The 144179-nt window shown below is 40.1% G+C and overlaps 7 protein-coding genes across 10 annotated transcripts in view; 1 reads left to right on the top strand and 6 right to left on the bottom strand.

Annotated features, from left to right (window-relative positions):
* Positions 1-6083, top strand: part of errfi1a (ERBB receptor feedback inhibitor 1a) — a 12028-nt gene extending 5945 nt beyond the window's left edge. Inside the window, exon 5 of the mRNA XM_086086092.1 lies at positions 1493-6083. Coding sequence (XP_085942218.1) covers positions 1493-1893 — 401 coding nt within the window. The 3' untranslated portion in view covers positions 1894-6083. The remainder of the gene's footprint in view (positions 1-1492) is intronic.
* Positions 6084-8414: 2331 nt separating this feature from the next.
* On the bottom strand, positions 8415-14853 carry LOC147167407 (uncharacterized). Its single transcript, XM_086086932.1, has 11 exons — positions 14145-14853; positions 13593-13717; positions 12973-13037; positions 12798-12890; positions 11681-11728; positions 11398-11600; positions 11161-11326; positions 9889-10056; positions 9721-9785; positions 8619-8701; positions 8415-8538 (listed from the first exon to the last, which is right to left on the bottom strand). The coding sequence occupies exons 1-11, from the start codon at positions 14851-14853 to the stop codon at positions 8494-8496; spliced, it is 1770 nt and encodes a 589-aa protein (XP_085943058.1). The 3' UTR covers positions 8415-8493.
* A 4648-nt stretch (positions 14854-19501) lies between these two features.
* On the bottom strand, positions 19502-23949 carry LOC147167406 (uncharacterized). The gene is made up of 2 exons (XM_086086931.1): positions 20570-23949; positions 19502-19652 (listed from the first exon to the last, which is right to left on the bottom strand). The coding sequence occupies exons 1-2, from the start codon at positions 23947-23949 to the stop codon at positions 19502-19504; spliced, it is 3531 nt and encodes a 1176-aa protein (XP_085943057.1).
* Positions 23950-25009: 1060 nt separating this feature from the next.
* LOC147167405 (uncharacterized) lies at positions 25010-30120 on the bottom strand. The gene is made up of 3 exons (XM_086086930.1): positions 26748-30120; positions 26342-26507; positions 25010-25160 (listed from the first exon to the last, which is right to left on the bottom strand). The coding sequence occupies exons 1-3, from the start codon at positions 30118-30120 to the stop codon at positions 25010-25012; spliced, it is 3690 nt and encodes a 1229-aa protein (XP_085943056.1).
* A 2437-nt stretch (positions 30121-32557) lies between these two features.
* Positions 32558-37553, bottom strand: LOC147167404 (uncharacterized). Its single transcript, XM_086086929.1, has 7 exons — positions 37535-37553; positions 37207-37385; positions 36357-36918; positions 36059-36116; positions 35830-35953; positions 32918-35541; positions 32558-32708 (listed from the first exon to the last, which is right to left on the bottom strand). Exons 1-7 carry the CDS (start codon positions 37551-37553, stop codon positions 32558-32560), a joined length of 3717 nt encoding a protein of 1238 aa, XP_085943055.1.
* Positions 37554-43001: 5448 nt separating this feature from the next.
* Positions 43002-46295, bottom strand: mrps16 (mitochondrial ribosomal protein S16). The gene is made up of 4 exons (XM_086087233.1): positions 46141-46295; positions 45986-46024; positions 44369-44635; positions 43002-43198 (listed from the first exon to the last, which is right to left on the bottom strand). Exons 2-4 carry the CDS (start codon positions 45996-45998, stop codon positions 43083-43085), a joined length of 396 nt encoding a protein of 131 aa, XP_085943359.1. The 5' UTR covers positions 45999-46024; positions 46141-46295; the 3' UTR covers positions 43002-43082.
* Positions 46296-75089: 28794 nt separating this feature from the next.
* Positions 75090-140061, bottom strand: pax7a (paired box 7a). 4 transcript variants are annotated; one of them, XM_086086522.1, is made up of 9 exons: positions 139630-140061; positions 138028-138263; positions 136732-136876; positions 136391-136519; positions 110022-110221; positions 99167-99332; positions 98129-98319; positions 80447-80702; positions 75090-77392 (listed from the first exon to the last, which is right to left on the bottom strand). In XM_086086522.1, exons 1-9 carry the CDS (start codon positions 139712-139714, stop codon positions 77277-77279), a joined length of 1524 nt encoding a protein of 507 aa, XP_085942648.1. In that variant the 5' UTR covers positions 139715-140061; the 3' UTR covers positions 75090-77276. The 4 variants fall into 4 exon arrangements, with proteins under 4 accessions (XP_085942648.1, XP_085942649.1, XP_085942650.1 ...); XM_086086523.1 differs by having other exon boundaries at positions 136747-136876; XM_086086524.1 differs by lacking the exon at positions 136391-136519.
* Between the last annotated feature and the right edge of the window lie 4118 nt (positions 140062-144179).

Genomic DNA, 144179 nt, shown 5'->3' with positions numbered 1-144179 from the left:
ATCATTTTGGTGAAAACTATACTTTATATTTCCCGTCTTTCATCATCACCCATTCAACCATCTTCTATACTGTTTCTGGGCACGTGCCGGATAGACAAACAACCCTTTACAATCGCATTCATACCTTAGGACAATCTACTAGTCTTCAGTTAATAGATGTGACGGTGTTAATCAAAACCCAAAACATTTTTAAGATCTAGCCCCACATATTCGCAGTATTCACAAAGTCACTTGACTTTACACCGATCTGATCGGCCGATATTTTGTGACTGGCTGACGTTAAAAAAAACACGTTTTTTTTTATTTCTCCTGTAAACTGATGAGTTTGTAGGCACAAGAATTCCGTGGCAGGCCTCCATGAATGTTTTTTCTGCAGCCACTTACCAATTTTGAAATTGTTACATCAACCTGCCAAGGGACTACAAATGGAAACAAGACAACGGCTATAATCTGGCATATTACATACATGTTCATTTATATGCACTGTCCACTCTTAAATAAATAAATAAATAACATATGCAGTCAATAAAAAAATTTTAAACAGACATTTTGCTCCATTTTATGATCAGATCGGTGATCGGTTATCAGGGTTAGTGGCTGATCATCCTTAGAATTGATCCATTTGTGTCTTTTGTGCTCCTTTTAGAAAACACTCTAAAATTCCACAAGATGCTACCAAAGACTTGTCTAAATTAGGGCTGGGTATTGATTCAGATTTCCAGAATTGGTTTGATTTGATTCACAGGCATCCGATACGATGCAGGATTCAATTGAATTGATTTGAGATTCAGTTAGATTTTACATAGTACCAATTTTTATGCTCTATATGTTTATATTTTATATACTATATATTTTTATATAATATTTGATTTTGATTTTATTTAAATAATTGTAAATATGAATTTTAATATAATATAATAAAATATAATAATAATAATACATTCAAATTTACCGGAATAAAGATGTTTGAAAGTGTGCTGCATGTGATGTCATCTAGCAATAGCCAATAGCACCTTCAGATGACGTCGCTCCTAGGCGACAATTTCGCATGTTTGACTTTAGGCTCCAATGGCTCGCCTTGCCTACTTTTTCATTAAATTTAGCCGAAACGCAACGCTAGGTAAAAAGTGCATTCCCTTTTTTTTTATTTTTTATTTTTTATTTTTTTACATGGCATTTATTAAATCTTGCACACAAGTAATACCTTTTTTATTATTTTTTTTACAAGAACGAATACTAAAACTAAGCATTTTTTAAGTAACTAAAACTAATAAAAACTAACTGAACTGCCCTGAAAACGAATTAAAACTAACCAAATGTAAAACACTAAAACCCAAAACGAAATAAAAACTAACAATAAAAATACCAAAACTATAATAACCCTGGGGTGGAGCTAAGTTTTGCATGAGTTGTTAGTGCAAGTTACTGACACGCACACTCACGGCGCACCTAAAACTCACCTCTTCCCATTTTTTCGCACCCTTTCTGTCAGACACCCGCCGCTGGTCAGCAGAGGTGTCCTACAGCGACGAGGACAAACCGCCAAAGCTGCCCCCTCGGGACCCCTTGTCCTTGGGCAGCGACCGCACCCCCAGCCCCAAGAGCCTCCCGACGTACATCAACGGCGTGATGCCCACCACCCAAAGCTTCGCACCGGACCCCAAATACGTCAGTCGGGGTTTACAGAGACAAAACAGCGAGGGCTCGCCTTGCATCCTGCCCATCGTGGACAATGAGGGCAAAAAGGCCAGCAGCACTCATTACTACCTTCTGCCTCACCGACCCACATTCGTGGACTCCAAGTCCGTGGAAAAATTCCTGCGGGCCTTGGACAGCCCGGACTCGGAATGGGACTGCCACACCAGGCGGAAAGCGCCCGTGGATCTAGTTTGAGGATCCTCGCCACGCTTCCAAGTGCTGCTTTTTAGTTTCGAACCCGTTAGGTATTGAAGGACACAGGGTACGCGTGCACTCGATCCACTTACTGCTGACGTTGCGTTCAATTGCAACTTGGACATTTGGATTTTTCTTACAATCCGGAAGGTGCAAGCGGGTCTTGAACCTCTCATTTTCAGTGTTTTGTGTTTGTAATGTTGGGGATTTATGTTTAGTTTTTTGGTAATGCTGCTTTTTATCTCAACCCGGGACAAAAGGTCAGTAATGTAAACATGTGACACTTACTAGGGATGGGCATACTAATCGATCAATCAGGTTGAATTAATCATGTCAGTTTGGTTAAATGAATCATCAACGGTATAATAATTAATTAAAAACAAGGCAGGTTTTACTTCTAAAAAAGTACATTTAATTTTTTTATTTTTAGCCACTAAAACATCATGCACAATTCTTTAACTCTGTGCTAAATTATATTTAAAAAAATATATATTAAAATGTATTAAACATACATAAAAATCGTACCTAAATATTCCAAATAGTTATAAAACAAATATGCAAATGAATTGCACTCAAAAGTTAAATATAATTAACAAAAAAACTGTTTAATTCAGTGATTCATTTCTATACCACTAGAGGGAGCCCTTGTCATCACTGGTCCAGTATATAGAGAGTATGGCCAGGGTAACAAGATGGCGTCCGTATGTCATTTGACCAGCAGTTGACCAATCACCGCGTGACCAATCACGGCTTGATTGCTGGTCACTGCTGGTCACATGACATATGGCTTTGGCCAAACTCACTATCATCGTCTCTGCACTGATCCACGCAATATGACACTGGCATGGAAATAGGAGTTCAGAACATCTATTTATTTGACATTTATATATATGTATATATATAATTTATTTTTCCCTCCACCCCATTGTCGGTCAAGACAATTCCGCCCATCCCTAAAATCAGAATTAATTTTAGTGTCAAATGAAGGATTTTAGCACTCGAGTATCTACTGTATGTGAGGGAATGATTATCTTCATATTTTTTTTTTTAAATAATGCATACATCACAAGATGTTTTGTTTTTGTTGTTTTTCCCAACTTGCTCGTAGCTTAACGTGAAAGTCAAGTGCAGCTTCTGTAGCCTCAAAAACAGATCTGTAACAGAATTCTCCGTGCAGGTTCATATCGTCACCCTCTTAAAATAATGGCCTAAGTCATTTTTTGCAATTTTTTTTTTTTTTTGCCTAAATTATCTCCTCATCATGCAAATGGTTAATTTTATTTGTGTTTCCTGAAAAATCGGAAAAAAATGTCTTGGGCGAGTATTTTAAGAAGGCATCAAAATGCAACATTTGTTTTATTAATTTTTTTGGTTTGTTCGTTTTTCCGCGCGCAACCTAGCAAACGCGAGATATTTTGCCACAACTGTGTGTGCACTTTTACGTACAAAATGGTTGTCGGGTGCGAGTGTAAGTTGTTAAATCTTTGCACCACCCTGTCCCGCCAATCTGGCGTACACCATTAACAGCAGATATAAAAAGTCTACACACCCCAGTTCAAATTGCTAGATTTTTTAAAATTAAAAATAAAAATTAGTGAGATAAATAATTTCAAAACTGTGGCCTATGACCTGTACAACGCAAGTAAGGAAATACAAATCAACTGAACTAATGTGTTTGCATAAGTGTGCACACCCTCTCATAACTGGAGATGTGGCTGTGTTAACAAATGACCCAATCACATTCAAACTGATGTTAAACGGGAGTCAGTGCACATTTAAAAGTGCCTCTGTTAATTCCCCAAATAAAGGTAAAAGATTTTAGTAGCTTTTACTGTATTTTTTTTATGTTTTTGCTTCGAGTAGAAGCCTTAACATTTTTGTGCCGACACTGACTGCTATTTCGAACTCCCTCCACTCTGATGAAGAAATTATTTAGCTTAAGAATCTGAATAGGGTGTGTAGACTTTTAATATCTCCTGCACATTGTCACCTTTATGGCTCTGATACTTGCCTCCAAAAGGCGAAAAATTGTCAGAGTTGACTCCGTTCACCCATTCCATGGACGGAAAAATCCCGGTGCGAACAGCCAGTGTCTGTTGTGAGTGAGTCTTTTTCCTGAGACCGTACTTGTTACTGCTTTAAAAAATATATATTTATTTTTTTTTGCTTTTGGAGGTTGCACAGAGAACGTCGCCTTGAAGCTGGACATGCACTGTAAAATGAAGGCACAGTTAAGAGAAGCGCATTGCTGTGTTCCTAGCATTGTTTTTAGCATTAGCATTCCTAGCCCACTACGGCAGAAAATGCCTTTTCTTGATTTGTTTTGACAGTCGGCGACAGTTTGGAAGCGCTCTACTGACACCCGCAGGACTAAAGCGGGCGTTTCAATCATTTGCGTTGACGTTCTATCGCGGGCGATTAGCTCGGTGTGAAAGTTACAATTTCAAACTAACGCTTTGTGCAGTGTATGCCCAGCTTTAGTGAATGTATTATTACTGAAAATCTTTTCTTTTTTTTTATATATATATTTAGTGGTCAAGCTGTGAGTCATTGTTTGGAACACATTTGCTACCTCCCTCGATACGAATCCTCCATTTCACATTGTCCACTTTTTGGGGGATGATCTTTTTTTCTTTCTTTCTTAACTACAAAGGAGTATTAGGTCAACATGGAAAAGAAAAACTAATTAAGACGTAAGAAATAAAGTAGTACAGTTCCAAATATTATAATACCAGAATAAATTCATATTTAGTTAGAATAAAGTTGACTGCTATGAGAAGAAAGTGTGTATGTATATATATATATATATATATATATATATATATATATATTTTTTTTTTTTTTAATGAACAAACATCATAATATCACAAGAAAAGATTTATGAAGATTTTTTTTTAAATTCCCTTTAATACAAAAAAATTATCAAAAGTAATAACTCTTTTGATATCCTTTTTTTCATTTTGGAAAAAAATACAACTTTATACTTGCGATTTTCATTTTAATTGTGTTAATACGTTTTATCAGTATTTTAGTATTGGAAGAAATCGGGATTTAATCTTTTAATATTACAAATTTTTGTCTAAAAAAACATTTCTTTGAAATTTTTAATTTTTAAAAATAATTCTCGAATATAGTGTGATTAAAAAAAAATTAAAAACTTTTTTTCCCTTAAAAAAAAGGACACTGATCCAATATCATGAATTTTTTTCTTGATTATTTTTTAAAACTTTTTTTCTCATAAAAACAAGACTTTATGCTCTTTATAGTATTTTTTACTTTTTTTTTTTTTTTTTACTTAAAAAAAATATTATTCTTAAAATATAGTAAAGTGATTAATGCCCCCACCCCACCACCACTTTTTTTTTTTTAATCTTAAAAATAGGACATTGTCATGTTGTTGTTTTTTCCCCATTCCATTGTCGCCCTAATACTCCTTGGTAAACCAAAACGACGACAGATGTGTGGGGTTCGTTGTGTGTGCATGCGAGTGAAGTTAGGAGGATCTCTGTGAAAATGGAGATGGTCTTTGCAAGAGAACGAGTGCTCAGGGTTTACCTCCAGCGCGTGGACACAGTCTTTCCTGTTCTGCTCATGCATTCCTGCCTTACATGATTGCAGTGGGTGTGGCCTGACACACTTTGGCTGCTGGCAGCCAACAGAGAAATATATATATATATATATATATATATATATATATATATATATATATATATATATATATATATATATATATGATATGATTTTGTATTGCTTTTGCATGATCCAATGGACACATGAGGATGATATTGTAAATGTAGCAGACGTATCGAAGAACACGGTGTTCACTTTGGGGGAAAACTGTTAACTAAGGTCAACCGATTATTGAAGTATATATGTTTGTTTTTGTTTGTTTGTTTGTTTCTGCTCTCAAACACAATGTTGCTTGGACTTCAAAAGTCACACTCACACCCCCCTCTGAGAAAAAAAATGTTTACATCATACACTGGTACTATTTAATCTTAAAAGGTATTCAAATGTCTTATAGGAAATAACAGAAAAAACAACAACAAATGAAGTCTAAAAAACTTCTCTGCTGTGGTGAAGACATGCACTGGGAGAGTTCAGTATGCTGTGTACAGTATTTAACGATTCCATTTGTTTATTATTCATAGTCGTTTTTTCAAAGGAAAATAAAACTTTATTTATATGAATTGCTTTCTGTCTGCTTTGCCTGTGCTATCGCACACGTACACACACCCTGTTTTTTCTCTCTCATTGTGACTGGTCTCCATCCACAAAGAGACTTACAAAGGTTGACTGACAGGTGTACGACAGTGTTGTCAGACACTTCCTGGTTCACGCCCCACCTGATGCACCGCAAGCACTCACTTGCAAAAAAATAGAAAATTAGTAATAATAATAATAAAAATGCTGTGTGAATTAATGTAATCAGCGCCAGAGATTAATTTAGTTTCGGACCTGCACAGCCTTTCATTTGCTGGCCCCAGGAGGGTTGTTGGTAACTAGTGATAGCTTGTCCAGTTACCATAGCAACAGCATAATAAACTGCTTGGTTTGTGCTTTGGCTGTATGGAATAATGCGGTGAGTTTCATGGCTGGTGAGGCACTGATATTAGTTAGCTTTACACCTTTATCAGCTCAATCGAGTGAGTTTGTCATTAAATTACAACAACAACAACAACAATGTTGTAAATGTGCTGTTCCCTCAGAATAACTCATAGTACAGCAATTAACAACGAAACCCTTGGCAACAAAACGTAAAAAAATAATCATTAAATAACCCCCCCCCCCCCCCAAAAACAAAAAACAAAAAAACACTTGTCTATTTTTGTAATATTATGGCTGTCTTACTATACATTATATTTTACATATCTGTACCTAAACGCAATCTAACAAACAACCAAACGTTTTTTTTTTCTTTCTATTAATAACCTACTACGCGTTACAATTTGAACGTGCATGTGTACAAGTAATTTGTCCCTCAATTATGCCGATGTGGGTTGGACACGGTTAATATTTAACAGCGTAACACTGCAAACCGCAGCTGCCTGGTTAATCATTTCCTGCTCAGGTCAGGAGAGAAAAACATCATTTGCACGTTCATTAGCGCAAAAATGCCTCTCACGGTAGCCCACTTTTTTACGGGACACTGACAACCATGTTGTTGGCCGACAACAAGTCATGAAATACACGTAGTCAATTATAAAAAAATAATAAAAAAAGAGCAGCATTTAATTCAGCCGCGAGGTCATTATTTCAGCAATGATTTAGTTTTATGTGTACAGTCTGCCTTCTAGCGACTGAAAATTGTTATGACAGGAGACTCACAAAACTATGTAGCCTCTCCAGCAGTTTATTTGATATTGTAAAATATATTTCTAAATTATTTTCTCAGTCCCCTTATCTATAGGTCAATCCCCCCTTTCGCCTCCTGAGGTAATAAAATCCTGGAGTCGTGACCAGTGACCACCATTAATTTACAGCACATTGGTTTCCTTGCCGTGTAAGGTGGATATCGGTAGGTGGCAGTAATTCGCCTTAAATTAATTTGCCACCCGCCATTTGACGTCTCACAAGAAGAAGAACCACAGTCTTGAACGAGTGACTGTCGTTTGTCGATGCACGACCGTAAAAAATCTCATTTGCATTTTATTATATCATTATATTTTGTTTAGATTTATGTATAATTTAAGATAAACAAAACCTTCACTCAAATCTTCAGTTAAAAATACAACTTCGTTCTTTTGATACTATTATTTTTACAGCAAAAATGTAAACAAATTATTGTCTTTATAATTTTGCCTTTTCATTTTGAAAAAAACAAACAAAACAAAAACGACCACTTTTTGTATGTTACGGTGTGGTCACGGGGCGGCGTGGTGTCTGTCTGCGTGTGAAGTGGAGGGCCCAAAATGCAGGGAGGAAGGAGAACCACAGCAGGAGTGCGGGCGAGACTGGCGTGCTTTATTTTACAGAAAACACTAACCAGGGTACTGGTTAATGCTAACTAAACAACAAACTGAAAAGATACAAAATCAAAATGACAGCCGGAACTCCGGTGGTGACCGTGACAAGCGGCAATGATCCCACGCTGACTGATCACCACCCGGGAACTAAATACACCCACACTAATTGGGTAACTAGCCACACCTGGGGCCAGGCACAAGTGGCTGAGGGCCCGGATTGGTCAACCCGCGGAAGGGCTGGAACCCACTCAGGACCAATCGGGACCCTCAACCAAAACCAGATCTTCCCAGACATGACACTGTAATATTAAGAGCGTCATAACCTCAACTTTATTCACGCAATTTTTTTAAGTGGGGGGAAAATATAGATGTTCTTCCTCTAGTTTCTACTTTCTCTATCTAGAAAAAATAAGATTTTCATCTTTTTACTTTAAAATAAAATAAAAATATCTTTATTCTGATCATTTTATGCCTTTTATGTAAACATATTAACTTATGCACACAGCTGTACTGTATATGAGTTAGGGATAACATTTATTGCACACACAAAAAAACAAACAGACAATGAATGCAAATTGAAGTCATACATCAAATATATTAATAGATTTATATTATTAATATTAATAGTTTGTCGTCATCTAGAGCTGACGTTCAACACCTCGGGACGTTTTGTTGACACCTGCAGAGACAAAATGAAAGCTCATAGATTTCAACATTCTTATGAAGCGATTTAGTCCAACAGAACCGATAATTCTGTACCTGCTTTTGTGTGTCAATGTCTTCTAGATGCCGCCTGAACCTTTCAGCCGTGTAAGGACCCGTCAGTCCCAGATTGTGACGTCCTGCGTTCAAAAAATGTTTATAACAATTTGTGTCACCAAGTCAAAAATATGCCCCCTGGTGGCTGTGAGTAGCATAGGGAGGATATCGTAGCTGTTTCATTGATTGATTGATTGGATGTGAAAGTACTTTGAGGCAACGCCATGATTCATGGCTCATTACTTGTACATGTATATATGTAAATAATGTTAGATAAATGAAAACTTTACAAGAGATGATGGTCTTTTTCATCAATCTTCTTTTTTTAAATGTAAACGTTGTAACCTTACAAAAACACATTTTGAATTTTCTTGTGAAAAATTAGCAATTTATTTTAACGAATTAAGATACATTTTCCCCTAAAATAAAAAGTTGTAGTCTAAAAATAATTTGTAATCTTCGGAGAATAAAGTCACAATTGTATGTAAAAAAATTCAGATGGATTTTTTTTGAGAATGAGAGAATTTTTTTTGCTATTTTACAAGAATAAAAATAAAACATTTTGCAAAAACGCCCCCCCCCCCCAAGTACAAAAGAGCAGAAGAAAAACGCTGAAAGATTACAATAAACTTATTTTATGTGAATAAAATTTACATTTAACATTTCTTTTTCAATAAAAAGCCCTATTGGGAATAGGGTTTGTCATTTGATGATAATAAAGTAATTCAATTAAATGATCTACTTAATTTTAAAGCAATAAAGTAATAGTATTCTTTTTCTAGAATAATTTTTTATTTTACAAGGCAAGGCTTTGTTATTATGACACATTTTATACACAAGACAGTTCAATGTGCACAAGACACAACACAAAAGCATTTGTAAACAACAGCTGATGACATAGCAAAGCAAGACTAAAGCAGTTAGTTTTTTTTTTTTTTTTAAAGCCAAGTATAAAGTAAATATGAGAGAAAAAAAAAATCTCAATATGAATAGAATAAAGTGGGAATGTGACGGGAGTAAAACCAAGTAATGTAATGTAGGCCATTTTTGAACAAGGTGGCCTTCCCCAAATCTTGGAATGCAAATGTTATGTAAAACATACCTGTGTCTGTGAAGTCAAAGTAGTCTTCCTCAAAATCTAGAAATCCTCTTAAATTATCCTTTTTCCTGAAAACACAATTCCATCATTTTCGGCCGGAATTCTCCCTCCACGTGACTTATCAGACTTTTTGGACTAAGAGGAAAACAGCATTTCATGATCCGCACTCACCACATCCCAGAACGCCCCCTTTTGACCAAGAAGACAACCAGAAGGACCATCATGACGAGTAGCAGGGCCGCTGCCAGTGATCCGAATATAGCTCCATAGAAGCCCGGACCCCAGCGGAAGAGGTCACACCGTTGGCCGTGGTACTGCCTTATGTTTGACTCGTAGCATCTAGAGAAGAATACATTGATACAAGAGCCGCATAATTCCTCATATTGTGGCCATTTAAAGACATTTATTCACTCAACTGAAGATTGTACCAGGCATTTATTTTAGAGAACTGCTTTGGACAACCCTGCCAAGGTGGTGGCCTGCAGCACTTAACATATCTGATGGGTTGAGTACATAACGGATTTTATTTGCGGTAAGGCGCATATTAAGCCCACGGCGTATCAAGAAAACATTGGGTGAAATGTGGCACAATTAGAGTAGAGGCCTCTATTTATGGTCAGGCAACGGTCAATTAAGGTAATTAAACACCCAGACAATTAATTGAGGGACCGCTTCAGCTAGAATTGAGATTACTATGTGAGGCGAGGCATTTATTTGTTTAAGTGGACAAATTACCTGAGGTGGAGGCCACAATTTTTTTTCTGTTAACTGGGCTACACACCAGGTGATTAATTGAGCCATGGTGTCATATGGCATGGAGGTCACTAAATGAGGTAAGGTGTTTATTTGTTCAAGTCAACAAAACACCAGACAATTAATTCAGCCTCCACTTAGCATCGAGCCTACAATCTGAGTGTGCAGTAGTTTAAGTGGAGAAAGCACCAGGTGATTAATTGAAGCACAAGTGGAGGCCATTATTTGAGGCCAGGCGTCTATTCAAGTGGATGATGCACTAAGGTGATGCATTTGAGGGCTGGCATGAATTGGAGCAGGGGTGGACAAACTTTTGTGCTACATTTGATTTGTAAAATTTGTAAATGATGCGGGAAAAAAAGTGTGTAGAATATTATATTTGAATAATAACAATGGATGATCTCTCTTTAAAAAGAAAAATCTTATCAGTGTAAAATTGCTTATTTTACAAATAAATCTTATTAGGATTTTTGACTAATACATGTTTGAATTCCAATGATTGAATACACTCATTTTTAACTCATTCACTGCCAGACTAGTAAAAATTGATCTTTGACGTCTATAGCCGTCTTTGGCAGTGCATGTGTTAAATGTGATAAACGCATAAAACTATTCAATCAAACGCAACAAATCTCCTAATCATATTTTTCCTATCTGGATAGTGCAGGTGTACTCAATGAAGCGTCTTACCTGCACACGGCCCCTGCGAGAATATCATTAAGACATTCCCCGCGTCCGCTGCAGTAGCCCGGTGTCGTCTTGCAGGGTCCGACGCACTGCCACTGACCATCAATCACCTCGGCGGTGTAATTCGCAAACGCGGAGCAGTTGATGAAGGGAAGGATGTCCGTGATGTCTGATTGCCGGCAACGCAACAGATTTTCATTTGGAGCGCCAAGAGCGACAAACGACGTTGGTTGGACTAACCATTAATCTGCGGCGTTGGGGAGACGACTTCCTTGAGCAGCACGTTGGCATTATCGAAGGCTTGCGAGATCTGCTGGATGTTGTCGCTGTCCTCCAGGATTTGCGTCAACTTCTCATCGAGCTGAGTGTTGAGCCAGTTGATCTGCGTGGCGTTGTTGTCATAAACGTACCGAGCTCGGCTCGTCGCCAAAACGCTGCTCGGCCTGCGGCGGGGGAAAGGCATCGACGCCAAATGAGGACGCTTGGACGAGGGCGAGATAATAACGGGCAGGGTTTCACCTACAACGACTCCGTGACGTCCACTCGGGGATCGGCTTGCTTCAGCAGAGCTCTCAACTACGGGAGAAAACACGGGTCAAATAATAAATAGCTCATCTGAGACAGAAGTTAACAGCTGAGATGACACAATGCAAGGTCTATTTGAGGTGAGGTGTTTAAGTTTACAACACACCAAGTGAATACTTGAGACACTGCTTTGAAGAGCATTGTTAGAGGTGAGGTGTTAATGTTTTACGAGTTGACAAAGCAACTGGCAAATAATTGAGGCTTAAGGCACAGCATTTATTGGAGGTGAGGACTTTATTTGAGTTGACAAACTACTCACCATTTGACAAAGCCTGCCAAGCACGTATTTGTGTGTTACTATCTGAGGTGAGGCCTTTATCAGTCGTCAACACCAAGTGATTATTTCAGGAATGGGGTCGAGCGGAGGTCTTTATTTGAGGTGAGGTATTTTAATTGACTGTGCATCAGTCGATTGATTTTGCTTAAGGCACAGCTTTCATTTAAGTGGAGGCCACAATTTCAGTTGCAGGGTTTGTATGTCTGAGTATAAAAAGCACAGGCACTTAATTGAAGTATGGCATTTTTTTTGAGACAGGGTCTCTATTTGAGGTGAGGCATTTGTTTACCAAGTGATTCAATGAGCAATATCTGAAGTAAGATTTTTTTTTTAAGTCGTCAATTTCTGATAAAGGTACAGCGTCTATTAGCTCATTCACTCCCAGCCATTTTCACTGAAGCAACCCCCTTCCCTCCCGGCTGTTTTACTTGATTTTGACAGAGTTTGCAAGGCCTACCAAATATTGGGTTCGATTGTTATAAAAACATGAAACCTACCAAAAGAAAGATTAAAGTCTCTTCTTTTATCAGGAAAAAAGTACATTTCTATCTGTTTCTGTTTTGCAGCAATTAGCATTAGAATATAGCTAAGTTTCATCATTATTCACAAATCTGTATAGAACTGTGGCTAAATGAGCTTTTTTCAACATGGCCCTAGTTATTCTCTTTTGCTCTGCTGCCACCTGCTGACCGTTTTTGTAAAAACTACCATTTTTTTCAACTGTTCTCTGTAGTTGAAAGGCTGCATCAAAGCATAAATAACAAAACAACATAAAAACGTAGAAATGTCTACCTTCATGTTAAATAAATTGATTTTGGGTTCGCCGTTCAGAGAGCGCTCAACCCTTCTTGCTTCAATAACACTTCCCGGTCTGTGGTGGAGAAAAAGACACTTAAATGAATAAAACCTTTTTTTGAATCAAGCAAGTAACACAACTTGATCAGTAAACTTACTGTAAATTGACAACTTCTACTTCTTTAAAGGCTAGCGGCTCGGCACTTTTGCACAGTGTTTTAAGCTGAAAAAAAATGAGGAGAAGTTACAGGTTTAGCTTAAAAGCTCCAACTTCTGGTTGGAAATACAGACACAAAATTATCACCGACACCACCCCACATCATAACAATATCAAAATAAGGGATGAGCAGGAATGTTCAATTGCAAAATTCCTGTGGTTTATTGTCCAATATTTGGAAAATGCTACCATCCGTCCATTTATTATAGCCTTTATCTTCATTAGGGATTAGGGCTTTGAGTGATCTGGAGCCTATCACAACTGACTTTGGGTTGGAGGCGTGGTACACCCTGGACTGGTTGCCAACCAATCACAGGGCACAACCAGACAACCATTCCCACCAAATAGGCAATTTTGAGCCTTCAATGAATCTAACATGCATGATTTTGGGAATGCAGGAGGAAGCCATTACAGTACTGGGAGAAAATACAAATTCTGCACAGGAAGACCGAAATTGAGAAACCAGAACCTCAGAAATCTGTGGTAGATGTGCTAACCACAATTTTACTATGGTGCACTCAGTTGCTAATAAAGCGGGGGAATAAAACGATAAATCTCTACCTCCTTCTGTAACTTGTCGATGAAATCTAATGACTCTGGTGAGCGCAAGTCATAATAAGCATCCAAAAAAGTGATCTTGATGTCCAAAGTAATATTTGTTTTTCGAGTAGGTATTGCTGCATTATCTGTAAGGGAGAAAACAAACATACAGTATGTATGGATAAAAGCAAAGCAACACACAAATAAACTATGCAGGGCGTCCTAGATTTATAAGAGTTCCGTTAATATGGCAATGACGTAATTTAAGGAACGACAAATGTCTACCCATAAACATAATCGAATATCAATCACCTATGCCAACAAAGTAATAAAACAATCAAATGAAAAATTGTAAGTATGGTAATAACTAGCGTGCCTATGTTTGCAGCGTTTACATCACGTTCTACTCAAGGACAACCATGTCGTGGTACCTTGATGTTGTATAATAGGGAGTTGGACCAAAATGATGACAAAAAAATGTGCTACAAAGTTTGAGCCCCATAGTGAAAATTCCCGTTTGTCGCAACTCAAGGTACCACTGCAAATCATTCAGAAATGAAAAGTCTTCCTTACCAACATCAGCAGTTGTGACATTTGGTCCAAAGTTGCACCTATCGCCATAGGTAATGTTGCAACTGCAGCGGCAATCATTGACTTCTATACTGAACATGCAATTGCCAGTCAAGCACTGACAGTCTTCGTCTCGACACTGTCGGGGTGTGGATTTACTTGTTACTGCGGTAGTGGGTGGTGACTTTATCATGGAAGGAGATGTGGTGAGGACTTCTGAGGATGTTGCTGCACTTGTCCCGTCATATGGAACGGTGGATTGTGTCAAAGGTGTGGTATTGGGAGAGAGAGTGTCAGGTGTGAACTCTGTAGATGTATCTGGATCAGAGGTTTGCGTCTGGATGCTTGTTGAAGCAGGGCTGACCACTGCGCTAGTTCTAATTTGTGGTGTTGACTCTGTCGATAAAGTGGTGACTGCTGAAGTGGAGATACTAATGTGAGGGTTTGCAGTATCTGTTGAGAAACTGAAAGTTGTTGTGGAGTGATCATTGTCAGTAGTTTGCTTAGTTCCCTCAGTGGTGTATGTTTCAGGTGATGTGTATGGCTCAGTTGATTCTGTGGCTATGATCGTTGCGAAAGATGTAGTCTCTGGCAGTGGAGTGGAAGATAATCCACTCGTTGAAGTTTCCTGACTGGTTGGTATGGTTTGAGTTGTCGTTGTAAAGAAACCTGTTGTTCCAGATGTAGTTTTTGGTTCTGAAGAGGAATACATAGGTGATGATGGTTCATTGCTGGTTAAAAATGACTGAGTTGTTTCCAGATTTACTGGTGTTGTCCTAAATTCAGACGAAGTAAAAGGTAGCTGGGTGGTATATGTGCCAATTGATGTGTGTGATTCTGTGGACATAGTAGCTGTCACAGATGTTTGTGGCTCTGAAGAGGACGATGTCGTACTTGTTGATTGCCGACTGGTTGACTCTGTGTTCTCATTAGGTGTTGACCCTCCAGATGTTACTATAGGTTCAGATGTAAGCTGTGGTTTTGAAGTTGAATAAATACTTGTTGCTGGTTCGTCGCTGGTTAGTGAGGATTCAGTTGTTTCCATATTGGTTTGTGTTGTGTCTGAGTTAATTCCAGAAGAAGTATGACTCAATTGGGTGGTCACTGGTGGGAATGTGGAAGGCAACAATGTGGAAACGTCAGCATCTGTGGAAGAACTGGATGTTGCTATAGTCTGATCATTGTCAGTAGTTTGCTTAGTTCCCTCAGTGGTGGGTGTTTCAGGTGATGTGTATGGCTCAGTTGATTCTGTGGCTATGATCGTTGCGAAAGATGTAGTCTCTGGCAGTGGAGTGGAAGATAGTCCACTCGTTGAAGTTTCCTGACTGGTTGGTATAGTTTGAGTTGACGTTGTAAAGAAACCTGTTGTTCCAGATGTAGTTTTTGGTTCTGAAGAGGAATACATAGGTGATGATGGTTCATTGCTGGTTAAAAATGACTGAGTTGTTTCCAGATTTACTGGTGTTGTCCTAAATTCAGACGAAGTATAAGGTAGCTGGGTGGTATATGTGCCAATTGATGTGTGTGATTCTGTGGACATAGTAGCTGTCACAGATGTTTGTGGCTCTGAAGAGGACGATATCATACTTGTTGATTGCCGACTAGATGACTCTGTGTTCTCATTAGGTGTTGACCCTCCAGATGTTACTGTAGGTTCAGATGTAAGCATTGGTTTTGAAGTAGAATAAATACTTGTTGTTCCTGGTTCGTCACTGGTAAAAGAGGATTCAGTTGTTTCCAGATCGGTTTGTGTTGTGTCTGTGTTAATTCCAGAAGAAGTATGACTCAATTGGGTGGTCACTGGTGGGAATGTGGAAACGTCAGCATCTGTGGAAGAACTGGATGTTGCTATAGTCTGATCATTGTCAGTAGTTTGCTTAGTTTCCTCAGTGGTGTATGTTTCAGGTGATGTGTATGGCTCAGTTGATTCTGTGGCTATGATCGTTGCGAAAGATGTAGTCTCTGGCAGTGGAGTGGAAGATAATCCACTCGTTGAAGTTTCCTGACTGGTTGGTATGGTTTGAGTTGTCGTTGTAAAGAAACCTGTTGTTCCAGATGTAGTTTTTGGTTCTGAAGAGGAATACATAGGTGATGATGGTTCATTGCTGGTTAAAAAGGACTGAGTTGTTTCCAGATTTACTGGTGTTGTCCTAAATTCAGACGAAGTATAAGGTAGCTGGGTGGTATATGTGCCAATTGATGTGTGTGATTCTGTGGACATAGTAGCTGTCACAGATGTTTGTGGTTCTAAAGAAGACGATGTCGTACTTGTTGATTGCCGACTGGTTGACTCTGTGTTCTCATTAGGTGTTGACCCTCCAGATGTTACTATAGGTTCAGATGTAAGCTGTGGTTTTGAAGTTGAATAAATACTTGTTGCTGGTTCGTCGCTGGTTAGTGAGGATTCAGTTGTTTCCATATTGGTTTGTGTTGTGTCTGAGTTAATTCCAGAAGAAGTATGACTCAATTGGGTGGTCACTGGTGGGAATGTGGAAGGCAACAATGTGGAAACGTCAGCATCTGTGGAAGAACTGGATGTTGCTATAGTCTGATCATTGTCAGTAGTTTGCTTAGTTCCCTCAGTGGTGGGTGTTTCAGGTGATGTGTATGGCTCAGTTGATTCTGTGGGTATGATGGTTGCGAAAGATGTAGTCTCTGGCAGTGAAGTGGAAGATAATCCACGAGTTGAAGTTTCCTGACTGGTTGGTATAGTTTGAGTTGACGTTGTAAAGAAACCTGTTGTTCCAGATGTAGTTTTTGGTTCTGAAGAGGAATACATAGGTGATGATGGTTCATTGCTGGTTAAAAATGACTGAGTTGTTTCCAGATTTACTGGTGTTGTCCTAAATTCAGACGAAGTATAAGGTAGCTGGGTGGTATATGTGCCAATTGATGTGTGTGATTCTGTGGACATAGTAGCTGTCACAGATGTTTGTGGCTCTGAAGAGGACGATATCATACTTGTTGATTGCCGACTAGATGACTCTGTGTTCTCATTAGGTGTTGACCCTCCAGATGTTACTGTAGGTTCAGATGTAAGCATTGGTTTTGAAGTAGAATAAATACTTGTTGTTCCTGGTTCGTCACTGGTAAAAGAGGATTCAGTTGTTTCCAGATCGGTTTGTGTTGTGTCTGTGTTAATTCCAGAAGAAGTATGACTCAATTGGGTGGTCACTGGTGGGAATGTGGAAACGTCAGCATCTGTGGAAGAACTGGATGTTGCTATAGTCTGATCATTGTCAGTAGTTTGCTTAGTTTCCTCAGTGGTGTATGTTTCAGGTGATGTGTATGGCTCAGTTGATTCTGTCGCTATGATCGTTGCGAAAGATGTAGTCTCTGGCAGTGGAGTGGAAGATAATCCACTCGTTGAAGTTTCCTGACTGGTTGGTATGGTTTGAGTTGTCGTTGTAAAGAAACCTGTTGTTCCAGATGTAGTTTTTGGTTCTAAAGAGGAATACATAGGCGATGATGGTTCATTGCTGGTTAAAAAGGACTGAGTTGTTTCCAGATTTACTGGTGTTGTCCTAAATTCAGACGAAGTATAAGGTAGCTGGGTGGTATATGTGCCAATTGATGTGTGTGATTCTGTGGACATAGTAGCTGTCACAGATGTTTGTGGCTCTGAAGAGGACGATGTCGTACTTGTTGATTGCCGACTGGTTGACTCTGTGTTCTCATTAGGTGTTGACCCTCCAGATGTTACTATAGGTTCAGATGTAAGCTGTGGTTTTGAAGTTGAATAAATACTTGTTGCTGGTTCGTCGCTGGTTAGTGAGGATTCAGTTGTTTCCATATTGGTTTGTGTTGTGTCTGAGTTAATTCCAGAAGAAGTATGACTCAATTGGGTGGTCACTGGTGGGAATGTGGAAGGCAACAATGTGGAAACGTCAGCATCTGTGGAAGAACTGGATGTTGCTATAGTCTGATCATTGTCAGTAGTTTGCTTAGTTCCCTCAGTGGTGGATGTTTCAGGTGATGTATATGGCTCAGTTGATTCTGTGGCTATGATCGTTGCGAAAGATGTAGTCTCTGGCATTGGAGTGGAAGATAATCCACTCGTTGAAGTTTCCTGACTGGTTGGTATGGTTTGAGTTGTCGTTGTAAAGAAACCTGTTGTTCCAGATGTAGTTTTTGGTTCTGACGAGGAATACATAGGTGATGATGGTTCATTGCTGGTTAAAAAGGACTGAGTTGTTTCCAGATTTACTGGTGTTGTCCTAAATTCAGACGAAGTATAAGGTAGCTGGGTGGTATATGTGCCAATTGATGTGTGTGATTCTGTGGACATAGTAGCTGTCACAGATGTTTGTGGTTCTAAAGAAGACGATGTCGTACTTGTTGATTGCCGACTGGTTGACTCTGTGTTCTCATTAGGTGTTGACCCTCCAGATGTTACTATAGGTTCAGATGTAAGCTGTGGTTTTGAAGTTGAATAAATACTTGTTGCTGGTTCGTCGCTGGTTAGTGAGGATTCAGTTGTTTCCATATTGGTTTGTGTTGTGTCTGAGTTAATTCCAGAAGAAGTATGACTCAATTGGGTGGTCACTGGTGGGAATGTGGAAGGCAACAATGTGGAAACGTCAGCATCTGTGGAAGAACTGGATGTTGCTATAGTCTGATCATTGTCAGTAGTTTGCTTAGTTCCCTCAGTGGTGGGTGTTTCAGGTGATGTGTATGGCTCAGTTGATTCTGTGGGTATGATGGTTGCGAAAGATGTAGTCTCTGGCAGTGAAGTGGAAGATAATCCACGAGTTGAAGTTTCCTGACTGGTTGGTATAGTTTGAGTTGACGTTGTAAAGAAACCTGTTGTTCCAGATGTAGTTTTTGGTTCTGAAGAGGAATACATAGGTGATGATGGTTCATTGCTGGTTAAAAAGGACTGAGTTGTTTCCATATTTACTGGTGTTGTCCTAAATTCAGACGAAGTATAAGGTAGCTGGGTGGTATATGTGCCAATTGATGTTTGTGATTCTGTGGACATAGTAGCTGTTACAGATGTTTGTGGTTCTGAAGAAGACGATATCATACTTGTTGATTGCCGACTGGTTGACTCTGTGTTCTCATTAGGTGTTGACCCTCCAGATGTTACTATAGGTTCAGATGTAAGCTGTGGTTTTGAAGTTGAATAAATACTTGTTGTTGCTGGTTCGTCGCTGGTAAAAGAAGATTCAGTTGTTTCCAGATCGGTTTGTGTTGTGTCTGTGTTAATTCCAGAAGAAGTATGACTCAATTGGGTGGTCACTGGTGGGAATGTGGAAACGTCAGCATCTGTGGAAGAACTGGATGTTGCTATAGTCTGATCATTGTCAGTAGTTTGCTTAGTTCCCTCAGTGGTGGATGTTTCAGGTGATGTGTATGGCTCAGTTGATTCTGTGGCTATGATCGTTGCGAAAGATGTAGTCTCTGGCAGTGGAGTGGAAGATAATCCACTCGTTGAAGTTTCCTGACTGGTTGGTATGGTTTGAGTTGTCGTTGTAAAGAAACCTGTTGTTCCAGATGTAGTTTTTGGTTCTGAAGAGGAATACATAGGTGATGATGGTTCATTGCTGGTTAAAAAGGACTGAGTTGTTTCCAGATTTACTGGTGTTGTCCTAAATTCAGACGAAGTATAAGGTAGCTGGGTGGTATATGTGCCAATTGATGTGTGTGATTCTGTGGACATAGTAGCTGTCACAGATGTTTGTGTTTCTGAAGAAGACGATATCATACTTGTTGATTGCCGACTAGTTGACTCTGTGTTCTCATTAGGTGTTGACCCTCCAGATGTTACTATAGGTTCAGATGTAAGCTGTGGTTTTGAAGTTGAATAAATACTTGTTGTTGCTGGTTCGTCGCTGGTTAGTGAGGATTCAGTTGTTTCCATATTGGTTTCTGTTGTGTCTGTGTTAATTCCAGAAGAAGTATGACTCAATTGGGTGGTCACTGGTGGGAATGTGGAAGGCAACAATGTGGAAACGTCAGCATCTGTGGAAGAACTGGATGTTGCTATAGTCTGATCATTGTCAGTAGTTTGCTTAGTTCCCTCAGTGGTGGGTGTTTCAGTTGATGTGTATGGCTCAGTTGATTCTGTGGGTATGATCGTTGCGAAAGATGTAGTCTCTGGCAGTGAAGTGGAAGATAATCCACGAGTTGAAGTTTCCTGACTGGTTGGTATAGTTTGAGTTGACTTTGTAAAGAACCCTGTTGTTCGAGATGTAGTTTTTGGTTCTGAAGAGGAATACATAGGTGATGATGGTTCATTGCTGGTTAAAAAGGACTGAGTTGTTTCCATATTTACTGGTGTTGTCCTAAATTCAGACGAAGTATAAGGTAGCTGGGTGGTATATGTGCCAATTGATGTGTGTGATTCTGTGGACATAGTAGCTGTCACAGATGTTTGTGGCTCTGAAGAGGACGATGTCGTACTTATTGATTGCCGACTGGTTGACTCTGTGTTCTCATTAGGTGTTGACCCTCCAGATGTTACTATAGGTTCAGATGTAAGCTGTGGTTTTGAAGTTGAATAAATACTTGTTGTTGCTGGTTCGTCGCTGGTTAGTGAGGATTCAGTTGTTTCCATATTGGTTTGTGTTGTGTCTGTGTTAATTCCAGAAGAAGTATGACTCAATTGGGTGGTCACTGGTGGGAATGTGGAAGGCAACAATGTGGAAACGTCAGCATCTGTGGAAGAACTGGATGTTGCTATAGTCTGATCATTGTCAGTAGTTTGCTTAGTTCCCTCAGTGGTGGGTGTTTCAGTTGATGTGTATGGCTCAGTTGATTCTGTGGGTATGATCGTTGCGAAAGATGTAGTCTGTGGCAGTGAAGTGGAAGATAATCCACTAGTTAAAGTTTCCTGACTGGTTGGTATGGTTAGAGTTGTCGTTGTAAAGAAACCTGTTGTTCCAGATGTAGTTTTTGGTTCTGAAGAGGAATACATAGGTGATGATGGTTCATTGCTGGTTAAAAAGGACTGAGTTGTTTTCATATTTACTGGTGTTGTCCTAAATTCAGACGAAGTATAAGGTAGCTGGGTGGTATATGTGCCAATTGATGTGTGTGATTCTGTGGACATAGTAGCTGTCACAGATGTTTGTGGCTCTGAAGAGGACGATATCATACTTGTTGATTGCCGACTAGATGACTCTGTGTTCTCATTAGGTGTTGACCCTCCAGATGTTACTGTAGGTTCAGATGTAAGCATTGGTTTTGAAGTAGAATAAATACTTGTTGTTGCTGGTTCGTCGCTGGTTAGTGAGGATTCAGTTGTTTCCATATTGGTTTGTGTTGTGTCTGTGTTAATTCCAGAAGAAGTATGACTCAATTGGGTGGTCACTGGTGGGAATGTGGAAGGCAACAATGTGGAAACGTCAGCATCTGTGGAAGAACTGGATGTTGCTATAGTCTGATCATTGTCAGTAGTTTGCTTAGTTCCCTCAGTGGTGGGTGTTTCAGGTGATGTGTATGGCTCAGTTGATTCTGTGGGTATGATCGTTGCGACAGATGTAGTCTCTGGCAGTGAAGTGGAAGATAATCCACTCGTTGAAGTTTCCTGACTGGTTGGTATAGTTTGAGTTGACGTTGTAAAGAAACCTGTTGTTCCAGATGTAGTTTTTGGTTCTGAAGAGGAATACATAGGTGATGATGGTTCATTGCTGGTTAAAAAGGACTGAGTTGTTTCCATATTTACTGGTGTTGTCCTAAATTCAGACGAAGTATAAGGTAGCTGGGTGGTATATGTGCCAATTGATGTTTGTGATTCTGTGGACATAGTAGCTGTTACAGATGTTTGTGGTTCTGAAGAAGACGATATCATACTTGTTGATTGCCGACTGGTTGACTCTGTGTTCTCATTAGGTGTTGACCCTCCAGATGTTACTATAGGTTCAGATGTAAGCTGTGGTTTTGAAGTTGAATAAATACTTGTTGTTGCTGGTTCGTCGCTGGTTAGTGAGGATTCAGTTGTTTCCATATTGGTTTGTGTTGTGTCTGTGTTAATTCCAGAAGAAGTATGACTCAATTGGGTGGTCACTGGTGGGAATGTGGAAACGTCAGCATCTGTGGAAGAACTGGATGTTGCTATAGTCTGATCATTGTCAGTAGTTTGCTTAGTTCCCTCAGTGGTGGGTGTTTCAGGTGATGTGTATGGCTCAGTTGATTCTGTGGGTATGATCGTTGCGAAAGATGTAGTCTCTGGCAGTGGAGTGGAAGATAATCCACTCGTTGAAGTTTCCTGACTGGTTGGTATGGTTTGAGTTGTCGTTGTAAAGAAACCTGTTGTTGCAGATGTAGTTTTTGGTTCTGAAGAGGAATACATAGGTGATGATGGTTCATTGCTGGTTAAAAATGACTGAGTTGTTTCCAGATTTACTGGTGTTGTCCTAAATTCAGACGAAGTATAAGGTAGCTGGGTGGTATATGTGCCAATTGATGTGTGTGATTCTGTGGACATAGTAGCTGTCACAGATGTTTGTGGCTCTGAAGAGGACGATGTCGTACTTGTTGATTGCCGACTGGTTGACTCTGTGTTCTCATTAGGTGTTGACCCTCCAGATGTTACTGTAGGTTCAGATGTAAGCATTGGTTTTGAAGTAGAATAAATACTTGTTGTTCCTGGTTCGTCACTGGTAAAAGAGGATTCAGTTGTTTCCAGATCGGTTTGTGTTGTGTCTGTGTTAATTCCAGAAGAAGTATGACTCAATTGGGTGGTCACTGGTGGGAATGTGGAAGGCAACAATGTGGAAACGTCAGCATCTGTGGAAGAACTGGATGTTGCTATAGTCTGATCATTGTCAGTAGTTTGCTTAGTTCCCTCAGTGGTGGATGTTTCAGGTGATGTGTATGGCTCAGTTGATTCTGTGGGTATGATCGTTGCGACAGATGTAGTCTCTGGCAGTGAAGTGGAAGATAATCCACTCGTTGAAGTTTCCTGACTGGTTGGTATAGTTTGAGTTGACGTTGTAAAGAAACCTGTTGTTCCAGATGTAGTTTTTGGTTCTGAAGAGGAATACATAGGTGATGATGGTTCATTGCTGGTTAAAAAGGACTGAGTTGTTTCCATATTTACTGGTGTTGTCCTAAATTCAGACGAAGTATAAGGTAGCTGGGTGGTATATGTGCCAATTGATGTTTGTGATTCTGTGGACATAGTAGCTGTTACAGATGTTTGTGGTTCTGAAGAAGACGATATCATACTTGTTGATTGCCGACTGGTTGACTCTGTGTTCTCATTAGGTGTTGACCCTCCAGATGTTACTATAGGTTCAGATGTAAGCTGTGGTTTTGAAGTTGAATAAATACTTGTTGTTGCTGGTTCGTCGCTGGTAAAAGAGGATTCAGTTGTTTCCAGATCGGTTTGTGTTGTGTCTGTGTTAATTCCAGAAGAAGTATGACTCAATTGGGTGGTCACTGGTGGGAATGTGGAAACGTCAGCATCTGTGGAAGAACTGGATGTTGCTATAGTCTGATCATTGTCAGTAGTTTGCTTAGTTCCCTCAGTGGTGGATGTTTCAGGTGATGTGTATGGCTCAGTTGATTCTGTGGCTATGATCGTTGCGAAAGATGTAGTCTCTGGCAGTGGAGTGGAAGATAATCCACTCGTTGAAGTTTCCTGACTGGTTGGTATGGTTTGAGTTGTCGTTGTAAAGAAACCTGTTGTTCCAGATGTAGTTTTTGGTTCTGAAGAGGAATACATAGGTGATGATGGTTCATTGCTGGTTAAAAAGGACTGAGTTGTTTCCATATTTACTGGTGTTGTCCTAAATTCAGACGAAGTATAAGGTAGCTGGGTGGTATATGTGCCAATTGATGTGTGTGATTCTGTGGACATAGTAGCTGTCACGGATGTTTGTGGCTCTGAAGAGGACAATGTCGTACTTGTTGATTGCCGACTGGTTGACTCTGTGTTCTCATTAGGTGTTGACCCTCCAGATGTTACTATAGGTTCAGATGTAAGCTGTGGTTTTGAAGTTGAATAAATACTTGTTGTTGCTGGTTCGTCGCTGGTTAGTGAGGATTCAGTTGTTTCCATATTGGTTTGTGTTGTGTCTGTGTTAATTCCAGAAGAAGTATGACTCAATTGGGTGGTCACTGGTGGGAATGTGGAAACGTCAGCATCTGTGGAAGAACTGGATGTTGCTATAGTCTGATCATTGTCAGTAGTTTGCTTAGTTCCCTCAGTGGTGGGTGTTTCAGGTGATGTGTATGGCTCAGTTGATTCTGTGGCTATGATCGTTGCGAAAGATGTAGTCTCTGGCAGTGGAGTGGAAGATAATCCACTCGTTGAAGTTTCCTGACTGGTTGGTATGGTTTGAGTTGTCGTTGTAAAGAAACCTGTTGTTCCAGATGTAGTTTTTGGTTCTGAAGAGGAATACATAGGTGATGATGGTTCATTGCTGGTTAAAAATGACTGAGTTGTTTCCAGATTTACTGGTGTTGTCCTAAATTCAGACGAAGTATAAGGTAGCTGGGTGGTATATGTGCCAATTGATGTGTGTGATTCTGTGGACATAGTAGCTGTCACAGATGTTTGTGGCTCTGAAGAGGACGATATCATACTTGTTGATTGCCGACTAGATGACTCTGTGTTCTCATTAGGTGTTGACCCTCCAGATGTTACTGTAGGTTCAGATGTAAGCATTGGTTTTGAAGTAGAATAAATACTTGTTGTTCCTGGTTCGTCACTGGTAAAAGAGGATTCAGTTGTTTCCAGATCGGTTTGTGTTGTGTCTGTGTTAATTCCAGAAGAAGTATGACTCAATTGGGTGGTCACTGGTGGGAATGTGGAAACGTCAGCATCTGTGGAAGAACTGGATGTTGCTATAGTCTGATCATTGTCAGTAGTTTGCTTAGTTTCCTCAGTGGTGTATGTTTCAGGTGATGTGTATGGCTCAGTTGATTCTGTGGCTATGATCGTTGCCAAAGATGTAGTCTCTGGCAGTGGAGTGGAAGATAATCCACTCGTTGAAGTTTCCTGACTGGTTGGTATGGTTTGAGTTGACGTTGTAAAGAAACCTGTTGTTCCAGATGTAGTTTTTGGTTCTGAAGAGGAATACATAGGTGATGATGGTTCATTGCTGGTTAAAAATGACTGAGTTGTTTCCAGATTTACTGGTGTTGTCCTAAATTCAGACGAAGTATAAGGTAGCTGGGTGGTATATGTGCCAATTGATGTGTGTGATTCTGTGGACATAGTAGCTGTCACAGATGTTTGTGGCTCTGAAGAGGACGATGTCGTACTTGTTGATTGCCGACTGGTTGACTCTGTGTTCTCATTAGGTGTTGACCCTCCAGATGTTACTATAGGTTCAGATGTAAGCTGTGGTTTTGAAGTTGAATAAATACTTGTTGCTGGTTCGTCGCTGGTTAGTGAGGATTCAGTTGTTTCCATATTGGTTTGTGTTGTGTCTGTGTTAATTCCAGAAGAAGTATGACTCAATTGGGTGGTCACTGGTGGGAATGTGGAAGGCAACAATGTGGAAACGTCAGCATCTGTGGAAGAACTGGATGTTGCTATAGTCTGATCATTGTCAGTAGTTTGCTTAGTTCCCTCAGTGGTGGGTGTTTCAGGTGATGTGTATGGCTCAGTTGATTCTGTGGGTATGATCGTTGCGACAGATGTAGTCTCTGGCAGTGAAGTGGAAGATAATCCACTCGTTGAAGTTTCCTGACTGGTTGGTATAGTTTGAGTTGACGTTGTAAAGAAACCTGTTGTTCCAGATGTAGTTTTTGGTTCTGAAGAGGAATACATAGGTGATGATGGTTCATTGCTGGTTAAAAAGGACTGAGTTGTTTCCATATTTACTGGTGTTGTCCTAAATTCAGACGAAGTATAAGGTAGCTGGGTGGTATATGTGCCAATTGATGTTTGTGATTCTGTGGACATAGTAGCTGTTACAGATGTTTGTGGTTCTGAAGAAGACGATATCATACTTGTTGATTGCCGACTGGTTGACTCTGTGTTCTCATTAGGTGTTGACCCTCCAGATGTTACTATAGGTTCAGATGTAAGCTGTGGTTTTGAAGTTGAATAAATACTTGTTGTTGCTGGTTCGTCGCTGGTAAAAGAGGATTCAGTTGTTTCCAGATCGGTTTGTGTTGTGTCTGTGTTAATTCCAGAAGAAGTATGACTCAATTGGGTGGTCACTGGTGGGAATGTGGAAACGTCAGCATCTGTGGAAGAACTGGATGTTGCTATAGTCTGATCATTGTCAGTAGTTTGCTTAGTTCCCTCAGTGGTGGATGTTTCAGGTGATGTGTATGGCTCAGTTGATTCTGTGGCTATGATCGTTGCGAAAGATGTAGTCTCTGGCAGTGGAGTGGAAGATAATCCACTCGTTGAAGTTTCCTGACTGGTTGGTATGGTTTGAGTTGTCGTTGTAAAGAAACCTGTTGTTCCAGATGTAGTTTTTGGTTCTGAAGAGGAATACATAGGTGATGAGGGTTCATTGCTGGTTAAAAAGGACTGAGTTGTTTCCAGATTTACTGGTGTTGTCCTAAATTCAGACGAAGTATAAGGTAGCTGGGTGGTATATGTGCCAATTGATGTTTGTGATTCTGTGGACATAGTAGCTGTTACAGATGTTTGTGGTTCTGAAGAAGACGATATCATACTTGTTGATTGCCGACTGGTTGACTCTGTGTTCTCATTAGGTGTTGACCCTCCAGATGTTACTATAGGTTCAGATGTAAGCATTGGTTTGGAAGTAGAATAAATACTTGTTGTTCCTGGTTCGTCACTGGTAAAAGAGGATTCAGTTGTTTCCAGATCGGTTTGTGTTGTGTCAGTGTTAATTCCAGAAGAAGTATGACTCAATTGGGTGGTCACTGGTGGGAATGTGGAAACGTCAGCATCTGTGGAAGAACTGGATGTTGCTATAGTCTGATCATTGTCAGTAGTTTGCTTAGTTTCCTCAGTGGTGTATGTTTCAGGTGATGTGTATGGCTCAGTTGATTCTGTGGCTATGATCGTTGCGAAAGATGTAGTCTCTGGCAGTGGAGTGGAAGATAATCCACTCGTTGAAGTTTCCTGACTGGTTGGTATGGTTTGAGTTGTCGTTGTAAAGAAACCTGTTGTTCCAGATGTAGTTTTTGGTTCTGAAGAGGAATACATAGGTGATGATGGTTCATTGCTGGTTAAAAAGGACTGAGTTGTTTCCAGATTTACTGGTGTTGTCCTAAATTCAGACAAAGTATAAGGTAGCTGGGTGGTATATGTGCCAATTGATGTGTGTGATTCTGTGGACATAGTAGCTGTCACAGATGTTTGTGGCTCTGAAGAGGACGATGTCGTACTTATTGATTGCCGACTGGTTGACTCTGTGTTCTCATTAGGTGTTGACCCTCCAGATGTTACTATAGGTTCAGATGTAAGCTGTGGTTTTGAAGTTGAATAAATACTTGTTGTTGCTGGTTCGTCGCTGGTTAGTGAGGATTCAGTTGTTTCCATATTGGTTTGTGTTGTGTCTGTGTTAATTCCAGAAGAAGTATGACTCAATTGGGTGGTCACTGGTGGGAATGTGGAAGGCAACAATGTGGAAACGTCAGCATCTGTGGAAGAACTGGATGTTGCTATAGTCTGATCATTGTCAGTAGTTTGCTTAGTTCCCTCAGTGGTGGGTGTTTCAGGTGATGTGTATGGCTCAGTTGATTCTGTGGGTATGATCGTTGCGACAGATGTAGTCTCTGGCAGTGAAGTGGAAGATAATCCACTCGTTGAAGTTTCCTGACTGGTTGGTATAGTTTGAGTTGACTTTGTAAAGAAACCTGTTGTTCCAGATGTAGTTTTTGGTTCTGAAGAGGAATACATAGGTGATGATGGTTCATTGCTGGTTAAAAATGACTGAGTTGTTTCCAGATTTGCTGGTGTTGTCCTAAATTCAGACGAAGTATAAGGTAGCTGGGTGGTATATGTGCCAATTGATGTGTGTGATTCTGTGGACATAATAGCTGTCACAGATGTTTGTGGCTCTGAAGAGGACGATATCATACTTGTTGATTGCCGACTAGATGACTCTGTGTTCTCATTAGGTGTTGACCCTCCAGATGTTACTGTAGGTTCAGATGTAAGCATTGGTTTTGAAGTAGAATAAATACTTGTTGTTCCTGGTTCGTCACTGGTAAAAGAGGATTCAGTTGTTTCCAGATCGGTTTGTGTTGTGTCTGTGTTAATTCCAGAAGAAGTATGACTAAATTGGGTGGTCACTGGTGGGAATGTGGAAACGTCAGCATCTGTGGAAGAACTGGATGTTGCTATAGTCTGATCATTGTCAGTAGTTTGCTTAGTTTCCTCAGTGGTGTATGTTTCAGGTGATGTGTATGGCTCAGTTGATTCTGTGGCTATGATCGTTGCGAAAGATGTAGTCTCTGGCAGTGGAGTGGAAGATAATCCACTCGTTGAAGTTTCCTGACTGGTTGGTATGTTTTGAGTTGTCGTTGTAAAGAAACCTGTTGTTCCAGATGTAGTTTTTGGTTCTGAAGAGGAATACATAGGTGATGATGGTTCATTGCTGGTTAAAAAGGACTGAGTTGTTTCCAGATTTACTGGTGTTGTCCTAAATTCAGACGAAGTATAAGGTAGCTGGGTGGTATATGTGCCAATTGATGTGTGTGATTCTGTGGACATAGTAGCTGTCACAGATGTTTGTGGTTCTGAAGAAGACGATATCATACTTGTTGATTGCCGACTGGTTGACTCTGTGTTCTCATTAGGTGTTGACCCTCCAGATGTTACTATAGGTTCAGATGTAAGCATTGGTTTTGAAGTAGAATAAATACTTGTTGTTCCTGGTTCGTCACTGGTAAAAGAGGATTCAGTTGTTTCCAGATCGGTTTGTGTTGTGTCTGTGTTAATTCCAGAAGAAGTATGACTCAATTGGGTGGTCACTGGTGGGAATGTGGAAGGCAACAATGTGGAAACGTCAGCATCTGTGGAAGAACTGGATGTTGCTATAGTCTGATCATTGTCAGTAGTTTGCTTAGTTTCCTCAGTGGTGTATGTTTCAGGTGATGTGTATGGCTCAGTTGATTCTGTGGCTATGATCGTTGCGAAAGATGTAGTCTCTGGCAGTGGAGTGGAAGATAATCCACTCGTTGAAGTTTCCTGACTGGTTGGTATGGTTTGAGTTGTCGTTGTAAAGAAACCTGTTGTTCCAGATGTAGTTTTTGGTTCTGAAGAGGAATACATAGGTGATGATGGTTCATTGCTGGTTAAAAAGGACTGAGTTGTTTCCAGATTTACTGGTGTTGTCCTAAATTCAGACGAAGTATAAGGTAGCTGGGTGGTATATGTGCCAATTGATGTGTGTGATTCTGTGGACATAGTAGCTGTCACGGATGTTTGTGGCTCTGAAGAGGACAATGTCGTACTTGTTGATTGCCGACTGGTTGACTCTGTGTTCTCATTAGGTGTTGACCCTCCAGATGTTACTATAGGTTCAGATGTAAGCTGTGGTTTTGAAGTTGAATAAATACTTGTTGTTGCTGGTTCGTCGCTGGTTAGTGAGGATTCAGTTGTTTCCATATTGGTTTGTGTTGTGTCTGTGTTAATTCCAGAAGAAGTATGACTCAATTGGGTGGTCACTGGTGGGAATGTGGAAACGTCAGCATCTGTGGAAGAACTGGATGTTGCTATAGTCTGATCATTGTCAGTAGTTTGCTTAGTTCCCTCAGTGGTGGGTGTTTCAGGTGATGTGTATGGCTCAGTTGATTCTGTGGGTATGATCGTTGCGAAAGATGTAGTCTCTGGCAGTGGAGTGGAAGATAATCCACTCGTTGAAGTTTCCTGACTGGTTGGTATGGTTTGAGTTGTCGTTGTAAAGAAACCTGTTGTTGCAGATGTAGTTTTTGGTTCTGAAGAGGAATACATAGGTGATGATGGTTCATTGCTGGTTAAAAATGACTGAGTTGTTTCCAGATTTACTGGTGTTGTCCTAAATTCAGACGAAGTATAAGGTAGCTGGGTGGTATATGTGCCAATTGATGTGTGTGATTCTGTGGACATAGTAGCTGTCACAGATGTTTGTGGCTCTGAAGAGGACGATGTCGTACTTGTTGATTGCCGACTGGTTGACTCTGTGTTCTCATTAGGTGTTGACCCTCCAGATGTTACTGTAGGTTCAGATGTAAGCATTGGTTTTGAAGTAGAATAAATACTTGTTGTTCCTGGTTCGTCACTGGTAAAAGAGGATTCAGTTGTTTCCAGATCGGTTTGTGTTGTGTCTGTGTTAATTCCAGAAGAAGTATGACTCAATTGGGTGGTCACTGGTGGGAATGTGGAAACGTCAGCATCTGTGGAAGAACTGGATGTTGCTATAGTCTGATCATTGTCAGTAGTTTGCTTAGTTTCCTCAGTGGTGTATGTTTCAGGTGATGTGTATGGCTCAGTTGATTCTGTGGCTATGATCGTTGCGAAAGATGTAGTCTCTGGCAGTGGAGTGGAAGATAATCCACTCGTTGAAGTTTCCTGACTGGTTGGTATGGTTTGAGTTGTCGTTGTAAAGAAACCTGTTGTTCCAGATGTAGTTTTTGGTTCTGAAGAGGAATACATAGGTGATGATGGTTCATTGCTGGTTAAAAAGGACTGAGTTGTTTCCAGATTTACTGGTGTTGTCCTAAATTCAGACGAAGTATAAGGTAGCTGGGTGGTATATGTGCCAATTGATGTGTGTGATTCTGTGGACATAGTAGCTGTCACAGATGTTTGTGGTTCTGAAGAAGACGATATCATACTTGTTGATTGCCGACTGGTTGACTCTGTGTTCTCATTAGGTGTTGACCCTCCAGATGTTACTATAGGTTCAGATGTAAGCATTGGTTTTGAAGTAGAATAAATACTTGTTGTTCCTGGTTCGTCACTGGTAAAAGAGGATTCAGTTGTTTCCAGATCGGTTTGTGTTGTGTCTGTGTTAATTCCAGAAGAAGTATGACTCAATTGGGTGGTCACTGGTGGGAAAGTGGAAACGTCAGCATCTGTGGAAGAACTGGATGTTGCTATAGTCTGATCATTGTCAGTAGTTTGCTTAGTTCCCTCAGTGGTGGGTGTTTCAGGTGATGTGTATGGCTCAGTTGATTCTGTGGGTATGATCGTTGCGAAAGATGTAGTCTCTGGCAGTGGAGTGGAAGATAATCCACTCGTTGAAGTTTCCTGACTGGTTGGTATGGTTTGAGTTGTCGTTGTAAAGAAACCTGTTGTTGCAGATGTAGTTTTTGGTTCTGAAGAGGAATACATAGGTGATGATGGTTCATTGCTGGTTAAAAATGACTGAGTTGTTTCCAGATTTACTGGTGTTGTCCTAAATTCAGACGAAGTATAAGGTAGCTGGGTGGTATATGTGCCAATTGATGTGTGTGATTCTGTGGACATAGTAGCTGTCACAGATGTTTGTGGCTCTGAAGAGGACGATGTCGTACTTGTTGATTGCCGACTGGTTGACTCTGTGTTCTCATTAGGTGTTGACCCTCCAGATGTTACTGTAGGTTCAGATGTAAGCATTGGTTTTGAAGTAGAATAAATACTTGTTGTTCCTGGTTCGTCACTGGTAAAAGAGGATTCAGTTGTTTCCAGATCGGTTTGTGTTGTGTCTGTGTTAATTCCAGAAGAAGTATGACTCAATTGGGTGGTCACTGGTGGGAATGTGGAAGGCAACAATGTGGAAACGTCAGCATCTGTGGAAGAACTGGATGTTGCTATAGTCTGATCATTGTCAGTAGTTTGCTTAGTTCCCTCAGTGGTGGATGTTTCAGGTGATGTGTATGGCTCAGTTGATTCTGTGGCTATGATCGTTGCGAAAGATGTAGTCTCTGGCAGTGGAGTGGAAGATAATCCACTCGTTGAAGTTTCCTGACTGGTTGGTATGGTTTGAGTTGTCGTTGTAAAGAAACCTGTTGTTCCAGATGTAGTTTTTGGTTCTGAAGAGGAATACATAGGTGATGATGGTTCATTGCTGGTTAAAAAGGACTGAGTTGTTTCCAGATTTACTGGTGTTGTCCTAAATTCAGACGAAGTATAAGGTAGCTGGGTGGTATATGTGCCAATTGATGTTTGTGATTCTGTGGACATAGTAGCTGTTACAGATGTTTGTGGTTCTGAAGAAGACGATATCATACTTGTTGATTGCCGACTGGTTGACTCTGTGTTCTCATTAGGTGTTGACCCTCCAGATGTTACTATAGGTTCAGATGTAAGCATTGGTTTGGAAGTAGAATAAATACTTGTTGTTCCTGGTTCGTCACTGGTAAAAGAGGATTCAGTTGTTTCCAGATCGGTTTGTGTTGTGTCTGTGTTAATTCCAGAAGAAGTATGACTCAATTGGGTGGTCACTGGTGGGAATGTGGAAACGTCAGCATCTGTGGAAGAACTGGATGTTGCTATAGTCTGATCATTGTCAGTAGTTTGCTTAGTTTCCTCAGTGGTGTATGTTTCAGGTGATGTGTATGGCTCAGTTGATTCTGTGGCTATGATCGTTGCGAAAGATGTAGTCTCTGGCAGTGGAGTGGAAGATAATCCACTCGTTGAAGTTTCCTGACTGGTTGGTATGGTTTGAGTTGTCGTTGTAAAGAAACCTGTTGTTCCAGATGTAGTTTTTGGTTCTGAAGAGGAATACATAGGTGATGATGGTTCATTGCTGGTTAAAAAGGACTGAGTTGTTTCCAGATTTACTGGTGTTGTCCTAAATTCAGACGAAGTATAAGGTAGCTGGGTGGTATATGTGCCAATTGATGTGTGTGATTCTGTGGACATAGTAGCTGTCACAGATGTTTGTGGCTCTGAAGAGGACGATATCATACTTGTTGATTGCCGACTAGATGACTCTGTGTTCTCATTAGGTGTTGACCCTCCAGATGTTACTGTAGGTTCAGATGTAAGCATTGGTTTTGAAGTTGAATAAATACTTGTTGTTCCTGGTTCGTCACTGGTAAAAGAGGATTCAGTTGTTTCCAGATCGGTTTGTGTTGTGTCTGTGTTAATTCCAGAAGAAGTATGACTCAATTGGGTGGTCACTGGTGGGAATGTGGAAACGTCAGCATCTGTGGAAGAACTGGATGTTGCTATAGTCTGATCATTGTCAGTAGTTTGCTTAGTTTCCTCAGTGGTGTATGTTTCAGGTGATGTGTATGGCTCAGTTGATTCTGTGGCTATGATCGTTGCGAAAGATGTAGTCTCTGGCAGTGGAGTGGAAGATAATCCACTCGTTGAAGTTTCCTGACTGGTTGGTATGGTTTGAGTTGTCGTTGTAAAGAAACCTGTTGTTCCAGATGTAGTTTTTGGTTCTGAAGAGGAATACATAGGTGATGATGGTTCATTGCTGGTTAAAAAGGACTGAGTTGTTTCCAGATTTACTGGTGTTGTCCTAAATTCAGACGAAGTATAAGGTAGCTGGGTGGTATATGTGCCAATTGATGTGTGTGATTCTGTGGACATAGTAGCTGTCACAGATGTTTGTGGCTCTGAAGAGGACGATGTCGTACTTGTTGATTGCCGACTGGTTGACTCTGTGTTCTCATTAGGTGTTGACCCTCCAGATGTTACTGTAGGTTCAGATGTAAGCATTGGTTTTGAAGTAGAATAAATACTTGTTGTTCCTGGTTCGTCACTGGTAAAAGAGGATTCAGTTGTTTCCAGATCGGTTTGTGTTGTGTCTGTGTTAATTCCAGAAGAAGTATGACTCAATTGGGTGGTCACTGGTGGGAATGTGGAAGGCAACAATGTGGAAACGTCAGCATCTGTGGAAGAACTGGATGTTGCTATAGTCTGATCATTGTCAGTAGTTTGCTTAGTTCCCTCAGTGGTGGGTGTTTCAGGTGATGTGTATGGCTCAGTTGATTCTGTGGGTATGATCGTTGCGACAGATGTAGTCTCTGGCAGTGAAGTGGAAGATAATCCACTCGTTGAAGTTTCCTGACTGGTTGGTATAGTTTGAGTTGACGTTGTAAAGAAACCTGTTGTTCCAGATGTAGTTTTTGGTTCTGAAGAGGAATACATAGGTGATGATGGTTCATTGCTGGTTAAAAAGGACTGAGTTGTTTCCATATTTACTGGTGTTGTCCTAAATTCAGACGAAGTATAAGGTAGCTGGGTGGTATATGTGCCAATTGATGTTTGTGATTCTGTGGACATAGTAGCTGTTACAGATGTTTGTGGTTCTGAAGAAGACGATATCATACTTGTTGATTGCCGACTGGTTGACTCTGTGTTCTCATTAGGTGTTGACCCTCCAGATGTTACTATAGGTTCAGATGTAAGCTGTGGTTTTGAAGTTGAATAAATACTTGTTGTTGCTGGTTCGTCGCTGGTAAAAGAGGATTCAGTTGTTTCCAGATCGGTTTGTGTTGTGTCTGTGTTAATTCCAGAAGAAGTATGACTCAATTGGGTGGTCACTGGTGGGAATGTGGAAACGTCAGCATCTGTGGAAGAACTGGATGTTGCTATAGTCTGATCATTGTCAGTAGTTTGCTTAGTTCCCTCAGTGGTGGATGTTTCAGGTGATGTGTATGGCTCAGTTGATTCTGTGGCTATGATCGTTGCGAAAGATGTAGTCTCTGGCAGTGGAGTGGAAGATAATCCACTCGTTGAAGTTTCCTGACTGGTTGGTATGGTTTGAGTTGTCGTTGTAAAGAAACCTGTTGTTCCAGATGTAGTTTTTGGTTCTGAAGAGGAATACATAGGTGATGATGGTTCATTGCTGGTTAAAAAGGACTGAGTTGTTTCCAGATTTACTGGTGTTGTCCTAAATTCAGACGAAGTATAAGGTAGCTGGGTGGTATATGTGCCAATTGATGTGTGTGATTCTGTGGACATAGTAGCTGTCACAGATGTTTGTGGCTCTGAAGAGGACGATATCATACTTGTTGATTGCCGACTAGATGACACTGTGTTCTCATTAGGTGTTGACCCTCCAGATGTTACTGTAGGTTCAGATGTAAGCATTGGTTTTGAAGTAGAATAAATACTTGTTGTTGCTGGTTCGTCGCTGGTTAGTGAGGATTCAGTTGTTTCCATATTGGTTTGTGTTGTGTCTGTGTTAATTCCAGAAGAAGTATGACTCAATTGGGTGGTCACTGGTGGGAATGTGGAAGGCAACAATGTGGAAACGTCAGCATCTGTGGAAGAACTGGATGTTGCTATAGTCTGATCATTGTCAGTAGTTTGCTTAGTTCCCTCAGTGGTGGGTGTTTCAGGTGATGTGTATGGCTCAGTTGATTCTGTGGGTATGATCGTTGCGAAAGATGTAGTCTCTGGCAGTGGAGTGGAAGATAATCCACGAGTTGAAGTTTCCTGACTGGTTGGTATAGTTTGAGTTGACTTTGTAAAGAAACCTGTTGTTCCAGATGTAGTTTTTGGTGCTGAAGAGGAATACATAGGTGATGATGGTTCATTGCTGGTTAAAAATGACTGAGTTGTTTCCAGATTTACTGGTGTTGTCCTAAATTCAGACGAAGTATAAGGTAGCTGGGTGGTATATGTGCCAATTGATGTGTGTGATTCTGTGGACATATAAGCTGTCACAGATGTTTGTGGTTCTGAAGAAGACGATGTCGTACTTGTTGATTGCCGACTGGTTGACTCTGTGTTCTCATTAGGTGTTGACCCTCCAGATGTTACTATAGGTTCAGATGTAAGCATTGGTTTGGAAGTAGAATAAATACTTGTTGTTCCTGGTTCGTCACTGGTAAAAGAGGATTCAGTTGTTTCCAGATCGGTTTGTGTTGTGTCTGTGTTAATTCCAGAAGAAGTATGACTCAATTGGGTGGTCACTGGTGGGAATGTGGAAACGTCAGCATCTGTGGAAGAACTGGATGTTGCTATAGTCTGATCATTGTCAGTAGTTTGCTTAGTTTCCTCAGTGGTGTATGTTTCAGGTGATGTGTATGGCTCAGTTGATTCTGTGGCTATGATCGTTGCGAAAGATGTAGTCTCTGGCAGTGGAGTGGAAGATAATCCACTCGTTGAAGTTTCCTGACTGGTTGGTATGGTTTGAGTTGTCGTTGTAAAGAAACCTGTTGTTCCAGATGTAGTTTTTGGTTCTGAAGAGGAATACATAGGTGATGATGGTTCATTGCTGGTTAAAAAGGACTGAGTTGTTTCCAGATTTACTGGTGTTGTCCTAAATTCAGACAAAGTATAAGGTAGCTGGGTGGTATATGTGCCAATTGATGTGTATGTTTCTGTGGACATAGTAGCTGTCACAGATGTTTGTGGCTCTGAAGAGGACGATGTCGTACTTATTGATTGCCGACTGGTTGACTCTGTGTTCTCATTAGGTGTTGACCCTCCAGATGTTACTATAGGTTCAGATGTAAGCTGTGGTTTTGAAGTTGAATAAATACTTGTTGTTGCTGGTTCGTCGCTGGTTAGTGAGGATTCAGTTGTTTCCATATTGGTTTGTGTTGTGTCTGTGTTAATTCCAGAAGAAGTATGACTCAATTGGGTGGTCACTGGTGGGAATGTGGAAGGCAACAATGTGGAAACGTCAGCATCTGTGGAAGAACTGGATGTTGCTATAGTCTGATCATTGTCAGTAGTTTGCTTAGTTCCCTCAGTGGTGGGTGTTTCAGGTGATGTGTATGGCTCAGTTGATTCTGTGGGTATGATCGTTGCGACAGATGTAGTCTCTGGCAGTGAAGTGGAAGATAATCCACTCGTTGAAGTTTCCTGACTGGTTGGTATAGTTTGAGTTGACTTTGTAAAGAAACCTGTTGTTCCAGATGTAGTTTTTGGTTCTGAAGAGGAATACATAGGTGATGATGGTTCATTGCTGGTTAAAAATGACTGAGTTGTTTCCAGATTTGCTGGTGTTGTCCTAAATTCAGACGAAGTATAAGGTAGCTGGGTGGTATATGTGCCAATTGATGTGTGTGATTCTGTGGACATAATAGCTGTCACAGATGTTTGTGGCTCTGAAGAGGACGATATCATACTTGTTGATTGCCGACTAGATGACTCTGTGTTCTCATTAGGTGTTGACCCTCCAGATGTTACTGTAGGTTCAGATGTAAGCATTGGTTTTGAAGTAGAATAAATACTTGTTGTTCCTGGTTCGTCACTGGTAAAAGAGGATTCAGTTGTTTCCAGATCGGTTTGTGTTGTGTCTGTGTTAATTCCAGAAGAAGTATGACTAAATTGGGTGGTCACTGGTGGGAATGTGGAAACGTCAGCATCTGTGGAAGAACTGGATGTTGCTATAGTCTGATCATTGTCAGTAGTTTGCTTAGTTTCCTCAGTGGTGTATGTTTCAGGTGATGTGTATGGCTCAGTTGATTCTGTGGCTATGATCGTTGCGAAAGATGTAGTCTCTGGCAGTGGAGTGGAAGATAATCCACTCGTTGAAGTTTCCTGACTGGTTGGTATGTTTTGAGTTGTCGTTGTAAAGAAACCTGTTGTTCCAGATGTAGTTTTTGGTTCTGAAGAGGAATACATAGGTGATGATGGTTCATTGCTGGTTAAAAAGGACTGAGTTGTTTCCAGATTTACTGGTGTTGTCCTAAATTCAGACGAAGTATAAGGTAGCTGGGTGGTATATGTGCCAATTGATGTGTGTGATTCTGTGGACATAGTAGCTGTCACAGATGTTTGTGGTTCTGAAGAAGACGATATCATACTTGTTGATTGCCGACTGGTTGACTCTGTGTTCTCATTAGGTGTTGACCCTCCAGATGTTACTATAGGTTCAGATGTAAGCATTGGTTTTGAAGTAGAATAAATACTTGTTGTTCCTGGTTCGTCACTGGTAAAAGAGGATTCAGTTGTTTCCAGATCGGTTTGTGTTGTGTCTGTGTTAATTCCAGAAGAAGTATGACTCGATTGGGTGGTCACTGGTGGGAATGTGGAAGGCAACAATGTGGAAAAGTCAGCATCTGTGGAAGAACTGGATGTTGCTATAGTCTGATCATTGTCAGTAGTTTGCTTAGTTTCCTCAGTGGTGTATGTTTCAGGTGATGTGTATGGCTCAGTTGATTCTGTGGCTATGATCGTTGCGAAAGATGTAGTCTCTGGCAGTGGAGTGGAAGATAATCCACTCGTTGAAGTTTCCTGACTGGTTGGTATGTTTTGAGTTGTCGTTGTAAAGAAACCTGTTGTTCCAGATGTAGTTTTTGGTTCTGAAGAGGAATACATAGGTGATGATGGTTCATTGCTGGTTAAAAAGGACTGAGTTGTTTCCAGATTTACTGGTGTTGTCCTAAATTCAGACGAAGTATAAGGTAGCTGGGTGGTATATGTGCCAATTGATGTGTGTGATTCTGTGGACATAGTAGCTGTCACAGATGTTTGTGGCTCTGAAGAGGACGATGTCGTACTTGTTGATTGCCGACTGGTTGACTCTGTGTTCTCATTAGGTGTTGACCCTCCAGATGTTACTATAGGTTCAGATGTAAGCTGTGGTTTTGAAGTTAAATAAATACTTGTTGTTGCTGGTTCGTCGCTGGTTAGTGAGGATTTAGTTGTTTCCATATTGGTTTGTGTTGTGTCTGTGTTAATTCCAGAAGAAGTATGACTCAATTGGGTGGTTACTGGTGGGAATGTGGAAGGCAACAATGTGGAAACGTCAGCATCTGTGGAAGAACTGGATGTTGCTATAGTCTGATCATTGTTAGTCGTTTGCTTAGTTCCCTCAGTGGTGGATGTTTCAGGTGATGTGTATGGCTCAGTTGATTCTGTGGGTATGATCGTTGCGAAAGATGTAGTCTCTGGCAGTGAAGTGGAAGATAATCCACGAGTTGAAGTTTCCTGACTGGTTGGTATGGTTTGAGTTGACTTTGTAAAGAAACCTGTTGTTCCAGATGTAGTTTTTGGTTCTGAAGAGGAATACATAGGTGATGATGGTTCATTGCTGGTTAAAAAGGACTGAGTTGTTTCCAGATTTACTGGTGTTGTCCTAAATTCAGACGAAGTATAAGGTAGCTGGGTAGGGGATGTTTCAATTAATGTATGGGATTCTGTGGACATAGTAGCTGTCACAGATGTTCTGTGTGGTTCTGAAGAAGACAATATCATACTTGTTGATTGCCGATTGGTTGACTCTGTGTTCTCATTAGGTGTTGACCCTCCAGATGTCACTATAGGTTCAGATGTAAGCTGTGGTTTTGAAGTTGAATAAATACTTGTTGTTGCTGGTTCGTCGCTGGTAAAAGAGGATTCAGTTGTTTCCAGATCGGTTTGTGTTGTGTTTTTGTTAATTCCAAAAGAAGTATTACTCAACTGGGTGGTCACTGTTGGGACTGTGGAAGGCAACAATGTGGAAACGTCATTATCTATGAAACAATAAAGCTGACCCGACAGCTAGAATACTTTTTTAAGGTTGCATCTGTTCTGCGCATGCTCTGTCTTGATGTATATGCCTAGTGGCGTTTTGTTTAGTCGCTTGAAAATGGCTGCGTTGGGAGAACTTGTTTAAAACTACAGTATTCATAACTTGTTTTTAATCAAGCCAAACGGCAGATGTAAACAGGTGACCAGAGATTTATTTTAATCAGAATAACAAAAAAGTAATGTAAACCTGAGGCCATTGAGTTGTGTAAATTAGAGCATCTTGTCCTGATTTTGAAATTAGTTTACATGACCATAAATGATTCCATAGCTGCAGAACTACATTCAACCTGTTGTCTTTTTATTTATTTATTGTTTCATAAAAACATTGTCCCTGGAACTAACCTGCAAAACAATCATTACTAAATTAAAGTAATTGATTATTACTCCTCAACGAAAAAGTTTTTTTTTTTGCCTTGTGTACCACAGATTACCAACAAATGCAGATATCTATTAGAGAGTGTTCATCAGAATGCACAAATCTTGACATTAAAAAATGACACTCACTGATTCATTACACAGTTTTTTGCCTTTATATTTTGTGTTTGAAAATCTCCCATTGTCAGGTATAATGTTGTCATTTGAAAAAAAATCTGTGTGCCCCAATGTACTGCAAAATGTTGGTTAATTGACTACAGTCATATTAAGCAGAAAAAAAAAATCTGTCAAATTAAATATTGTTTTGCTTTATCCCCTGGCCTTGAAAGTTGGCCCAATATGTTTGGAAACATGAGCTACATTAATCCAGGTACAGTAGCTAGTTGTGCTATGACAACAGTAAACAAATACAACCTTTCAGAGGCATTTTGTGCTCTTTCGACAGTAAATTATGTCTTGACCCAATATATGGGCAGAAATTATTCATGTTGCATTATGATAATAATCATAATATTTTTTCGTTTGGGAAAGTATTAAATATTTGAGAAACATCAGAACATGGTATATTTATCACAGACAATTATGCTATTAAAATGATGAATATTTACAATGATTTAAAGTGACAATCAACAAAGCGTCATGTTTCATTTTGAAAAGGTTCCTTCGTTGAATTCTTTCACTTTCATGTTTTGTAGATACAGACAAAATAAAAATACTTCAAATCAATAAATAATAAATGTAAATACCCAAATTTGTAGATACATGTATTTAATTGGACATCACTTTTTTTCTTCTTTTTTTTTTTACCATATTGGTGAGTCATGAGTAAGGGGCAAAAACATACAATATGAAAGAATGGTTTTTACTTTTGAGATTTTTCTTTTTTTTAAATAATAAAACTTGATTTGGATACTGAATGGATTTTTTTCAAGTCAAAATTATTCATCTAAACAACTATTTTGCTATGTAAATAACATTGTACTTGAATTTTTATGTGTCATACAACTGACACAAATTCATATAATAAAAAGAAGAAATTAGTTACCTTGTCCTTGTGTGTTTATCACACACAACGCAAACATCATGATGATGATAAGAATGGTGAAAAAAGTCCTCCCCGTCTTCATGTTCCCTTCTTGTCAGGTAAGCATCCAAAAGGTGTCTGCCTGAATCATTTCACCATATTCACATGGATGGGAAAAATATTAAAATATTCTCGAGTGCTGCAATTTATGTTCTAGTTCAGTTTGATCTTACTGCATCTAAATGTTCGCGTCACCGTTGTGCCACAAATGATCTACAGGTCAACTGAGATTGTTACTGATATCGTGCCCTCCCTCTGCAAACGTTTTATGTATGGGAGTATGACGGCGTAAAGACTTGAGAAGTCCCCTGAATCACGCACTTGTGCAGGTCTTGGGACAATACTTGGTTGGGCGAGGTAAGGTACAGAAATATTCATCACCATCATGTAAATAAATATTCACGTCACGCTAGGCACGCTTCATCGGTTAAAAAAATGCATTTCGACACTGAAAGAACTCCGATTTGATTGGCTTACAAAATAAAACTGAAATAACTAATTTTGGATCATCTAATAAATATTTATATATAGCTATAGAGATTAGTTTTCTGTTGATCTTAAACGACTGATTCAACTAAAGGTTCATTTGTCTGGACCAATATATCAATGACAACAAAAGAACGTTTGATTGAGACAACTCACAAGTTAATCTATTAAAAGCAATTTATTTATTTTAATTTGGCCCATCAAGAATTTTCATTACTAAGAGTCCTGCAATATGTTGCTTTTAAAATTGCGTAAGAAAAACTGTATTAGAAAATAAAAATTAAAAAAATACATTTTGTGCGTTTTCCCAAAGCAACACTATTTATTGTGTGATTCATTTTCAAATAAACCAATGTCCAAGTATGTGACGTAAATGGAAAGTTGAACTCTATTCCACAGGACGCCATTCACATACAGCTGATGATTACCTGCGTGACTGCAAATGAATTTCTTATCTGCGTGCAAGTATGTAAAATGGGTGGAGGAAAGGTTTTAAAAAGGCGCTGAGTGGCCTGTAAAAAATAACTTGGTAAATAATCAAATGGACATTGCTGTCCACTTGAGGCTTTCCATACGCTGATTTGACGTTAATCACTCACCACCACTGAGTCACAAGCAAACACGTACGAAAAGGAAAGCAGGAGAACAAAGGATCAAGATCTAAAGTTTGCAAGAGGAGGAGAAAGGAAGAAGTGAATTATTGGAGGTCAATAAGGACGTAACAAATGACGAATTACGATGAATTGATTTACTAAAGATGAGGACAAAAGAAAAAAAAGGAGGGTACATTGTAATAAGTAGTAGGGATCAACATTGGATTGACCAAATATTATATTCATAATATCGCCGTTGCATCGAAACCTCCTGACACATTCTATATACTACTGGTCAGTCCACATGTGTGGGTGTTACTTTTACATATTAATAATCAAGTGTTTAAAATGTCTTGCTCTCCCTGACGATGCGATGTTAATGTTTGAACAAATGGGACATATAAAATAAATGTTTTATTGCCACTGTACATGATGAGGTTTTTTATGCCCATGATTTTCTTTTTTTTGTTGAGAATTATTAAGAGGATTATTTTTTGATTGTATGTTATAATGTATGTTATGTTATGTATAATATAATTATTATGTATATAATTATCTATAATGGTATGTTGTTATAATGTATTGCTCTGTTTGGCTTTTTGGAACATGACATATTTGTTTGAACTGCTCAAAAACAAAAAAATCTAATTATTAAAATACATATTTTAATGTAAAAATAATATTTGAGGCTGAAGTCATAATCTTACCAGAATAAAGTTGTAAAATTATTTGAGATGTTTATTTTTTAGATAATTTTTTTCTTAATCATACATTTGTCATAAATTGTGTGTCATATAGTCGAGATTAAACTCGTAATCTTATGGAAAAGTAGTATTTTTTGGAATAAAAAGTCATAAAAGCTATACAATTTGAAGTAAAAAAAAAATTCAGATAATATCGTAATGTTCAAAGTCAGCGAGGATAGGATGAAACTGGATGGATTTCTAAAAATTAAATCCCCTAATTTAAAACGTTTTAAGGATTTGCAGATACTCTGCCTGATGCATCGCTGTGACAAAGAGGCTATTAACAGTCGCTTGTGTATTTCCTGACTTTTAATTTTGTTTTTACTCATAACATAATATACACACAAAAAAAAACAGTGACAGCACAACTCTTCACATTTCCGCCTTCTGATTTTTTTCCGCTTCCCCTTCCGTTTGCGCCGCTTGGGCTCGCCAACGCGCCGCCTCCGTCACCGTCATGGGATGGAGGGGGAAGAACCCGGCTAAACCTGAGGGGATAGAAATGGTGGCATTTTATTTGAGCTCTTCTACCTTGTTCATTATGTGACATATCATTCCAAATGAATAAGGTTTCTCCTTACAAAAGGTATACAATGCGCTCATGGGTCACAACATTACGTATGCCAGACTATGGAGACAGCATAAATGCTAAAGATTAGGACTTACATTTTTTTTTTATTGTATGTTTTTTTTTAAGCAATATTTTTATTATTGTATTTTTGCAGCATTTTATTCCCCCGCTTTCAAATAATTTGTTTATAGTATTTTAGCTTCTTATACGTAAATATGTACACATTACGAATGGCGTAGTGGTAGAGTGTCCACCCTAAGACTGGGAGGTCGTGGGTTCAATCCCCGGCCGGGTCATACCAAACACTATTTAAAAAAAAAAAAAAAGACGACCCATTGCCGCCCTGCTTGACGCTCAGCATTAAGGCTTGGAATTGGGGGGTTAGATCACCATATGATTTCTGAGCAAATCTTATATTGTAGTTTTGTCTTTTTTTAAACATTTAATATTGTATTTGTATAGCTTTTTCAACCTTTTTTTTTTGTTTGCATTTTCTTTTCAAACACAATTTATTATTGTATTACATAATTTTATTTTTTAAAGACAATGTGCTTATTAGTTTTTGAATAACTTAAAATGTTTAATATTGTACACCATACAGTTATTGTATTAGTTTTGTCTTAAACATTTATTATTTATTATATTGTCTTCATTTAAAAAAACATTGAGGTTATTGTATAATGCAGTTTATATGTTAGTTAATATTGTTTTATCTTTATTTGTAAACCTTACTTTATACTCTAGTCTTAACCTTCCGATAGTTTAAAATAAGACACGACATCCCCTACAGAGAGGAAAGTGAGGTTACAGATATTGATTAATAGCTGTACTGTATAACTCTTGTTATGATGGAGTGAATTACTATAAAATAAAAACCACTGTCAACAATATGCACAGTAATACTGTTCACTTAATATCTCTCATTTAAATCGGGGGGAATTTATCCTTGTAAAGGTGTTTTTGTTTGTTTTTTCCCAATACAGCTCTTGTATAGTACTGTGCGAGTGTACCTAATGTTGCGTCCGGTGAGCATCCAACACAACATGCGCTCCAAACGCTAACAACAAACGACTTAACGCAGACACACCTAAAAGTTTGGCCACCGGCTTGGTAGGGTGCGCGCCGCAGCCGATCCAGTACTTGATGCGATCCGAGTTGAAGCTGACCAGTTTCTCGTTGTGCATGTTGGGCAGCGGGTCGTACGTGCCCAGCTGCTCGATGTACTTGCCGTCCCTCGCTCGCTTGTTGAGCGCCGCCACGATGCGGTAGAAGGGTCTGTTGGCTTGCTTGTGGCCCGCCAGAGCCATGCGGATGACCACATAACCCCCGTGGTACCGCCTTAAGAGCTGCGGCGCTGCAACATCAGATTGTGTTTCGCGTTATTATTTACTCCCTCGTGAGGTAAAAGATGTGCAGTACGTCCAAGAAAATCCACAAAATTTTGTCGTTTTTTTTTTAAGCTAACCCTCCTACATGCTTTAAACACATTTAAAGATACAAGCACACTTTTTACACACATTGTCAACATATTCGACTACCTCTCATAATTTAAAAGCCTAAAATGCATAGGCAAAAATAATACAGAACAGGCGGGATCTGATGACTGTGGCTGTATAGTATAGTAATGTATACTTAAAAGTGTTTACTGGGGCACGGAAAAACACTGAAATGCAATATAGTGGAAGATGTCATTACTGTCATCGCCTCCCTTTGTAGACACAGAAATGAAAGTAGAGCCCATTCTAATGTTGTTGCTAACCAAAACGGCAGCGCATAAACAGTCTGTTGAATTAGAGTTTGGTGACTTACCAAATGTTGCAAACACATTCCCTACGCAGCATTAAAGCTGATCAGATGCTGTGAGGAGATGACATGGATTGAGTCTGACATGTGGTTGCTCCACAATGTTGTGCGGGTCTGTGTTTTTTTTCCGGGGAGCTATGACCAGTTTACTTGCTCACTTCTTGCTGTTTCTTTGCATTTTTTTAATTATTTGCATAAACATTTTATATGTATCGTGTTTTTTATTTTTAATCGCGTAATGATTAACTTTATATTAGTCCCCCAAAAAGATTTAAATTCATTATTTATTCTTACAGTTTAATTTCATGCAGACCAGATTACATTTGATGAGCAGTTGAAGGGTTCATTATTAATTATTTTATCATATATTTGTGCGATTTATTCAGAAAAAAATTAAACATGTTTAAATGTCTTCAATCTTCATATATGTTAACCCCTTTTTTTGTTAAATTAAAAAAATGATGTCAAGAATAGTATATTTTTTTATGTCTGACTGAGCCACGAAATTGGAAAATAGTGATTTAATTGGAAAATAGTAATTTATTGAGTGTTTCATGTGTAAAATGCTTTGCTCCAAAAGCCGAACTGGAGGTAAAAGCTACAAAGCCCCGATATATAAAACTAAATAATAACAAAATATTGACCTTTTTGTATTATTCCTTTTGCTCGTGTATATACAATTGCACGTTTTGCATAATAAAGGAAGTCCTCAGTTTACGATGCTACCGATTCAATGGCTTCGAGGTTGCTATTATTATTATTTTTAACGGAATGTTTTACATACCGAAAATGTAATGCAATTCTGACTTTACATCTAGTAGCGTATGCTCAGACTAAAGTACAAAATAGGGTTTGACGAGGTTCTTCGAGATTCCACGTGACGGCAAAATGAAAAACTTACACAGATGTACCATGACGCCTGCTGAATATTTTTCAGACCCTGTAAAAGAGTAAGGAAACATGCTTTGAAACGCCGTTGTAATGTTTACATCGCCTGTAGCTCTACCGAGCTGAACAGCTAACAAGGTAGTGGAAAATGAACGGATGAATGAATACCTTTGAATGTGGGCAAGCAGCACAACGTGTCCGGGTAATACGTCAGTAGAATTGTGGTTTTAGGTAATATCGACTCCTTATTTTGGTTGCGTTGTCCAAAACTAATGTGACATTTGTCAGTGCGCCGCCATGTTTCAACCGGAAGTTACGTTGGCTTTTCCGGACAAGATGTTGATAGGTTTCCAGCTCGGTAGGGGGCAGTGTTGTACTGCTTAACTACAGTGCATGTAACTTACATTGAAGCGGACTCAAAATGTACACAAATACGTTTTATTTTTATTTAAAAAAAAAAGTATATATATATTTTTTTTTAAATAACAATCATAAATGATATAATATATTCAGTACATATACATTAAAAAGAAAAAAATCATTATAATACAGTGGGTCCTCAGATTGAATTCTAATCGATTTTGCACTGTAGTCTGTAGGACTATGTATGTTTTTAGGCAGCAGGGTGTACTAGTGGCTCGCGCGTCTGTTCTAAAGTTTGCAAGAAGCTCAGACCTTCATCTAGAAGACTGGGGATGTATTTAAATAAAGGGGTCCAGGGAAATTTTAATGTGAAGCGTAAATATTTTCCTGTAAAAAGGAGAAGAAAAATAAGAATGAGCCTTCTCTCTGTTCCTTTTCCTTTTGGTTTTATTTTGAAGTACACATGCTGTTTGTTTGTTTGTTTGTTTGTTTTTGTTTTTTGTTTTTTTTGTAATGAAATAAAAAATTAAATTCTTCTGGCACTTCCCACAATCCAAAACTATGTATGACGGGTTGGTTCATGAAGACTGATAATGAGTGGGGAATTCACTATGTGCACTACGATTGACTGGTGGTGACCAGTCCAGGGTGTATCCGGCCGGCTTCTCTCACCCAAAGTCAGAGAGGCTTCAGCTCCCCCACAGGCCATGACTCAAATGAAGACAAACTTGATAGAAAATGGATGTCTGTGTTTAGGGTCTACAGAAGGCCAGAAACTTCTGCACCACAAACTTAAGAAAGTCACTTGATATATTAAAGTGTAAATCTTGGACTCCCGTCCGACTTAATGTGCTTGTGAGCATCCTGCACTAGCTGAGACCTTGCTTTATATCTGTGCCACAAAAACGAGAGCCCAGTGAAAGAGCTAATTAGACAAAAGGCAGGGTGTTGGCAGCGGGTTATTTATTGCGTGCCTGGGAGTGAATCCAAGAAGCAGCGGTGATTAGCAGCATATGCATCTGGGGATCAACGCAACACAGTAACCAACCGCTCCAGCTCATTTCCATACATTAATTCGCTCTTGTACATTTGCTAATTCCGTCCAGCATGTAGCGATAAAGTGCTGGATCACGCCGAGGAAATGTTTCAGAATGACCTGTGACCCTGAAGTAAACACTATCGTTACTATCTCGGGTTCTCACTACTTTAACTCCCGGTTTGGGCCTCTCATTTCAGGCATGCTACAATGCTATGGCATACCCCGAAAACACAGACTCGCCAATCACAGTAAATAACAGTACAGAGGTCCTGCACGGCCACACACCTTTGAGTACAAGTGCAGAGCTATGTGGCCGTCTGTCTGCACAGTCAGTAATTTAAATCTGGTATAAATTAATAAAAAAATAAAATAATAATTTTGTCTGTTTCAAGTTGAGCATGTTTTTTTTTGTTTTTTTAAATTTATTTATTAGTACTGTGTTTATTCTGTTATTAACTAAAATGCTGTCTTTCAATAACATAGCTGATTATCCTGTTATTGCTTCTATCTCACTATCTCACCCAAAAATAGGGCAATTATTATTATTTTTTTAGATGTATGTGTTTATTCTTGGATTCTCATCAATGGATTCATTGCTATGCATGTTCTTAGTCCTCCTTCATTCCACTCTTGGTTTATCTGGTTCTGCTGCGAAAATCCTGAAGGCTTTCCGGATTCAAACCTCGTTCGGAGGGTCCCAGAATGCAAAAACGCTTTTGAGCAAGACAGGGACAGAGGAAAGAAGAAAATACTCCTGCCAAAATGAGGGAATTCCACAAATTGCCGTTTTGTCGCAAAGTAATCCTGTTACTATTGCGAAGAATTTGAGATGGTGTAAACATGGAAATAAACTGCTCGTGCAGCTGTAGCTTACAAGCACACACTCTGCTCACTCCAGATATATAACAGACTGCTGCAATACAGGAAGAGATTACAACTTGAAGATTTGATTTTTGAACTTGATTTTTGTTTTTTCAATGTGCTATTTTCCTGAGCCTGTTCAAATTACTATCATTTTGGATTATGTTAAAATATGAGAATACTGTAAACACTTGTTGTTATATTAAAATGACTCAATGGCGTCTATACAGGCAACACAGAGCAAATAATAAAAATATACACACCCCTGCTCAAATGTCATGTTTTTGTGATTACACACCAATTCCGCAATTAATGTGCACTTCAATTGATAGAAAGATATCGTTAGAGGGAAATTAACATAAACAACTGCGATAGTATGGCTGTACAAATGTTCGCCAGGGTTATTATAGTCCATGAAAACAAACTAAAACTACAACAACAAAAATACAATCACATTTGAATTTGTGCTAAATAGAATTCAACACCATTTAAAGTGCCTCTGATTAATCCCAAATAATTTCAGCTGTTCTTGAATTAACTCATTCACTGCTATTGATGGCTATAAACGTCAAAAATTCATTGTAACTATTTATATTAGTTTACCTTTCCCCCAGACTTTTGTTAACAAGAGTATGAAAACCTAGACGCTTTTTTTTAAAATAATCTTTTATTTTTTATTTTATTTTTTTAAGAAAAGAGTATTAAAAATTAGGGCCGTAATTAATCGCATGACTTCAATAGTTAACTCATGATTAATCACAAATTGTATATCTGTTCTAAATGTACAATAATTTTCTTCTAGGTTTTCCTACTCTTGTTAACAAAAGTGGGAGGAAAAAAGTTTAACTAATAAAAATAGTTCAAATTAATTTTTGACGTCTATCGCCGTCAATGGCAGTGAATGAGTTAATATGCTGCTATTATTATGCCTTGCCAGCAGCACAGAGCACTAGTGGTTGGCACGACTGCCTCACAGTGCTGAGATGTTACGTTCAAATTTCTGCCCTTTCATTTCCTGGTTTACACGTTTTCCTCCCATATTCTAAAAACATAAATTTTGGGGTTAAATGAAGACGACATCTTCTATAGGTGTGAATGTGTATACATGCTCTGCGATTGGTTGGTGACCATTCTATAGTCAGCTACGATAGGCTCCAGCTCACTCGCAGGTGAGGAAACACGATAGAAAATGGATGGCCAAAATATGCTGTCCTTGTAAACATTCGTATAAACTCTCAAATTCTAGATTTATTATGGCAATAGCTAAACGTGTTCAGTGCAGTTACCTTCTTTTGTACCATTTCCTACTAATTTTGACTCCTTATCTGTGCGCAGGCTTCATCTTCTTGTCAGTTTCATACAGAGGAAATCACACGATGAGTGACAAGCATGTCATCAAGGCTGCATCTTGACGCTAATACCTTCTGTTGCCAAGTGCCCAGGTGACAGCTGGGGTTGACTGCCTGAAGGGAGGGGCAGAGGCAAGGTGGTGGTGGTGGTGGTGGTGGTGAAAAGGTGACATTGACACCGGTGCACCTGGGTTCATCACGGCTGGCCAGACACACGATGGCACCAGTTGAGTGCGTTTGGATACAGTCCGAAAAATCTTTGGCAAAGTTGTAACTATTATCATCACAACTTTTGTACTTTTTGTCCTGAGTGTTAGGTCGTATTCGGCGTTGTCTTATTTTTTTTGCTTTGGTAGGCTTCTACTTCCCATTTTTCATCTCGAGATAAGACTATTAGCCGTAGCTGGCATTGACCAGGTGTTTGTGAGTTGGATAGCGTTGGACAATAGCAGCCTTTAGCTAAGCTTTTTGAGCTAGCTAGCAACTGGCTAACTTCTATATAATTAACACTTAAGATCAGAAATTGGAATTTAAGTGTTTATTGAATGTTTTGTTGTATTAAAATTACTGTGAACCACCGCCTTTTCGTCGTTCGCAAGTCGCCATTTGCTTTTCTTTTTTTTTTCCTGAGATGGCACAAGATGGTGGCAAAGCCCTCGCTAATAAGAGAGTGGAAGTGGGTGTCAAGGATGTATGTTGTAGTGATACAATTTGACTGCAAGATTAACATCTTTGAATGTGGAAGGGAGCTTAGTTTATTAAGTACTGAGATTATTTACCACAAATACATTTGCATTTTTTCCTAAATCAAATAATCTGTAAATCATGTACTTTTCAGGGTAATGTTGGAAGATGGGTTTGAATTTTTTTTTTAATGAATTAAAAATAATAAGGTATTTTGATATCATAGTCTGGGGTAAATATATGGTTTCAAGTTTAGTTATTAAATTAAATAAGGCAATCCGCTAAATGTGGAACATCACATGACCAAAATGCAGAAAAACAGGTAAGCGGACTTCCTGTGTATGTTGTGATAACGAGCCTAATGGGTTGATGACAATATGTTTTGAACACGAACTTGCTAAAATGTTGCTTCCTTTATGGCTGGCGTCTATGGACAAAAAAGTTCATTGAAGTATCATTTATTTATACAAATACAAGATATATGTAAACAAAGCACATGGGATATTGTCCTGTTTGGTAGCTCATGCTGCGTGAAACAAAAGGGGTACTTTGTCACGATCTCCTGCTGTGGGCTCCACCATTTATCCAAGCCGTAAAATAGTGTCATGTTTGGGTTCTGTTTTCCTTGTGTGTTCTCCCTTGGTCTTGTTAAGTGTGTTTAATCCCGCCCTTCCTCGTGTGAACCAATCAGTGCCCTCAGCCACTTGTGTCTTGCCCCAGGTGTGTCTTGTTGTGTCATTAGCGTCTGTGTATTTAGTCTCCTGTCTCCCGCCTGTCTGTGTTGGTTCATTGTCTTTTCCTCATGTCATGCTGCCCGTTTTTGCCTTGTTGTCCTCACCATGTTTTGTTTTACCTTGTAATTTGGAGTTCACATTTTGTTTTGAATAATTAAATTTCACCTCTGCCTCCTTGCCCTGCTTCCCTGCGTCTGGGTCCTCCACCAAACTTTACCCTCTTGACAGAAAGTGATCCGTTTTGTTTTGTATGGAGATAAATTTGCGTCTTAAGTAAGGGATTTGAAATAAAAAACACACTTTTTTTTTTAAATTTCAAATCCCATTTTTTAAAATTGAAAATAGGTTTTTGTTCAAATTTTTGGGGTCAAATCTCTTTTGTTTTTCACTGAAATACTCGCAGTTATGACTTGCCATACAAAATGGATGGATACTTAAAAAAAAAAAAAAGAGGATAAGAACAGTTTGAAGAAATAATACCAAACGCATCGGATCTCAATGAGATCTTTTGTTGCGGCACCACTGTAATGCAAATGCCCAACAAGTTTACATTTGATCGGTCGTACATAAGCTAAGCTAACAAAAGACACATTAACATTCATAATCTTCATTCCATTCCGCCGCACGACAAATGACTGTCAGCTGTAGCGGGTGTACTGCAAATGAAGGCAGCACATGAATGCGTTGTATAAATTAGTGCATATACGTGTAGCAACACGAAGCCCAATTGCCTCACAGTCATTTCTTGATGCAATAATCTGCCCCCGCTGTACTATTTTACTCCAATGAGTGCTTGTCTCTATTAGGAGCCTTAATGCTTCGTGATGTGGCCTATCTTCAAACGGGAATGCTGATGGTATGGCCCTCGAGCGGTGCGATCGGGCCCGGGCCCGGCCCACTCTGATGCATAGAGGGCAATAAAGACACAAGGAGGATTAGTGTTGTGTTCCTAACAAAGTGGATGCCAGAGAGCGAGAGGGCCATGCCCATGGGCTGCCCCTGCACTCTTTGACACCCCCTCCCCAAACGGCGCTACTTGGGTTTCCCCGAGGTCCGCTCTCTCCCGGGGTGCTCTGTGGATGTGCGATAGACTCTCGAGTGGGTGAACTCGTGTCGTCGCTAAAAGAGGCAGCGAGGACGCAGACAGATAATCCACGGCTTAAGCAGGCAGCTCTGCAGCAACTTTCCCCCTTAAAACAAGGGAACATGTGTTAAAACAGTTCAAACTTAATTCAATCACAGAACCGCGCGCCGCATATCTGCTGCCAAACACTTTCCCACAAGCCGGCAAAACGAAGCTCACTCTTGACGGGGAGGTGGAAAAATAACATCCGCAAATATCATGTGATTTTGCCTCCAATGTATGTCCCATACATACTTAATAGTCCAGGGGAGCAAATATGCAATATGTTAAAACCAACGCGTTGCTTGAAAATAGCCAAATTTCAAATTTTAATGATTTGAATCATCTGTTCTATGCAGCCCTACTAGTCTAAATATGGTATTCTGGTTAATATTGGGTTTGTGGAATATGAGTTAAGCAGCAAAATCCAGCCGTTTTTTTATTAGGGGTGTGCCAAAAAAATCTATTCTCATAAGAATCGCGATTCTCATTTAGTACGATTCAGAATCGATTTTAAATGTCCCAAAGTCGATTTTATTTAAATTATTTTATACTGTCTTGCCTTTTTTTGTGTGTGCCTTTATTGGGAGCGCTGTTGTATCATGTTGTACTCGATTCGGCCACTTAGGGGCAGTGTGGTTCCACGCGGTCTGATACACTGTTAAGTTGTGGCCACATTAGACAGTAGAAGGAAAAAGTCACAACCAAGTTATTCCAATAAAAGTAGTTTTTTTTGCATCGTGGAGCCGTTCTTTTGAGTGATAAAAGTGCCGCAAGTAGCTTGCTAATGCTAATTAGCGATTCACACTGGAGTAGATCATTTCGACTCCTTGCACATCTATAAATTGAAGCAAAACTCATTGTCAATCAAATCATTTTGAATCAAAAATCGTTCATCAATCACAGACCCAAAAATTGGAATCGAATCGAAATGTGAGACATTCAAAGATTCCCACCCCTAGTTTTTATCCATCCAGCCATTTTTCCATTTTTTTTTTTAAAATAAACACTATTAATCATTGATTTCAAAACATATTAATCTGACAAAACTGAACTTTAACCTCATAAACTCCCACCTATTTTCACAGAAGCAAAGCCCTTGACTCCCGGCTGTTTTACTGGATTTTGACTGATTTTGCAACGCCCACAGAATATTGTGTTGTATTGCATGAAATCATGAAACCTACCAAAAGAAAGATTAAAGTCTCTTCTTTCATCAGGAAAAAGTATATTTCTATCTGTTTCATTTTTGCGGCAATTAGCATTAGAATATAGCAAAGTTTCATCATTATTCACAAATCTATTTAGAATTCTGAGTAACTGAGGTTTTTTTTCAATAGGGCCCTGGTTCATTTCCTATGCTGTGCTGTCACCTGATGGCCGTTTGAGTAATAACTACCATTTCTTCAACCGTTCTTTGCAGTTGATAGGCTGCATTAAAGACTTCTGTATGCTTTAGCATGAAAAAAACTTCTCTTTTTTAACGTATAAATACGTCTTTGGGACACTTAAAACATTTGAAATAGAACATATTTATACATTTTTGGGGAGCAAATCAGTTAAATATAACATCAAAGAAAATAAATTAATAACATGTAAAATAGTAATGAATTAAAATAATAGCAATACAAATAATAAATGAAAAACAAACAAACAAAGCTGCTGTTCCTGCTGTACACGACTTTGCCTCTTAGAGGCAGTGTGGTGCAGTGCATTCATGGAGATACATATTTAAATAGCTAAAAAAGAGTAGAAGAATAAAGTTGCAATTGAACTTTATCGATATTTTCCATATTTATTTCAGATTAAGAAGAATATATGCCCGTGATTATTGTTATATTACCCGTCATTATTAGCATTAGCACTGGCAATGTTTCTAAAAAACTGTTTAGGTTGTATTTAAACATACAATGTGCATAATTATTTTGTTGTGTGTTTAATTTGACAGCAAACTCGTAATATTCTTTAAACAAAATACATTACGGAGTAAAAAGAAAAACACGCAAAGCAAACAGCTGCTACGCACATTTGCCTTGAAAAAGCTCAGCATGACAGATCGCCGTCTCGGGCTAACCGCCGCCTTAAATACTCCGTTTTATACAGTAGGTAATGACATTTACACAGCATATACGCACATAACGCTCGCTGTAAGGCCCAATCCCTGACTTGCCTGTTGTGGGTCGTCTTCACTCCTCGAGTTGCACGCGGCGGCGGAAGTGTTGGTTCAGAGAAGAAAGGCCTCGCTCCGCTAATACTTGGCTAAGTTTACATGTTCATTCACACTTGATTACGGAGGGAGGTCCTGACGTACTCAATTGTTTCAGTATGTCAAGTGGTGCTCCATGGAAAGAGCGACACTGCTGTGATGTAGAACAACGCTCAGTGGCGCACTTAACCTTCACCGAGGTTTTAACTGTTAACGTGAAATACGGTGGAGAGTTGTGACTGTGTTTTTTTTTTTGTTTTATTCTGACAAGAGTAAGGCAAGTAGGCTGTGAATTCCTGCCGCAACACATGAACCACGTTTAGATCAACAACAAATGATTTTAATTTGTAGTAAATAAACAATGATGTAAGGTGATTGGACAGTAAAATTTTTTTTATTGTTTGGGAGTTGGAGCATAAAAATGGAGAAATAAATGTGCGTGACTAACAAAAGTGAAAATGTTTGCAGAGCATATAATCGAACATAATCATGCCATTTATTTTGCGATTGGAGGTTCTTGCCTTTTAAATGTTCCGTCGGTTGTGATCCCTCTCGCAATGGTGCAGATTAACATTACTACCTGCACCAGTCTAGGAAAATACAAAAATAAAGCAAAGTTAGACAAGTGATGGGCATGAAAATAAGGCCCCATGACTTAAAAGCAAAAGTTTTTGTTGTTGTTGTTGTTGTTGTTTTGTTTGTTTGTTCGCATTCTTTTTTTCTGCTTTGTTAAGAATTGATTCAAACAGTTGGCAGACAGGACTCTTCTTATTTGAAAGTCTCTATTGGGACTCAAAAGAATACAAAAAAAGTCATAATTCAATGGCACCAAAACAGTAAAAAGTTCAAATTTATTGTTCTGGAAAATATGTAAATGGCACATTTTGTTAATTTATGGATGTATTATAACGGGATCTACTAGTGCCATGTTACTCAAAAAGAAACACAAATCCCCTGGCTAGCATTTTTTTGTGTCACTTTTCCCCCTCACCTTGGTGACGGTACAACAAACAACCGTCTTCACTGTGGGGTATTATTTAATACTCAGTTATTACAGTAAAGTGCATTTATCCCTATTTATTTTTACTTTCTGGCAACTCAGCAACATTGGGAGTGCAGCAAATTATGGAGACAAAATTCTCAAAGCTTTCCCCTCCCCCTGCAGCACCGAGGAGGTAAAAGGCATGCAGGTGTCGTCTATATTTACCTGAGTAAGCCTTTATAGATTAGTACCGTTTAGCAGCCCCTGTGCTCTGCTTTTGCTATAGCTCAACTCCCAAATTAAGTGCAATGCATCTGCTTAATCCCGTCCTTTTCACCAACACGTATATATACAGACATGCTGAATGTCTGCTATATTTTCAAACATTTTTGCTGGAAATATTGGAATGAAAACGGATGTTTTTCCTTTATTGTTGTCATGGGGTACGTTGCCAGTGGAGGTGTAATTTAAAAAAAAAAAAAATCCTATGCAATCCGAATTGGGTCTGTTTCTTATTATTGTCATCATTATTATTATTCCAAACTATTGGCACACGTTTGATTCCCACTTAAAAAGGGTAGCGTGATGTGTCCCTATGATTGAAAGTGCTCACACGCTCCTAGAAGTGGCAGCGCTGTCCCGTGCAGATAAGGGTTGCGGGCGCAATCTGCTCACAGTGCAGCCCTTTTTGAGAGAAACCTTTTTTTTTTTTTTAAATATCAGTGCGGCTGTAACATCAGTGAGGTGACATTCCCGGCCGCCGCCATCAAGATCCAACGGTGGCCATGCTGCTCCCGCAATCAATTATCCATGCATAACACCCCCCGCTAGTGTGTGCGACATGAATCGGTCTCCTCTGCCTTGATTCTCAAGAAAAAGACGGACCCTTTCATTTGACCCTTTCGAGTTGATAAGACACGCAAACATGGAGATATTTACTGAAATCATTCCAGCACACAATTAAAGAAGGACGCGTTCTTTGCAACGTAGGCCTGAACACATTGGCAAGAACCCTTTCTGTGTGTTTGTGAGTGTGTGTGTGTGTATGTGAGGAGCAGAAGGAGGAGGAGGAAATAGATTTCACAGCGCATATTGCTCCTATCAGACTTTGAGACCACTTGAGTTGTTTTATGATTGTTATCATGCTACAGCACACACACAGGCTCCACACTCGTGTCCCTCGAGGCCTTCCCTAAATCGGAACCAAACGAGCCTAATTTGGATCAGCACCGAGTTGTACACCTAAACCAATGAGACATGATTCCCTAAAAAGGAAGCCTGTAGCCTCTAGTCCCCCCCCCCCCCCCCCCCCCCCATTCCAACATCCCGGTAGAGTTGGCGCACCCCTTCTTTGCTTGCATACGTTCTCAAAAAAGTCACAACAAAACCTGTTATATTATACGTTTGTTGGCAATAAAGGCAAATTTAGTTTATAAAATGCTATAGCACACTCTCATATAGCCTATATGAATTAAAATCAAACAACACATCTCTAGATTGGTGGTAGTTAGCTAGCTTGCTAGGTGGGTACAGGGAGCTAGCTAGATAGCTAGCTGGTTAGCTGCTTGCTGCTGTCATACTATAAGAATAGATCATTTGTGACAACAGAACTTTAGAGTTCAAAAATTACATTAGGTAAGAGCAACAAGGTGTTTTACCAAGTTTTTATTTTTATTTTTATCACATGTAGCATTTCTATGACAATCCCCTTTCAAACAATTTGTTTTATGATTGTTGCAAGGTAGGCCTATATAACATCTTATTTTCCCTCCACCAACTCAGGGAGGCACTAGACAGACCTAAAATCTTTTAACAGTGGCCAATACGTTTGCCAACACAAAGAAAATATATAAATAAATCACATGCTAATTTTAACTTAACTTGTTGCTGCAATATTGTACTCCACATTCTCTACTTAGCTGTTGTGGCCTGTTTTTTTCATGCTGCCCCCAGTCTCATCTAATATAAAATATATATTGACCAAATGAATATGCTTCATCTTAAAAAGTATTCATTTTAACCAATACGCTTCACCCTAAATTAATTAATTAATCTGAGAAGGCTTTGTTTTCTTTCAGCCCTCTTTCTCCTAGGTTGAAATATAAATATTGAGGACAAACCACACAAAAAAAATACATTTAAACTGAGCAACAATAATAATAATAATAATAAAAGTAATAATAATAATAATATATGCATATATATGTATTTAAAGGAGAGAACAGAGCACTAAGAGTGACAAGAAAAGTGCCTCTAAATATAATGCATTATTATTATTATTATTATTATTACTACTAAATGTCACCTTTACTGGCAGTCTTTTGTTAAAAAGTTTAGAAAAGGCAACGGTAGCCAATTAAAAAGAAGCAAGAAGGCTAAAAAAAAAAAATCGTACGGTCAGTAATGTTCAATAGTAACTTCTACATGCAAAGGCGCGTATCTACGGTATTGTATACATTCACTCCTTGTCAATGATCCTTATTGAGTCTTGTGGCTATAATGATGTGGTGGTAAAAGACATGCTAGAATTCCATCATTTCCTTCTTTTTTTGACGGGCAGAAAGCTGAGCAGAGTGAAGGTGGGGTGGGTGGGGGAGTAAAAAAAAAAAGGGAGCATGCCATTTGGAGCGGCATGTTTTGATATGGACCTATGCGGAGTGAACAGGGAAAAGAGGGGCCCTGTCTGGGAGAAAGGGCTGCGGCTCTGCTATGGAGCTTAAGTCTCCATCTCTCCTAATAAAAAACACTTAAGCCAAACAGCCCCCCCTCTGCCTGCGTCTGATCCCGCCAGCTACCTGCAGGCCCTCCACACAGCACATTTAATAAGAATAAGAATATCGCAACGACGATATCCTCCGCCAGCAGTCGTCGCAGCACAGTATTCCGGGAAGGTTTCTCTAGATTTTTATTTTTATTTTTTTAAGCATTCGCACAAACTTCAAGCAACACATTTTTTTTTTTAGTTGCTCTCTTTGTCACCCAGCCTTCTTGAACAGCCTTTTTTGCCTGTGTAATCCTCATCTCTGCTTCCACAAAGCCAGAGCGAGGATGTAATGAAAGACTTTTTTTGCTTTTTCCACAGGAATATAAAGTGGCATTTTTATTTGTTTTGCCTCGTGTTTGATTCCCAGTAATGCAGACAATCATCAGGCATAGGGGGGAGTTAAGTGCATTATAAATCAGCCAGAGAGCGAGAAAGAGAGAGAGAGGGAGAGAAGAGAGAGCCACCTCGCTTCTTCTTCTTCTTCTTCTTCTTGGAGCTCATCCTGATGCCTCCGCCGCTGCCACTTTAGGTTATGTGAGGAGTAAAGTACTTTAGCGGAGAGCGTGGAGCTGCTCCACGGCGGCGCTCCTTTGCATATCAAATAAACGGCGAAGCTGGATGGTGCTGCCAACCAGGACAGCTATATGTGCACTGAAAGGTGCCCCTCAAAGAGTGAGAAGAATAGAAACGCGAGTCGTTTTGCGATTGGAAACATCACAGGTGAATATGCTAATTGCAGCCATTGAGCACTGGCATCTGTCGTTTGCCACTTTTCACGTTTTGATGAATGAATATATTTGACTTGCTTCTCTTTTATTGGGAAAAGAAAGAAGCCAGATCTGAATTTTCTAGCGTTTACGGTCCCCCCCGCCCCCCTTCCCTCAACGCCCCTTCTTCTGTGTCCTCAATCCACGAGGAAAAAAAATCCACACACCACAAAGCGTCCCAGGGTCCGGCAAACAAACAGTTGTACGGATGTACCATTGATTTCACATTCACACGTCTGGATTTAAAGGGACTATGGGATTGCCCGTAGTGAATCCCCCAATCTTTGTGCGACTCACACTCTGTCAAGTTGACATCCTCTCCCTTCTGTAAACTCGCAAGATTATTCACTCAACAGGATCTCCCTCTGCCTTTCATCCCGCCAACGACAGGCCAATGCGGCCGCTGACAGCCCAGCGATAGCATACACATGGAAATGAGCTGGGGGGTGTGTGTGTGTGTGGGGGGGGGGGGGGGCTGTCAAGAACGCAGGAAGAAGCTTCGGGGTTCAAGGAGGAGACGAAGGTGGCACCTGCCCCGTTTCCACCACGTGGTACCGACTCGCTTGGAAATTGTCATCGTCGACTCGTTCATTGTTGTACTCCACAGTCTCGTCTTTGTTGTAGTGGCTCATTTTCTAGCAGCCCTCAGTGTCCCCTTGGATAACATCTGCTTCATTATCAAGGCCCAGCAGTAAATTCAGCAGAGACAGCGCCATGTCTAAAAATGAGGAAAAAAACAACAACATGAATGCTAACATTAGTTGCAGTATAACATTCCACAGTCTCCACTTTGCTGCAGCGACCCTTTTCTTGCTGTCCTCAGTTTCCCATTGGATAAAATCTGACATTGCTTACCTACTTGGTTCGACTTTCTGAAAACAGAAACAACCAAGAACTGTAAGATGCTATTTCTAGTAGCTTGTCAAGCATGCCAAGCGGATACCAAGCTATTTTGATCACAGAATTGTCTAAGATTTGAGACTACATGGTGAGAAATGACAAACATAAACACACATGCTACACAAGCTTTGCTCCAGCAATATATTCTATATACTCCACAGTCTTTTTTTTTTGTTGCTGCCCTCAGTCTCCTCTTGGATAGAATCCGTTTCCTTCCAGACGTAAATACAGAACAGACAGAAACGCTGCTAGTTGGTCGAGCAGATTTATCATAATTGTTTTTTTAAAAGACAAAAATAACACACACACTAACATTAGCTTATCCACAATATTATACTCCGCAGTCTCCATTTTTGCTGCAGCGTCGCATTTTCTTACTCCTATTTGAGTCCCGTAGAGGACATTTTAGCAAGCCATCGTTATTATAACAATTGAGGTAATATGACTTGTACCCACAGTCTCAGCTTTGCTCCAGTGTGCCCACAGTCTCCTCTCAGATTAATTTTGTAAAGACAGAAGAATCAAATTCATTCATTGATGTTATTTATTTGCTCGTTGACAAATGATGCATTTAATGCCACACGTATTTAACAGTTTCCCGCTGCATATTTTGAAGTGGAACTGCAGCAGCCCCAAAACAAGCCGAGTGCATAGGAAAAGCATCAAAAGTGATTTTCGATTGGACACAAACTTGTCTTAGATCTGTTGTTGTCTCTGAAAAATGTTGACAAAAAAAAAAAAAAACTTCTCTGCATCTGACTGGTCATCACTCGTGTGTGGGAACGAGCGAGCATCATCTGGCGGCAGGAACATCGAGATGGAAGGATGGATTCAGTTGAAAGATCCAGCTGTTCGGCCATCCGAACCCTGGGAAAACTCTGACACTGCTTTTTATTTTTTTTTTAATGTACAACCGATCACCTCGCGTTGAACGTCAGGCCGACTTATAAAAGCCCCTTAACATGTCGGAACAGGTGGAAGCGGGGGGGGGGGGGGGGAGTGGTAGATGAGGGGGGACTTCTTGGCAAAGTCTGCAAACGTCTCAATGCCAGGGGACTCCTTACTGCCAACATTATGTGTCCGCTTTGAACCCCCAACCCCTCCTCCCTTTTTTGAGCCCCATCTAATGGAGCAAAACACTTTGCCATAATAAAATTTTACTAACTGTACTGGGAATATTTTAAGTAGCACCCTGAACTTTTATACAAGTGTGAAAGAACTTACTTGCTTAGCTGTAAAATGTCGGCATTGTAAAACATTTATTGTCTTCACAGACATTTTTTAATAGCATTTTAGCATTCCGAACTGTCATGCTAATAAAATGTACTTGTTTTTTTTTAAGTATAGCAGAATTTAAAGGGTTTGCGATAAAAAACAAAAACAAAAAAAAGTATTGGAACACCATATTGACAAAAGTATTGGAGCAGAATTTGACTGTTTTGAGCATGAATCAGCCAACTTCATCTTCCTTAAAAATCTCACTGATTTTGAAATACTAAATGTCTTGTTCTTAAAAATTCTATAAATTATATGTATTTTTCTCTGTTGAAACCTTGTTGAGGCTGCTCTTTCTATTCAAACGCAAAGAAAAAGTCAAACGTGAAAATTTGCTGACGTTGTTGCAACTCCCACCCCGCCCGAATATGTTGTTGAAATTCTGAATCGTACGACTCAATGACATTTGACTTAAGAGGATCTTTTTACGGATGTTCCATAATCCATACCACTTTTTTCAGACCGATAGCAATGTGAGTTTTAACTCTTGAGCAGTCACCGATACCGATACTAGGATTTTGATACATAACCAACACCTCCCCCAAAAATGTATCCGAATGTAGCATTCTTAAAATTGCATGAAATTAATATAAATTTTCTACACTTCTAATTCCTATAGTTCCTGATTGTAAAACGGCCAGAAGAGGGTGGCTGAATGGCAGATCGTCACAAGTACTGATACCTTGAAATAAGGCAAGGCAATTTTATTTGTATAACACATTTCATACACGAGGCAACTCAATGTGCTTTACACAAGGGAAGACAAAACCTATAAGCATCAACAAACACAGCAGTTAACAACATTCAGAAACATGCACTCAAAAAAACGTGCATTGACAATGTTAAAACATTAGACAGCCAACTTAAAAAAAAACTTTAAAGTTTCATCATTATTTACAAACCTGTTGAAAACACTGTGAAAAAGAGCTTGTTGCAACATGGCCCTGGTTGATCTCTTATACTCTGCTGCTCTCCTGGTGGCCGTTTTTTGAATAACTACCATTGTTTTAAGATTTCTCCCTTCTGTCTGATCTAGCATATAAAAACATAAAAACGTATAAATATGGTAATATTTAAAATAGAACGTATTGATACGTTTCTGGGAGCAAATTAGTTAAAAGAGGAAAAAAACATGATTTAAAAACGACCTTAATCAAAGGTAAAAAAAAAAGCTACGTTTTTAACCTGGATTTAAAAGCATTTACACTCTGGGCTGATTTCACTTCTGTTGTCATCTTTTTCCATTTGTGTGCAGCATAACAGTTAAATGCTGCTTCACCGCGTTTACTTCAAACTCTGGGCTCCACTCGCCCTTTCATTTTGTCAGCACATTCCTAAGTTACTTGTGGAAGGAGAGACAGACTGAATTATAATCAAATTCAACGTGCTACTGTGGTGCAATGCAGTGTAGGCCATGTACATCAGTGTATATATTGACTTTTTCTTCTCCGTAATGTTTCAATGAATACAACAAACAGCCTCCATTCCAGTTCTATCCATGACCTCTGAAATGAGACTTTATGTTTCATACAAACGGCATCTTGGTTACATCAATAATCCTGCAAATGAAATCGATTTCCCCTCCTGCTCTTGCAATTCTGATCACAGCTGGGCTCCCCATATGGAGTTTTAATGGGGTGGAGCACCCTGAGCCTGATCTAAAGCTGGAGAATTCTGGGCACACCACAACATCAAATCCCGCTGTAATTACCTTCATGCAAACACGGGGGCCCTCTCCCAGCACAATATGGGCTGAAGAAATGGGATTTGCGCTCATTGTTTTTGATGCAGGAATTGATCTCGAACATTGTTTGGTGCAATTTAGCCCCGCGCTGAGGAAAATGGCGCGTGTTGTGCGTGACACACAAATGACGCACAATGCCGCCCGCTTCTGGGTGGCTCATCTCCATTTTTTGACAGCGATGACTCTGCGGCTAATCGGCGCCGCTTCCGTACGCCGACAAGATCATAGATCTTGACATGCGTGCGTCGTCGTCACCCCGTCGCCATTCATCTTTTTCAAACGCGTTTTTACACATTGCTCATGGTGAATAAGATAGTGTTTGTTGTTGTTGTTGTTGTTGTTGAGTAGATTATGCTATCCGACACGAGGCTATTGTCTTAATTCCCTTAAGGGGCCTCGTTGGAGCGCAATGGCGGAACATGCAGGGAGGCCGTGCGCTATCCTGTCTTCCAGATATCCCTATCCCATCATGCACACCCCGGCCTTGCTTCGTCTCCAGCAGGTGGGGGTGGTCATGCACCATGCAACGCGGTTATGGGCTTAAGTCTCAAATCTACATACTGAAATGACTTGGGCTTGGGAGCACAATGCCAAACTTGCTGGAAGTCTGATGAGTTTATTTCATCCATTCCCAGAGCGGAAGCGAGGGAGCGAAATAGAGACGGCGTTGCAGGCGTTCCCGGGGAAGTTTGACGCGCACCCCCGGCCCGGTGCCCCTCAGTGACTTCCCGTCCATCTGCTGCAGAGGTGTCAGGTGTGTTATCTCCCCGACGCGCCCCTGGGAACTCCCGGCAGATGAGTGTGTCTATGCCGTCCGCTGGCTCTTGTAAATGACTCACTAAACAGCCCTGGCCTGGATTCCGAATGCGGGAAAAAATCAATTACTTGCCCGCTTTCCTCCCCAACTCCCCTCCACCCTCCCCTTTTTTACATTTTACAGTCCATTTTCAGCATGCTGGGGCCAATTACAGCCAGCAGAAAGACTACTCTTTATGTCAGTCCCGCGATGACCTCCATCTTAATGCGCCGACGACGAGTGTCAATGCGCCGCTTTTAGCCACACACACCGAGCAGCGACGGCGTGTCCGGGGTCCCCGCCGCCCCTCGGACGCCGCCCGACGCTTTGACAGGCGCCCTAATGAAAGCTGATTACCAGGAGGCATCTATTAATTTGTCCCTAATCACGACAAAGAGAGTGCGTGGCTAACAGCTGTGAAATGGCAGCCGCCGCGCAGGAAATGAGGCTCGGGGACGAGGGGTTAGGGCCCCCGCGCCGTCATTAAGCGGTCGCCATTGTGCGAGCCGGCTCAGGGCTTAGCCACAGGTAACTCAATAAGATAACACTAGCCCTCTGCTTTTGTGCAAAGAGCCACAGCTGTGAATCCCGGCTCGGCCCCGGTCATGAATAGAAGGGATATAGTTTTGCATGCTCCGAGCGGGAGGCCGCAGCTCCCGTGATGCAGGTGAGAAGCTGACAGTAACGCTTTTAAGCCCGTGTGCTGCCCGGCGTCTTAAGAGGGAAAGTCAATCAGCCGAACCAAGCGCACCTACACCACCATTTTGTACAAACGTACACGTCTATAGACATGCAAAATGAGAACCGTGATAGAAATTCTGCCGTCACAGAAGGTGTTCATTCAACAATATTTTTGTTATTGTGCCCGTCTGACCAAAGTAATAAAAAGACCATAACGGTACACATTTTCACTTTCATTTCACTTTCCAGACTTTTTAAATTGAAATCAATTGGCGGGACAGTATATTTTATAAATCTTGCCTTTCAGCTTTTGAGAAGGTGGAGCCTATACACAAGTACTACTTACAATTGAATCTGTATGTGCAAAGGACCCTGTGATATTTTCCATACAGTCACCAATAAAAAAATGTTTTTTTTTAGTAAATTAAATAAATTATTTTGTAGTCACATGTCCATCCATGCATTTTCCATAGCACTATATATATATAGACAGTATGTCTAACCTGTATAAATATTTTATGCATTTATTTTCATTTATTGTATTTGTATTTTTTTTTACTTCATCAATTTTTAAACAATAATTTGTGTATACATTTCTATGTATTATTTTTTTAAATAATTTCTGTGTAACCAGATTATTAGAACATATTAATTTGATGTATTTAGGATTCATTTTAAAATGTACTTGTCTGTAAAACATCTCCTAGCATTTACCCTAAATCATATTAACCTTTGCTATAATAGCAAAAAATACATTTCAGCATTGTATTGTCCGTATAAACTTAGGGATGGGCGAGTATCGATAACATGTATTTGTATCAGGCCGATATTGGACTTCTTCCGCCAGCACCGATTCTGTCTCTGTCAGATGCCCATTTAGATGAACGACTACATATTTTGATTGGGACTTTTTTTCTGGCCATTGCAGGATTATTAATTTAATTTTTGTGTGTTTTATACAAAATATCTATTTTAAAAACAAATGTGGAAAATAAGGATCATAGAAAATTGCTATTCACTTCAATTTTAATGAATGGGATACATAGGTCTTTCTTTAAAATTACCTGTCATTGCTTATTTTATATATCAAAAGTACTAGTGGTATCTGGACATGGTATTAGTATCGTTGATTACTCAAGTTCTTGTACTAGATATGGTCTGAAGAAAAGTGGTATCTAATTACTATGATCATGTACAGTATGTGTTTCCACAAACATCCAAGCAAAGACGCAATACAAATAAAAAAATAATAACAAATTGTAATATATATATATATATGTATGTATTTTAATTACAACAAAATATTTGCATATATGTATTAGAGCAAATTAATTGCTTTCGATAGTGGCATCAACATTTCTCAGATAAACTTCTGCCTCCATTTGGGATATCGGTCATAACTATTAGCGCATTGGTGGACGATCCACCATGCATGTGATGGAAGTGTGGGAATTGAGCGTAAATGTCACAGTGCTATTTTACTGCGGCTTGCAGAGTCCAAGAGTCTGCCTGCTCCGGCAAGTTTGTAAAGTCCAATTTGCAGCTAATATGGAGGTCGCAGCAGCAGGCGCAGAGGGCGTAGTACGACATAATGGCTGTGCTAGTGTAAATATTGCTTTTTAGGCAGAGACACAATTGGGGGGCAAGCGGAGAGAAATTTCCATAGAGTAGATCTATATACGCCGGCGCCACTGGAGGCCTTTCGCCCGGGGCCAGAATAGATTTTCCATTCCGGTGTGTCACATTAGATTTTCGGAGGTGCTCAGTGGCAGGTACATGTCATTAGTAACACTTTAGCGCCGTAATGAACCTTTTTATTTATCCGCCGCTCCTCTCATGAATGAATAAGGAGCTGCTCCCCGACTGTGCCCAGCCGGGAGGAGCGGGCAGAGGCGACGTGGAGCCCCGGCGGGGAACGCAAGGGGAGGGTTAAACCGCCATTACTGTGACACACACACACACACACACACACACGCACGCACACACACACACACGTGCACACACTCCCCACCTCCGCTCCCTGGGGTCCTGATCTGACACTCTATTTACACACACATTTACACAGTCGACTCCCTCCCTTTATAAAGCTGACAGCCACTTAAGCGCTACATTACTCGCAGGCAGCTACTGGCCATTGGCGGCCTGCCTTGTCCTCGGTAACGACGGGGCAGAGATGAAGCAACAAGGAGCAGGCTGTTAATGGCACGACAACAGACTTTCAAACTAAAACAACAACAAAAAGCACATCAACGAGAAAACATTTGAACCGAGAGGTTTCGGTTTCAAATAGTGGTGCCTAAACATATGAGTTTGTCTTTGTCCATTAAAAAAAAAAAACTCCAATGTAATCATATGAAGTCATGGACCTTAACTCATCCACTGCCATTGACGGCTATAGACGTCAAAAATGTCAGTTTAACATTTTTTTCCACTTTTGTTAACAAGAGTATGTCAGCAAAACAGGCCAATGTGTGATTTAACCAAATGTGAGAATATCAGGGTTTAAACATTTCTACTGAGGTAGCCAGACTTGGAAAGACTAGAAAACAGCACGTTAGAATAGTCGAGGCAGGATGAAACAAATGCATTAACTATGATCTCTGTGTCAATAGTGGATAGAATTGGCCCATGATCTTTGAAAAAACAAACCTGGTAATATTTTCTTATGTGCATTTGAATCATCTGTTTACGCTAAATCTGTTATTTCAAAGATTTATTTTTGTACAGTTCATATATATTGTTCTGCCACCCACTTATTTTGGGTGTAATTCTACTTCCGACCACTAGATGGTGGCAGGTTAATTACTATAACACTGTAAATTTGATTAAAGAAGAAAACTGAAAACAAGAAGTACAGAATTTCAGCTCATACTTTTTTTTTTTTTTAAATGAAGATTGTTAAGTTTCAATGCTCCTCCAATCCTGCTTTTTACACCTACAATAAAAAGTGACAACTGCAGGTTCATTTAATAATGTGCATTTTTGGGCAGGATTATTGATGTGTATTGTGAGATGTTATTTTTACCCACAGAGGGATGGCTCACCGTTTGTACAAACATACATCACCGAAAGTAAGGAGAGTTTCCACTCGTGTCCTTGGTTCAAGTCAGCCCTTTCCTTGAACCAATCACAGTGCTCGTATCTGTCTTGGCTCACTGACTTTGGCCATTGTCACACAGGTGGCAAAAGCTCCGTCTCAGCACCACCTCCTCCTCCTCTTCGCAGACTCATCTGAGCCCGGTGTAGCGAGGCGGTTAGAGTGGCAATGGCTGGTCAGGGCCCCCGTGTCACCCCCCAGCATCCACAGTGTTCATTTCCCTTTCATCTTGAGTGTGAAATCGCTGCCGGTGCAGCGCTGACCTGAGCATTAAGAGGTCAACTATTGAAATCTGATGTGCGCCTCTCTGGCTGAGAGACTCCGACACACGGAGGGCAAAGAGAGGGAAGGGAGGGAGCGGGAGATGGGCACAAAGAGTCATCCCAACTTGTTACAAATTGTGTTTTACCGACAACTTTTGGGAAAAGAAACAAAGTTGCACAGAATAAATTTCATCTCCAGTCACTTCTTCAAACCTGCAATTGACTATTGCCTCCACTAGGGAGCTTTTCAGCGCGAGCAGTTTGCGTGATTGTAGAGGTGAGGCATGGGCTATGGAGAAAGCTCAACCGTGAACCTTTAACAGAATAAATGACTGTCAACCAATCCAGATTGTTACCGACTCGAGTTGAAATGACCCTCATCAGGATTTGTGTATTGTATTGAAAAATGAACTGGTGACCCGTCCAGATTTTCACCCTTATTGGCTCAAGTTGGCGTCTATATACTCAAACTTGACCCAGAACAGAATAGGAGGAAGAAAATTATCGTAGACATATTTCCTGGCGAGTGTAGCAAATGCACGCTCACGTCAGGGTTCACAAACGTTCACTAAACTTTAGTGATTTTTCTTGTCAAGGAAATGTTCAAAATGTTCGTAACACAAGAAAAAACATTTAAACTCGAGGCGAATGTCTGGCAAACGTTTTGCGACGCAAGATCAGCATTCGCTAGCGTTACAAACGTTTGCCCTTCAGTGGGATACGGGCTTAAGTGTTTAACCTGCCAATGTCAGCTGGTTTAGATTCCAGCTCACCCCTGACCTTGAAAAGGATAAACGCTATAAACATGCAGCCTGGACTCCTACACCAAATAAGCGTTTGCATATTTGTTTACCATTTGAGCACTGAATTCCGAATCCATTCAGATGGGTTACTAATTGTACTTTTGTCGAAAAAGATGTTACCGTCCAAATTATTATTTTTTTCATCCAATTTGATCAAAATGGTTAATGAAGTACACTTATAGCATTTTATCTACACGATATGTTGTTCAAAGTGCTTTACCAAGTTCACATTCACTTTTTTGCAACCATATCAAAGTGCACATATGCGGCCGACGTGCTATCACAGCCTACGAAAATGTTAGTTTAACTTATTTAGAAAATAATTTAAAGTAACTTACTTTAACCTCCAGGATCCTTTGCCGTACACTGACCAACGGCAGAATCTAGGGTGTTTGTGTTGTTACGTTTAGTAAAGTTTTAAATTCAGGTGTATCTTATCTGTCGCATAAGCTAGCTAGCGCTAAAGCTAACCCCTGTGAGGGTTCGTCTCTCCGTTCCAGCGTCCAATTTCGCAAACTAAGTTAAGCTGGCGTCAGAGGCCAACAGTGAAGTAACAACAAGGTTGTTGATAGATTGCCTGGATGGGCTTTATTGACTGATTGCGTAACAGTTTTATATAATGCTAATTCGGCTAAACATTGACGTCACACACACAAAAACATCCCGGTGCCGGGTCCCCATAAGAGTATATGTTTGAAATCATTTAACACACAGACACACTCGTCTTGTTTGGATGCGGCGACCGGGATGCAAAGTTTGCAAGAAACATCGCGTCTGTCTCGCAAATGTTCTCCCCACAGCCAGGACATTTGCATGCTTGCGTAAAAAAAAAAAAGACAAACTTTTTGGCCGCCTTCCACCCGCCTATGTCTCCAACGCCAGGTTCTGCGTTTTAAAGTCGATTCGACACCTCTGCTCAAGCGCAAAGGCATGCGCGATACGACGGGACTCTTGTCTCATCTCTCCCATGGGCTACACTTTCATCCCTCTTTCTGCTGCGGACCACCCTAAGCCCAAATAAGGTGTTTTGCGCCTTCAGTTCTGCCTTCTCGTCTCTGAAGAGTTCAGAATGCGCCAAAACTTTACACCAGCCCCCCCCCCCCCCACCCACACCCCTACACACACACACACACACACACACACACACACACACACACACACACACACACACACACACACACACACACACACACACACACACACACACACACACACACACACACACACACACACACACACACACGCGCGCTTTGACTCAAAGGGTAATCACAAATAAATAGCATTTCTGGCGAGGAGCACAAGGAGCCTATCTCAGGAGCAGATAACTAGTAGATGCGATTCCTTAGATAAGAAGCAGTAATTTGGCTTTTAGAGAGCGCCGCGGGGGCCGGCGCTGATTTACTGTGTATACGGGAGCTTGTTTTTTTTTCTCTTCACATTTTTATCTCTCCTGTTGAAGAGCTTTTCATCTCTGCCTTTTTTTTTTTTCCCCCCCATATGTTTTTTTCCCCCCAGAAGAAGGTGAGATCACAAGGCAACACAAGGCGAGAGAGTGGTGCCTTTTAAAAAGCGCGCTGGACAAAATACAAATATTTGAAAATGTATTTCATGGCAATTATGTCAGGTTTCATGGCCTTGGCACAGCACTGAGGCGCAGCCTGGATGCCTTAATTTGTATAGAAATTGTAATCATTTGTTCATTTCAAGGTGAAAATTGCATTTTTTAATTTAAATTGTATCCTGCGTGATAGGCTATTATCTAGAAAAATTGTCTGCGTGTATGGCGCTCTGTGCCCCGCCGTCACGCCTGTTTGGAGCTCACTTCTCCTCAGAAAGGGCTTATACATGCGAATCTCCTGACTGAATGCGCCCAACTCACTCACTGGCGCGCTCATTTCCATTTGGGTTATTAATATTAATTAGTTGGGGAGCACGCGGGCCGCCATTTTGAATGGAAGAGGAGGCCGGCCAGGGCTTGACAGAGAGATTTTTATCTTTATGCTGATTTCCTAGATTTACAACTTTACTTGGACTTTTTATTTTTTGCTTTAGGGGTTGCTTATATGTAACACAACCACAGGCCATAACATTAGGCACACCTGCACAGCCTAACGCATGTTTCCTCCGAGGTGAGCAATGGCTGGACTGGCCATCCAGGACAGATGCATACAGGGCAGATGCCCTTTGGGCCAACCTCTTTTGGGGCGGCGCGCTGATGTTTAATTCATATTTTCCTCCATTTTACCCCCAAAAGATGATATTTGTCAACTGTGGGCGTGTGAAGCCCTTTGAGACTCTTTTGTGATTAAGGACTATATAAATAAACTCATGATATTGCTGCATTGCAATATCAGTACTTTGGCCCACTGCCAATTTGCATGATTAAAAAAAAGCTGTTTTTTAAGTTATTGTAATATTACAAGCTAATAAAGTGTCTGTTGTGGACGCTGTGTGTTTTTGTCATTATAAAATATCCCAAAATTCCATACAAGTAAAGCATCGTAACGACAATAAAGCCGATGTGCGAAAATGAAATGGCATTAATCTGCGACAATGCCTCACTCTAAGCTCCCGCTTTTTTTTTCTCACCACTTTTTTTTACTTTTTACATGACAGATTATCCGTGTGTAATACTCGAGAGGGTTAACCTTGAAATTCAAAACAGCCCGAATGTTTCCCGAAATAAGATTTACTTGGCCGTATGCAAAGGAGCAGCAAGCAGATATATATATGCGCGTCTGCGCGGGATCCTCGGAGGTGACGAGCACAAAGCCGAGGCTCAGGTACATGGCATATGCTGGCATAATTACAGGATTTGCGGGGGATTATTATACTGTAAGTGCTTTCATGGCGACAGCTGGGAGCTTTTTTTTGCTCCCCGCGACACGTAATCTCGGAGAATAAAACCAAGACCCCGGAGCATCTCTTAATCATTTCTTAGCATACCTGCACACGGCTGGAGACTCTCACACTCGGGAAAAACGAGAATAGAATCAGCAACTACGAGAGGTCCGTCTGGGGCAAAACAGAAACACTTTTCTTGGAAATAAAAAATGGAGCCACATGACACTGAGCCAAAGTTTTCATTTGTCGACTTCCTGGTTCATGTCATCACAAATCCATTGAGTGCCATTAAAGCCTTATTCTCATGCAAATTTTGACCTATGGAACCATTGCATGTTTGACACTCTATAATGTGTACTTTTTTAAAAACCATACAGTAATAACATTAAAAAGGAATGTAAAGAATGAAACAGTTTTTGTCACATTTCTGCTCCAATTTAATGGACATGCTCCTTTTGGTGTGCACCTTGGCCGCATGGAGGAGTAAAAGTACAGAAGCAGAAAAAACAAAAAAACGAGTTTAACAACTGACTCAGTACGCTGCATTATTATTATTCATTTTTTAGCAAAAGATAAAGAATATATGCCTGTGTGATACATCGGTGAGGTACATCGGCTAACTGTTAGCATCTATAAAGCTGTGTTGTTCCCCTTTAAGCAATAATTATATCTCAGGACAAATTTAGACAGATTATATGACAATAAACACAGATATACAGTATATTCTTTATCTTCAGCAAAGAATGACTAATATTACCGCTGTAATAAGACAGGAAGCCTCCAGAAGAGTACATCCGTTCGTCTGTTATACAGAGAGTAGCATAATTGAACGAGAAAGCGTGCTAAATTCTACAACAAAAAAAAAGAAAAAAACCCTGTACATAATGATGTCTTTGTTGTATGTTAAACAGTGCCTAATCTGGGACAGATTACGGCATTTCCGCATCATGTTCTCAGTTGTGAGTGTGGTCACGGGACAAACTAAACTCACGTGTCAAGGTACCAGTGTATTTGATATATGTGACTATGTTGAAGTGAGTCTGGCAAAACGACACCAGTAGTGGTGAGCTAATACGTTTGCGCGGTGCTATTTCATTTATTTATTTATTTTCATATTTCTCGCACTTCCTCCCTGGGTGGTTTGTGTCCTCCACGGCATGGCTGTCAAGAAGGCGGCAGGTTACTTATCAAGTGGGGCCAGGTTCAGGGGCCCCAAACGAGATGAGAATCACATCTCGCCCCTGCACGGATCATTTCAGAGTGACTATGACCGCGCTGAGTCTCCGAGCGATAGAGCCCTCCTGGCCTCTCAGCCGAGGCTCAGGACTTTTTTCCCCCCCCCCATTTCCATCCCTGTGATGTAAACAAACCCATTACCGTCAGGGGCAGCGCGCAGGGCCCCGGACCTGAGGACACAGCCTGCAGCTAAGCTACCGTGGCACTAAACCCCCCCCCCCCCCCTCCCTGGCACGTCCCCTCCCTTCTTCAATGGCCGCATGTCCGCATCAAGGCAGTAGAGGAGGAGTCAGGATGCCCGGGCACTTTTATCTAAAACCTCCCCAGAAGAGAGGCGAGGGGAAAGGGGCTCTTGTTGATCCTCGACTCCTGTAGTCAATCAATTATTGGATCAAAGCGGGCGGCGGGCCAAAGCTCTCCGGCGCGGTGATGCCTGAGCCGCCACCTCGTCCACTTGGAGTGACAGGCGCGGGGGCGGAGGGGGGGAGGTGGAGGGCGGGGGTTGGGGGGACAAAAACCCTGGGGACGCTGGGGCTAATCTGCTCAGGCTAACTTTGAGGGGAAGAGATGAGGCTGACGCGGGGCGACAAACAATGCACGGCACATACTCAAGGCTGACATCCCACAAGCAGTTCGTTTCTGTAACGCTTGTCCTCATTCGGGTCACGGGTGAGTTACACTCCGGACTGGTCGCCAGTCAATTGTAGGCCTCAAACAGGAATTCACGCTTACATTCACACCTATGGACAATTTAAAGTACAGTCGATCTAGAGGAAGCCTATGACAGGGTATCGAGAGAGGAACTGTGGTACTGTATAAGGAAGTCTGGAGTGACAGAGATGTTTGAATAGTACAGGAGATTTATGAGATGCTAAGTCCCTTCCTCTTTGTTAGACTAGAGTCCCCCTGTAGGGGTGGAGCCAGAATGTTTCTATTGGGGTGGCCAGGGTGAAACCATGACTCATAGGTGTGGCCATAAGTTCATACCTGAAAATGTCTAAATAAGTGGTTCTTAAACCATGCAGCCGTACCGTTCGCATGCCGACCTTTGGCTGGAATGAAAACATTGAAACGATTGATTCCCAAAACTAATCGATCTTTTGGAACGTTGTAACATCTTCCCACAGTGACATTTGGTGGCCAAGTGTAAAATATTACAATCAAAGGAAGGAAACTAACCATTGGCTGTCTGTCATCACCGAATTGACACAACTGGCAATCAGGCTAATATGTCATTGTATTGGACGCCATAAGAGAGAGAAATAATATCGTGAGAAACAAAAACTGAATAACCCCCACCCCGTCAAAATAAGTATAGACGTACAAATGAGCTTTAAATAAAATATTATTATTATTTTTCATTCTGGTATTATTGTTACACATTTAGATTTAGATGTGGAGGACCACATGGGAAGTGTGCGGGCCCAGACGGTTGCCCGACAGAGTGTTATTGAATGTTATGGAAGTGACCAAAATATGAACACTTGCAAAGATTGATTGATTGATTGATTGATTGATTGATTGATTGATTGATTGATTGATCTGTTGTGTCCATTGTTCTCTTACTTTTGACTCGTCTTATGTGTTGCAATTGATATTGATCAGTTTGCCACATAGACATATAAATATAAATTAATTGTTACTAATAACATCATGAATAGTATTTAGAGCAAACGTGTTGTTTTGAAAGTGTGGAGCCCTTCGCAAAGAAGCCGCTCTCACTTTCAAAACACTTGGCGACCCCTGCTCTAAGGAAATGTAACTGAATAGAGCAATATTCTCTTCAGCTGATGATTAACGGAGGTTTATTTCGATACGTATTTCTTCGATTAGATTCCTCATCTCACATAAAGTGTTGTTCATTCTTATGATTGCCTTTGCTCGTTCCCATTTAAAGTGCAAATGAACAGTAACACTCTTTGAATTATTTCCCGCTATGTAAACATCTCCCAACCCGGCAATCACGACCTGATTTGCCGTTTCAACGCACCAACACACGATTCTAATCATGATAATTAGATAACGTACAGCTAAGAGCTCTTAAAGGATGATATGCGATGCGGGCGACAAGCAGCGGCGGCGTGTGAAATAAACACTAAGTGATCTCAGATGTTGGACATGCAACGTAAGATGTGTCGCATTGACAGCATAGCAGACAGATTTGTAGACGACATTCTTGTGGTTACGCGCCGACTGACTTCCTACAGCTGCAAGCCATGGCGGGACGATGTTCTTGAACACGCTCCCAAAACGCAGCATGCGGCGCAGGGCGCTTTAATTCCTTGTCATCATTCATTTCGATGAGTCACTTCCGTTGTCATGAAATCGCACATAATCCTCTGTTATCCCCCATAACGGAAAATAACACATTGTGGCCAATATATGTACTAATATGTTTTTCCGGCTACATTTAGCCGTAGTCCGGAAATGTCGCTTCAAATATTGCTTCATTTTCTGATCAGTGATCGGTTGTAGTATATCAAATGCACGATTAAGTGCATTTAAAAAAAAAAAAAAACATTTCATTCTTTTGAAGCAGACAGAAGAAAACAACATTTTGCAAGAATTTGCAATTTAATTTGAATTGGAATCTTTATTTGATAACAGTTACGCCAGTGTTACAGTAAGCACACCCACAGGCTGAAGGTAGTAAATACCAATACAAGTTTTCCCACTAGTCTAATATTCATAGAGCAGAATAAATTATACCATGATAATATACACACACACACACGCACACACACACATGCCAAACAGAAAGAGCAGGAACTCAGAAGCAACTAAACGGGTTAATTCAGCTCATCGGGGAGGAATAAGACGCTTTAAATATCCAAATGTTTATTGAGTGTTAGAAATGAGTTTGATACACTAAAGACGACTCTAATTCTTTTTTTCTTGTCTTTTTCTTTTTTCTTTTGAAATATTCACAAGTTCACAGGAGAAGCAGGTGATTCAGTGCGTATGAATCCAACGCCACTCAAGTTAGTTTTTTTTTGTTTTTGTTGAGCAGAGGGCGCGTAAACATGGACATGGTCCAGTCCTGTCTGGCCAGCAGGTAAAAAGATCCGCCGAGTGCTCTTGTCGGGGTCCGTACGGAGCAGTTTTTGGTCCTTTGGTTTGGACCGCATCTCCAGGGGAATTCATTCCAAATTGTTTACACATTCTCCTTCCCAAAACGGGATTGAAACGCAATTCAATACAAAGTCCAACAGAAAGTCAACCGACGTCAAGGTGAAAGGTCAAGTTTTGTTTTAGTATAAAACATAGTCTTTCGAAACAAAGAGACTGTACACATTTGAAAAGTTTGACCCAAACAAAAGGAAAAAAAATAACACATGAGGGGGATACAGGTGGTCCCGGATTGTGTAAGATAGAGGCTTTTTCTTTCATATTACGTGGACATCAGGATGTATGAACATTCATTCATAAAAACGGCTATGAGCACGTTATATTATACTTGCAGTTTTTGTCTTATTTAAAAAATTTTTTTTTAAATCACAGCTTTATTCTACCTCTCACAAATCAAGAACTTATTTTCATAAATTGAATTTTTTAAAACTTTTGTATGGTTCATTTTCTTTCTCATGACAACTTTATTCTTGTAAAAAAACATTTTTAATGAGGATAAAGTTGCAATGTAACAAGAAAAAAATCCAATCATACAACAATTAAATATGAGGATTACAAGAAAATTCAAAATTTAACTTAATCGTAATGTCTACGTAAATTACAATTATTTTCGTAATTTCAATGTTTTTTTTTCTCATGTTACAATTTGTTAAATTTATTTTTATGAAGTTATTACTTAATGATCCCAAATTTTTGTCATTCAGTAAAAAAAATTATAAATAAAATGTTTTATGGGTCTTAATATTCCATGAAACAAATATATCATGGATCAATCCATGTAGAACTAACTATGAATTTTACAAGAAAAAAATTGTAGGGATGAAATTGCAATGTTCTGTATTTGCAAGATTTTCCAATAAAATTCTCGCAAATTACAATTTGTTTTTCATGTTGTATTTTTACGTAAAAATTACAACTTAAGTCTTGTCTTTTTTTCAAATTTGACACTAATCAGTGTTTCGTAATTGTCGATATCATAAAATGATGTTGTATACTTTGTTCACAGTAAAAGGTGTTGGAATGTTTTTTAGTTGGAATGTTTTGGAAGGAATGCTTGTTGTGTGTGGGGGCCAAGTGAATCTTGCTAATTTTATATTTGCATGATTTAATCTGCTGCGAACGATGGCGGACGGGATTAAGCCTAATGTGGTCAGGCTTCCAAATTTCCAAACAAAATACATTAATGTCCCCAATCGTTTTTTCCCCAAACAAAGCCATCTCTTCCCTATGGACCACGGCTAAGGATGGAATGGAGGTTGGGGGGAGTTTGAGAAGGATGATGGGGGGCTATTGGCCGCCAAAACACTGCTTAAAATTCCCTGCAGATTCCCTCCAGCCAGACTTCCCACAGAGTAACCAAGTGCTTTTGGAATGTCAGGATGGATATGAAGGCAGGAAGGTCAATTTGCCCCCATCTAAAAAAAAATAAAAATGGAACTCAGAGAGAACTAGAGCATCTTGGGGGATGGGAAGGGGGGGGGGGGGGGGCTATCCTCCTCCTCATCATGGTGGAATCAAATAACAACATATTAACAACAATCATACAGCAACAATCATATTAACAAGATGAAAAAAAGCAGAGAAAGTAGTTGAAATGATATCGTTAACTACTATCCACATCAAAGTCAGTCAGCCCAGCGGCATGTTCGTCCTCAGGGGGGGCTTCAGTAGGCCTGACCCGTCTCCACCTGGAGCAGTCCCAGCACGGCCGAGTGGTCGCCCAGCTTCATCCTCCTCTGGGTGGACAAACTCACGTTCTTCGCCAGGTAGTCCACGGCGGCTATGCACGAACACAACAACAAACTTTCAATGCACGAACACAACAACAAACTTTCAATGCACGAACACAACAACAAACTTTCAATGCACGAACACAACAACAAACTTTCAATGCACAAACACAACAACAAACTTTCAATGCACGAACACAACAAACTTTCAATGCACTCACTGGACCACAGTGGACCATAAACTGTCCTCAAGGAATCAATCTCAGCTTTAAGGCCCGCTTGAAGATTGTTGCAATATTTAAGCTGTAACATTTCATCTGGATTCTGTAAAATTTTATTTTTAATTTTAAATTTTTACAATTTTGTAGAGAGACTTAATTTCCATTTCGCCTAATAGTACACCTTTTTTTCTTTGTGTTTTACAACCCCCCCAAAATTACAATATAACAATTTTTGCAGAATTTTGTACAATGTTGTACTACTTTTTATTGCTTCGTAACATTATGACTTATTTCTCATCAATATACAAAATGTACATAATGTAAGTTTTTCCTCAAAATAGTATAACTTATTTCTTATACATTTTGATCTCATTTTTGTAAAATTATGAAAAAAAAAATTGGTGTGCAAAATTTTGTAATATGTTGTACACATTTTATCTGATACATTTTTTCCTTTTTTAGTAAGCCTCACCATAAACCTAAATAAATATCGGAAATGTACATCTTTTTTTTGTTTTACTTAAAATGTTATAACTTTTTTCTTGTAAATGTCTATTTTATTTCCACAATATTGTGACTGCTGAATACTTTAACATTTCAAACTAATTGTTGTAAATTAATTCTAATACAAATTGTTTTAACTTTTTTTTTTGTGCAAATTTTTTGTGGTAAATTCTGAATTTATTTGCTCTAAATTAATGTTTTTGCAACATTTTGTAAAATGCTAAATTTGGCAAAATGTCTATTTTATTATTTAAATTTTTAAAAATTTTAATTTGTATTTTTTTACAGTTTTGCAACCCGATGACTTAATTCTTGTGAATGTACATGTCTTTTATAATAATATGACACCTTTTTTCTTCTATATTATGATTTTATTTTCATAAAATTATGACAAAATTAATGTTTTCGCAAAATGTTGTCAAACCCAACCTAAATTTTGGCCAAATTTGAAACATATGTAACGACTTTCTTGCAAATGTTTTCTCATAATTTAACAACTTTTTTTATTTTACTGTTGAAAAAAAAAAAATATATATATATATATATATATATAGATTTTGGAAATGTTGATCGCAGAACTTCATTGTGGTTATATTCCAACTTTTTTTCTGGCACTTTTTGTCCGTATTCCGACACGTATGCTCGCCATGTGAGTCATGTGACATACGTGAAGCCCTATTCACTCTCGTTGATTAATGTGAAATAAAGTGTCAGAAGACAAGTGAAAGATACTCTTAAAAAAATGAATGTTGGCACGCCGCTGGCACAGAGCACGTGCCGCCTGGCCGTGCTGTCACTCAGCAAGCCCCCCCCACCCCCATGAGTGTGCGAGTGTGTGTGCCAGTCTTCATTACACTTGGCATCTGCGATTTCATGCCCTCCACACTCCACACGGCCGATCATTTTCATCATCCGACGGCGGCTCCCCTTCCATTCATTAGCCGTGCACTGCGCTCAATCAGCGTCTTAATTAAGCCGCCATCATCTCGCATCCGCCTGACGCCACGTGATGCGTCCGTGACGCAATGCGCGAGCTCCGAGAGGAAGTGCAAACAAATGGTGCTCGGGGGGAGGCGTGCTCGCTTTTTACCTTGCTGAATGGCCACGACAGCATCAGTCAATTATGCTAATCTAATAAAGCTAACTCTTTCCTGCCCCCGGGCTGTACTCATGTGTGTGTGCGATGGAGGCGAGAGGAAGAGGTGGGCAAGAGGACATGGCGGCCCCGAGGGCGTGCCGCTCTTTGAAGTGGCCCTCTTGCTCTTTCCCATCCAAGTGGAGAGGGATGTGACTCAGGCATGATGTGGGGGGTGTTGGGGGGTCTTTATCAAGAGCACGTGTCTCGGCCTCCACCGGCTAAGGTGCAAAGGTCAAGATGGTCTCTGCTCTTTTTTGTTTTATTATTATTTGGAATTTCTGAAAGGCATTTTCCAAGAATAGGGCACATTTTAGTACGGGGTAAACCCCCACAAGATTACGCTTCGCACTTTATCCAGGCTTTATTTATATTACACGAGATGTGCTTAAATGTCTTTGTATTGTTTTAGAAGTGTACTTGATGACCTTAAAAATTAAGAGTCGAAAATGTGATCAAACGTGGCTGTAGGGTGTACTTAAATCGGGAATTTCCATATTGCGAAATTTAATAATAATAATAATAGTAATAATGGATCAGATTTATATAGCGCTTTTCTAAACACTCAAAGACAGAAAAATAGACCTTGGAAGGAAATGGCATAGTTACAGTAGTGACAAGTTCATTCAAATGTACGTAAAATGACAACAAAAGGCAGTTGAGTGAGTTGAATGTATTGAATCGTTCCTCTTTCAAATCAAACAGTCCATGAATCGTTTTGCACACGTTGTATCGAAAACCGTATCGAATCATCTATTGTGGAGAGATACACACACCTACTAACATAGAATAATTGTCTTAGTTAGCAATTATTTTTAATTTTGTATTATGTTTAATATATCATATTTTTTAAATTTTTGTTTAGTATTTTTTTGTGGTTATATTAATATGGTATGTATTATTTATTGTACAAATTGCAAGAGCCAAGACAAGGGCAGACACAATTCTCTCAGACCCTCCATATCCTGGTCACCACCTCATCCAGCTCCTTCCCTCAGGTTGGTGCTATTAAATTATGCACACAAAAGACAACATTAGCACTAGCATTACGTTTAGCCTGTCTTTTTATTATTTTAGTATTACATTGATTGATTTTTTAGCAATTTTTGTATTTAACATTTAGTATCATACTTAGCATTTGTTTTTAGTATTTCAGGTCCCTGTTTCGCATTTAAGAGTAGTCCTTTCATGGGCCAACAAGGCAGAATGTCAGAAGCAAACGTGAATAGGTCGAGGTCACTTACTCTGGCCATACTGGCTGTACTGGTAGCCGGCGGCGGCGGCAACGGGGTCCACGCTGTAGCTGGTGGCGCTGTAGGTGGGGGGGCAGTATGACTGCGAGGAGCCCAGGCTGTCCACGCCCTTGATGGAGTCCGAACGCTGGCTGCAGCTTGCCGAGATGGTGTTGGAGGCGTCCAGGCTGCCGTGCAGCGGCGAAATGGAGAAGTCGTGCTGCGGCTGTGAAGGCACCGCGCTCCCGTTGCTCAAAATGCTCATCACCTGGAGAGAGAAAAAAACAACCATTGCGTCAAAAGGCAACACTTAACAAGAATTTGTGTACATTTCTGCAATTTAACTCAACTGCTCCCAAAAACGTATAAATACGTTCTATTTTAAATGTTTGAAGTGTCCCAAAGACGCAATTATACGTTTTTATGTTTTGATGCTTGAGCATACAGAAGGCTTTGATGCAGCCTCTCAACTGCAAGTAACGGTTGAAGAAATTGTAGTTATTACACAAACGGCCAACAGGTGGCAGCAGAGCATAGGAAATGAACCAGGGCCATGTTGGAAAAAAAACCTCAATTACTCAGAATTCTAAATAGATTTGTGAATAATGATGAAACTTTTTATTAATAATTTTTTTTAAATTTAAATTCTAATGCTAATTGCTGCAAAACAGAAACAGATAGAAATATACTTTTTTCCTTTCATCTTTCTTTTGGTTTCATGTTTTCATAGCAATACAACACAATATTCTGTGGGTTTTGCAAAATCAGTCAAAATCCAGTAACAAGAGACATGAGCGACTGTTTCCATTAGCTGGCACTGTCACTGAGTGTTCCGACGAGGGACATTGGGGTCCCGGGGCGATAATAGACCCGCCAGACGGCCCCCATCCCGCGGCCCGAGGCCAGAGCCGGAGCCGACGGCACAACAAGCACCGAGGGAGTCCCTAATCCCTCGCCCCCAAGCCCGCCGTCTCATGAATAGTAATAGACTTGGAACTGGTAAATGATCCCCTCAGATCCCCGCGCGGAGTCGGAGAGGCCCGCTGATACTGCAGGTTAGGGCTCGGCCCCGCAATATGACCGAGCGTGCATTATTCCCACTGCATAAAGCTTTCAATTCAATATTCTAGATTATTGTAATAGCATGTGACGCCAGAGGAAGTGCTCGGAATGTGTTCAAATGGAAGAGATTACCGGCAGTTGTGCTTCACTCAAGCACCTTGTTAAGGAAGGCACAAGGAACGAGGCATGAATTTGTTATTTATTTTTACTATTTTACTATTACTTTACAAAAAATACTGGATAAACTATAGTAGGAAAAAAAAAATTACGTTACAGTAAACACTAAAGCAGTAGTAGTAGAAATAAAATATTTAAAAAACATTTAAAAAAAAAAAAACTAAAAAATATTGAATACAATAAAAAAATGCTAGATAATCAAAAATGCACAAAAATACTCAATATAATCCTCTAAAAATAAAAATAAATATAGGGGGAAAGCTTGGAAATTTACAAAACGTATTTAAGCAAAATATTAAAATTAAAATTTTTATATAAATAAATAAATAAAATGAGGTAAAAAATGTACACTAAAAATATTTTAATGGTAAAAAAAGTGTTTTAAAGTATATTAAATAAAAAAAATAAAAAATTGTCTTTACATAAAACTGTGTATATTTGTATGTATATATATTAGGGATTGGCGAGTACCGACACCAGGTGTCATTATAGGGCCTTATTTTAAGGTATTGGTATTTGGGCTGCCCATTTATGATTGTTTTGCTATCAGGCACTAGAAATTATAAATGAGGTGTATAGAAAATGGCCATTAATTTCCTGCAATTTCAAGTAAAATAAAAAAAATATATATATATATTGAGATATATAGGTATTTTGTTAAAATGATCTATCATTATTGTTGGGGGGAACTTTTATGTTTCAAAAGTACTAGTGGTACCATTACAGATATCAGTACTGGTGACTACTCAAGAGTTGAGTACTGTAACGGTCTGAAAGAAAAGTCTAATATATATGCAGATTCGGTAGATACATGTATACACATACCGTATATACACATAAACAAATGGTAAATGTAGCAAAAAATTGAAAAATAAATAAAAAAATGGACTAATAACCTAAAAATCCTCAACACAATGTGTAACAGTGTTTGTATAGGAAAATGAAAGAAGATGGTTTAAAAGAAAAGAAAAAAAAAAGATGGTGGAAAAAACCCAGACTTGTTGTCCCACACATGCTTCCCTCCTATAGAGAGCAGGCCTTCCTCTCAACATCAGGTTCATGTTGAGTTTGGCTACGCTACGCTGACCTGTGACCCCTCGGCTGCTAAACCAATTAGGCCCCGGCGGAGGCCGTCGCCACACAGACATGTGCGAGCGCGGGAGGAATCGAGCCTTCCTACATTCATCACATCCTTTGCAACTCGGAAGCGCTCTCACAAATTTCTGCTTTCATTTCCACGCGTTGGTCGTACGAGGGCGTAAAAAGGGAGTTTCGCAAGGAGGAAGCGTCCATCATGAGACGCTTTGACAAAGTGTCCTGCAGGGAGAGTCCACTTTAGCTTTTAATTGAAGCTCGATTGCATCGCCTCTCCGATGAAGCGCAATGGCCGACAATCGCTGCAATTAATATTCACGCTCATAAAAGTTCTTCAAAAGAAAAATGGATGCCTTATCTCAAGAAATGGCCGCCGTCGCACTTTTTTTTTCTTCTTTTTTTCTATTTTAGTGAATCATGATGGGTCAGACGGTGCTGTCAGGACTTCTCCAAAATAATTTTTTTGCCTTTAATCGTTATATTTTTGCTGAAGAAGCAAAGATAAGCAGTTTTTTTTTTTTTTTACAGCACCCTATGCTAATTTGGGTTAAAAATACTAAGAAGGGGTACAGTTAAATGTTACTATGCTCTAACAAGAATTTAGTAGGATTTCCACCAAAAAGTAATCGGAACTACATCTTTTTTTACTTACTTGAAAAACCTCATTTTATCAGAGCAAAATATTTGTGGAGAGCAAATATCCTTCTAAAAGTGGAAGAGAAATCAGCTCAGCTCAACTCAACAATAATTATAGAGCACTTTAAAAAAATATATCACTTCACTGATTAGATTGGCTGTCTTAAGGCATGAGGACTGATGAGCCAATCGGATGCAGAGTAAGGCGAGTCATGCTGAGGAAAATAGTTCTTCAAATAGTGTACTGAGCTGTAACAATGGCCCAGAGTTTTAGCTCAATGTTAGTGCTTTGCACTTATACACAAGAATTGCTCACGGTGTGGATTCGAACCCCGGGGTGGGTGCAGCTGGTTACACACTAGCCTACATTATTCCGTTTAGTTTTACAGTAGCCAGGCTTGGCGATTTTAAAGTAAGTTAAAGGGATACTTGACCATTTTGAGCAGTAAAAAGTTAATATTTTGTCCATAATTAATTTGATAACTTCATTAGTTTTCATGTACAATTAGTATCTTTTAAAAATTAAATTTTCCACTTACTATCGATTGAAGATGATCTCACCTGTGCTGAGGAAGTCGGTAACGACCAATCATGGCTCAGTTTACTGACCAAACCCAGAAAACAGGTGAGCCATGATTGGTCGTTACCTACTTCCTCGGCACAGGTGAGGTCATCTTCAGTTGACAGCAAGTGGCAAAATTTGTTTGTGAAGGTATTAATTGTACATGAAAAATAATGAAGTTATCAAATTAATTCTAGACAAAATATTTACTTTATTAACTTTAGTACAAAAATAATACCGAGGTCTAATAGTGACTGCTAGGACATTTTTCTGGACTACAAAAAAAAAAAAGTACACATTTGCAAACGTAACCTAAAAGTAACTTCTTCTTTTTTGAATGCAAATTGTGACCAAGTATTGAAAGTTTGAGGCATTGTGTTGCTTGAGTTGCAAAATCACGTCATGAAAATATTTTTGGCCAGACATTTATGTCAAATATTTCAACCTTTACAAAATAAACTTCTTGATATGTTTGTTCATGTGCCACATTTGATTTTATTTATTTTTTATTTTTTGTCATACTCTTCACACCGCCAAGCTCCGTCCTCTTCCTCAGCTGCTCGTTTGTTGTTGTTGCGGGCGCGAGGGCTGCTTGGAGAGATAATGCGAGCCAGGACTTTAGTTTAAAGGACAATGCTCCGGGCTGTTCCCTCTAACCCCCCCCCCCCCCTCCCTACAGATAGATTACTTTAAAAATAATAACAAAAAAAGTAATTAATTCTCTCAAGTTGTGAGCCCCGCAGCCTGCGGAGAATTGTAAATTGATACAATGTGCATCCTTTCAGATAAATAAATGGCGTACTTGAGGCACATAAAGAGCGCCTTTCATAGCTGCCTTCTCATGTCTGAAACAGTCACATCATTTTTTTTATTTTTTTTTTATATCTGTGTGGATGTTTGACGAGTTTCTCTTTGTGTATTGTTGTTGTTGTCGCGTGGAAATTGACGCAAAAATAAAGACATGCATTAATACCCTTTCTGCAGTCAAATGTGCAGTTTTTGTCACGCCTGCAGCGGTGGCTGTTGTGAAGGTGTGCGGAAGGAGGGTGAGGGTGCTCGAGACGGGAAGAGAACGTGATATTGAAAAGAAACGTGCACATTTATTCTAGAGTGAAATCTACAGGCGATTTTTTTCCAAGCACCTGCGGCAGTGAGTGTAAAAAAAATAAAATATGCAAGAGTGGAAATATGAGGGCCTGTAGAAGGAGGACAGGGCTGCTCGAAACACGAATAAAACGTAATACCAAAATAAAAGACATGCAATGATACTATTTAAAGTTAAATCTGCAGTATTTCTTTCTCCTATTCTAACACCTGCAGCAGTGTGTGAGAGGGGGGGGGGGGGAAGGAAAGTGGAAATGAGAAAGCTTATAGTGCTTGAGATGTGAATGGAAAAAAGGTTTTCAAAAGAAAGACATGCATTAATACTTTTTAAAATACAATTCTGGAGTGGAATATGCTGCCTTTTCTCCACTTGGAACATCTGCAACATTGAGTGTCAAAAAGACGGGAAAGTGGCAATGTAAAGGTCAATAGAAAGAGGGAACGGGGTACTCGAGACGCGAAGAGAAATTGATATTGAAATGAAAAACTTCAGAATTCTGGAGTGAAATCTGCTGCGTATCCATCCGCCCATTCGAACACCTACAGCAGTGTGTGTGAAAAGGGGAGAGTGGCTATGTGAAGGTCTGCGGAAGGAGGGCATGGGTGCGAGAGACGCGAATAGAAAGTGATATTGAAAAGAAAGACATGCAATAACACGATTGCAAATATAATTCTGGAGTGAAATCTGCAGCTTTTCCTCCCAATCAAACACCTGCAGCGGTGTGTGTGTGTGTGTGTGTGTGTGTGTGTGTGTGTGTGTGTGTGTGTGTGTGTGTGTGTGTGTGTGTGTGTGTGTGTGTGTGTGTGTGTGTGTGTGTGTGTGTGTATAAAAAGGAGAGCAGAGAAGTGAAGGGCTATAGTAGGAAGGAGCAGTGCCCGAGATGCGAATAGAATGTGAAACGAAAGACATGCATTAATGGAATGCAAAACAGATTTATGGAGAGAAATCTTTAGCTCCTTTGAGCACCTACAGCAGAGTGCAAAAGAAGGGAGGGAGGGAGGGAGGAAATGCAAAGGCCTATAGAAGGAGGGCATGGATGCTCGAGATGCGAAGAGAACGTGATATTAAAATGCAAAAACTTGCATTAAAATGGTGAAAAATAGAATTCTAGAGTGAAATCTGTTGCCTTTCCTCCCGTTCCCGAGTGAGTTTTAAAAGGAAGGAGAGTGGAGATGCAAAAGCCCACAGAAGGAGGGCATGGATGCTCGAGACGCGAAGAGAAAGTGATATTGGTGAACTGAAATCTTCAATTAATACTAATGAAGAAAAGAATTCCAGGGCGAAATCCTTAACTTATCATCCCATCCGAACACCTGCACTAGTGTGCGTAAAATAATAATAATAATAGGAAAGAGAAAATGTGAAGGCCTATGGAAGGAGGGCAGGGATGCTCGAGATGCGAATAGAAAATGATACTGAAATGAATGACTTGCAATAATACTGTTTATAATTAAATTCTGGGGTGAAATCTGTGACTTATCCTCCCGTTTTTACACCTGCGGCAATGTGTGTAAAAAAATAAAAGTGAAAGAATGGCAATAGAGGGAGGGCAGAGGTGCTCGAGACGTGAAGAGAAACTGATATTTAAATGAAACGCAAAAACAAGAGAAGGTGGAAGTGCGAAGGCCTCAAAAAGAAGCGCAGATATGAATAGAAATTGATTTGGAAAGCTAAAACGGGCATTAATAGTTAAAAAACAACTCCGTAGTGAAATCTGCAGATTTTTTGATAACCCAGCGTTATGCAGAAAATGGGAGAGGAGAAATGTGAAGGCAGCAGGAGTGCTCGAGATGCGACTAGAAAATGACACTGGAAAGAAAAACGAGCATTAATACTGAAAGTAGAAATGCAAAGGTGGCAGGGGTGCTCGAGATAGGAATAGAAAATGACATTGAAAAGAAAAATGTGTTTTTACACTGTCAAAACACAATTGTGCAGTCAAATCTGCAGCATTTTTTGCGCACCTGCAGCAATGTGTGTTAAAAAAAAAAAAAGTGGAAATGTGACAGCCTATTGAAGAAGGGCAGGGGTGCTTGAGACGCGAATAGAAAGCGATATTGAGTGCGAGGGAAGTGGAGGCTTTTTTTGGGGGGGGGGAGTACAAAGACTCCTGTAGGACTGCGCTGGCCTGAGGGCTCGCCTGCCTGGAGAGCTGATAGCGAGAGCCCCTCTGTTCCATCCAGCACAGCCGCAGCTCCACAAATACTCTTAATCTGCGCAAGACTGGATTAGTTCCTCTGTCACCGATAGCTGCGGCGCTCTGCCCAAATGAAATGCCCCCGAGACGTACCTTTAAGTTAGGCAGAGGTCAAAGGGGCCCAGACGGGAGGTGGGGGAATAAAAATGAGCGCTGGCAAAACGCGCGCGACTTATCTGAACGCCGCAGAATGTAGCATCTGAGCAGATCGAGAGCGATTAGTGGAGATCGGCGCGGGTGACGCTTGAGTTGCAGATCAATATTGGGAAGGGGCCGTCCTCGGGGCGCGATTACAGCCGTGGCTCATCCTGGAAGTGTCTGACTTTGACAAGGGGCAGCTAACTATTCCTAAATGCGTTCAAACAATCGGGAAAAGTGACATTACGGGATACATTGGCCTTTCGCACTCAAAATGTCCGACTTTTCTATCAGTTTTTCTAGTTGGGAAGCGTCGATGTAGCATTTTTGCCCGTGGAAAAAAAAGTTTTCTAGAGTCCAATAACGGACGTAAATTTGTGTAATAGGCGTATTCAATAACATCAAAAACATAATAATAACAATAATAACAATTATCATAATAATAACATATTACATATTTTCATTATTTTTTATTTTACTAAATTTTTGACATTTTAAATGTAACTACACTTGTCTTTTTATTTTAATCATAACTATTTTCACAGTGTTATTGTGACTTTCTTCACTGTTTAGCTGTTTATTAAATCACATGGTTCCTTGTTGTTCCTAATTCTATAAAATATATTTATTTATATATATATATATATATATATATATATATATATATATATATATATATATATATATATATATTTAATATTGTTGAAATACTTTGTTTTTAAAGTGAAATTCATGTACTTAATAATTGATATATGGGCATCCATTTTGTCAAAAAGGACAGTTAATGTAGTGGGGTCAATCAGTGGAGCCGAGAGTTCAACGTAAACACGGTGAAGCGGCAATTAGCTGTTGTGCTGCAAGCACATCAGCCCCGATTGTAAATGCTTCTAAATCTAAATCCACGTTAAAAAGTTTTCTTCCCCAACCTCATCCATACCTTTGATCTTTCAAACTGTTTTAAATCAATTTCACACTATGCTTTTTAATTAATTGCGCTAATTTTAAAAACCTATTTTTATTTCTTGCCTTTACTTTTAAATGTTTGAAAAGTCTTCCGCTATTATGTGTTTAAATGTATGTATGTCGATGTACGCTCTTTTAGCAATTTTGTTAAGATACTTTTTGTTTTCTCTGCTTTGCCTTTGAATGTCATGAGCGTCGCGCTTGTGCTCTTTGTTTATGTGAAGCACATTGAGTTGCATTGAAGTTATCATACATGGTTCCTTTCCGTGATGTCACAAACTAATGCTTAAATGGTGACAATGAGGTAAAGGCACGGTGTGCGGAGTTGTCAGACTCACTACCTTTAAATACGATACCCAATCGACCTTATCTAATAACTCCAACTATCGAGGAGTCAACTCCCCCAAACGTCCCCCTTCCCCCTCCCCTTCACATGAGATGAGGGGGCCAGCCCAGCGGGCAGTCAGGCCCCTCATCTGAGCAGACAAAATGACTATTTAAAAATAACAGCGATTGCATAAATTGAATTAAAGCGTTTTGGTCACGGTGGAGGTGGCGCGGTGCGCGGGGGGGGGGGGGGGGGGCAGCGACGGTGGCAGGCAGCAGATGATGGGCTTTGGCCCGCATGCCATCGCCTTAATTGGCCGCGGCACATTAATAACAAGTGAAAAGTGTCTTCCACCAGGAATGAGAGGTAGTGGCATGAAGAGGGGGGGGGGGGGGTCTTTGAAGAATGCGGTGTTGGGGTGGGGTGCTAATTGTGTTCAATTAAGTGGCTGATTGGCACTGACAGAAAGTGGGCATTGACACAGAGGCGCAGATGAGGATGATTAGCAGCCGCTGGAACAAGCTGTCACTCTTCACAACGCCTTTCAGCCCTTCCACTCAACCCCCCCTCAAAAAACAGGCAAATAGTAAAACTAATAATCGTCTTTTTACTTCCATATTTTAATGAGCTACCTTGGAGTCCAATTGGTTTATTCTGTTGACCTTTCTTACACACTCACATTCACATATCTATATATTGTTAAGACTACCATATAGTTTTTGTTGTTGTTGTTTTTTTTAAGCTGCAACGCTGCTGACTATTTTTGCTACTGGTCATATTCACTTCTATATGTACAGATTTTCTATATTATTTATGTATAGTTTTCACCCCATGGTAATATTTTAGCTACATGCAATACTGCTGACTATTCTTGCTGCTGTTCACATTCACGTCTCTTTATAGAGTCCATAGCATAATATGATATTCTGTTTCTGTATTATCATTCATGTTTTATCACCACCATATAATTTTTTCGTAATATGCTACAGTATATTTTCATGCAGTATTGAACTTATTTTTATTCACGTATGTTCACGCTAGTGTGTTTTTAGCTACATAAACGCTGCACGACTATTCTTGCCGCTATTTAAATTCTACACTACGTGTAGAGCTGCTATTATTTATTTAATCTAAACTGATTAAATGCAGACTTGTTGACTGTGTAGATTACTGTATGTGTGCCTTTGGCAAATCGCGTACACAATGCTGCTGACTATTCTTGCTGCTTTTGTTCACATTCCTTTATGCGTACATATTTGAATGATGCATGCATGTCTGAGATTCTCAAGAAAAAAAATCTTACCCTACATATTATTACACGCTAATGCACGTATCTCTCTGACCCCAGAACATTAAAACCAACTGTCCCCCTATGCCCACATTTTCATCAACGGTTCTAGTAATGCCATAACACGTGAGCGAGCACAGCTGTCCACTAACCTCTTAAACACTCCCCGCAGTACGAGCTATAAAAATCTCCGCCCCGCACTAACCAGAGGTTAATACGTCGTCTATTGGACTGCAATTGGAGAATGTGAGGGGAGCAGTCGTCTATTCTTTGCTAGTGATATGCTTGAGTAACTATGGGATGGATTCAGCCACTGGGAACAAGAGAGGCCCCCTTTCAAAAGCGCGCACACACACACACACGCACACACACATGCGCACAGACTTCCAAATTAAACGGCAGATTTTCTGATTCCAGGAGAGTGGTTTTGGCGTGTGTGTGTGAAAGTGAGGCGGATGGAGAAAAGGTTGGAGGAAGACGAGGAGGATGGGGAGAAGGAGGAGGAGGGGCGGGGATGGTTTGTTTGCTAAAACCAGCAGGGGCCAGGCTTGGTGAAAAATGTCAGGTCAAATTGTTCTTGACAGTGTTAATATCTGCACCTCATAGCCATAATTACATGTAAATAAATAGTGAAATAGCTCTCAGCTGGAGACTGAGTGGCGAGCGAGCGCACAGCCACAAAACCCAGCTGAGCTCCGGAGCCCAGTGGGCTCGTTTTTTATTGGCCGGCCCCACGCGAGCGTTGTGAATAAACTTCGGCGCAAGGGGGGGTCGCCGCCATGAAAGTGTAGGTGAGAGAGGAGGGGGGTAAAAAGTCAAAGTGGGGGTATCAATCACATCAATGCACCTGTCAGAGTGGCATCTGGAACTAACAGGAAGCACATGCCGCGCGCGCACGCACACGCACACTCACACAACATCCGCAAGCTGGATGGCAGGTTTGCGGCAAAAGCAAGCCTGTGGACATCCCAGAATATCCTCTTGCTCACCTTTGAACCCCCCAGAGGAAGGGAAAGGGGTCACCGCCAGCGCTTCACCTGCCCACCAACCAGCTGAAGACAAGTGGAAGTTATTGGCTCTCAGTGCAAAAAGACTTTCATGAAGTCACTTTCATACAGTCATTAAGTGAGTGCAGTGTGTATGTAAATAACAGGTCAAGAGATTCCAACTAGACTCTGGTACAAGTCCTCTTGAGAGGTTTTGGACTCTCTTCCTCTCTGGAGTTGCCTCCAGTGGGAGACGCAGAGCAGGTGTGGGCACCGGGACAATTCCCGGCAAGCTCTAGAGACGTGGAATGTCAAAACTCTAGAAGGGAAAGAGCCTCAGCTGGAGTGTAAGGTCAAGAGATTGCGACAAGAATCTGGTACCAGTCCTTTTCAGAGGTTTTGGACTCTCTTCCACTCTAGAGAAGAGCAGGTATTGCTGGACACTGGAACGCCGTAGCCCGCAGTTCAATGCTCGACTTTGTGGTAATGCCATTGGACTTGCGGTTCCTTGTCTAGGACACTCGGATAAAGAAAGGGGTGGAGCTATCATCCGATAACCACCTGGTGCAATGGCTGCGATGATAGGGTAAGATGATAGTCCGATCTGGCAAACATATTATGAGGGCTCGCTGGAAATGTCTGGCGGAGTACCGTATCAGAAGAAAATTCAACTCCCAGCTCTGGTAGAACTTAGACCACATCCCAGGCAGATGGGGGACATTGAGTCCAAAGGGGCCACGTTATGTCCCGTCGTTGTTGTGGCAGCCGATTGGAACTCTTAACATAAGGTAGTCGTGCGTGTTGTGTTGGCAAGAAGGAGGCCATCAAGCTGAAGAAGGATTTCTATCGGGCCTTTTTTTGTTCATGGTATTCCGGAGGCAGTTGATGGGTACCGGCAGGCCAAGTGGACTACAACATTGGTGGTCACTGAGGCAAAAAACTCGGACATGGGAGGAATTCGGTAGGGCCAAGGAGAACGACTTCCAGATGGCTTTGGAGAAATTCTCATCCACCACCCGGTGTCTCTGGATGGGGAAGTCGTGCCTTTGAGGGAGAAGAGTCTGGGGACTCTGATAGGGGCTTGTCCTCTCTCTGGGGTTGAAGTCGCCAAGGCGGTTTAAAAGTTGTTCGGTGGATGAGATTTGAACTAACGCCACAAAAAAAAACCTAATAAGGGTCTTGTTCGTGTAAAAAAGATGCTGGCAAAAGTCACCTTCAGGAATATGCATGAGCCAGGCAAGAGCGCAGTATCGCGGTGTCTATTTAAGATAGCATCCAAGTTTGTTCCTGCACCGTAATAAAGGCAGCCGTCGCTGGCCCGCGCACCTTCTCGGCATCGGGGATGCGTGGGACACACAGCATGTGAATCAGTCGCAGTCATTTTGCTCCTTAAATCCCCATCTTCTAGGATTTACCCAAATTCATATTGGCTGCCTCGGCGAGATAAATGTAAATCACATTCCCCCTTATATTTATTATTTATCGGGATGCGGCAGCTCACTTTCAGCGGCAAATATCTCGCACTTGCACACAAACACCCTTGCATTTAAATAGCATTTTTATTGTCCGCCTTAGCCTTTCATCTGGGCGCTGCCTCTCCAGGGGAGAGACGTTTTGGAGCTCGGGAGGAAGGTGGCGGTGGAGGTGGAGGTGGATGAGCAGTGAAGTGGGGGGGGGGGGGGGGGGACGATATTGAGCGTGCATGACATCCAGCCGAATGGAGAGGAAGGGAAAGTTGCGAGGTGAGAAATAAGAGCATGAATGTATCACGCCAATAGCGAAATATTTGGCAGAAACGGCTTCACTCGGTCGCCCTGGAGACGTGCAGATAGCTAAATCTCTTATTATCAAATTTGTATTAATACATCCAATAATACTCTACCAAGCACATTTGTTTAGTGTTAAATGTTAATATTTAAAATATAGAAGTATTAAATAATGTATGAATATTAACGTAAAAAATGCTGGGGTTTTGTGTTTTTAACATCATTTGGTTATTCATTTTGACCAATTTCTGAATGCTAAAAACTATGGATGTTCCATACCACTTTTTTTGTCAGACCGATACCAGTACGCATACTCAACTTTTGAGTAGTCACCAATTCCATCTACCGAGACCAATATAGCATTGTTTTTCTTAAAATTGCCTGAAATCAATGCCAATTTTCTATAAGCTTCTTTCCATTTTTTTCATAAAATACAAATTTCGTATAGATCACACAAATGAACAAATAAATAAATAAATGGTATCGGCCACCGTCGCAAGCACACGACACCTTGAAATAAGACCAGTATTGCCCATAACAATATGGACGCAAACGCAATTTGTTTTTGCTTCAAATTAGCAATATTTTTGCTTTGGCGGAGTTTTCAGATGTGCTAGTCAGTATTCTAGTTTCTGTCATTTTTTTTGAAAAAAAATTCAGTATATTTGTTTTTGTGTGGATTATACAAAAATAAGATACTTTGCACAACACGACGTGGAAGCGTGACGGATTTTGGTGAGGATCTGCATAGATAAAAGGTGCATATCAAAGATTTGAAGTTTGAATCAACTTTTCTTACAATTTCATTTATTTCCCCCAATTTTTGTTAATACCATTTGGTGTTGATCCAAATGAGCAATGTTGAGGCCTTGGCGGAGGTCTACACTCTACTTGGCACCATTCTCGTTAAACGCGCTGCTTTTGATCGACACAGATGTACTACACACGCTGTTACATCTGCAAATGCACGCACACTGCTTGTGTAGTGCACATTAGTGATGTCACAGTCGGCGCAGGTTTCCTCAGAGTTTAGAAGTATTGCAAACACAACAGGCAGCAGCAATAATCTGTGCACAAACAGTATCGCCACTGGATATGATTTACAGTCGCAGGATTTTCTTGGCAGCTGCCAACAGCGGGTGTCTTTTTTATTTTTTATTTTTTTAAACAGCAAGCCTCTTATGTGTTCTTTTTTTTTTTTTTAATCGTTGCCAAATTGAAACAGCATTTGTTTTAATGGGACTTCTAATTAACCACTATGTAGCCCCCTCCCCACGGTTCACGCACCCCCTTCTTGCTGAGCGAGCGGTGGCGCAGTGAATGCAGGCGGGCAATGTGCTCATCCCCTTTGATTTGTTGTCAGCGGCGGCTGCCAGCTGACACAGTGCCCGGTGAGAGGCTTAATGCCCAAGTTTTAATAGTGTGGGGGACTACACCAACCCCCCCCCCACCACCACCCCGTCTCTCATTGGTATTCAGGTGCAGGGTGTCTTGTTAGAAGTCAGGCAGAATGAAGCCAGATTGTTCCATATACTTCACCCCCTCTTCTTCGTTCCTCTCTCCATTTTTTGGCAGCGACAAGAGCTCTTAAAAATAATTCATCCCATCTTTTTTTTTTTTTTTTTTTTTTTTTAAGAAGCGCCTTCGTAGGGTAATGGAGGAGAAGCAGCTCAGTTTGGAGTCTCCCCTGGCTTATCTCGCTCAGACAGTTGTGGGGAGTCGCTGGTGAGCACGGTGTCAGCGTGCGTTGGTGCGGTGCAGGCGGGCAGGCGGGCAGGCCCCGGGACACGGATCAAAGGGAGGCAGGGGTGAGAGCCGCACACTGCCTCTGATCCCGTGTATGTGTGTGCACGCGCGGGCGTGTGTGTGTGTGTGTGTGTGTGTGTGTGTGTGTGTGTGTGTGTGTGTGTGTGTGTGTGTGTGTGTGTGTGTGTGTGTGTGTGTGAAGGCCCTGCCCACTCACACAGCCCAAAGGCCCTCTACATACACACACATACATCCCTGTCATTCCAAAACACTTTCATAAAACTAGGGGGGGGGGGGGGGTCCTTGTCGTCAAACTTTGTCAACTTCCTTCATCAAGACTGCAATGAAATGACGGTCAAATGGCGGTGGAGGTTATTGAACTAGTAAGGATAGCAGGGTAGGTTTTATCGACGTAGGCCACATTGTGGTTAGGGGTGCCTTTGATGAAAACACAAAAATGTATTTCAAATCATCTATTCCGTTGAAATGAATGGAAATATATAGAAAATGAAATTAGGAAAATACCACACTGTACTTTATAAAACCATATAGTAATAAATAATTAAACACATTGTAAAATATTACAAATAATTAATTGTGTTTCCAGGTGTGTGTGACTTGGCCACCGGGTGGCAGTACAATAGTCATACAAACACAATTGACAAAAGTTTCACAACTACTATAAGTGTAGTATACGGCACTAATATTTCGCAGAGGATAACAAATATATGCCTTTGAGTTTCAAATGGTTTGTATTCAACAGTAGTAGTTGTAGTCGTCTATGGCATTTCCCATTATGTGTTAGCATTAAGCTAGTGGACTCAACGGCAAATGTATGTGTGTGTGTGTGTGTGTGTGTGTTTTTTTTTTTTTTAATACACGTGAAAATCTCATAATTTTCTTCTGCTGAATTGCATCAGTTGTTTGCTACCATCTCCCAGCTGGTGTCCCTGTCAGTCAAAAAACAGGAATTTGACTTCCAGGAAGGCCACTTCACAAAAAGCAGCCTATGAATCCAACGACACAACTTCTTTTGAAACAATGCTCATTGTCAATAACTGGAGAAATATTGAGAAAGACAAAAATGTGTGTGTGTGTTGTGCCACAGCCACGATAAAAATGGCCAGCACTTCCACTTTTTTGGGGATGGCTTTTCCGTCGGCCATAATGAGGAGAAAAAAAAGTGTGCTGTCGGGATAGGTTACGGGATTGGGATGGACGCGGGGCTCCTGTCGGGCCTTGCTAACGCTGCAGGATTCCATTACAGACTTGGCAGTGCGCCACCGCAGTCCATTTGCGAGGAAGCAGAGATTTTTTCATTTTATTTTATTTGCAGTGAAGGGCCACGTAGCTCGTGCATCGCAACACACAAGCGTATCTCCTTCGAACAGATGCAACAATGCTAAAAGCTCATTTTCATTCTAATGAATTGCTCTTCATGCGTTTTCCCCATCAAGAGCTGTAAATCACGACGAATGAACTCAATTTGAGAATATGATTAATTGCAAGCCAGCTGCACTAACTGGTAGCGTGTTAGCGTGTTTGTTTGCACGCTCGGCAGGACGCCGCAACCGCCGGCCTGAACTTTGATTCCGCTGCCAGTGGGAACGTCTCGTTCCCATGCTGAGAGACTGATGGGAATGCCGCGCGGCCTTGCACACAAGCGTGGCATGACGCATCAAAACATCCAACAAAATACATCCCCCAAAATCCACATTTCAACACAGAAACGAAACGAGGATGACGCTTGGTAGAGCGCAGAGTTATGCCAAGGTCTAGCTTAATTTGGATCAATTTACTCGCACATCCTGCAAATGCATGAGGCGGTAATTGGTTTATTAAAACAAAGCTACATCTGTTGTCAATCATCAGCTCTAAAAAAAAAAAACGACAACATTGTTTACTTCTAAAGTTGTCAGTACTTGGGTTATTAAAACAAAGTAATCGCTATGTCTATTGGCAGTCATCAACTAAAAACTTTATTTTCATTTTCAAAAAGTTGTGATTACTTATAGTGATGTCTACGCCTATCGTCAAACATAAATGCAAAACTTTACAGTCATTTTATAAAGGTTGTTGGAACATGGGTTATTAAATTAAAGTAATGGCTACACTACACTTATTGTCAACTATCAGTGCGATACACATTCATCTTCAAAGTTGTCAGGACATTTAACAAAGCCGCACTCTATCTATCTATCTATCTATCCATCTATCTAGCTGACTAGCTAGTTGACTAGCTAGCTATCTAGCTGGGTAGCTATCTAGCAGCTAGCTATCTAGCTAGCTATCTAACCAACCAACCAACCAACCAACCAACCAACCAACCAAGTCGGTATCTGGTTTCTAAAAACAAATAAATGAATCAGCTTATATGAAAAACAAAAAAATAAAGGTGTTTTGACTGTAGGAGAGGAATATTTTTTTTATATTGTACTTAATTTTTGTTTATTTATTTGAACTAGCTAAGTAAAGAAAAAAAGAAAAAATATATAACAACACCAGACATGTTTAATATCCTAACTCATCTTAACAGAATATATATATATATATATATTAATAATTATATATATATATATATATATATATATATATATATATATATTATTATTATTATTTCAAGCAACTTTGGTGTTGCCGGTGTGCAGGTTTTGCACTGGGAGCATTAGCAGCTAAAGCCCCCTGCGCCACGATTAACAATCAAACACGCTGTGAGCCGCCGTGTTATCCTCCTCCGTCGCTCCAGCAGGAGAGAAAATCTCTTTTTTGTCACAAAATCCTTAATTCTTTCTTCTTAAAAAAAAAAAAAACAGTAATACCAAGAATCTGCTTTGAGAAATATTTTAAAAGGAGGGGTGGGGGGCTCAAATAAAACACACGTGAACCACGGGGGTAATTGTGGACAAATGCGGCATTGAAATTCATTTTCAACTCTTTACGCACCATTTCAATCTTATTTTCTGCTTGTTAACCGCATCTTGTCGGTGAGGGTGGGCAAGGCTGGCCAGTCTTGATGGGTAATTGTGTATAATTCACTCCGTACACACGATTTGCATCATTTACAAATCATTTCTCTGCCACTCTGTGACGATTAAAGCCCCAACCTAAACCACGGCGCCCGAAGAGGTGAACGCCCGGGATTTTTTTTTATGCAGGAAAGAAGAGGGCCCGGAATGGATTTAAACAGTAAAAATAGTGAGCGACTTCTCTCCAAGTGCTTGAAAATAAAACAGAAAAGAAATAAGGGGGTTGGAAAAAAAGAAATTGGAGTCTTGCGGCTGCAGACAATTACACCAAGAAGATTATGGGTCTACATTTTTAAGCCTGAGCTAATTATTTCATCTCCGTGTGTTCTGGCTGCGACGCGCAGGATTTAGACGTCCCAGGAAAGTGGCTGTTTGGAGCGGCTCGAGCACTTGCCGTCTACTATCAAGATGAATTTTAATTTGTTGATGTTAATCCAATTGTTTTACCAATGTAGCAATTTGGAGTCGCTGAAATAAATCCAGGCGCTTTGGAAGGCGCGCATAAAAGCCCACATTGGTAGTTATGCCGCCGAACATTTTAATTGCACTCAAATACAATGACATAATCATTCTTACAAGTGAGGAGAGCGGGAGGGGAAGACAATGGAGTTGGACTGACCTGCGGGGAGAGCCCGTTGCCGACTGCGTTCATGTGGTTGCCGGACGCCGAAGGGCTCATGAAGGAGTCGGAGTAGCTGGAGAAGCTGTGGCGGTTGGACGACAGGCCGTACGCCGAGCTGCTGTCGCTCAGGCCCCCCTGGTGCATTGAGGACGGGGGCAAGGGCTGAGGTCTGTGCAAGGTACTACCCTCTGGGATGGGGGGGAAATAAACACAATTTCAAGTTAAGGACTAAGTAATAAATATGTTTATTCATTATTACAACAATCAAAATATAAGGTTGGATTTGCAGAGTTGTCAGTAATTAGTTAAATAAAACAAAGTAATAGCTACATCTGCTGTCAACCATGAGCTCAAAACTTTATGTTACGATGTTGTCCAATATTGGTTACACCCTTGAAAACCATCAGCTCAAAAATGTATGTTTATTTGTTGGTATTTGGTTTGTACCTATTCTCAACCTCAGACCACAATGTAACCTTGGTTTATTACGTTGTCAGTACTTGAATAAAACAAAGTAACGGCTCCACCTATTGTCAACCATCAGCACGAAACTTTACATTCATTTATTGGTACTAAGTCATTCATTAGCTAAAAGCTTCAATGTCCTTGTCTGAAATAATCCGTAGTTGGTTTAATAAAACAGAGTAATCGTTACACCTATTACGAATCTTTAGCTCAAAAGTTGTCAGTACTTGATAAAACAAGGTAATAGTTTCACCTGTTATCATTCCAAACTTTTTGTCTTCATTTGTTGGTACTTGATTCAATAATACCAACTAATTGCTGCACTTGAAGTTCATTCTGTTTCGAAAGTTGTTGTAACTTTGTTTATTGAAAAAAGTAATGTTTACATCTATTGTCAAATCTCTGCGCTAAACTACACGAGTACTTGGTTTAATAAAACAAAAGCAGTGACTATATCAATTAGTTCTCTTTCCAAAGTTGCCCTTGTTTGGTTCATTAAAACAAAAATAACGTCTATACTGACTGTCGATTGTCGATAAAAGTTCAACTATAGCAGCAGAATGCACTCACCCTGCGATAGTGTGGCGCCGGGGTAGCTTGACTCTTGTAGTTGATACGTGGGTAAAGTGGGCATGCCAGTGGGCGGGAATCCACCGGGAAGCAGGTGGTTGAAGGCAGCAAGCTGATTGGCCCCAGCTTGTTTACGCCATCTGGCCCGTCTGTTGCTGAACCACACCTGAAAACGATGAGATTGAATTAGACTGTTAGCATGCGGTTAAAAATTGAAAGCTGAACTAAATCAAACTATTGTTAATGACAAATTTACCACTGAGGAAGACAAACATTCAAAAAGTTCTCCAACCTTCAATAAAACAAACGATGGCTGTCCCTTTTGTCAATAAGCAGTTCACAACTTTTACTTCTATTTAAACGTTGTCCATACTTGGGTGAATCAAACAAACTAATGGCTGCAATATCTGTCAATCTTCAGCTCAAAATCATGCAGCTCAATCTTTTCATAAATTTCAAAAGTTGCCCAAATTTGACTTAATAAAAAAAAAAAGTGATAGCGTCACCTACTGTCGATCATGAGTGCAAAACTTTACGTTCATTATCTGAAGTTGTTGGTGTTTGGGTGTGTAATATAAAATAATTGTCACACATATTGAAATTCAGCAGTTCAAAATATGACGTTCTTTTTCAAAGTTGTACTTTGGTCAGTAATACAAAGTAATGGCTACAGTATCTGTCAAACAGTATCTCATAGCTTCTAATTAATTTTTCAAAGTTGTCTGTATTTTTATTAATTGAAACAAATGTAAATTTTTATTTCTTGGTTATAATACAAAGTAATATCTACATCTTTTGGTGTTTGGGTTAATAATACAAAACAACTACAGCTATTGTTATTCATCAGGTCAGAACTCAACATTTATTTTCAAGGCTGTCATTACTTTGGTTAATAATACAAAGTAAGGGCTACACTGTCAAAAAGTATCTCCAAACCTTCAATTTAGCTCACAAAGTTGTCTGGATTTATTTATTTATTTTAAACTAAGTAATGTTTGCACCTATTGTCAATTCTCATCTATTGGTCAATAATATAAAGTAATGGCTACACAGCTGGCATCTGGATTAATAATACAAAACAACAACTACACCTGTTGTGATTCATCAGCTCAAAAAAAATATTTTTCAATGTCGCCATTACTTAGGTTATTAATACAAAGTAATGGCTATACTATCTCAAAACTTCTCGTCATTTTTTAGTTGTCTGTGTTTTTCATTTTTCATTTTATTGAAATTGTATTTGTTATTCAAACAAAGTATCGTAAAACAATCGCCACCTCCTTTTAATTTTCCAAAGTTGTTGTTGCTCTGTGATTTATTCAAAATATTATTCAAAGTAGTGGCTTGTCAACAAATATTCTGTTAATCAAATCAACAGACTGCAGTTTTTGTTGTAAACCAGTGCATTCTGTCGTTGGCGCCTGAGGGAAAACATGGCAAAAATTTGCATCAGTCATAGTAATAGTTGCGCTATTTCAAATGTGTCTGCTATTTAGAAAGCCAAAAAAGAAGCATCTCCAACTCTAGTCTAGACAGACAGCGCTCCTGAAATGAGCAGCACACAATATCAACTCCCTGAATGAAACGGCAAAAAAAAAAAAAGGAGGAGTTCTTTAGAAAGATTTACACATTTTAAAAAGGCTTCTGCTTCAACAAAACATGAATATAATCAGGGCTTGTGAAAGGAGCCAGCAACCTGTTCCATTTAGCCGAGACAAGGCCCGGCCTTCGCTGTGTGCTCGGGGGGTTGAAGGACATTGATCTATGCCTCGCACAGGCAATTCATCAGAGTTTAATACACTGTCAGCGCAGTTCATCTACTGTTGTGTTTCAAACGGCCCAGCCCATTGTGAGCGCACATGAAAGAAGGGGGACAAAAGCCCCTCCATACGCCAACCAGAACAGTGGGCACAAAGAGGGGGGCGTCCCATTTTAAACAGTCCTTCAAGAGGGACACTTTCAAGGGGACTTACACTTGCAGCTTTTTTTTTTAAAAAAGGGGAGGGGGGGGGCTCTTTTTGTACACACAAACATACACATAAACTCGTAAAAAGGGCCTACACGGGATTTTAGCCACATTTGAATGTGTGAAAAAAGGGACTTTTAGAGAGGGGTGAAAGAAGGCAATTCAGTGAAATCTTCATCTGCTGTAGCCTCAATCAGCGGCTGCAAAACAAATGTGATGTGTGGCTGCAGTCAAGTGGCTCCTATTGGGATGAAGTGAAGCGTGCTCGCAGGTCGAAACTATCCAAACTCCTACTGGGCCAGACAAACAGCTGCCTCGCCCACCCCTCACTTCCACACACATTACACCCCCCCCCCCCACACACCCACCCCACCTTCTTCATCCCGCAGTGCCACTTCACCTCCGACCTCATCCTCTCACCCCAACCCTCTTTTATGTTCACTTTAACTTCCTTCCCCCCCTTTTGTCATCCAAGAAGAGTGAGGAGGTGTTTCATCATTTGAGCCACAGAAAGACTTTAACATTTCACTTTCGTTTTTCACGCCATGAACGCCTCATGATGATGATGATGATGATGATGATGATGATGAGGCCCAGATTCTTCTTACATACATATTGGATGGCCCTATTGTTTACACAGTAAATTCTGTAGATTTGACTCTATTTGAGGTAAATAGACCCCACGGTAGGCTAATATTTACACTTGGAAGAGAGTAAAATAAAGAATTGGAAAAAAATATTAAAAGTCACTGAAGGGTTGAGGAACGAACTCATGACCTTCAGCTTGTAAGAGTGCCACACTACCACCTGAGCTACGCCCCTCCTACTGTTTGCTTAACAGCTAGTACTGTATAGCCTACTTATATGGTTGTTTCTCAAACATGTGTTTATTTATTTTAATTGTATTCAATGATATTATACAGCGGCTAACTTGTATCACAAGTGGAACAGAAAAAAAATTGATTGGATAAAGCTGATTAAAAAAATATACAAATGATGTGAATTAAATTCTAAATTGCACTTTTGAATTTAGTGTTGTTATGCAATGCCTTACATGTGTATGGCAGGTAAAAAAAAGAAAAAGAAAAAAGAAAAGCGTAAATGTCGCCATTAGAGAGTAAAATCAGCAGAATAAAAGTTGAACTAATATTAAAAAAAAAGAAAATTAAACATAATATATTTTTAGATTATTATTATTGGAGTTCTATCAAGTCATCCATAACATTATTCGTTGTTTCCCCATTTGTAAGCTCTTTTTTGGGATGTGAAGATTTAATGAGTTCCCATTAAAATGAAGTGAACAAATGCAGTTCTTTTGCAGCACCTAAAAGTTAAACATGCAAAAAAAAAAAAAAAAAAAAAGGACCAAAAGATGAGCATGTGTCACAGATTGAGGCTCTTTGACACTACAAACCCACACATCCATACACAGCCCCAAGCCGCGGATTTGAGGTTGCTCTCTGGAACCTGATCACAAAGTCACCTTGGACCACAATTCCTCTGCTCGGCTCTCCCCAATCCGGTTTAATTCTTTGCCGAGGTACACGGGAAAGGCTCCCTCGCCACTCGCCACATCTACCTGCACGACAGGCCTCCTTCTCAATGCGCTAAGAGGGTTCCTGGCGTCTTTGCGCTCTGGACACAAGGCAAAGACGGAAGACGGCTTCCGAGCTTAGCTCTGCGGCAGGAAGTGCAGAAATGGAGGAGGACCAAAGGTGAAGGTTGTTGTTTGCAAACCTTGCTCACATGCTTTGGATAAATATGCTTCACTTTTGAACGCGGTGCAAAAGTGCAAGAATCATTGGACACACTGGTTGCGGTTTTGTCTGTGGATCTGCATACACTCTTGTTTTCACCTATTGTGGGTGATATGGAACATACAGCCCACAATAAATAAATGTTGTAGTATTACAAGGAGAACAGAAAGTATGCTGCAAAGGAAGTGCTTCATCTGGTTTTGCCAAATGGCCCAAACCAACAAATTTTTACGCATGTGAAGTGTATATAATAATCTTGAAATGTTGCTGTATAAAGTAGCCTAAGTAAGTACATTTCTTGTGAATTTGACATACCACAGAGTGTTGTTAAAAATGCTGCCATATTTTAATCATTAAAAAAAAACTTTATTAAAAAAAAAAAAACTTGGATGCTACTATAACTGGCATTTTAATCCCAACAAAAATATATCCGGTGGCACAGAGTCAACTTGTGCTAGCTACCAGCTAGCTTGCAAGCTAACGGGTAATAATAACGGCGTACCGGTAACTTGCAATTGCCCCTTGTAACCACTGATGTGAACGAAGGAGCTGAAGTTCTTATACAGTTGGGGACGTCTACCAGTTTAGTAAAAAATAATAATAATAATGAAACGGTAAAAAAAAAGTGGTGCTATCATGCTATCACCACAATTGCTGCCATATTTTAATCATTACAAAAAACTTTATTGAAAAAAAAAAAGCTCTCAAAATTGGATGCTACTATAACTGGCATCTTAATGCCGACATGACCGAGCCACAAAAATATATCTGTTTAAAGCCTCCGGTGGCACAGAGTCGACTTGTGCTAGCTACCAGCTAGCTTGCGAGCTAACAGGTAATAATAATGGTAATAACTTGCAATTTACCCCTTGTAAACACTGATGTGAATGAAGGAGCTGAAGTTCTTATATAGTTGGGGACTCATGATGGAAGTCTACCAGCTGAGTCAAAAAAAATTGTTGCTATCATGCTATCGCCACAATTCAGTAGGCTACTACGTCGTTCTTAGTCTTTGCAGATGTTTTCAGAAATGATCTTCAAACACGTATAATGTATTTAGAATCTAATCTCTGAATTCACTATCCAAAGATTTCCCGTGCAGTTACTAACGGTTTTATGACGGAAACAGTGCACGTGTGGGCAAGGCCTTAGCCTCCAATTCAAATGAAAACATTTGCCTTTCAATCGCCCATTCACCCTCCGCCAAAAGGATCGATTGATGGCAAGCTGCCTCCGTGTCTCCTTTGATATCGTCACTGATCTCAGATCGTCCTCGCGCTTGCGCTAGCGAAGCCGTTCGACTTCAATAGACGGATCACGCGTCCTCCCCCCTGTAAAGTCCCCGTTCAGCCGATCCTCCATGAAGGATGCTGTCAAAAGAAGGCAAGTACACGACGGATGTGTGACGCCTCTCAGGAGCCAATTTGCGACATGTTGCTCCAGATGAATGGCGAGAGGCGAGATAATGACAGAAACAAAATATCCAGCCCTAACACGCGGAGGGTGATGCAAGCAGCCTCAACACACAAGCACTTCCTTCAGTCTCCTACCACGCAATATCACTCTTCCTCACCCGCTTTTCCTCATCCCTCCCGCCCCCTCCCGTCTTCTCTCCCTTCCTCTCGCTGCCTTCCAGACTGCTGGCGCTATGCTAATTAAAGTAGCTAGGAGTATGAATTTGAGAGGAGAGTGGGATTAACTTGATAAGTATCAGGAGTACAGAAGCACTGTACCAAAGTCATTTAAATTCTAATAATAAGAAAGTGTTAGAACATTCACTCTGACGCACGGCAACAATTTCTCCCAACCACAATCTACATAAATCCTATTTGTGCCTTTATGAAACATAAACCCCACACTGGCGGGAATACAGTTTGCCTGTTGGGTTCGACTGCCGCCACTCGGCTCCATTGTGATCTTCTCTCTTTTGCCGCCGGTGGGCGATTGATAATGAAACAATCGCGACTTTGTTACACATCCCACTTGGTTTACGTTGCGTGTGAATTTGCGGATGAGTCTGAGCTGCAAAGCTGCGTTTTAGGGACAAAAAAAGGATAGAGACGGACTTATTAAATTAATCAATCAAGTGTTGGACTAGACGTTTTACAAAGCGTACCCCAAAGAGTGGAAGATGTTGAAAAAGGGGAGGAGTAACTCACTTGCCACCATTTTCACATTCTACACGTGTAATGGTGCATTCTCGATACGTTTTCCATACGTGACCTTGTGTCCTAATACTTTTTTTTTTCATTTGACATATGTTTGCTGAAATGCATTATGGGTGGAATGCACAAGTGTCCCAATACTTTTGTCAATATGGTGTATGTGTGAGGACAGTCATCCTATAACCCCCCCCCCCCCATGCCCACCCCTCCTAGACACACAGACCAAGTGGTGAGCACGAGCCGCAGATAAAGTGAGAAAATCCAACCCCCACCTCAAAAATTGATTTTCATGCTTCGTAAAAGCCGATGCTTATAACTTATTAGATTCCACTAAGTATAATAGCGACATGCAGAATGTTTATTGGTTAGGAAAGAGGATCTCATGTGACGCACTCGGCGGGTGTGAGTTTGCAGAGTCGCGCGAGTCTGGACTGGCTCGGTCTCAATAGAAAAGTTCTTAAATTCACATGCGTATACTTTCTTGTCTAGACATTAAATTGACTTTTATTTAAAAAGCTCAAATCTGCTAAAATGGAATGTTGAGAACATTTATTGTGTAGAACTTAAAAGTCAAGACTCAGGACTCAACTGTGGAAAAAAAATGCAATAAATATTTTATACTGCATTATTATACGTTTAAACTTATAGGCCACTCCTCCTGGCTGTTATATGCTATAACGGAAATCAATTCATTTCCGGTTCCGATTCCGTTTCACGAGTACGATTTTCTCTCCAGAGTCTAGGCTAATTTGCCTGCGATTTTGCTGTTCAAAAATGAATGTTCTGCGCTTTAACATGGTACCAGTCAGACATCTGTGAAAAGTGTACGCCATCACCAAAGCAATTAATTCCGGTGTTAAATACGACAGCATTGTTAATCTTAAATTATTTTAGCATTTAGCATGAGATCATTAGATTATTGTCTGTAGGTTCCACAATGGGGCGGCCATATTAGCCAAAACATTAGGTACACCCTAGATATTGGTCTGTGGAGTGTGGATGACTCCAATGGAGCAGCCATATTGGCCAAAACATTAGGTACAACCCAGATTCTCATCTGTAGTTTGTGGACGTCTCCAATGGGGTGGCCATATTGGCCAAACCATTAGGTACACCCCAGTTCTCGTCTGTAGGCATTCAACCTTTCCACTTTGCAAGTCAGCACGGCCATTCAAAATGCCTGCGGGAATTTTCTAGTTCTTCTTCTAATTTCTATTGGCGGTTGTCTCGGTGGTTGATTCTCAATTGTGCTATTCAATGCGTTTTGATGGTCGCACAAAATAGAAATTTTGCCAAACCGCTTATTTTGTGCCTTGAGATATATATAAAACTGCTATAAAGTAATTTTGAGAAGATTATTAGGTGTGACTTTTCCGATGCGTTTTCAGCAACCTAAAATTTTGTTTAGTATCTGAGATTTTCATAATATCCGTGCACGGAGTCATGGAAGTCATGGAAGTTGATATCTGAAGAAGAAGATACTGCAGGAGAAAGAATTCCCTCCCACTGCGGCGGGCCTTCAACAGCTCGCATGGATCATATCCCACAATTTGTCAATGGGGGTCATAAAATGCGCTGGCGAAGGAGCGCTGGTAGCTGCTGCTGAAAGCGACAGCGGGGGATGATAAAGATGGATGGGAGAGGAGACGGGGGGGTCTTAAAATGGCAGGCTAGGGTGGACACAAGGGAGTATGCTCCCGTTTATGAGGTGGTGAGTTTGTGTTGCAAGTCAAAGCCCACCGTCGGACTCTAAGAATATATTGACAGCTCAGGCCTCCCGAGTCGCACCCACTTCCTGTGCTGGAGGACCTCCATGATCATCAGTATATACAGGTAGCATTCTCAATTGTTTCTCAACAGTTGGATTTTTGTATTCCGTATTGAAGGCTTCATTAATTGTAACGTGATTAAGAGGTGGATTAACCGAGGAAATGCACCGCAAGCCACTGTTAGCAAATTTGGCAACATTCTGGGTTCGAATATGTCTTCACACGCTTATTGTTTTTGGTTTTAACCAAACCCAAACGACTTTGGCGGCCAACGACATCTGGAGGATGCGTCATTGCAGCTGTGCAGGAGAAGACTGGCTTTTCAGGCCAAAGGGTCTCCTGTCTTCTCCCATCATTTGGGTACCTTTGCAGAGGCCCAGCTGGTGCCTTGCTTCAATATGAAACGCACATGTGCTTTCCATCAAAATTCACATGTACACAACCAGAAGCGTAGCACCGGGCAAAAGTCGAACCAGCGCTCTGAGACTTCAGTTCCCTTGAGGCATTTAGACATGAAAATATTCTGTTGAATTTAGGTTTTGAATTGAAGATGTAGTCATCATTCACACACTCAATGGGAATGTCAGCGTAAGAGGGCAAAACTGAAAAAATCTGACAAAAATATTTGTCAAAAAATTTTCAATTAGATTATGAGGTAAATTTCATGAACACGCCTTGAATCCATTGCAAATATTTTTTATTACATGGCAAAAATTGGAGTATTACAATTTCACGGATGAGATGAGATGTTAACTCCCAAAGTGTCATTCTAACATTTTCAGATTTAAATGGCATCCAGACAGTTTAGGAGTTATTTCAGAATTGCTCACATAGTGTTATTTAAGCAGAGATTTAAAAATTAATTTCCTCTTTTGCACCTGCACATTTTCAGTTTGAGAGGGATAGGCCTATGAGGCCAGCCATTATTTCCCTCTTTCGTTATTTTCACACGGTCAATGGAATTCAATTCAGACTTACTAAAATACAAATTGATGATGTCAATTGCTGTATGTACAATGAGAAGAATCATGTATTGAAAGGCTTTGTTGCCAAAAATGAACAGCAAATTTGACCATATGTGTAGCTAGCAGCTGGTAAGCTAGCAAGCTATGCTAAAATTAGCCTTGTTAGCTAACTGTCACCAGCGTAGTAGTTTTCCATTTAAAAAAGCAAATTACAGGAAGATTATCACTTATAACAAAACCTGTACAGTTTTATGAAGGACACGGCCCCATACTGTGACATAAAGCTAGTATCAGATAGCAACATGGAAATTGGTATATTTATGATGAGCAGCCCCAAAAAAACAAAAAACAAAAAACTCTAGAGTTAATAAGCCCACAAAGATACCGGAAGTCTGCCATTTTGTTTTCAAATTGCCATTTTAGGGTAATTTATGAAATTGCCATGGGTCCTGAAATTTGATTGTTACCAAATTTGAATTGCGTGTACTAAACAGATGGGCTCGGCTAAACTTTTGAGTTTTTGTTATAGCGCGTGGGCGCCGCATGGCAGCGAAGTTTGATGACTCTCCATAAGACGCTTTAGTCTAACAAGTCAACTCCACGAGGCCACACCAAACCTCGTGTGTGTGATAAAAGTCCACACCCACAAGACCTCATGAAATGTATGACGTACAGATGCAGATAAGCTCGCATTGTGTCTTAAATTTATTTATTTTTTTAAACCAATGAGTGATTTCCAGTGGAGCAGCTGTGCCCCGCACATGGACATTATGTCAGTCTCACGATTAAAACAGGAAAACCAACTAACGTCATCTCATGCAATACACCGAGATGGACAAAGACATGTGTGCAAGCAGTTATTCCAGCGGATGAACACTTAGCATGCGCTAACACACTTGAAGGGGTTCAGAGAGAGTGTGAACGACTGCGGTAAGAGGAGAGCGCTGCCCCAGAAAACCCCCAACTGCCCCCTCCACCCCAACCGGTGGCTGATTGATTAATGTTCTCGGGGCACAGGGGTCCCTGGAGAGGATGAGGAACCCCGTGTGATATGTGGAAGGTTTTACAAGCAGCGGCGAGCTTGAAAGTGATGGGATGAGATCCTGGCCAAAGGGCCGGAATGAGAAATCCATCAGGAATGCGTTGACTTTCTCTCCTCTCACCTCGCCAACTTTGGGAGAACAGCTGCCGCTATAACTCTACTGTAAATATTTTCCCTCGCTGACACACAGCTGCGTGGCACCCAAGCAGGCAGGCGGGCAGCTCGAAGGCTCTTGATCCAATTGCGCTACAATACTGGAGGCTGCAGATAAGCATGGGAACTTCTGTGCAATGCAATCTATACTAGTCCAACAACAATGCATTTGTAGGGATTAACAAGCCATCAAACTACATCTATATCCATAAAGAGAGAATTATGATTTTAGTGCGGAACAGCAGACATTAGCCTCTATTTTATTTTATGAGTCATTTTTTGCTTAAAACTACAAACGGTACAATAGTGTGTGAAATTGCTGCCATGGCGACCACAGCTCATCAGTCAATGTTATTGTCAATAGATGCTCTGAATTCATTTTTTTTGCAGGAACTTGTATACGATATTTTGTAAAAATGAAAATAGCACACAAAATTTTGCACTTTACTAAAAACCAGGGGTTTCAGAATTAGTGCGTTAATTTTGAGTTAATTTAAAATGACTTAACTCCCCAAATTTTTTAAACGCGCGATTAATGACCGCCCCTTACTTGGAAAGCCTGTACTGGGGAAATTCCAGTCGCAGCGGAGCAGACATTTAAAAAATGTGCAGAATTTCATAAATTACTTCATGTTAAAGATGAGATAGTTCTTAATATGAAAATAAAAATGCACTGAGCTGTCACCGTCTTACAAATGCAATTATGCCATCTAGTGGCAGAAAAATGACTTCAACACAAATCAATATCACACTCGTTTTTTAATTTTTACTCGATTATATGAATTATTATGAAATGACTAAAATATGCAGTTTAACATTTCTTTCCACTTTTATGTTAACAAAAGTATGAAATTTAGGAACAATATTTTTATTGTACATTTAAAACAGATATATAATTTGTAATTAATTGTGAGTTAACTATTAAAATCATGCCATTATTTTACAATTATAAATTTTCGGCATTGCGTGTGACCTGCTATTTACTGAGAAACATCATCAAAAGAACAACGCATATTATTGGTAATTATTGGCCTCTACCTGCACCCTGGCCTCTGTCAGTTTGGTCCTCTGGGCCAACTCCTCCCGGGTGTAAATGTCCGGGTAATGCGTCCTCTCAAAGGCTTTCTCCAGCTCCTCCAGCTGCTCGGCAGTGAAGGTGGTGCGACTGCGCCTCTGCTTGCGCTTCAGCGGCAAGTCGGGCTCGGAATCCACGTCAGAGCCGTCGTCTGTGCGGCTACCTGAAGAAAAGGACGTGGGAGGTTCATTGGTGTGATCAAGTTGGCGGGAAAAAACACAAGAATGTGAAAGGGTTTTCAAGCAATCGTTTTTTTAAAGAATACTAGTTACTATAATGTCCTCGCATGTGGGAAAGGAGAGCCACAGTGGCCATTTTTGGAACAACGGGCAAACAGTAACATACACGATGAACACAATGCTGCTGTCAGCCACAGCTCACGCCCAGACATTCACATGCAGACTTGCTGCTGTCACATGCAACTCCAACAAGCCCCGCCTCTTAAAGTCACATTATCTTACATTATGTAGCTGTGTGCCCTATCAATCAACTTCATAAGAGACGCTCATCTTAAAACAAGCAAATGTTGTTATAATGTATTTGATCAATAGTTATCATGGAAGGTCCACAACTTTAATTATATAATCACTATATTTGGATTTAAGTGCTATTTTTAGTAGACTACAGCGTTCACTTCATACAAACAAGTATACTGTCTATACATTTTATGCTTGCCATTTGTGTGCCTCCAAATATGTTTACAATGTGTTTAAAATGTGTGATTTGATGTTTTGGTTTGTTTTATTTGCTTCTGTTATGGTTTGGGTTTAGTTTGCTTTTTGTTTTCTGTGTTTCTTTATGTTGCCCTTGACCTTGTATGCATCCCCTTGTCTCGTCAAGCATTATCATGTCCACCTGTGTTTGCCTGCCCTTCCTCGCGTGTCAACCAATCAGTGCCCTCAGCCACTTGTGTCTTACCCAGGTGTGTGTTATTATGCCAATCAGTGTTTGTTGTATTTTCTAACCTTTTTTTTTTTTTTTAGCTCATTGGTTTTTGATGATGGACTTTGTTGTTTTCTTGTTTACCTTCAAGTTCCCTATTAACCTACCGTTTTTTTTTTTGTTTTGTTTTGCTTTGTTGTTGTTTTTTTAAAGACACCTTTTGAACCTCAACTCTGCCTCCTCACTCTGCTTCCCTGCACTTGGGTCCACAACCACGGCAATCCCTAACAGAAGGGTTAAAATCGTCAAATAAAATTGTCACTTTATATCAGGAGTATCCAAGCTCAGGACCGTTGTTCATTTTTTTTTAGCAGCTTGTTGCATATACTTAAAATATTCGCCACAGCCCATCACGGTGGCAGACGCCTCTGAAAACTACTACAACCAACACCACTAACAACAAAATTGACATTGAGCTTTTCCAAATCTGCAAAGAAAGACGCAAGGAAACTATTTACTTTTAAAAAATAGTAACGCAATTTCTCCTTATAACAGGGAAGGTAATTCAGTTTCTGAAGCAAAAACGCTTTCTTCCACTTTCTGCTCCGTGCCAAGGTCGGATTTGTGATCATATCACATGAATGATTCGAAAAGAACTGCTTTCAAAATAGTCATCTTACAAGAGTTTGTTCTTGTTTTGGTTATGAATGGAGGTGTGCAGGGGTGTATCTATGCTAGTGGGACAGAGGGCCACGGACCACCCGTAAATTTGGAAAAATCTAAACTACTTGCTTTTTCACCTTTAAGAGAACGCTCTGAAATAACATTTTTTACTGTATAAATTAGTGCTGTTAAAGCGTTAACTAATTCATTAATGACAAAAAAATTCTTGCATTAAACATGTATGATGATCCTTTAGCTGACAGCGGATGGTTACGTTAAATGTAGCACAGGTTGTGATTGAGCAATAAACATAACTTACATGCATTAAAGTAAATAATTTAATAAATGTTTGTGTATGACATTCAGAATATTTGTTCATGTCAAACTATTGGGGTCATTTTTTCCCCCCATTTTAAATTAAATTAACTGATTAGAAAAAGAGAATGAGCGTGTGCAGCGGATCAAAAAATGTGGAAGAAGTCCGTATAACATTAAATGTTGAACGAATGAACCCACAACAGGTGCTCTATAAATGTTGATAAAAAGCCTTTTTAATTAAGCGATTAATCGTGATTAATCAAAAATTCTTAGATGTGATTAATAAATTTGACAGCTCTAGTATAAATGTTAGATACGTCGATTTTAGCGAGTTAAAGCATAAATTAAGAAGAATGTCAATGTTACGTACGCGGATAAGAGGTAAAAGACCCCCCCACCCCCCACCCCCATATCAGGGATTTTCACCCCCATGATAAACGGGGGTTCACTATATACAGCTGTGAGAGCATTATCTTAATCTGTGACTATTTATTTGATATAGCAGAAGCTCTGATATACAATCCTGCCTCGGAGAGGGAGGGTGGGAGGAGGCGCAGAGGAAGTTGAGGCGGAGTGCTGGAGCATTCGAGGGGGCGTAGCTGGGTAGTCGGGTTAATCTGCGCGGGCCACCTTGCTGCTCCTCGCCTCTGCTTGGCCCAGGGCACACCGCTTAAACACAGCCGCAGTGTTTGTGTTAACACGCGGCACAATATCGCGGCAAAGCCATTCAGCCCGACGCTTGTGTTTGCGTCTGCTGTCATTAAGTGAATTAGAACACATTTTACACGACTTTTCAGGCATTCAGCTAAGCCGACTTTTTTTGCTCGAGGAACGGAGATACGGCACAAAGCGGCACAATCCGGGCCCGACAGGGACGTTTTTTGACAGCAAAACGCGCATTACCATCACACATTACCATTAGAACTGAATTTAGAAAATTGCATCATTTTCACCTCCTCTGCACGTCTATTCAGACTACATGGCCCTTTTCATTTCATGTCACCAAATTCTTATTTTCATAATTTCCTCATTGAGACAGTGACAAGGCGGCGCTGACGTGCCAGTGTTGCTGCAGGCCTTGTTGGATTGCATCACGCGCGGTCCAGAAAAGTGTGGGAGAGGGAAAATAAAGGAGAAGATGAGCAAGAGGAGCCCCCAGATTCCCGCCGTGACACCATTCATTTCAAATCAAAGCCGCAATGGTCACCTAGCTTCTAACAAACTCATTGTTTCCGCTCGTGTTGCTTCTTCAGCGGCATCTCTCAGCAGAAGTGGACAAAAGAATGCTCCGACGAAAAACAACTGTGAGAACAAAAGAGCAACAGAGCTGGCAGAGTCTCAAGGCCGGCTCCAGAGTTTAATTAAACAAGGAATTAGGGGATTATATGGAGACTATCATCACAGGCCACTCCACCAACATTTTTTTTGTCCCCCCTGAGCTCGCGCTCGACGATTCTCTGCGGATTACAACGTGGCCGCCGGACATGAGGCCGCATTCATTAAATCAATTCTTCCGTCTTATCCGTTTTAATAAAGATTGATTCTTGGAACGCGCGCCGCCCTTGAACATACAAAAGTTGAATATGTACATACAGCGCGTATCCTTTTGTTGGTTTTCATGAGGATGCGTACAACCGTCGGCTCGCTAAGTTGCCGTGACGGCACTTGAGACCGGGCCCGGACGGCTTTCCAAAGTCACCCCCGCCGTCGACACGGACTCGAGGGGACTCCGAGAAAGACGGCCAAGTCTCCTTGCATGGACGTCTTTTCCTTTGTCCTTTGCGAGACTTTGCGGGGAACCTGCTGCGGCCCCCGGTGTCACATTCAGCCTGCCACCGGGCTAATGACTGATAACCCGCGACAGCTGATAGCATGTACCACGGCTCTCCATTAAGCCCTTCAGAGCCAACACATCTGCTCTTAAACATGAAGCACAAGCACAAGGTCAACAGGCCTGCCTGTAATGAGGACGAGGAAACGGGAACATGCTACACACCCACGCACACACCATGCATGCAGCGCCCAGCTGGGACTGCATGTGAAAGGAAGAACGGGACACCCGGCCAAGACCTTGGCGATAAAGTGAAAACAATTCCGTTGACCCAAAGTTCTTCTTTTGAGAATCACTTGGGCAGTTTTGTGCATTAAAAAGCATGATGTTGCTAGTTTGGCGTTTTTGTCTGTAAATGACCCCCAAAAAAAAAAAAATCTTGGAGTAGAACAACTGCCCGGTTTTGGTTGAGAATTGGTGGAGTGCTTTTGTTTTTTGTTTTTGTTTTTGGCGAAGTAGGACAACTAAAATGTGTTTTCTTTGTGCTGTTTCTGTCGAGCCTTGACTGACATCTTCGCTGTAGATTAGCTGAAGTACAGTATACGCTCCATGAGAGATTTTGTTTGTTTGTTGTTGTTGAGCAGGATGTCAGTGAAAAGCATGTATCTCCAAAGGTAGAATCACCCCCCCCCCCTCCCCTCCCCTGAAAGACAACAAAAAATAGTTTTCTTTGTGTCCTGTAAGCAGAGATGGCAAATCCAGGTCCAGAAAGCAGAAACCCTGCCACAGTTTGGCTTTAGCCCCTCGTACTAGCTAGCTTGCTCCTTAGCAGGTAAACCGGGGAGCTAGCTAGGGAGTTAGCTAGCTAGCACTTGGGGATAAAGTCAAACTGTGGCTGGTTTTTACATTTCTGACCTCTGCCAATAAGTCTCCAGTCCTAGTAAACGGTTTGTATGCGCTCCCACAATGCTTTGTTTTTAAGGGGAGTAAGTAGTATGTCGTATGTAGTATGTCCAAATTTTGCTAGTCTGGGGTTTTATCTGAAAAACAACTAAAGCTAAGGTGACCAAACGTCCTCTTTTAAGCATCCTGTCTGTGCGTCTGTTTTTATTTTCTATTTTTTATAAATTTATGAAATGTTCAGTTTTCATTGCACAACAAATGGGAGGCTTTTCAACTAGCCCATGTCTCAAAAATGTCACAGAAATACATTTGCATGTAATCAAGCACACAACCAAAAGATGAACAACATAATTTCCTTGGCGGAGGTAACAACTGCTGCATCCCTTTCAGCGTGTTTAGCAGCTAATGACAACATTTAAAAATCATGTCTTCTCTTCTGTGGAGGGTACGGATTTTGAATAATCACAACGAGCAAACAACACTCCCACAGGGGTGTCGAGACCAATCCGTTAATGGTCCGCTCTGCAACAAAAAAGGTACATACTGATTAGACCTTCGCATAATACAACCGCTCGAAGGGTTCATGGGATATTGATAAACCTCTCTCACGTCTGTCGTTACTTACATGAAGTCCAATTAGAATCTAATTATGCGCCATCCAGTGGGCACGATTACTGCACAGCGTTCTTCTCCGGAGGGGGGCCTGAAGCTTTATACCCCCCCCCCCCCCCCCCTTCCTAACACACACACACACACTCACCCAACCTCTGCCAAACATTGATTTTAAATCCTGGTCAGGCCTTTGTTTGGCTAAGTGCTTGATTAAGACGGAGAATGAGTTGAAGTTCCATTGAGTAACTCATTCACTGCCATTGACAGCTAAAGACGTAAAAAAATATATTTCAGCTATTTCTATTAGTTTAACATTTTTTTCCACTTTTGTTAACAAGAGTATGAAAACCTAGAAAATGTGTGATTAATCGTGAGTTAAGTCATGCGATTAATTCCAATAAAAAAATTGAATTGCCTGACGCCCCTAATTTTTAATAATCTTTTTTTCTTCTTCTTTTTTTTATGTCTAGGTTTTCATACTCTTGTTAACAAAAGTGGATTTTTGTTTTCAAACTAATAGAAATAGTTCTAATTAATTTTTGACGTTTATAGACGTCAATGGCAGTGAATGAGTTAAGAATGTCAGGATAGGGGAAGTGGATCACATGCAGTGTGATCAAGCCTTTTCAGGAAATTGATGAAAATGTATGCCAATTGAAACAAAAGTATTTTCTTAAAATTGCATCAAGTCTGTTCTTCCTTTACAGAAAACAAAGGGAAAACATTGTTTACTTGCTAAAACACGAAAAGCCTGTTTAAAGGATCATTTCCAAAACTCCAGGCAAAATAAAACAAGGTCCCATTTTTCTAAGCTTAATTAGGGTTCCCGCGGACAAAACAATGAACGCAAACCAGCTCAGTAATATGACATGTTGACTTCTAATGTGGCTTTAAAGCACAGTTGGAGTCTTTTTTGAAAGACTGTCCTTACTTGTTCATATAGAGTACAAAACTATTTTTCATGTAGAATTAATACCTTTAAAAACAAATTTTTCCACTTGCTGTCCACTGGAGATGACGCCACCTGTGCCGAGGAAGTAGGTAACGATCAATCATGGCTCACCTGTTTTCAGCAATTGGTCGTTACCTACTTCCTCAAAACAGGTGATGTCCTCTACAGTCGACAGCAAGTGGAAAAATTATTTTTAAAAGTATTAATTGCAAAGTTTACAAAAAAAATCATGTAGATATCAAATTCATTTTGGACTAAATACTAACTTTTTATTGCTGATAATGGCACAATGAGTCCCTTTAAATAAATAAACATATACTTTTTAAAAAAGCAACAAAGTTAGGAGTATAATTTTTTATTTTTTTTGTATACAAATATTTTTCCTTTTAAAGAAAATGAATATCAGCTCCATACATCGGTTATTGGCCTCCTAATAATCGGTATCGGCCCGAAAACAAATCTATATCTCTTAATTAGACCCCCCCAAAAAAGCTCACCATGAGGAAAATGAACTAGATTTAAAATGGACCAAAAGTTCTAATAAGTTTGAACCAAATCCACAGTGACCTTATTTGATTGACTTCAATGTTGCCAAGCGAGGTGGAAATGTACAAGCTACTTTTGCTCAAAATGCACATTTTGCTCACAACAATAACGAAAGTCAATAAAATGTTCCGAGCAGACCAAATATACCTTCTAGTTTCTGCCAGGTGCTTCATCGCTAACACACCTGCGAATCCAAAACTCCGCCACGTCCTCGCTATATCAGCCGCACCTTTAGCGCGCTATCCAAGACGCGGGGACAAAAACAGACAGGGCTTTGGCAGCGCGGCATTAGCTCATAATGGCTCATTTTGAAAAGCATATTAGTTCCAGCATAATTACGACGAGGCCTTGCGCTCTCTGTGTGCATTTGTGTGTGTGTGCGTGCGCGCGTGTTGCAGGCATTCACAGGACCAGCCTGTGAGCGAGAGTCACACCAGTTGACTGTGACTGACAGCAGATTTAGCTCAAAATGTTGTTTTCTTCCCCCCCCCCCCCCCCCCCCCCTTGCATCCCACAGGACAAAAATAACACGCCGTCTTTTCTCCCCCTTTTTATGTTGACTTGTTTATTTTTGTGCCTACCTTTTGTCGTGCCTGATACCGCAATTATACTTTTTGTCAGTCATGGGGGGGTGAATATCAAAAGGCCTAATTATGCAAACAGGCCCCAGATAAGCGATGGGATCTGCTATCTGTGACATGCATCTGTCTCTGCGCTGTCTCCGCTGCTCCAGGCCTGCATATAAACAGGCCTGCCTGTCCTCGGGACTGCATGCGATTCAAGCGCACAACACTGTGGGATGTTTCGGGGGCGTGGAGTCGGGGAGGCGGCGGTGGCGGCGGATGGCGGCAGCAACATCAAATAACTTCACAACTTCCCCAATTTGCATTTTCGGGAGAGCAGCATCGCCGGCGAAGGCGCGGCATCCCAAAGGGGGTGCCGAGTGAAGGGGACGGCAACGATGAGTCGCAGATAGCGACTTTGCGGGAGATCGCCGATAAACGCGACACTTTGAAAGACAATTTTTGCCATGAAGAACCTCCCGCGGTTATCTTTCACCGGGAGGAAAAACAACAACAACAAAACTCTCGTAACTGTATTGTATTAAAAGTGTTGGAGTTAAGTTGAAGCAACTTTGTCAACACACATGCAGAAAGAAACTTATTTTCTTTTCTTTTTTTAACAACTTTAATTACACATCAACTGTACAGAAAATACTGTACATATTGTGCGGTAGATATGTGCCTTTAAGAGGCGGGGCCTGCTGAGCTGCCGTGAGACGTTGGGGAGTTTACATGTGAGTGTCTGGGGGTGAGCTGTGGCTGACAGAAGCTCATTTGGGAGTATGCTCATCGTTTTTTGTTTTTTTTCTTGGCATTCAGTAAATAGCTGGAAAGTGCAATAGCCAGTGTGGCTCTCCTTTTCCGCAAATGAGGGCATCAGGGTTATTATAGTTTTGGAATTTTTCATTTAAGTTAGTTTTTATTTTGTTTTGAGTTTTTTTTTTTTTTTTAGTTAGTTTTAATTAGTTTTCACAGCGGTTCTGTTTTAATTTGAGTTAGTTTCATTTGTAGTTAAATGAAAAAGCAGGCGAGCAAAAGTCAAACAAAATTGTATTGAATGTGCTTTTCTAGATGACACTTTCAAACGTTCTTATTCCGGTTAATATCGAAATAAATATACTTAAAATCACATTATAAAATCAGCCCCAAATGCTCATGTATTACATTGATTACCAAAAACTAAAACGAGGGACACAATTTTAATTATTAGGGGTGGGAATCTTTGAATGTCTCATGATTCGATTCGATTCAGATTTTTGGGTGCGTGATTCGATTCACAATCGATTTTTTGATTAAGAGCGATTTTTGATTCAAAAGGATTTGATTGCCAATGATTTTTGCTTCAATTTATAGATGTTCAAGGAATCGTAATGATCTACTCCAGTCTGACTTGCTTATGCTAATTAGCGCGCTACTCGCGGCACTTTTATCACTCAAAAGAACGACTCCACGCTGCAAAAAAAAACAACTTTTATTAGAATAACTTGATCGTGACTTTTTCCTTCTACTCTCTAATGTGGCTACAACTTAACAGTGTATCACACCGCGTGGAACTGCCTCTAAGTTGCCAAATCAGGTACAACATGAACAGCGCTCCCAATAAAGGCACACACAAACAAAGGGAAGACAGTATAAAATAATTTAAATAAAATCTATTTTGGGACGTTTAAAATCAATTCTGAATCATACTAAATGAGAATTGGGATTCTCATGAGAATCCATTTTTGGGCACACCCCTACTAATTATAGTTAGTTTTAGTGTGAACGTAAAATGTTTCAGTTAGTTTTCGTTTATTAAAAAGCGTTTTCGTTTTTATTTTATTTTGTTAACAAATGATTTTGTATTTATTTTTGTTTTCGTTATTTCGTTCGTTTTCGTAACTACAATAACCTTGGAGGGTATTACAGGTTTCTTTGATAGACGTTGTAGATATGTGCCACCCCAAAAATTGAAGCGTCAGGACGACAATAACAATAAAGCATAAGAAAGGTCGAAACTACTACACAAGCAATTTTTTTTAAAAAAGACAAAAATGTGGACTTTTGCAGCAAAAATGTCTCAACTTTTTCTTCTGTGCAACATTCTTTCGTCTTAAAGAAGAGGAGGAAGAACGATGTGAGCCTCTCTAATCTTCTCACAACAAACAATTAGCCAGCCCCCTATTTTGGGGGTTTGGGCTGGGGAGGTGGTTTTATTTGGAGCGCACTGAGCAGCCGCAGCGATGCTCTTTTATGGCTCTTGTCATTGGGTGGAAGGCGCGGCGCGTCCGTGAGAGCGCACGCTAGCCGTTGGCCCTCGCCCCCCGTCCGCGGGGCCTCCCTGCCTTTTCAGCCCGCAGAGACAAGCTCCTCGGGGGGCCATTAGAGCATGAATAGGTGCCTGACAGGCCTGTGCAGCACCGCGGGGCATCCATAAACGCTGACATATTGACTCCCCATGCCTGGGCGCTGCCCAAGTGTGAAAACGTGACGGCCTGGAAGGGTGGTGGGATTCTGGCTTTCTTTCATTTACGACCCAACTTAAAGGAAAATGCTGTTTGTACACAGCGAGGCCATTGTAAGCGTCTAAGTCTTTGCTATTGTTACAACAACACTCCACTCACACTGCATTGTGACTTCTTAGTCATTTTCCTCATTGTCTTCCACTCATGCATTTATTCATGTTTGACTCATATTTTGTTATGTTGTAAAAATGTGCATTGTTGTAGCAAACTGAATTCACACATTATGGGACGGATAAATGCTTTTTCTACTCTACTCCCTAAAGAAAGCATTCTATTCTATTCTAAATAAGCAGTGCATAAACTCAAATCTAAATGTACATTTAAAAAAAAATAGTATTTGCATTCATTAGATTACAAGAGGGTATGACATGCAGCCTAAATAAAAGAGAATACAAAAGCGTTTACACATCTTGAAGCTGCTCAACCCTTTCAACATTCCCACAGTCCTTCAAAAATTGAAGCTCCAAGGCTTATTTAAATACATCATTCAAACGTAATGAAAATACTTGACAAAAATCATGAAATAATTTGTTACTGCAGATCATTGAGCTTACATTACATTATGCTACACCATGTTACGTTACGTTACATTGCGCCGGGTCACGTCATATTAAGTTACGATTATGTTACGTTAAATAGACTGGCAATACCTGAAGTGATTTTAGTATACAGTAGTATTTTCTTAATATTAACTAATTGGGGGGGGGGGGGGGTTAGGGAGAAAATAATGTTATTTGGTTGATTAAGCAAAATAAGATCTGGTGGAGCTGAGCGCCTTGAATGCATGGTGCCCAGTCCAGGTAACCTCATAAATGGCACACCGTAATATTTGTTTCATAGGGACTGTAAAATGTTTCCAAAAATTGTAATGGCAATTTTTTTAAAGCACATTTTGTCTTATTTTTCATCTTTTGGTCCTAAAATTTGCAAAAGAAATAATAAAATAATTTGTCTGAATAATAAAAAAATAATAATAATATTAATATATACAGAAAATAATGTAGTTTTCCTAATAATGCTAAAAAAATAATGCACATTTCATGAATGTTGGCTTTTTTAGTAAAATATTTTTAATTGCGATAAGCTTGGACCAAAATATATACTGCATCCATTACATTTTAATACTAGGCAAAAAATAATGCACATTCGGAAAAAAATGCTTTAAAAAATATTTTTTATAGAATGAATCTATCTATCTATCTATCTATCTATCTATCTATCTATCTAAAATACTGAAAGTGTTGTTGTTTTTCTGCTGTTTGAAAGAATGCCATCACTCAGGCTCTAATTGAGGTCAGAGCGAAAATAGTGAAATTAGCAGAGGAGAGATTAAAAAAATAAAATGAGTGGCTGCCCTGTGGGGCTCTCAGAGTCGTGGTCTCCTGGCAAAAAGCTCTTCTTACATTTAAAAAAAAAAATCAAACGGTCACGTCTCAAGGCTGTGCCAAAGACAGATTAAGGCGGCACCGTATAGAGGAATGCACGCTGGATGTCTTTTTTGTGTGCTTATGTGCCTGAAGAAGGTAATGTCATTTTCTGAACAGTGAATTTTAGTGGGAAAGAAGTTTGACTGTGAGGAATTCAACTCAGCATTGCATGCTCATAAAACTGGAAGAATAAAGGTAAATGAATGGCTTGAAGACGGATACATAAAGAAAAGTGTATGACTATACAGTATTCCCAACAAAAGAGTTTATTTGCCGGCTGCAAATAGACATGGCACAGTAAGCGAGCGCCGCGTATTCCCCAGGGAGGCAATGAGTGACGATGCAGAAATAAGCCCATTAGTTTGGGAAAATCAGTGGGACAAAACATTGCAAAGTTGTTGGACAATTTGAACACATTTGTGATTGGCAACACTCACGGGGGAGGGGGGAGCGGGGCTGCGGGGGGGGGGGGGGGGTTGCTGAACATGTTTGCAGTCTTTTTGTAGCGTGCGGCCAATTAAAACAAATGAATATGGTGGCCCATCAGGAGCATAAAATGGAAAATGTTCTGGCGCTAAGTAGCATAGGCTAATAGACATTTTTAAAGACTAGCAGAGCATGGTGGCGGCGGTGTGTGCTAAACCTAATTATTGTTGCATATTATGCGGCCCTCTTCCCGTATTGTAATAAAATTAGCCCCAAAACGCCTTTTGTCTGGTTTGCAATGCAGCTCGGCGGTGTGCAGTCAAGACTTTGACAAGCCACGGCGGCGAGGTGAATCGCTAGCAAAGTGTGCCGTCTTTTCAATAAATTACGTGCCTCCTGACCGGCTCATCTGATTTAACATGGACATCATAAAAGCCGGCGTGGCGTCGACTAATTTCGCCAAAGCTACCGTTTTGCCGGAATAACGACAGCTTAATCAGCACGACAAACACGCATTTGTGCCAGAGGTCCTGCTTATTATTTTTTATTATTACTACTACAGAAGATTCCCTTAGACAGGCGGGGAAATCCAATGCCAGCGTCTTTTGATGTGCCACGCGTTACACCGAAACAGCCGTTTTCACTAGAACAAATGTCGTACAAATTAAATAGACCTCTGTGTCTGTCAAGCGCCGCTCATCATTAAAAGTCAAACATGATCCTTCTTGCTTCCTATTTTTTGGAGTGGAAAAGTTTACAGTCATCTTCCCAGCAGGGAAGATCATCTCCGCACCTCAAAGAATAAAAAAAAAATGCAGAAAGGCTTTTGTGGTCGCTCGACGTCAACTGTCAGCCGCCAAGCACGTCTGATAAATAACTCATTGGTCGGGATGACTGTGATTTACGGAATTACACGGTGAATTAAATCATGTTTATGACGGGAATTGCTCGGTTGGCCGCGATGGAAGCGCAGACAAAAGATGGAACGCTTTGTGCCTGCGAGCAGGAGCGCAAGATAATATTGGACCTTGTTTGATGTTTTTAAACAATATAGTCACTATTGTCTGTAATGGTCATGAGGTCTATCGGTTACGCTTTTTTAATGCACTCTAATGTTGTGCGTACATCAGCTGGGTCATTTTTGCTCTAATTGTCATTAGCTACACTATATAACACTACAATAAAACGAGATGTTAGCATGATGCTAGTTATATCACCATTAGCCTTACTGTCATGGGCGATTCTAGGATCAGACGTTTAGGGGTAATGACAGTTTTGGCGCCACAGGCTCACAGCACATTTCATAGGGGAGTCATTATGTCGGCTACAAATACAAAAACAGGATTTTCAATGATACCGGGCATCCAGTCAGTCAGTTAGGCAGCATATTTAATATTAACACATTAGCAGTTAGCATGTCAAAAGTGTGCTTCTTACATTGAAATTAAAAAAAGGACAGTAGTACTGTCTAACTACCTATAATGTTTACTAACTAGCGAGCTAGATCCTACCAGACAGTCACGATTTGAGCCATGGATCCCGCATCCTGACTGATTTCGCCAATCTCGTTGTTTTTTTTTGTGTTAGAAACAGTGACTACGTTAACATGTCGTCAATATTCGGGTTAAGGTCAAAATTCTGTTTTCTGAAAGATTCGGAAGAACGTGTTTACATGTGTAATGATGCTAATAGACATCATTTCAATTCTGTATATTCTCCCATCAATAAAATAAATTATTTCCATGCCACTCGGCAATACACCAGCAGACAAATGCCATTTCCGGTTAAAAACTGTATCACATAAAGCGGACAAGAGACAGTTTTTGGTTAGAAGCGCTTGTAAAGCCAACGCTCTCAGTTGAAAACAGTACCGTGTAAACATTCCCTCAAAGTGTTCCCTCTCCAGTTTTCTCCCATTAAAAGCCCATCTCCCCTTCACATGTCTCTCCTGGTGAATCAGCCGTGAGAGGTAAATAAATGGCCTTTGAGGAGGCGCCGGCCTTCTTGTCAAGACATATATCCACTCGAGAGCCGCTGGTTGTCAACTCATTCCTCTGGGCCATTTCCTCCACTCACTCCAGTCTAATGGAGCCGGGGGGGCCTCGGACCATGGCAGTGGAGGTAATACTCCCCAATCAAGATTCGTTACAAGGACAAATGTGCGAGCGTGATGCCCACTGCAAGTGACACAAGACTGAAGAAATAGCCCCGCTCCCTTGCTGCAAATTGGATTGCCAATACGGCCCACAGATGTTGGGTGAAAGTGGAGAGGAAAGACAATGGGCCAGAAAATAAGCCACTGTAATGACTCCACTTGGTAAACTAACACACTATTGATAACCTTCTTCTTCTTGTTTGTTTAGAAAAGCCTCATCCCCGCTAATAGCTGTCTGAGAGTGTAATCCACCCCCCACACATTATGTGGCTCTTTTCAGAGTGGAGGTCCAGTGCGGCGCTGGGCTACGCGGCAATGGAAGCGCCCGCCGATTGTTTGCTAATGTTGACACCTGCCAGAACCAGGCCCGCTCTATTCGCCAAAGCCTCCGACGGGATGCTCTCCCCCCCACAACACCACTCCGCCAGCCCTCTTTAGCCAGATTAAGTGCAGGGTTGCCGGGGTCACAAATCAGCGGACTCCCTCTGAAGTTGGGAGGCACCGAGCCAGAGAGCGAGACGACTCAAAGGGAACGCTGCAGAGGGGAGGGACAGGAGGAGGGAAAAGGGATCAAGACTGACAGTCTATTGTCCACTCAAAAGGACGCGAAGAATGTATCTTCTTGGCTGCTGGCCCCCTTCAAAAGTATATCAACACAGGAGCCCCTTTGAGCACAATGCATGCTTCGCGAGGACCTACTTTTTAGTTTCTGTGTTTGTTTTGACCAAATATATTACAAGGGAATGAAATACAAACTTTTTTTTGTGAACTCTCGTTTCGGCGATGAGAATTTTTATTGTTGTTGTTTGTTGTGTTTATTTAGTAGAAATACAACAAAACTATAAAGAAGGGGGCCACATAGGACCACGCATTTCCCAAATAGATAAAAATGCTATTTTAGAAATGGACAAAATACGTACAGCAAATCTGTAAATTTTGCAAAATATCATTTTTTTTGCAATAAATTTCGCAATGCATGTATAAAAGATCCACTATACTAAGCCATCAAAAAAATAGCCACAAAATGTTTTGTTTTGTTTTTCCTTGTGCAAAGGGCTCTCCTGCATAAACATGACTACGCTATTCAAGGATAGCACAAAACAGCTGAACAGCAAACCAATTCATTTTGTCCATTTTTTCATAGATATAAAAACTCACTCAAAATTGTAATACTGTATAATTGAGTGCTTCAAAAAATGGATGGATGGATGGCATACTAGATCATATAATTAACGGTACAAAGCCACTAAAGAAACTTTTTAGGTGGTGTGAGCGCAACAAAGCCCTGTCTGCCATCTAGTGGTGAATGGTAATATCACAACAAAAAACTACAGTTGATGGACTCGCAACTCACAATTTTCTGATATTTATTTATTTATTTATTTGTCTTTGCGAGATCTCACCCCCCTATTTGTCCACTGTAGTTTGTGGAATTTTGAGTGGTTTTTTTTGAGGGGGGGGGGGGGGGGTGATGGTGGGTAAGACAACATAGACAAAAAAAAATGAAATAAAGTAAATGGTATAGCATAAAGCTAACAAAAGGCTTTTTTGTTGTTAAAAACCTTGCTGGGTGAAGATGACAATATTTTTGTAAAAAAAAAGAAAATGTGGAGAGCAGACACAACATTTTCATTCAAAAACTTTCATGCAAAGCAGACAAACAACATTATCAGTAAAAACAGTGATGCATAAATAAAGCAGACAAAAGACATTTTCCATGAAGTATGTTGCGTAAAGCAGACCAGCATCATTTTTGCTTAAAATTATGTCACGTAAAGCAGACAAAATCCAGGATTCCCTTTTTCAACATTCAAAATATCAGGGTTTTTTTTTGTCATTGTTTTTTTTACCAGTTACAGACAGTTGTGTGATGTTTGATGTCTAACATTATAACTTTTTTACAGCAATTTCTACACATGTATTGTGAGTTTAGAAAGCACTGATTGCTTTTATATTAAAGCAGATGATGCAAAAAAGAAGAAGAAGCGTGGCCTTAAGAGACAGTACCCTTCTCCCTCCTGCTCTTCCCATGCAGATGTACATTAATGCAAAAAAAAAAAAAAAAAAAGAGAGGGAGAGTGTTCTGAGCTAAAGCAGAAGCGGCCTGAGTCCTTTTTTTAAAAAGTGCTGCTGTCCAGCCTTATCGTGTCAGTTTGAAGGCCCCCATTCAAAAGTATTCATGCATCTGCCTTTGAGGCACAATGGCCGCTAGTTTATAAACTGTCTGCCCCGGCAGCCAAAGGCTTTGGTTCCTATTGTTTTGGTCCCCTTAATAAACTTTTCGGAGGAGTTCATCAACTCGCCTGAATAGCAAGTTTCAAGACAGAAAATAACAGAAAGGCCTTTTCTCTCCTCCCCTCCTCTTTCTCTCCTCCCGCCGCGGAACAATAGCGAGAGGAGGCTGTCAGACATCACACAAGCCTTTTTTTTTTTTTCACTCTCTCTTTCCACGCCGCAATACAAGAAAAAAAAAAGTATTCACCCACAAAAGGAAGGAGAATGAAACCTCTTGGAATGGAGCAGGAAGACAATGATACTGCTGTGTTGTTTTTTTTTGTCATACAAACTGCTCAAGAAAGTAAATAGAAATTTTTGAGGGGGCGATTGTGAAATTTGGGAGATGCACCAAACAAGACTTGTTATTAGAATTTGTAGTTTTAGGACAAATCAAACACAATCACACTGCAACAAATGGAAATCACAATTGGTCAAGCAAACCTGCTCACTTGAATGTTTACACTGCAATGTTTTTTATTTTATTTTGAATCCTGCTTGACGTTTACACTCTGCAATAACTGCAACCAGCAATACTTGAATAGTCAAACGCCTGCTTCTTTGCACATTACAGTAGGCTACACACATCTTATTATTATTTTGACTAACTAGTCTAGATAATTGCTACTGCCAAACTCAAAGATAACAGTCCTTTTTTTTCAACATTTCCTTTAATATTTCATCTTTTATTTAAAACTGTTTTTTTAACATTTTATATTTTTGTATAAGTTTGTACATGTTTTAAATTTAGTAGCAAATGGACAAATTCTGGGGGAAAAATCATTTTCGAAGGACCTGTGAAAATGGCCAAAGTGAAGCACAAAATGCCTGCTTCAAATGAAAATGGCTGACTCCCTGTGTCTTTGTCTTCCTGAGACTTTTTTTGTTGCTAAATGAAAATGGCTTCTGTGGCTAAACTCTCAAAAACGAGTGTGAAAAGTGACCTAAAATGATACTTGTTGTCAGCTCCAATGACAGCATGCAATAAAATGTAATTTTGGCTGTAAGCCATTAATCCTCTGTTACACCTTTAAACTATGTGGCCAATTTTTAAAGTCCTTAATAGTCATCTGCTTTAATTAATTTCATAGTCAATTAAAGCAAGCCTCCACTGCATGCATGCTACTGCTCGCCTGCTGGCGGCCGGACAGCCGTAATTGATGTAATAGCCGGTAAAGCGGGCGAGAAAAGCTTGGAAATAAAAGCCCACTGTGGTCCAATTCAACAACACCCCCCCCCCCCCCCCCCCCACACACACACACACGCACCCTCCCTCCATTCCCCTCCACCATCTGACCCAAAAATGCCTTATTGGCTGCCCCCGGACCAGGCCGCCTACTGTTTCCCACCGATGCTCCCAGCGCGCTTCAACACCCTAATTAGATGTGACAAGTTCAACGAGCCGGTTTCGCGGGAGGAAAAGCCGCTCAGGTTATGATTTCCGAGTCGGAGCCACAAGGGATCGTGTGGACAGCTGATTCCTGTCAGCCTCATTCATCTTCTCACAGCCAATTAAACATCAACGCTAACAAAGCGGTCGCCGATTAAACGCCTCCGAGGAGGCGAGATGGAAGGCTTGGCGGCGGGGAAGCTGACTGAATCATACTCTGAGCTGTTTCGAATATTTGTGTCCCTCTCATGGGGCCTCCAAAAGCCACCCAAAATATTAGAAACAGATCTCAAACTAGGACCACAATAACACACATGTTGATAAATTAATAGCTTTATGACAATGTCAATCAAAACAGAAGTCTTGCTTTCTATATCTCAGTAGATATTGCAAGTGTGTGTGTGTGTGTGTGTGTATTATTGCATCAGTGGCTGATATACAGTCACATCGATGAAGTGCAATACAGTTAATGAAAATGACATGCACTACTCTTCTGTGGCCAGCAGAGGCACTGTTGAGTCCATTTTATTGAGTATGTGATCTGAAGAAGAGCATCATGTCACCGCTAGGCTAATTGCTACACAGTATTTAATGTTTATGGCACTGATCTATTACTGGATAGCTGATAGGCCAAGACTTTTGAAGCCGCAAGGCTGCCATATTACTTGCTCCTCCCAAGAAACGTTTCTCGGCAAACGATCCTGTACATTTACAGTATCAAAATTGGAGAACATTTAAGACAGCGCTTAGTAGAAACAGCATGATATAAATTTAGTTAAACATAAACAAGAGGACTTCAGACATTTTACACCTTGCCTTAAATACACGTATAAATTATCTGCTTAATGATGTTTAGAGCAGGAAACTAGTATATTTTTTTAATTCAAGAATCTGCCTCTGCCAAATCTAATATTGGGCTCTAAGGAACTGAGCGATAAAAGAAAAAGGGGGTCTTCAAATTAGGACATACTGTCCATTTGCTAATTTTGTTTTTTACTTGTTAAAAAATAGTGACCACCCCGCCACAAACCCCACCACCCCTGCCCCCGGCCCTACACTAAAAGCCTACGAGCTGTATATGTCTAATCTGTACGAATATGTATAGTTCATGCTCGCAAAATGGGAGGAGCAAGATGGCCGCCCTGTGGCTTCAACAATTTGACCCAAGGGAACATGTTTATTCATTTATTTATTTATTTATTTATTCCCCAACCAGAATAAAGTGTAATTGCAGATCCACTACAGTAGGTGGCAGTGGCACCACTACAGTAGGTGGCAGTGGCACTCTCACTGTCAGACTGTGCACAGGGAGTATTAAAAATGTTAATAAAGTTATTCAGCAGATCAATTTTTTTCTTCTTTAATGTTTACAATGATAAAATGTCATGCAGCGGTGTACTGATAACAATTTTATAGACAAATAATACTATTATTGAAGCAGTTGTTGGGGGGGGTACAAAAATATTTCCTTCTTCTTGGAGGAACGTAACAGAAATTAATTGAGAAGAACTGCATTAAACACACATGAGGTCACCCTGAACCATTAAGCTTTTTGACCATTAAAAAAAAAAAAAAAAAAAAAAAAAAACTCCTATGTCACAGTTTGATCAATTTAACAATGTTTGGGATAAAACTATAATACTGCTCAGTCCACACGTGTGCTATTTATTTGATTCTATTTTATTTAATTATTCTTTCTTTCTTTTTTTATACAAATTATTGACTAACCTAAAGTGTTGAAAATGTCACATCAGAACATCACCTCTGAGGCAATGATTGTAATGAATTGAATATCCTTCCAGTATTTTTGTTACTAAATTCCTCCACCTGTTGGCAGCATGCTGACCGAGTGGTAAGCCTGTTTCCCTCACAGTTCTGAGGTTCTGGGTTTGAATCTTGCCTCGGGCCTTCCTGTGTGGAGTTTGCACGTTTCTCCAGCTTCCTCTTATGTATCAGGTTCAATGAAAACTCTAAATTGTCCACAGGTGTGAATGTGAGTGTTTGTTTGTCTATATGCGACCTGCGATTGGCTGGCGGCCAGTCGAGGGTGTAAAGTCAGCTGGGGTATGCTCCACCCCACCCTAATGAGGACAAATGCTATAGAAAATGGATAGCTGGACCACGATAAATTTTTTTTTAAAAAGCAAGTTGGGAAGTTGATTTTGCATCTAGTGAAAATTGGAAGGGAAATCAAACACAGACGACCTATGTTGTTTTGTGACAGGATACCTGCAGGGGGCGTCACTTCCTGTTTAATTTGTCTCACGTGGCGTGAAGACCCCAAGCGCGCTACTCCATCCAGTGTGCCAATTGAATTTTGGTCGGTAAATAAAACGACGCTCCTTAAACATCACAGGCTGGTGACATCACAAGAACGCGTCTCGTCGTGCTCTTTGGGAGCAGGAAGTGTTAACCTTCAAGTGCTTGCCGACAATACGCCATCACAGGCCACCTCCCCTCCCCGTCCACGAGGGGAGAAATTGAATCCCTTTAAGTTATTAAGCAGGAAAGGATTATAAAAGGCTCTTTATAGAAATGAGCTAGAAATCCCCATGTCTTCCTCTGTGTACACTTTTTAAATTTCCCACAAGAAGCTAGGGAGGGAAGATTGGCCCTTTTCAAGAAGAGAAACCACAAGAGATGGGGGGGAGACCTTTTTTTTTTTTCTTCGTCTTCTTCTTGTCGTCGTCCCACATGGTAAGCGCGCCACTTTAATTAATAGACAGCCTTGAGAGGTATCACTGTCAGCCGGGATAATGGCGGCAGAGTGTTTGTGCCCCCATGAATATTTGTGATGTGATCAAAGTCAAATGGCAGCGCAGAAGGAATCTAAGCCTGCTCCCCCCCTTTTATTTATTTTTCTGATATATATTTCTGGCGACGCTTAAGCCGCTGACACTGAAATGTCACTCCGGGTTCGGCGGGCCCGTACAGCCACCCCCTCCTCTTACTAGTTCGCCTTTCATTTTTATGCTTTACTCGACCCAATATGCTGACACTTATTCAAAAACAGTGTTTTTACAAATAGCTGTCAATACAAGGGATGGGCGAGTACCACGACCAGGACACATTTCACGGAATATCTATACTGGTATTGGACCCCGCTCTTGTGGCCGTTTTTTTTTTTTGGTCAGGAACTAAAGGCTGAAATGGTTATTTTGCATTTATTGACCGCCACAGGGAGATATTTGACAGACAGATATTTGTATATTATATCGTCATTGACTACTGCACTTATATGAGATGAATGATGAACGGAGAATGTGAAACAGGAAACGGAAATACAGGGCAGGGCTACAAAATTAAAAGCACGGATTTGAAAACAGGATATAATTCACATCACACACTAAACAGCTCAAGGAATTCTTAAGATAGAAGATATTACAAAATTACTAACTAAATTAAAAACACTAATGTATTGAATTAAATTCTTTGCATTTCACTGTATTCCTTAAAAAGACATATTTTTATTAGGACTTTTTTTCCCCTGGCCACTGGATTATTTGTTTCATTTGTTTATCTATTTTTTAAATTCATTTTATTGTGTGCTCTATGCAAAATGACATTTATGAGCAAATAAAAAAATATAAAATTGCCATTAATTTCAAGCAATTTTAAGGAAATTTGCTATAATTGGTATATATAGGTCGTTAAAAAAAAGAGATCTGTCACTTTTGGGGGAAATTTTATGTATTATAAGTAGTAATGGTATCGGCACTTGTTATCGGTATCGGTGAAGATTTGAGTATCTTATCGTTATCTGTCTAAAATAAAAGTTTTATCGAAATCCTTTTGATGTGTAGGTGTCGTTACGAAATAAAATCTCGTCTACATAAAGTCTATCCACCCATGGTCATATTTTCAATATTATGACAAAAATGTGATGCAAACATTCATCAAATATTGATTATTATTATTATACTTTATGAGCATTTTTTGTGCCGAATTAAAGGCACTCATGGGCCCTTCTTTGGCCCACGTGCCCTATGTTGAACTCCAATTCATGATGCCACTTTTAGAAACAACAACAAAACAAAATATATAGCACCTTTTATCACTTTAATCATATTGAAACTGCAAAAAGAGTTAACGAGCATGAAGTACGTGCTGGATACCATACATGCATATTAAGCCCTTTTTTTTCTTCTTCTTTTTTTTCTTCCTTTTTTTAGCTGTAATGATAGACACATGGCCAAACTACCGCATTGACCCAGACAGCAGAAAGTGGAGGAAAAACTTTTTTTTGCTTCTGGAACTGAAATATCTTCATTCATGAGACATTATAAAAAGAAAATTACTATAATATAAATTTTATAAAGGGGATTTTTTTTTTCATTCAATACGGGACAGACCAGAAAATAATAATAATAATAATAATGATGATAATAATAATAATAATAATAATAATAATAATAATAATAATAATAATAATAATAATAATATCCTTGTTATTATTATTGTGGTGATGATGATGATAATGATGGTGACGAGGTGGTTGTTGCAGCCGCATGGTACGCTGTAAATTCCAGTGAGAAGTGTCTTGAGTGGCTGGGGGGCCAGGGGAGGTTAATCCGAGTTTAATGCAGTGAAGCGCAACGCGGGGTCTTCGCTATGATGGGTATGTTATCTCTGCCCACCATTTGGGTGCTCTCCCCTCTCCCTTCCCAGCCAAGCCAAATAGCTCGCACGGATGGAGTTGTGCTCTCGCTCTCTCTCTCTCTCTCGCTCTCTTTCTGTCTTCTTCTCTTTCTCCTTCCTCCGCGCCCGAGGAAAGAAAACGTTATTAATAGCTAAATAACTCGCCCATACTTTCACTGAATCTCTCTCACACACTGTTCCAGATGGATTTGTTTGAAGTGCGCTCCAGTCGCCCCCCCCTTCACCAAAACCCCTGCATGCCCCCCCCCCCCACTCCCCACCACACCACCCTTCTCCATTCATTCAACGAAGCTTTAGAGCCGAAATGTAGCCAATGTGTACATTTAGGGGAAGCTTGTGTGCGTAAAGGGATGACCTGCGATCAAATAATACTTTGTTTGTGCCCCCCCTCCCGCCCCAAATTAAATTTCAATCATGCTCGTGTGCTCTCCACCCCAGCCCTCGCACCTCTCTGTCACTTCTCCTCCCTCAAACTGGGAAATAATCCCACCTGGCATGTGTTTAATTAGACTGAGGACCTCTGCTAATCCCGCGATTTGCTCGAGTGTCCATCGCCTGTCGCCGCCTGCCTCACTGGCGTGTGTGACACATGTGCATCAGGAAGGGTGGGGTGTGTGTGTGTGGGAGGGGGGGGGGGGGTCATCTGAATGGTGCACGACCATGTCATATATTTAACATTTTCATATTTTGTAGTTCAATTGTATTTATTTTTTATTGCATTTTATTTTGTTGCATTTTTATAATCATTGAGGGCACATTTTCGTAACAATGTCAAAAAAAAAAAAAAAAAAAAGAACTGCAAAAACAAACAAATATATATTAAATTGTAGTTAAATAAAACTAGTTCCATGTTTGCATTTTTCTTTTTCTTTTTTTTACCATGATGTACAAGCTAAACAATATAATTTGATAAAAAATTGTCATTACGAAATACATTCGAACCAAGCCAATATATATTTGTGAAGGAAAAATATGATATATAACAATGATGATAATACAATAGAAATAAAATAATAATATTACAATAATAATAATATTAGCACGTTATGTTGTGTATTTTAATTGAATTTTAGTTCTTTATTCATTTTTCATGTATTTTTGGGGGGTATTTTTCAATGTATTGAAAAGCTAATCTTTTAGCCAATAAATATATATATTTTTTTTTTTAACAAAAATAAGAAAAACACATATTTTTATTTTGTGATATTTAGCCTACATAATTACTATATCAGTGCTATAAATAAGACCAAATATAATCATTATATTTTAAATATTGGTATTTTTTCCGATGACAAAGGCAATATATAAAATTATTTAACAATAACAATTATAAACAGTAGGCCCCTATATCATTTTCAAAGAGTTAAAAAAAAATAAAAAATTTACGTCTCACCTTTTTGTCTTTTGTTGTCAATAAACTGAACTGCTGATCCATGAATGTATTCATTATACAAAGATTTGGGTACATTTTTTTCACCATTAAAAAAATGGACGAAAATACATTATTTTCAAGTATAGTTAAAAAGGCCTACATATGTGCTTTGTGTTTGTGTTGTAAAATTGAATATCTTAGACATGACATTTTTTTCTGCATCTTAAAATGTGTTTTTCTTTTGACATTTGACGTTTGACATTATTATTATTATTATTATGATGATTTTAAAATGGGCATACAACTGGCCCCCAAACCACATTTTGCACACCTTCTCATTAACGGAAAAAGACACCACTGCAACATGGTTTAGCAGTGTGAGCCGCCATTTTTAATGAACTCTAGATTAGTGCTAGGATAAATCCGTCATGTAACCTCCAAAACACGCACAATAAAATAAACAACCCGATAAATAAATAAGAAGGACTTAAAAACTGGATACAACAAAAAAAAATGAGAACGAGGAGTTTAAAATAAAAAAAATAGGAATCCTCCTGAATGTTTGCGCCCAGGGCGAGCCGCGCGCACGATGCGAGCTGTGCTGTGAGATGAAAGTGAAAAGAAATAAAAGGCTGCGTTTAATCTGCTTGAGAGGCTCTCGAAGTCATAGAAGGGGGCCGCGCCGCGCGCCGCCAGAGTGAGCGGCTGATTGGGGATAAATAGGCTCGCGAGCGTGCCCGCGAGCTATTACAGCCGCTGTGAACACGTCGTCACCTATTCAGGCGAGCAACCCGCTCCGCTGCTCCCCGCTAATAAGTATTAACATTATTATGATGGTGATTATTATTAAAAGCTAACCGGATGGATGGCGCTCGTTTTGCCTGCTTTTTATAGCCACCTCATTCTCGTTTGATTTAAAAACACAACGGCGACAAATAGCAGCCAAGGGAATTATGGGATGGTTTTGGGGGGGGATACACGTGCATGTGGACACTTTTTTTTCTTGTAAAAAGGGGGCAAGGGGGGGAAAAGACAAATGGAGAGAAGCGTTTTCACGCTATCAAGTGATTCCATTATATGAAATTACAAAACTATCTAGCAGCGGGGCGTGCTGAATTATTCATCTGCTTTTTATAGGTCCCCCTTTGCCCTTTTGTCCAAAGTTTCCTGGCGTCTGTTGCAAGGAGAATGGGCCAGCGCGGCGCTTCTCGCTGTTCTGCTTGCCCACCATTTTGCTTTTGGGCTCCGCGAAAAAAGAAAAAAGAAAAAAAAAGACAATGGAAAGGAGGCTTGTTGAGGTTCATCTTCAAGTTGAAAAGGGGAATGTAGCTGCATGGCATTTATTATTATTTGTGGCAGACTAAAATCCAATCCCAAAACGCGAAGGGTGCAGGTGCACGTTTTTGGTTTGCGTAATGACGCATGAGTGGCCAAACCGAAATATTTGAAAATAAGCAAAAAATACTTTGACGCCATAAAATGATTCATAACATTAAAGGATTTTATTAGCCTATCAAATTCAAAATGGTATAGTAAACTTTTTTATTTTTGTATTTATCATTCTAATTGCATACAAGCTCATTTATAAATACTTATAAGTAATGTATATTGTCTTTTCATTAACACTATACAACTTTCAATTCATGATTGTCTTATTTTTCAAAATATTGTAAAGCCTACGTTTTTATTTAATCCCTATGGGTTTACATTTCAGGTCAAAATTACGCAAGAGTGACCAAGAAATCATGGTCTAATTAATTATGCATTATCATTTCCCATTCAGTTATCTATTTTCCCTTACTGATGGCCATTTAAATAATAATAACAATAATAATAATAATAATAATAATAATAATAATAATAATAATAATAATAATAATAATAATAATAATAATGATTAGATGCGCTTCCGGGTGCAAATTTTGTGTTGTTTGTGTATCGAGTGACAATGCAAGAAAATCAGTCCAAATAATTGAAAATAGAAATACTAAAAAATAAGTAATAATAAATAAATAAAAATACTATAACGTTACCAAAACAAAGTTGCTGTTTTTTTGTTTTTGTTTGTTTTTGTTTATTTTAACAGTGCGTTTTAATATGCATACTGAGAGTTCACGCACACTAATAATAGGAAGTATTAAAAAGTGGTACATTAACGTAATTTTCTACTCAGTTGCTCGAAAATATTCAAACCCAAAGGATTTTTTTTTTGGAGTGTATGAAAAAAAGTTTTCCCCTAAATTATTATAAATATACAGACTGGTTGTCTGTTGCACATCTCTATTCGATTCCAATTTAAGCCACAACATATAATTAAATATAAAATTTAAATAGGATACAAAAATACATGCGCACAATATTCAATTATAGTACATACAATTCTCAAATGATTGTCAATATAATACTTTCCCCCCACAGATTGCCTGCAAAATCTTCCATGACGGTTTAAGATGAAGTTACAAAATATAAAGTACCGCAAATATGAAAAATCAATTGGAAATGGAAGCATTTAACGAGCAACTAACCATACATTGATTTCACGCGAAAGTAACAAGTGGTGAAAATGTGACCGTGGGTCAGCAGCCGTATAGGGAGGGGTGGGATGGGGTTAAAGGGGGGTTTGGGGGTGACGGGGGTTGTCAAAGCCGCTTGTGAATGGCTGAAGGTGTGAGTAAATGAGTCGCAATTGGCCAACCCCAAATGAATTTCCCTCCGCTAAATACCTTCCTGCCAAGGCTCTCATAAATAATGCAGTGAATGAATCAAGTCCCACGAGGACGCCCGGGAGGAAGTGCGAAGTGCATGTGGACATATTTGGGCAAATGTTCCCATCCGAGTCGGGAGGAGGCTGACAAGACATGCAAGTGGTATATATGCAGAGAAGCCACTAAGGGCCCATAAGGTTGCTAACTTACATTTATCACCGAGGATGCCATCGATGCTATGCTTTGTTTTCTTTTCTCCGTCTTCATCCTTCTTATCACAGTCATCCTCGTCATCTTTTTTGCCAAATCGGGCCCTCAAAACGCGGCTGATGGAGCTCACTAATGGCAACAAGAAGGTAAATGGGTGATTAGCCCTTCGAAGCCACAACACAACCATAAAGGACACTGCACAAAAGTCAAAGCATATTTTGCAGCCATGATTTATTTTTTTTCTCCTCTTTTATTTTATTTTTCCAAGCAGTTATGACGACAAGCGATGCTGCACTAGCCTTCCTATGATAAGGTTGTTAAAAAGAAGAATTGCGGCTTACCAGATGAAGCCTCACCTGAAGGAACTGTGCTTCTGTCGCACACCCCGTCCTTCAGCAGCTTATCCCGGATCTCCCAGCTGAACATGCCCGGGTTCTCGCGTTTGTACTCCTCGATCCGCTTCTCCACGTCGGGAGTGGCCACCTGCTGCAAGTTGCAATGCACAGGGAGGGGGTGGCGGGGCGCGGAAGGGGGGCGGGGGTGCGTTTTAATTGGTGCATTTCATGGTGGGGCATATTCAATCGATTCATAGGGGCAAAAAAAAAAAAAAACACTTTATAAATAAATAATAAATAAAGTAATGCGCTCTCACTTTTCATCATTCAAGTGAAGAATTATACAGATGTCTATCATTTAAATACAATAATATATTACAGCATATTCGAATGGTTTATATATGGCTATTATGATTCAATTGGGCTGGTGTATAATGTTATGACAATATTATCATCATTACTTTTTTTTTACGTCAGCAATAGTTGACCCCATGCAAACCATTAAAGATCAATTACAATTAGCAGCTAAGGCAATAAAATACGATAATATTTGGCCTACTTATTGAATCAAGATTTGTTTTTGTTTTTAAACACATTTTTTAAGTGTCTCAGTATGATGCAGTATTGATTGTGGACGTGCAGTCTATACAGTCAATGTTAAATGTCATTTAATTATATGACTAAAAAAATTCATAATAAGTTACAAAATTATTCATATAGCTGTGTGCATGCGTGTGCACCTATTATGGCCTGTGCCTATACATATAAATGCTGTTATTTTTGTTATTATTATTATTATTATTATTATTATTAAATATAAACCTATCATTGTATATTTAGGGTGAATAAAACAAGCCTGGTATACAAGAGTGAAATAATGTCATCATGTTATTAAGTTGACTGTAAAAAAAAATTAAATAAAAAATAAAAACTCAAACAATAAAATATATATATATATAACTGCATGTTTAGGTCGAATAAAAAACAGGCTGCTAAAGATTCTTGTAAATTTTGTTTTCGTGTGTTGGTGTAGGCTATAACTAATGTTATGACCGTTCTCAACAAATCAATTTCAAAACCAAATGAACAGAAAAATATGTGGAAACCAATGCTAAATGATTAGTGGATGATCAAGTGTTTTTTTTTTTTATGCCTCATTAAAAAATAAATAGAGACAATATATGGTCATTATTGTCCCTAATGATGTTGTTAATGCAATGGATGGCATTGAAGCGCGCAGGTGTACCTAATATTGTGTCCGCGTCCCCATCCCCTCCCGCCCCCAAAGTCACACTCACTCACCCTGGGCTTGCTGCCTCCGATGGCCCCCGGGCGGATGGATCCGGTCTCCTGGTAGCGGCAGAGGATTTTGGACACGCAACCGTGCGAGACGCGCAGTTGTCGCGAGATGACGCACGGCCGGATGCCGTGGTGGGCCATCTCCACGATCTTGTGGCGGATGTGGTTGGGGAGGGGCCTCCCGTTGATGAACACGCCGCCCAGCTGGTTTACTCGGCCCTGGCCCAGTGGGGTGGACACTGTGAGGGGGCGACACACGAACATCATTTAAAATAAATAAATAAGAAATAACACCGCACGTATTTAATTCCTCTTTTTTTTTTTTTATTTGATGCCCAGATTGAGCGTGTCACGCAACACGCACGCACCCGAGCCCACTCCACGCACGCGCTCCAATTCCACGAGTGGAGAGCTGGTGAAGAGGCTGCCACTTTGCCACCTTGATTATTCCTAGTCATGCTGTCCAAATATTGATGTGATCCTCCAACGTTCCTCGCGTGGCTTATTTGCCATTTGCTGGCGCGGCCCTCTCCAGAAAATCCACGGACAACTTGCAAAGCCAGACGCGCGCCTGTGTGTGTGTGTGTGTGTGTGTGTGTGTGTGTGTGTGTGTTCTCCTTCCCCACTTGAGCACGAACGCGGCCCTAATGGGAAAACGGTTGCCATAAATGCATGCAAATAAAAAAAAGAAAGAAAAAAAAGTGGTCTTCAGATTTATCCTCCTCATCGTGCATGCTGCAGACGGCTCGAGTGCGCGTGGGGACTTGTGGCCAAATTAACAATTAGATTGCCTCTTTTGGCGGCGCCCGGCAGTAATGTGTCTCTTTTAATGTTATTAAAACACACACTTGTGGTATTGATGGTATATACGACAGGAAATAAATTACCATTGGTGGTTAGTTAAAATGCTTGTTTTTGGACTAAATTAATAAGCAGTAAGGGAAATATATTTGTTTGAGTTTTAATTTAATAAAAAAAGTCATACGTGACTTTGATGTGTACAAAAAAATTGTGATCCTCACACAAAATGTATGTGAACATTACAGGAAGTAGGGCTAATACTTTAAACCGATTATTATTGACCCACTTTTTTTACACTTTTAAAATTGACAAACAACTAAAATGCACTTTTTTGGGGCAAAACATGCTATTTGTTTATCACTAATATTTAAAAACCTTCAAGCTCATGCTCAAAACAAGGGATTTTTTATGCAAAAAAACAACAACAACAAAAACAACCCAAAGTTGAGTCTAATTGGGTCAATTATGCAGATTTTTTTTTGGGGGGGGGGGGGGGGTAGAAAATAAAGGTTGGGTCAAATTGACGTTCCAATTTTTGATCCAGCAGTTTTAAGGGTGAATTGTTTGGCGAAAACAAATATTTGCATTAATACAATAGATTTTTGAGAAAAAAAAAAAGCTTAACAATAAATGTTTGCCTTTTATATCACCGCTATTAATAAAAAAAAAAAAAGGCGTGACCTTCGTACGTGGGGAAAAAAATAAACACAAAGAAACATTATTTGTTTGCTTTTTTTAATCTTACACTACAAACGTGTGACCTTCATGCAATTAAAAAAAAAAAAAGTCTCCACTCCCGCTCACCTTCCAGGGGGAAGCCGGTCCGTGGGTAGTTCTGTCCCGGCGTGGGTCGCATCATCCGAGGCATTGTTCCGTGTAAAGTAGCCATCCTGCAGCTACTTGCTCAGCAGCACCGGCTCACAAAACAAACAACAAGAAGGATCTCGAAGCTGCTCTCACAAAGTCCAAAATGCACGGAATGTCTTAGCGGGGGGGTTAAAAAAAACACTCAAAATGAAAAATATGCAGTGAAATTCCAATCCCAGGTGGATCAACTGGACGAGGTTCACATAGGAGAAGGGCGGGGTGAAGTCATTAAAAGTGATGCTCTACACAGGCACACACAAAATAAAAATAAATCAGCACTGGTGGTAGGTATATTTACAAAATAATAATGAGTGATGAAGGCAATTTGGGAGTTTGGCACTCTTGTCCCCTTGGTGCATTTGGCGTGAGTGTAATGTCTGCTGGCTGCGTGGAAGTAGTTGAAGTGGGCAAGTTTGGTGCACACGTCGTGGGAGGAGACAGACGCGAGCTCCCATAGGCTCGCCTGGCCTTCTCCTCTTCAGCCTGCGCACGCGGCCACCAATCACAGGGCCCAGTCGGACTTCTCCAAAAGCACCGCTGCCACCGCCACCCTCATCATCATCATCATCATCTTCATCATCATCCCCAGCAGCTTCCTCATCCTCCATCACAAGAGCCCGCAAACATGAAGCAACCGTTCCACGGGAATGTTATTATTACAATATGTCTGCTGACATGGCAATTAAATGTTTATATATATTTTTAAAAGCCATCGTCCTCATATGGTCAATAAATCACTTTTTTTTTTTTGGAAGACATTGATAAAATGTTGAATGCTAAATATCGAGTGTTAATCAGTGTTCATTCTTATGACGTCTGACAACTGAATGCATTTATGAAGGTAAGAAAATAAGTTTTATGTCCACAAAATAAACACTAAGACATTATTTAAAATGCCACTACTTTATCCACGTGATTTTTATCCATTCAATAAATGCATAAGATGTGAATGTGTAAATAATTTAGTGCAATGTCAAAATTGTGCAAATTCTGCTTTTTGACCTGTCAACTTATGAGTCTAATTTCCAAATCGAATTATTATTCAATAAGGAAATGGATAATTGCAACATTTTGTCAGCTGCAATAGACAACAGGTTGACTTTTCCCTGGAGAGTAATTGCTTCATAGTTGAATATATGCATATATAATTTTGTTGTGTGTGTGTGTGTGTGCGCGTGACAATTTCGAGACACCGTGTTGTGTGTGTCAATTGCCGTTGCAGGCACTCCTGGTGGAGGGCAAATTTCCACAAAACATTTTTAGCCAGCGACAATTAGGGGAGTGTGCTGGGGGTGAAATGGCGATTTCACATATGTGCATGCAGCGTGAGGCGAGCGGGGAGGACGGAGAAGCCCCGTCCCTGACCCTCCAAACTTTGTTGCCCGAAGACAGAAGGGGGGGGGGGGGGTTGTTAAGCCAAGCATCAATCATGTGACAAGCATACAACAGTGCTGTCATGGCGCGTTAATGTTGCTTTTACAAGGAATCAACAGGTAGATATTGTTCAAATAGACATGTCGAATTTTTGTTAAGATACTGCTGAGTGCAACAATGCAAGTATAGATCACTTAAGTGGAAATAAATAAATACATAAATAAATAAATAAAAAGCTTACTGTTCTTTGTATTAAAATGTACAAATCGATCGTAAATGACGCGTTTGCGTAAAGGCAGGGGCGATGGGGGAGGAAGTAGCCTGAAGTCGAACTCAGCTTACTTTGAAGTGTACATTCTATTCTTAGTAACGCCATCTTAATGTTGCTTTATCCATATTGTACTGTGAAGCCAGGACAGAAGTATATATACAAAAAAATAATGAGTTCCATTTCAGGGTCGTCATTACACTTTTTGCCATCATTTGTTAGGTCTAATTGTCAGTGGGCTAAAGAACAATGAAATGCTCTTCGGGTACAATTCACTCATACCGAATAATACATTTGCGCTCAAACTAAACTGTCAAATTTCATACGGTGTAAAATTGTGAGTATCGTAAAATGGGCTCACCATTATTTCAATATAATTTTTCTGACAAGGTTGGGAAATACTGCTTAAGATTGGCATATTCTGTTCTTCGAAAATGTGATTTGTGGCTTCAATATATTTTAGGTGGCGCTAGCCACTAGCTAGCTTGCGAGCTAACTTCACTGAGCAGCTCAAATTTTTACGTAATGGGGGAGGGGCAACTCATGCCGACACCCACGTCATTGGGCACCATTTTAGCCACGCCCCCGCCCCAAAACTGGAGCAAAGAAATGGTGAAAACAGTTCAACTCTATACGCTATCTTCAGAATTTAGTTGAACATAGTCGCTAGGTTTTTAACATTTTAGCAATTATATTCAAATATGTCGCACGTATGCCATTCTTTTTTTACACATGCCAGCTGTAACAAATTATTTGCATTTTCACCTACAGAAAAAAATCTTCCATGACACAAAAACTTACTTGGGCCATAAAACAGCCCAAAAGAGCATTTAATCTAATCCACCATCCCATTCTAAAACCCTCAAAGGAAAAAGCCCTCAAACACAAACCCTTAAATGTTAACAACATATAATAATTAATTTGTTTGGTCTTTTTTTTTTCTCGGCCCTCGAAGGACTGATTCTCGATAACGAAGTGTCCAAAACCAAAATTAGGAGTGTTTTTGTTCCAACTCTTGAATTGAAACAGTCAACAAATTTGGACCGTTTGTCTTCACATTTCCTTGAATAACACGTTCAAATAATTTTGATGACTTAAAAAAAAAAGGGGAAAAAAGAGTGCTTGTAGGCTTATTCAGCTTTGTGATTGGAAGGGGAGGGGGGGGTGTTGGGTGGTGGCACCCTAATTATACACTTCACAGTTTGTTAGCAATGTTTCTTTCAAGCTCATCAACTCCTCAATCATTTCTGGGGTTTGGAGTTCCTTGTAGTGAAATTACGTCCACTAGTGGGCGACTGAGGGTCCCCCCCCCCCCCCCTCTCTTTTTCATCTGCCTCCTTCATGTGAGCGCACAAACACTCTGAAATCTTATCTCCATCTTCAAACACTTCCGTCTTCTCCTTTGCGTCACGGCAAATTAGCAAAGTTTCTTTTTATGCTTGTAGGTGTCATGTTTTATCTTCATATTGTTCAGTACAAAGCAAAGAAGAAGAAAGACACGCCACGAAGAGACGTTGCTTGGCTTTGTCTCGTTAGAGAGCAGATAAAAAGGGAAGAGAGATTGTTTCAGTTTCTTAACTGTTATACAAATGAAAAAAGAAGGTGACTGCAGTTAATATGAAAATGTAATAACTATAGATGTTGTATTTACCATGACGCTCGGCAGGGGGAAGATTACTGCGCGTGCTTCACAGGTGAGTCTCTTCACATAAACATGGCTCACTTTGAGGTCTACATTTTATATTAATGTTGTTTAGCCACTTAGCAGCAAGGAGATGAATATGTCACAATTAGTTTGAAAAAAAAAAAGAGTCAAGTTCTCAACAATGAATTTAATTCAAATCGACATTTTTGTGCAACTATCAAATCGCAAAGGCTGCAATTTATTTATGTATTTATTTATCCTAAGGGTGTCAAAATCAGTGTGTTAATTTTGAGGTAATTCAAAGTATTTTTTAATGCCACAAAAAAAATTATGCGTGCAATTAATTAAAGCATGTACTAGGGCAATTCCAATCGCAACACAGCAGTTAGTCCACGTCAAAATTGAGCAGTAATAATTTAATAGTAATGCAGATATATTTGTGGAGAATGGGTTAAGTTGTTGTGGGCGGCACGGTGGCTGACTGGTTAGCACGTCCGCCTTCCAGTGCAAAGGTTGTGAGATCAAGTCCGGGCTTCGGCCTTCCTGGGTGGAGTTTGCATGTTCTCCCCGTGCTTGCGTGGGTTTTCTCCGGGTACTCCGGTTTCCTCCCACATTCCAAAAACATGCATGGCAGGTGAATTGGACACTCCAAATTGTCCACAGGTGTGATTGTGAGTATGGTTGTTCGTCTCTGTGTGCCCTGCGATTGGCTGGCAACCAGTTCAGGGTGTACCCCGCCTACTGCCTGAAGCCAGCTGGGATAGGCTCCAGCAACCCGGCGACCCTTGTGAGGACAAGCGGTACAGAAAATGGATGGATGGATGGATGGATAGGTTAAGTTGTATTTTACAATTTAAAAAATGTGCTGATTTTCCCAAGTTACTTCATGTTAAAGATTAGATAGCTCTTAATATGAAAAGAAAAATGCACTGAGCTGTCACCAACGTCTTACAAATGCAATTATGCCATCCAGTGGCAGAAAAATCAATATAATACTTTTTATTTTATTTTTTACAGTACAGGACATCTTTTTAATTTTAACTCAATTTTATGAATTATTATGAAATTACTGTATCAATGACTAAAAGATGTAGCCATATTTCTATTAGTTTAACATTTTTCCCACTTTTATTTTAACAGGAGTATGAAAACTCAGAACAAATATTTTATTGTACTTTTAGAACAGATATCAAATTTGTG

Source organism: Leptonotus elevatus, chromosome 10 (assembly GCF_054856555.1).
Source record: "Leptonotus elevatus isolate MCC_2025b chromosome 10, RoL_Lele_1.0, whole genome shotgun sequence".
NCBI classification, from domain to species: Eukaryota; Metazoa; Chordata; class Actinopteri; order Syngnathiformes; family Syngnathidae; genus Leptonotus; species Leptonotus elevatus.
This window is presented reverse-complemented; position numbering and strand designations above follow the sequence as displayed.

Bases quoted from the DNA above. Each gene is read 5' to 3' on its own strand.
- LOC147167407 (XM_086086932.1), bottom strand. From the start codon at position 14,853: ATGTATTCCTCTTCAGAACCAAAAACTACATCTGGAACAACAGGTTTC. The intron at 11,729-12,797 runs GTTTTTATGTTG...CCCGTAGTTGAG, and splicing joins ATGAAGGTAGACATTTCTAC to AGCTCTGCTGAAGCAAGCCG. The intron at 10,057-11,160 runs GTAAGACGCTTC...ATTCTTCTCTAG, and splicing joins CTCGCAGGGGCCGTGTGCAG to ATGCTACGAGTCAAACATAA.
- LOC147167406 (XM_086086931.1), bottom strand. From the start codon at position 23,949: ATGTCCACAGAATCACACACATCAATTGGCACATATACCACCCAGCTA. The intron at 19,653-20,569 runs GTCAACCAGTCG...ATTCCTCTTCAG, and splicing joins ACACCTAATGAGAACACAGA to AACCAAAAACTACATCTGGA.
- LOC147167405 (XM_086086930.1), bottom strand. From the start codon at position 30,120: ATGTCCACAGAATCACACACATCAATTGGCACATATACCACCCAGCTA. The intron at 26,508-26,747 runs GTCGGCAATCAA...CTGGAACAACAG, and splicing joins TGAGAACACAGAGTCAACCA to GTTTCTTTACAACGACAACT. The intron at 25,161-26,341 runs GCAAACTACTGA...ATTCCTCTTCAG, and splicing joins TCCACCACTGAGGGAACTAA to AACCAAAAACTACATCTGGA.
- LOC147167404 (XM_086086929.1), bottom strand. The intron at 36,919-37,206 runs ACAACACAAACC...TCTGAATTTAGG, and splicing joins CTTCTGGAATTAACACAGAC to ACAACACCAGCAAATCTGGA. The intron at 32,709-32,917 runs GCAATCAACAAG...ATTCCTCTTCAG, and splicing joins AACACAGAGTCATCTAGTCG to AACCAAAAACTACATCTGGA.
- mrps16 (XM_086087233.1), bottom strand. The intron at 43,199-44,368 runs GTGTGTCTGCGT...CTATCCCCTCAG, and splicing joins GCCGGTGGCCAAACTTTTAG to GTTTAGCCGGGTTCTTCCCC.
- pax7a (XM_086086522.1), bottom strand. From the start codon at position 139,714: ATGGCTACTTTACACGGAACAATGCCTCGGATGATGCGACCCACGCCG. The intron at 136,520-136,731 runs GTAAGCCGCAAT...TGTTGCCATTAG, and splicing joins TTCAGGTGAGGCTTCATCTG to TGAGCTCCATCAGCCGCGTT. The intron at 77,393-80,446 runs GTAAGTGACCTC...GTTCGTGCATAG, and splicing joins GTACAGCCAGTATGGCCAGA to CCGCCGTGGACTACCTGGCG.